Below are 142,573 nucleotides of genomic sequence, written 5' to 3'. Positions count from 1 at the left end.
ACAAAGAATTTTTTTCCATTCAAAGCAAGCAACAAAATTCATATATAAACCTCCTTTACTTTACATTTACATTTAGTCATTTAGCAGACGCTTTTATCCAAAGACTTTAAATTTAGCCACTTCTTTATTGCAACTGCTTCCATAACATCCCAAGCTCTGGGTGGAAAATCAATGAGAATCCCGTGATCGGTGGAGGTTTATGACTGGCCTCAAGCCTCTTGACAGTGTCTATAACCTGTTTCCTCCAGAGCCCAATTTAAGCTGCAGTGTGAGGCGTCTTCTCGCTCCAGGACTCTGACTCTCTTCATCTGACCCACTAATGAGAGCTCAGGCGGGTTATGAGGGCCACCACCGGCGATGAGCATTTAACATCAAGTATATACATGCATCCATTTAAACGCAGCTTCCCTGTGTGTTTTCAGTGCAATGAGACATCGTTCTTCTTCGACGCTCCCAGTAAGACGGCCTGCAAGAACCTGTGGAAGTGCTGCGTGGAGCATCACACCTTCTTCAGGTACAGCAGCACAGATTTCCTGCTCTACTTAAAGAAGTTACCCACTACAATAGTGGTGCAACGGATCACAAAACTCACGGTTCGGATCATATTATGGATTTTGGGTCACGGATCAGCAAAAAACTAAAAAAGTTTGCTTTTTATTTATTGCTGAAAGCTTACTTTAAGTACTTCTATACCACAGCAAAAACTACTAGCTGAACTAATAAAGTCAGTAATAAAACCAGAACAATTACACAAATTACAAGCGTAGATGAATACAACATAAAGTCAGTAGCACTAGTATTCAGGTGCAGAATAGTGCTCTTCACTGCAGGTATTTATAGGTTGCTGTCTCTTTAAGACCAAATGCACGTACCTAATACTGACACACATCCGGTTTCTTTCTCAGCTGTTTCGGTTCACTTAAGACATAACTGACTGTTTACCAGAAGAATATTTGCCAAAATGGGTATTTAAGCATAACTTTGTGTGTATGTTTCCATTCAAAGAGAAGTGAAAGAGGAATCGATCTGTGTGAATGGTGCAGTCTGAATCACACCTCCTCTCTCTCTCTCTCTCTCTCTCTCTCTCTCTCTCTCTCTCTCTATATATATATATATATATACAATAGTGTATCAGATGGCAGGAATAAAAATATTATTAAATTTCATGGGTACCGAATAATGTATGTCCAAAAACCGTGGTAACACCATGCTATAACATTTATTATATTTATGTGCTATAGTTTTATTAATATTTTGATTTAGCTTTTATTTTTATAATTTCAGTTAGACCATTTCAGTTTTAATTTTAGTTTATGTGCTTTTTTTATTAGCTTTTATTCATTTTAAATATTTTATTCATTTTAAATATTTTAATAGTTTTTATTTATTTGAATTCCATTTAGCAATTTTAGAGCTTCATCGAAGCGAAAATAAGAAATGTTGTCTTGTCAACTAACTGAAATATGTTTTTCATCTAATCTTTATATTTTATTTTATTTTATTCTAGCTTTATTACAGTTAACAGGTTAAATTGATCATTTCTCATTTTCATTTAAAGTTGAAGCACTAAAAATGGAAATAAAATAATATTAGAAATAAAATAAAACTCAAGTAAAAATAAATTAAAAATAGTAATATTTAAAACTAATAAAAATGACAAAAGCCCATAATAAGATTTTTTTTTTTAAGTAAGTTAACATAAATAAAATTTAACCTGTTAATTGAAATAAAGCTTGAATAAAATAAAATATAAAGATTAGATTAAATGTGTTAAATTATTTCAGTTAGGTTTCTTATTTTCAGTTGATTAAATTGAAGCACTAAAATTGCTAACTGTAAATAAAATAAATAAAAACTGAAACTGAAATAAAAATAAATTAAACCTAAATAGTAATACTTAAAATAAACAAAAACTAAACATAAAATTACTAATAATTAAAAAAAGAGTATAAAAATAAAAGCTTATTCAAAATACTAATAAAAAACTTTAAAAATTAATAATAGTAAATAAACAATACTAAATGCAAAATGGATATTACAGCATGGTGTTCCCATGTTTTTTGGACATGCATCATTCAGTACCCATAATAAGTAATATTTTAATTCCCACCATATATAAAATTAACATCTGATATATGTGCTTTTTGTGATAGCATTTTAACCAAATGGTTTTATTAAAGTAAAAAATATCATTTAATATGACAGAATGGACCTGATTGCATTACATGGACCAATAAAACACAAATTTGAAGGCTCAGCTCAGTAACAGCTACACGTTTCCACTGCATAAAAGTGCTTTGGTTTTTTGTAAAGGATTGCAGTCGTGTGTAGTTGGAACAACCTCATGTACTTTAAAAACATCTTAATCCGGTCTGAACTTCTTGTTTTAGTGCAGAAAGCCGAACCCGCTGCATTACACTCTCCTGTAGTTCTCACAGAGAAACGCTGTGAACCGAAGGGCCCTTCAGATTCCCGCGGCTTTACTGAGGCTCTTTATTCTGAGGAGAAGCTTTCGGGGGCTGCGTTCCAATCCTTACGCGTTCACAGTCGTCTCTGGTGTTTGTTTAATCAGAGCCGTCTCACTCCGATCCCCAAAGAGCTTTACACGCTCAGAACGCAGGTGGCTGGAGGTTTCTGCTGCTAATCCGCGTGTGAAACTCAAGAACGAGAAACACAAAGACGTTTGGACAGGTTACGCCTCCAAACTCCTGCAGACTTTACCATTAAGAGCAGAATTATTGGTAACACTTTACACTAAGGTCTCACACTGTAAAAAGTGAAAGTTGACTTAACTTAAAAAAAATTGAGGAAACCCGTTGCCTTAGAAGTACATAATATTTTTTTTTTTAAGTTAAGTGAACTTGACAATTCAATTAACTTATTTTTTTAATTATCATTTACTTAAAAATTTTAAGGCAACGGGTTTCCTCAATTTTTTTAAGTTAAGTTAACTTATCACTTTTTACAGTGCAGTTGTGAACATGAGTTAATGCATTAGTTTAGCTTAGCATCTTTGTTAATGTTAGTAAAAATATAGTTGTTCATTATTTGTTCATGTTGATTAGCAGATATTTAAATCAGAGTTTTTTTTATTATCATTGCGATATTGTAGTGTTTTAATATTTTGATTTATTTTGATATTTTAATGTTTTTGATTAATATTTTCTTTTTTCATTTTAATTTCATTTAAAACAATGATGCCGTGTCTTTTTGTCATTTTTATTTATTCATTTTTTTTGTGTGTGTGTCTGTATACTTTTTTTAAATAAAATTTTATTTCAGTGTTAGTTATTTTGGTACAGTAAGTTAAATTAATTAAATGTTGTTTTGGCAATAATTCTAAAATTAGTTTAGTGTAATTTGAAGCACTGAAATTGATGACTGAAAAATAAATAAAACTGAACTAAAACCAAAACTGAAATAAAAATAAACTAAAACCTAAACAGTATTTTTTTTAAATAAATAATAAATAAATAAACACAAACGGATAAAAATGACAAAAGCACATCAAAATTACTAAAAATGTAACTAAACTTAAAATGAAAACTAAAAGTATCAATATAAAAGACAATTCTGTAAAAAACAAACTAAGAAGTATGTAAATAATACTAAAATAACTGATCACATGCAGAAACTAACATTTTTTAGTTTTGAATTTTTTAATTCAGTTTTTTGGACATGCATCATTCAGTATACATTATTATATAGCATGTATATATTCATATGATCATCTATTTTATCAGGTAACTTACAAACTGAGCTCTTTTTGGTAACATTTTAACTAACTAATTTTATTTAAGTTAAAAATATTAATGAATATGAGTGAATGAACCTGATTACATTAAAAGCACCAATAAATTCATGCTAATTTTTATGACATTTTTAACATTATTTTTTAATTTTAGTTTTAATTATTTTAGTACATCACATTAAACTATGTGAAAATGATAACTGTCGATTTAGCTCCTAGCATTTTTTTTTTTTTTCACTTATTTTTTGTTTTATTTTAAATAACAAAAATGTTTAGCTTTATGGATTCAGTTTTCATTTTAGTTTCAGTTAACTGTAAAAACCCTGGTTGAAATTAACAACTACTAAAAGCTGTAGAACTCCATTGTCAACTAATATATTTATAATTAATTATTGATTGTTAGTGTTGTTCACTATTACTGTTGTTTATGTGGCGTGTGTACAGAGCTGAACACATCTGAAACGCTAAGCTGAAACAGGACCGTCCAGACTTTAAAAACAAGCCGGATCATGTTCTGTCATCATAACACGCAGATCTCTGAATGTTTTATCCAGTAGAAACACAGTGGAAACAAATTATACAGAACATGGCGTTCCTCAGTTCTAGTCTGATCTCTCATTATGTTTTGGCTTTTAATTTCTCTGCTGGTTGGTTCTGCGTTTTATCAGAGCTGCGCGTTTACAGCTTTTGAATTTTAATGAGAGGAAAGCTCTCCTTAACACTCGTTCTGTAATTTAGCTCATTAAAATATGGCTGTAAACAACAGATTTGCCCCACAGATGTTTGGAAGGAGACTATTAAATGACATCCATGTTTCATCAGGAGTGAAAATGAGATGGCGAATGAATAAAAACACATAAATCCTGTGAGGTTGTTCATCTAAATGTTGATATTTTTGTAAATATTCTTAAAATGTCTTTCACAGAATGCCAGAGAACGAGTCTAATTCACTAACAAGGAAACTGTCCAAATTCAACTATCTGGGCTCGAAGCATCGCTACAGGTTAGTAAACCAGAGTTTTTGGGGTTTTTTTAAGAAATTAATACTTTTTTTCAACGAAGATGCATTAAATTGATCAAAAGTGACAGTTCACAGTTTCCTCAAAAATATTGGGCAGCACAACTGTTTTCAACATTGATAATAATCAGAAATGTTTGTTGAGCAGCAAATCGCCATATTATTATGATTTATGAAGGATCGTGCGACACTGGAGTAATGATGCTGAAAATTCAACTTTGATCACAGCAAACAATTACATTTTACAATATATTCAAATTGAAAACAGGTATTTTAAATAATAAAAATATTTCACATTTTTTACTGTATCAAATAAATGCAGCCTTGGTGAGCAGAAGAGACTTCTGTCAGAAATATTAAAAAATCTTACTGACCCCAAACTTTTTGAACGGAGGTATTGAGAAGTTGTCATAAATCTACAACCAGATAAAAACCCAAAACACGAGGTATTGAGAAATTACCTTTAATATGTACAGACAGATATTAGTCACAGATAGTGATATAATGCTGGATGTGTGACTCATGTTACTGTCATTACATTCTCAGGGTTAGTCATTAAATAAACATAAAACGGCTGCATCACATCCATCCAAATGTGGGCCGAACTCAAAGAATAAAAGGCCAAATAATTGACAAATTACAAAATGACAGCACCTTTAAACTACTACCTATCAAGGACTAAACACCAGTTTTTAAAGGAACAGTTCGCCAAATGAAAATTTAAGTAATTTCATACACAATAACATGATTTTCATTTTCTGAGTGAACTGTTCCTTTAACTCTTTCCCCGCCAGAGTTTTTTGGGAAAAGTTGGTAACGAAAGTGGTTAACATTCAACCCGTTCTTTTTCATCAGTAGTATTATTTGTGATTTGAATTTTGTGAACGGGAGTTCCTCCTTTGCTATGTTATAAGCCAGGCTTTAGATGCTTTCGCTTCGAATTCGCGATCTTGTCATGTCTTACAAGAAAAGATAGCCTAATTGTCTGTTTTGCTTGAATCTATACACCTTTCACTTTTTAAGACTAAAACAAAAGATGGATTCATTGTTATTCTTAATTAAAAAGCACAACAACAATAAAACATTAAGCTACAATGACAAACTAGCTTACATAATGTTTATTAACAGAAATGAATAAGATGAGGGATGGCATACACCACTTGCTGTATTATATACCAACTTATAAATTACAGAACGTTTAGCAAACACTGAGGAATCAAATCAATAAAAAAATAAAAGAAAGCCTGAAGCGTAATGTGAGGTAAACAGCAAAGATAACAAGCTTTTCAAAATGAAATCAAAAAGAAAAGTAAAACTAAACTGGCTGTCGGCGCACTGCAAAAAAAAAAGATTTTCTCACTTAGTATTTTTGTCTTGTTTTCTAGTATAAATATCTAGAAATTCTTGAATCAAGATGCATTTACTTGAAAAGTAAAATGATTTAAGATACAAAGTCTTGTTTTCTAAAAAAAAAAAAGAAATTATAGTTTTTTCTTAAAACAAGCAAAAATATCTGCCAATGGGGTAAGAAAGATTATCTTAATTCAAAAGCTAAACATATTATTTTTCTTGCCCTATTGGCAGATATTTTTGCTTGTTTTAAGCAAAAACTAAAAAATTTTTTGATAATTTTATTTTTACAGAAAGCAACATAATATCTTAAGTCATTTTACTTGCACAGTAAATTCATCTTGAATCAAGAATCTCTAGATATTTATTCTAGAAAACAAGACAAAAATACTAAGTAAGAGAATAATTTTTTGCAGTTTGACAGGACTTGCATGTTTTTTTCCCCCCACAAGAATACCAACATGCCTTCTCTGGTTTAAGAAGTGGTCTTTTACTTTACTTTAGCTTGAACACCGAATCCATTTTGGTCACAGTCTAGAGCCCTGAAAGGGATTCCTTTAATGATGTTTTTATAGTGGTGCAGGAGGATGTGAATCATCGTGTCTGTCTCTGCTTCCAGTGGAAAGACTGCGATGCAGATCGGACGAGAGCAGTCTGTGACTCTGCCGCGACCCGACCTACAGGTGATCCGAACCCGCAGCAAGACCTACCCAAAGAGAAGCACACAGCCCGCAGGTGAGCCACACCCCACGCCCGATTCACACCTGATGAGGTGTTTCCTGAGACAAACAACCACACAGAACACCCCAGACCAAGGTCCAATTCTGAATTTTCCTCAATGTCAAAGGTCCGGAACAATTAGTTATTACAAAACTTGTTTTTAATTAACATGCATAACAAATCAACACTATTTTTTTTTTTTTTAAATAAAGTGCATTTTGCATTCAAAATACATTAATAACAACTGCAAAAGTGGCAAAAAAGTGTCAGCAATAGAGGTTGACCGAAACGGGTTTTTCTCTAGCCGATGCCAATATCTAGAAATCAGGGCAGCCGATGGCCAATTATGCCAATTATATATATATATATATATATATATATATATATTATTTTATTTTTTTTTTTTTTTTTTTTTTTGCCGATATGTTTGGCCGATTTTCTTTTTTTTTTTACCCCCTCATAAAATAAAAGAGAGTATAAGTAAAAGTTTATTGCAGGGCACAAGACAGTAATAGTAGTAGCAGTAGTAGTAGCCTAATTCATAGTAATAATACATGGCTCAAAACTTAAGCACCTTCTTAAAACAGTTCTGAAGCGTTTTGTTTATGTTTGTTAACAGACACCAGTGTTTCCCAGAGACCTGCAAATGCAAATTCATTCTCTGCCAGCAGGAGGTGCTTTTGAAGCGGGAGATATAGCGGTTTCCCTGGTAACGGCTGTAATCAAATAAGCGCTGCGCTTACAAACGCTACTTTATTAGGCATTACAGTAAAGACGAAATGAAAATGCAATCAAGCTTTTCTGGAGACGGTCGGTTCTTTTCAAAGATACAGTTGTGTTCAAAATAATAGCAGTGTGTTTAAAAAAGCGAGTAAAGCTCAAAATCCTTATAATAACTTTTACTTCAATACACACAAATGCATTGGGAACATTGCATTCTATTCTAAATCAAAACATGAAGAAAAATTTAGCAAATTTGTTATTACTTTACAGAAAGTGAAAAAAAGAAATATTTGGCTGTTCAAAAAAATAGCAGTGTCTGCATTTTTCTTTACAAAGTCAAACATTTACTGTATAAACTGAAAAATGCTTGAAGATTTAGCTTTCTTGTGAATGACTGAACTAACATTTAGTTGTATAGCCATGGTTTCTGAGAACTGCTTCACATCTGTGTTTCATGGAGTCTGGCAGCTGTGAACAGGTATTCCAGCCCAGGACGGTGGCACTACATACCACAATTCCTCTGCGTTTCTTGGTTTTGCCTCAGAAACAGTATTTTTGATGTCACCGCACAAGTTTTCTATTGGATTAAGGTCTGGAGATTGTGCTGGCCACTCCATAACGTTAATCTTGTTGGTCTGGAACCAAGATGCTGCTCGCTTACTGGTGTGTTTGGGGTGCTTGTCTTGTTGAAACACCCATTTCAAGGGCATTTCCTCTTCAGCATAAGGCAACATAACCTCTTTAAATATTTTAATGTACTCAAACTGGTCCATGAACACTCGAATGCGGTAAATAGGCCCAACACATATGAGAAACATCCCCATATCATGATGCTTGCGCCACCATGTTTCACTGTCTTCACAGTGTACTGTGGCTTGAATTCAGTATTTGGGGGTCGTCTGACAAACTGTCTGCGGCCCCAAGACCCAAAAAGAACAATCTTGTTTCATCAGTCCACAAAATATTGCACCATTTCTCTTTAGGCCAGTCAATGTGTTCTTTGGCAAATTGTAACCTCTTCATTTTTTCAACAATGGGACTTTGCGGGGGCTTCTTGCCAATAGCTTGGCTTCACATAGACGTCCTCTAATTGTTACAGTACTCACAGGTAACTTTAGACTTTCTTTGATCACCCTGGAGCTGATCATTGGCTGAGTCTTTGCCATTTTGTCTATTCTTCGATCCATTCGAATGGTAGTTTTCCGTTTTCTTCCACATCTTTCTGGTTTTGTTTGCCATTTTAAAGCATTTGATATCATTTTAGCTGAGCAGCCTATCATTTTCTGCACTTCTTTATATGAAATAAGAAATGCACAGTACAACATTTGCTGCCTTCGTCCTTAAATGAGGGCCACTTGTTTGACACCAGTTTTTTCACAGAATGATTTACCTCTCTAATTAAACTCCACACTGCTATTATTTTGAACATGCCCTTTTCAATTAATGATTCAATTACACAGATTCAGCAGCATGTATATCATGACTGTTGGGTCTGTTGGTTTTCTATTACTCTACCACACCTACTAGTAAAATATTTGCCATGTAGAAATATAATTTCTACCAAAAACAGTGATTGATCTGGTTAGATGTTGGGCTGCTATTATTTTGAACACAACTGTACATTCATATAAAAACACCTGCACCGCATTTTGATTTTGAAATGTGCAGTGCTCATGTTTATTCAACCAAGTAGAAGCCTTTTGGAAAATCTATTTGTGGCGGTCAGCTTTGATAGTGACGGGCCGCCACAAATAACAGTGTATGGGAAACAATGGACACTTCTATAAGTAAAATTGCCATAATTACGTGATAACAAAAATGAACTCATTACACAGCGGTGAAGTGTCGCCCGATTACGCCAAACACTCACTGGATGTCATGACAGTAATGTCACGCAGGAAAACTTTAAATATCTCACCTTTGCTTTCATTTCAGACCATCTCCAAAAGGACATCCAGACTTTTGAGAAGTGCTGCCCTAGGGTTAGTTCACCCAAAAATGAAAATTCTGTCGTTTCAAACCTGTAAGACCTTCGGAACACAAATTAAGATATTTTTGATGAAATCTGAGAGCTCTCTGACCCTACATGGGTTTTGAACGACACGAGGGTGAGTAAGTAATGACAGAATTTTCATTTTTGGGTGAACTAACCCTTTAACACTACAGGGACAGTAAATTTGACATCGTTCTCTCTTCTGACTGCTGTTATCAGTCTATAAATAACTCTATACATATCAAACAATCTGTAAGAAGAGAAAGCAATAGTGACCGTGTAATGAAAACAGTTACTCACACTTGTGTTGCGACATTACTGTCGGATCCAATATAGTCGCTCAGCATCGTCTTTCAGTTTCAATCTTTTTGAAAATCCTGCCTCGAATTGTGAGTTGTTTGTAAACAAATCCGTGGTAAAATGAAGTAAACAAAGCACTGAGTTCTTATTGACGCAGTCTGGATCTTCATTCAAAAAAGTTCATCCATTCTTTCCTAACATTGGGATCAGAAGGAAGGCGATGCAAAGACTGTTTTTCCACAACTTGGCACTGAACAGTGTCTTGTTGTCTTCAGAGCATCTTTATCGTTTGGATTCTGCATAGACCTGCGTGTTCACCTCTCTCTCAAACACTACACGCACAAATCGGTGGGCGGGGCTAAACAGTCTGTGATGTAGAATCAGTGAGCGGGGCTAAACAGGCAGTGATGTATAGTCGGTGGTTAGGCCTAAACAGGCAGAGATGTAGAATCGGTGGGTGGGGCTAAACAGGCAGAGATGTAGAATCAGTGGGCGGGGCTAAACAGGCAGAGATGTAGAAGTAGGCGTTGATCTTCTGCGGAGGCAGTGCTTATCCACACTATTACTTCATAGAGTAGAACATTCCACAAGCTGTGGTTTTGGCAAACTGCCTTCAATATAAGCTGTTTTTAGACTAACGAGAACATTTTGAGTTCTTTAACTTACAGAAACCCAGAGTGTCACATGACATGAGGCTCAGGTGTGCGATTGATCGGTTGGCGCATTTGCTTCAGCGCTCCGCAGGCATGCGATTGAGATAAACGCTGTTGTTGTTGGGCTGAGGCAGGAATGTGTGGGTCACTCCTGACCTCGACACACGTCTGCACCTCTATTGTTCTGCCCAACACTCGCACACTTAAACAATAGAGCAGAGACTAGAGAGGGCTCGAGTGGAGGATGCAGATGGACGCAGGAAGTGTTCTGCTGAACTGCATGGACAGAATCATCAGACTGATTTTTTTGGCCACAGAAGCACTCATGTTTGGGAATTATGTGCTTTAGGGCGGAGCAATGGAGGACAGATGGTCTCCAAGACGGAGAACGCGAGTGAAGGCCTCAAAAGCACTGCACTTACACCGGTCAAGAGGTATTCAACACTCATTAAGTGTTATGTGATCACAGAGTTTTATTGCTCTGGAGTCTTATTGCTTTTATTTTCACTGCAAACAGTGATTTTATTCTTGAGATCATTCAGTGAGATCATCAATTGGAGACTGAGCTGAATCTCCTGCATCTCAGATGTTTCTCCTGAGAAAAAGACCCCAATGATTTCATATAGATCTCCTCCAGTTCAAGAGAATCTCAATATGAGCTTAGACATTTCTCATCATTCTCCCAGAATCAAATTCATTTTCTAGACTGTATGTCAACTATTGACTCATGTGGGTCTATTTTAAGTTCTCTTAAGGAATTTTAGGAGAAACATCTGAGACAAAGTTGATACATCAATGAAACAATTGAGAACTTCAATAAATGTCTTGAACTGCAAATGACTTTCTTTCTTAGTATTTTTATCTTGTTTTCTAGCATATTCCTAAGATACATTTGCTTGAGAACAAAAACTTCGGATTCTGAAAATCTTCTGAAAAAATGCATCAAAAGTTGGTCAGTTTATGCTTAAAATTAAAACAAAAATTTGCCACTGGAAACAGGAAAATGAACTATAAATTTAAAGGGAAAAGGGATTATTTTTCTGACTCCATTTACAGATATTTTCTCTTGTCTTAAGCATAAACTCACTTAATTTTGATAATGTTTTTTCAGAAAACAAGCCTTAATATCTCAAGTCATTTTGATTCGTAAGTAAATGCATCATGCTTTATGAATGTGTATATATTTGTACTGAAAAACAAAACAAAAATACTGAAGAATTTTTTTTTGCAGTGTGTCTAAAGATTCTTAAATCAAGATTCATTTACTTGAGAAGCAAAATAACTTAAAAATATTGAAAAATTGACAAGAAATAAGTGAGTTTAAACTTAAAACAAACAAAAAAACCTGTCTGCCAATGTGGTCAGACCTCATTTACAGATATTTTTTCTTAAGCAGAAATAATAATGAATAATGTTGTTTTAGAAAAAAAGACTTCATGTCTGAAGAAAACAAGTCTTAACATATCTTGAATTAAAAAATGTTTAGATATTTGTGCTGGAAAACAAGACGAGAATACTGAGGAAGAAAGTCATTTGTTGTACAAGACACTTGATGAAGTTTTCAATTGTTTCATTGATGTTTTGTTTCAACTTTGTCCCAGATGTTTCTTCTAAAATTCCTTCAGAGAACTAAAAATAGACCCAAATGTGTCAATAGCTGACATACAGTCAGTGAACGTGCAAAGCAGCTCAGATCACGGGATCCTGGGAGAATGAGCTCATATTGAGATCCATGTGAGATCATCAGGGTCTGTTTCTCAGAAGAAACATCTGAGAAGCAGGAGATTCAGCGCAGTCTCCATTTGCTCTTCAGGTAATCTAGGAGAAAAAATTGAGATCTCATTTTAGAGTGTCAACTGTTTCATTGTATTTCCCCAAAGTCCCAAAGCAAAGACAGACAGCACTTCAGAGCTGCAGAACAAGCCCAGTGCACCATGGGAGGAAGACGCCCCACAAAGGTACAGAACTGAGAGTTCAAAAATGAATAACAATGAACACACATACAGTGTATCCTATATTTACCACGGTGCTGTTGGATTCATACCGGTGTTATTTTATTATTTGAGTACTATTATATTATTAATACTTAGAATTTAGTTTTTCAATATTTTCAATTTTTCATTTTTATTATTTGTTTATATTTCTATATTGCTTTAAAATTAATGCTCAACTTCAACTTATTTTATTTATTTCAGTTGTATTTCTTAACATTTTGAATCAGACTAGTTTCTTTTCTGTATTGTAGTTTTTAGTAATTTTGTTATGTGCTTTAGTCATATTTTAAATATTTTTATAGCTTTGGTACTTCATCTTAAAGATATTTTTATTTAATTTAGCTGTATTTATTAATATGTTGAATTTTATTCATTTATTTTCAGGTTTCATTTGTAATTTTACTTTAAATTTTAATAATTTTGTTGTGTGCTTTATTCATTTTTATTAACTGTTGTTTTTATATTTCTATATGGCTTTAATCTTAGCACTTAAACTTGTTTTCTTTCATTTATTTGTATTTATTTATAAATCAGCTTTTACCTTTATATTTTCAGTTTATTTTAGTAATTTTGTGCTTTAATTGTTTTTATTAGTTTTTTTATGTGTAATTCTGTATGGATTTAATTGTAATACTTACCTTAAACTTGTTTTATTTCATTTAGTTGTATAAAATAAGTAACATTTAGCTTTCATTTTAATTTTAAGATTGTTGTAGTAATGTTGTGGTTTAATCATTTTTATAAAAAAAAATTTTTTATATGTATTTCTGCGTAGCTTTAATTTTAGTACTCCAACTTAAGGTTATTTTATTAAACTTATTTTATTTAGTTGCTAAGCCAACATTTCCGAGTTTCTTAAAGTTTTTTTTTTTTTATGTCATTCATCTAGTATTTCTGTTTTATGTTAACATTATTTCAGGTACCAAAACCTAGTAGTTTTTAGTAGTTTCACTTTTAGTTAACAATATTAGCACTGATTCATATTCATGCACTATGGTATTTTATTATGGTATTGCATACTAAAGCCGTTGTAGTTTTTGTATCTGTTTTGTTTGTGCATTCTTGTCCTCTCTGAGCTGTCCCGTCATTGTTTTTCCTCAGCGGTCTGTTCAACTCGGCCAGCGAGCGGAACAAATCTCCCAAATTCCCCAAAGCTCACCGCCGTACACCCTCAGGAGGCAGCGAGAACGAGACGTCTCACTTGGCCCGCCGCAGGTGTGCACCATTGTGTTCGCATGAATCCCGGTTCTGCATTCAGACTCATTTATGTCCTTGAGAGTTGATGCATTTGAAGAAGTGCATGAGAGTCTTTGAACATCAGCGCTGAAGCTCAATCCAGATGCATTTGCTCCCTCTAGTGGAAATAAACTGGAACAAATGTGTTTTGTTTTTTTAGTAAGAAGCCAAACACAAAGTGTAGCATCCAGGACTATTATTGTTAACTAAAACTATATATATATATACATACATACATACATTTATTGGCTTGAATAAAGTAAAATAGAAATTTTCGATGAAAAACTTATACTTAATAGTTATTTTCCCGTTGTCATTTTAATCTTAGTTTGTTTTAATTTTTTATGTGCTTTAGTCATTTTCAATAGTTGTTGTTTTTTTAAATGTTTCTATATAACTTTAATTTTAGTACTTCAACTTAAACTTATTTCGTTTAGTTGCATTCATTAATATTTTGAATTAGTTTTTATTTTTATATTTTCAGTTTTATTTTCAATTTTAGTTTAGCTTTTATTAAGGCAACATTTCAAATTTTTGTTTAGTTTAAGTGAAAGCACTAAAATTGCTAACCGGAAAAAAATGTATTAATAAAAATAATACAACTGAAATAGATCAAATAGAAACCTAATAGTAATATTTAAAATAAACAAAGAACACATAAAAGCACATATTTTATGTGCATTAAATTCAAAATATTCATAAAAACTGTAATAGTTTATAAATAATACTAAAATAACATTGGCTGCATCAGAATGAATATTTCTTGATTTACTGTAAATTGAGAACTCAGTACATTGAATATCTAGTAATGTTTAAAATAAACAAAAAAGCACATAACAAAATTACTAGAAATTGAACCTAAATTAAAATGAAAGCTGAAAGTATGAAAATAAACACTCAGTTCAGAATTTTAATAAGAAATTATAGTAGTATATAAATAAAATAAAACATTTTTACTGAATATTTTTTAAATTAACTTTAGTCTACATGGTCTACATTAGTCTACAATACATGGATTATTTATTTATATTTTTCAGCAGAAGTCTTACTGTCTGGCAGTAAAGGAGGTGAAAGTTACTCTAGTTATGAGTTCTTGCCTCTGGGCATTATTAAGACGTGAATCCTGCCGCAGGCAAGGAACTGATGAGAGAATGGCTGAGAATAAATAAATACTGATAAATCTTCACAGCAGCGCAGGCATTTGTGTCTGTCTATCAGAGATGATGAAACAGTCAGTGTTTCTCTTTAAACGTCCTTCGTTGTGTTTTGTCTCAACAGGAAAGGTCAAACCACTGACGACCCACAGGCCAACAAACAGTACAGGAGGAGGTTCGCTTTTATTCGTTCACTCCTTTTGATCGCAACAGCTTCACAACTAATATAATATAACAATGTTTGGTGTCGTGCATGTCTTTGTTTTTCTAAGTTATGCTTTTCAAGGCAACGCAGTTTCTTTGAGTTTGTCGCTGGCTGGTTTTAAATAGAACCAGACATATTTTTTGCATTTTTTGAGACAAAATTTGCAGAATGGAGTGTGCTAAAGAAATAGTTCACTCAAAAATGAACATTTGCTGAAGATTTACTCATTCTTATGCCATCCAAGAAGATGTAGATGAGTTTGTTTCTTCATCAGATTTGGAGAAATGTAGCATTGCATCACTTGCTCACCAATGGATCCTCTGCAGTGAATGGGTGCCGTCAGAATGAGAGTCTAAGCAGCTGATAAAAACATCACAATTATCCACAAGTAACCCACTCCACTCCAGTCCATCAATTAACATCTTGAGAAAACAAAAGCTGAAACATATCCATCATTAAGATGTTTTAACTTCAAACCATTGCTTCTGGATAATGACGCTTCCTCCAGGGAAAAAATGGTCTGGTCTGAATCAGGAGCGAAATCTGCACAGATCAAGCACCATTTACAAGCCAAAATAGTCCAAAACAGCTCTAAACAAATATGTGGCTGGATTTTGTTGTGAGAGACAACAGGAGATGGACTTTTTCACTGGAGGAAGCGTTATTATGGATTATGGACTATTTTGGCCAGAAGTAATGGTTTGAAGTTAGAAATTAAATGGATTTGTTTCTTGCAAACATGCAGCTTTTGGCTTCACAAGATGTTAACCGATGGACTGGAGTGGTGTGGATTATTGTGATGTTTTTATCAGCTGTTTGGACTCTCATTCTGACGGCACCCATTCACTGCAGAGGATCCATTGGTGAGCAAGTGATGTAATGCTACATTTCTCCAAATCTGATGAAGAAACAACCTCATCATTTTTTAGATAGTCTGAGGGTGAATGTTTGCAAATGTTTATTTTTGAGTGAACTTATGCTTTAAACAGAGCTAAGTTTGCCTCACTCTTTTTGGGAACTGAAAGCACAATTCAATTGGCTAAAATATTAAATAAATGAACATCCATGTAGATGGGTTTTTTTTTTTTGTCACTGAAAAAAAACTTTTTTTTTTGTTGTTGTTTGGGAAGGTGGATGGAACATACATGCAATTTCTTGTAAATTGCAGGATGTGATTTGTATTAATATTTATTTTTGTTTTTGTAAAACTGATCTTGATAAACTTTCTAGAACTGTTCAAGAATGTGTGTCCCTCTTCCATTCTGCCCTGTCACCTTTAACCCCTCTGACTGGCCCCTTTAGGTCACGTTCACGTGGAAACACCAGCAGCGGCAGCGAATCTGAGAATTCCAACAGGGAACATCGTAAAAAAAGAAACCGGTGGGTGATTGAGCTGTCCGGACAATATAAGAGCACAAGCCTCCTGAAATATATGGATATTATAAATTAAGGCAGTAATGGTCTTAAAAACAATTGTTGCAGGAAATTGTGAAAATCTTTGAGAAAAGCAGGAAATCTTTGCAAGAAAGCAAGAATTTGAGAATCATAACATAAATGAATCATAATATAAATGCATTCACATCTCTATAACCTGCAGGTCCCGGCAGGAGAACGAGATGGTTGACTCTGGTCCGCAGTGGGAGGTTGTGCTACGCAGACAGAAGGAAAAAACACCCAACGATCCCAACCATCGGCGCTCACGACACCGCTCCCGATCGTAAGCATCTGAAACTATTAACCCTGCAAAGCCTGACATATGAAATCATAGTCAGAAAAATCTTTTTTTAAATGAACATATTTGATACATCAGGCTTTTATAGCTCATATATTTATAGCTTGTGAGAATATAGAGAAAAACAGCTCAATTTTAATCAGAGTCCCAAACTGAGCAAAAATATGCAATATGGTGCCGATGCTGATATTTACATAGACAAAAAGAGATGAAATTCTGTTGCTTGTAATGTAAATCAATGAGATCTTTTTAACAGTATAATTGATTCTGACATAAAATGATATAAATATCAGTCGTCACTCTGTATCTCCAATAATATGTCTTAGTAAGATTGAGATTGAAATGATCCAAACATATAATGCAATGCAATCCAATGCTGTTTGAGAGATGAAGAAATTAATGCTCCTCAGAAGATGTGAGATGTTTTGGAGGCTTGGGAAGATCATTGCTCCACTGAGGAACAGTGAAAGTAAAGCTTCTGTAAACAAACGTTCCTCAAAAGATCCTGATGATCAGATTTGAGACGCACTGATTTTTCTAAAAAATGATTGATGGAGAATCAAGTAAAGCCAAGCTGCTTCAGTCCAGTAAGTGTGCATCTGGAAATATTACTACAGTTATTCTGACGTTTACTTGATAAAAATCAGTCTGGATTTGACTGCAAAAAGACACGTGAAGCAGCAGCTGAAGCTGGATGTTTGTACAATTACACTAAAAGAGCTTTGACTGGATAAAACTCTAAACTGTCAATCAGAGACAGAGGACATAGAGTAGATTGCGTGTGGCAGCAAAGTTTTGATCATGGTGATAATTTAGAGGCCCATAAAATATGATACAGTAGCTTTATAGGGTTAAATCATTAAAAAAAACTAAATGACCCGACCCTCTTGTGCCAGTCTTTGAACTCTTTTTCTTCTTGTCTATCGCAGACGAAGTCCTGACGTCCAAGCTAAAGAGCAGCTCTGGAAGCACATCCAGTGAGTTTAACGTCACTCTCATCACTGATCAGACTCAATCTCTAAAAAGCAGACGACAGACGGTGATGATCATGTTGTGTTTATGTGCAGGAAGGAGCTGGTTGATCCTTCAGGTCTCTCTGAGGAGCAACTAAAGGAGATTCCGTACAAGAAAGTGGAGTAAGTCAAATAAACCTGTCCGTCTGTAAAACAGGACAATCAATAATTCCACAAGTAGGGTAGACATTGGTATCCCATAAAAAAGGAAATCCCCAAATGGATACACTTAATGAAAGTGTGCCTCTGTCAGTGTTAAAACTCCCAGAGAATTAGTGTCCATAGAAAACATGTATTATTCAGTGAATCTCTAAAACTGTCCCTGATGAGCTAGCTGTATGTAAATCTGATGTTTTGGGATATTAGTCTGTTGAACGCTGAGTTTGCAGTAACACAGAAAAGAAGCTTTTAAAGGGATAGTTCACCCAAAAATGAAAATTCTGTCATTAATTACTCACCCTCAAGTTGTTCCAAACCTGTAAGACCTTCGTTCATCTTCGGAACACAAATTAAGATATTTTTGATGAAAAAAACCCTCCCATAGACAGCAAAGGGTCCGTAGCAAGGACATCGTTAAAATAATCCATGTGACATCAGGGGTTCAACCGTAATTTTACGAAGCTATGAGAATACTTTTTGTGCGCAAAGAAAACAAAAATAACTTTATTCAACAATTCGTCTCCTCCATGTCACCCTATATAGCGCCATTTTGGAGAGTATCACATACGTAAACAACATATGCAACGCATGTACACGGATACGTTGTTTACGTTGTTTGCGCTTTGATCTGAATGTAAACAACATATCCGCGTACATACGTTGCATATGTTGTTTACGTATGTGATGCTCTCCAAAATAGAATTGGAGAGATTGTAGCTTCATAAGTTGTAAATTGTAGCTTCGTAAAATTACGGTTGAACCACTGATGCCACATGGATTATTTTAACGATGTCCTTGCTACGCTTCTGAGCTTTGATCGTGTAAGTATCCTTGCTGTCTACGGGAGGGTCAGAGAGCTCGGAATGAATCAAAAATATCTTCATTTGTGTTCTGAAGATGAACGAAGGTCTTACAGATTTGGAACAACATGACGGTGAGTAATTAATGACAGAATTTTTATTTTTGGGTGAATTGTCCCTTTAAGGACTGGCACCGAAAGTGCAAACAACTGCATGTATCTGGTTTCAGAACACAAGGTGACCCGATCAAGATCCGCCATTCACATTCTCCCAGGAGCTTCCGGCAGTATCGACGCTCCCACTGTTCGGATGGCGAGAGGTCTGTGCTCTCTGAGGTCAAGTAAGTCCATTTTGAGCGGTCAAGAGGATATTTTGTATCACACTCGCTGGTCTCAGGTCAGATTCATTTTTATTTTCTTTCCACTCACGTCTGTAGCTCTCGGACTGATCTGGTGCCTCCTCTCCCGGTTACCCGCACCGCAGACGTGCCTGGTTCCAGCTCGACCCCTGCACAGGTCAGACATACACCTTGCCTTCCTAATTATTTAAAGGAATAGTTCACCTAAAAATGAAAATTTGCTTAACATTTATTCACCCTCAGGCCATACAGGATGTAGATGAGTTTGTGTCTTCATCAGATTTGGAGAAATGTAGCATTCCATCACTTGCTCACCAATGGATCCTGAATGGGTGCCGTCAGAATGAGAGTCCAAACAGCTGATAAAAACATCACAATAATCCTCAAGTAATCCACACCACTCCAGTCCATCAATTTACATCTCATGAAGCTAAAAGCTGTGAGTTTCTCGATTTTAACTTCAGACCGTTGTTAAAATGGTGTCCATAATCCATAATAACGCTTCTTCCAGTGAAAAAGTGGTCTGGTCTGAATCAGGAGAGAAATCTGCACAGATCAAGCACCGTTTACAAGCCGAAACAGTCCAAAACAGCTCTAAACAGATATGTGGCTGGATTTTGATGTGAGAGATAACAGGAGATGGACTTTTTTTTACAGGAGGAAGCATTTTTATGGATTATGGACTTGTATTTTGGCCAGAAGTGATGGTTTGAAGTTATAATGCTAGATTAGAGGTTACATTGATGGTTTTGTGTCTTACAAACACGCAGCTTTTGGCTTCATAAGATGTTAACTGATGTACTGAAGTGGTGTGGATTATTGTGATGTTTTTATCAGCTGTTTGGACTCTCATTCTGACGGCACCCATTCACTGCAGAGGATCCATTGGTAAGCAAGTGATGTAATACTACATTTCTCCAAATCTGATGAAGAAACACTCATCTACATCTTGTATGGTTTGAGGGTGAGTATATGTTCAGCAAATGTTCATTTTGGGGTTAACTATTCCATTAAGTGGTGAACAGTTTCATTGCTTTTTTTAATGTTAGCCTTTAGAACGAGAGTCAGAGATTCATCTGATTTCACTTGGTTATTTAATCAATGTCTGATGTTTCTCACTCTATTGTGTGTGCCTATTTTTGTTCCTTTCAGAAGAAGAAAGGCTCCAAAGACACTCTCTCTGAGAGCTCAGAGCAGGACACAAAAAGCACCGCCAAGGTGGTGAAGACCGTACACACATCTCGAGTGAAAACAGAGACGTGACCGGTTTCACAGTCGACATGTCAAGGACGAATGGCAGGGTTGCCAGTGAAATGAAAAGTCAAGCTCTGGTGGAGCCTGTATTAAAACACTGAAGTTATCCAGATACACGGACACCCTCAATAAAAATTCCAACTCCTTTCTTCATAGTTCATGCCATAAATCAGAGAAAAATGCATTTCTTCACCAGTCTAGGATTACCTGTGTTCCGGTTTGGTTGGTGTATCACACAAGCACACTGCAAACTTAGAAATTAGATTCATTTCCTACTGACAATCATATGAAGGATGGTGGACTGTCGGTGGTGTTAAGTCTGATATCGCAAACATCTCAAACTCTTTTGAACACGTTTTCTACAGTATTAAACGTCTGTGAGCTCGAGCACCATGTGGGAACGATGGTAAACAGTGCTTCGTATTATTATTATTATTATTATTATTGTTCATTGTGTCCTCAGATTTTAGAGTCAGCTCTGCTGTAGGAAATGTTGCTGCTGTATTTCTATTTTTGTTTTTGCACAATAATGTAGACTCTTGTTTCTTGTTTCAAAATCACTGTAGCTAAACTGGAAGCTCAAATTCTTGAGTTTTAACGACTTCTTGTCAATAAATACATTATAATACATTCATTCTGGGGTTATTGTACCTGTCTGGTGTCTTTAAAAAAAACAAAGTGGTCTGGTTTAAATTATTTCATTTTGTCTATTAGGATGTTATTCTGTGAAATGACACACTGCAGCCAGTAGAGGGAGGCAAACAGCTTGCTTATTTTTATTCTGAAGTCAGTGAAAGTGTAAAACATAATTGATTTACAGCTGACAGGAGCAGACTTCAGTGTTAGATCAGTGAAAGAGCCAAACTTAATGTCTTTTATTAATAAAATAAGATTTTTGTCATTATTTTTATTACATGGTAAAAATGTTATAAATGCGATAAGGTGCTTGAAGCTCTTTAACTTGGTAGAATGTTTAAATTAAGGTTATTTTCACATTAGAGCTGTTACTATAGTGTGTATTTTAGCTATCTATTCAGTTTACAAAGCAACTTATTGCAATGCATAGAGAAAATTTAAACAGCATTTTAAACAACGTTTCAAATCAAAAACGTTAGTTAGCCGCTAAATGTTTGGATCGCATTCACGTGGCAACAGTTGGCCGCTCGCGCGCTTTTCGTGAGGATCAGTTTGAGACGGTGGGTCAGCAAAACAAATATTTATTCAACACTTTATTACAGATTTCACAGTTATGTCACACATAGTGTTTCCTTTGAGAAGTTATTAATATCTATAGGTCTAGCCGACTTTTGTCAAACTGGCAAAAAGCCATGGGTTGCGTGAGATTGCGAGTTACTTGATCGCTTTCGGAAAAAGACTTTACAAATTATATCTGAAATGTTTCACCTCTTTAAAAACAACGCATATTTCGGAAACTGAATTAATTTTGTTAGCAGGTGTATATGGGCATCTGCAAATGCTTTGAACGTAAACGGAGCCAAATCAAAATCCCTTTCACGTGTTCCTTTAGAAAATGTCAATCGAATTTACACTAGACCTTTGCAAAAATGAGTTTTGTGTAAAAAACTCGGAATGTTCCAACATAGTGAGACATGAAATGATGGATTATAAATAATAGAGCTCTTGATAGCAGATTATGAATATTTAAAGAAAATGTGAGTGGTACGTGTTTCATTGTGCCTCAGGGGTTAGCCTATTTGTGGCTGTTAGGGGGTTGCTGGAGTGTTTGTTTATTTGCACACTTGTCAAAAAGTCCATCGCACTAAATTCTGTCTCATAAGTTTAATACTGAACGAAATTTCGCAGTCTGCTTAAGCCTCGTTTATACTCGCGCTTGGCTCCATTTCGCGAGCCTCCGCTGACTGCGCGCGCACCTCCCCAAACGGACGAGGCGTTTATACTTGACGCGTTCGCCGTTGAGATATTCTTTGAAACGACAGGGGGCGCACAAACGAAATCGTCCTTTAAATCCGCAGGAAGTAGAAGAGAAGTAGGAATTTTACCGGAATTACGTCAGATCATTCAAGATGTTTGTTGATTTAATAAAATTTTACAATCAAACTTTTTGTTCACTCTTTCATTTCTGTGCATAATGCAGACACATTTCTACCTATTGCAGTATAGCTAACGGTATGTGGGTTATTCAACAGTGTTGGAATTTACAGGATGTCTTATTTCTTATTTTAACATTTCATATTAGACCACATTATTAGAGTACAAGTTAGACAAAAATATTGACACTTTGAGGCTCAAGTAGGTGCAACTGTTCAAATACAAGATTAATGTTATAATGTATATAAGTTGAAACCCTTCAGTGTTTTGCAAATGTAACATTCTATAAAGGTTAGGGACTGCAAAATGTACTTTGCCATAGATTAACCCATGTGATGTCTTTGTTATGTTATATAAAATGAGAAGATATAACAACAGTTCAAAAGAGCAATGTTGATAAATATTGTTTTATTCTGAATACAATATATTACAGACACATTGTTTTGTGGTGCATAGAATACTTTGCTATAGTTACAGTGCTACAGGCATATATTTGAATAATTATTTTAAAAGTATTATAAAAATTACAAAGAAAATATAAGCTGTTCATGTTGACTGCGGCGCCGCGCGAACTGTTCGCTCGAGTCACAAAAAATGTCGTGCACACCGCCACGCGAAATGAGGTCGCGCTCACCCTTAGAGAACTTCTGCTAACACCGCAATGACGTCATATTTGGCGCGCGCACCCAAGCGAACTTGCGGACGTGTCGAGTATAAACCAGGCTTTACCCTGAAGTAAAGTGGGGTTGCCAAGTTAATTCCGCAGGGTACTTTGGCTACTTTTACACTGTTGTTGCGTTTTTTTTAGTCCACAGGTTAAAGCGATCTCTTCCCCACCACCCCCACCGGAACGCGATATCGACGGAGGGGAAAACAGCGGGGGGGAAACGCGATTGGATGAATATCAATTGGTTTGGTTTTGTTTCGAAAACCTGGCAACCCAGGTCTGTCTGTTAGTCGGTGTGACATATTTGCGTGAAACAAATTACATATATGAAAAAATATATATATATTCTGGCAAAAATGTATTTTAAATATATATGCTAAATATATGTGAATTTAATGAAATAGGCTATGTTTTGAAATTGTAAATATATTTATTTTCAACCTTAATACCAAAAACAGTAGTCTACACACACACACACACATATATATATACAGGTGCTGGTCATATAATTAGAATATCATCAAAAAGTTGATTTCACAAATTCCATTCAAAAAGTGAAACTTGTATATTATATTCATTCATTACACACAGACTGATATATTTCAAATGTTTATTTCTTTTAATTTTGATGATTATAACTGACAACTAAGGAAAATCCCAAATTCAGTATCTCAGAAAATTAGAATATTGTGAAAAGGTTCAATATTGAAGACACCTGGTGCCACACTCTAAACAGCTAATTAACTCAAAACACCTGCAAAGGCCTTTAAATGGTCTCTCAGTCTAGTTCTGTAGGCTACACAATCATGGGGAAGACTGCTGACTTGACAGTTGTCCAAAAGATGACCATTGACACGTTGCACAAGGAGGGCAAGACACAAAAGGTCATTGCAAAAGAGGCTGGCTGTTCACAGAGCTCTGTGTCCAAGCACATTAATAGAGAGGCGAAGGGAAGGAAAAGATGTGGTAGAAAAAAGTGTACAAGCAATAGGGATAACCGCACCCTGGAGAGGATTGTGAAACAAAAGCCATTCAAAAATGTGGGGGAGATTCACAAAGAGTGGACTGCAGCTGGAGTCAGTGCTTCAAGAACCACTACGCACAGACGTATGCAAGACATGGGTTTCAGCTGTCGCATTCCTTGTGTCAAGCCACTCTTGAACAACAGACAGCGTCAGAAGCGTCTCGCCTGGGCTAAAGGCAAGAAGGACTGGACTGCTGCTGAGTGGTCCAAAGTTATGTTCTCTGATGAAAGTAAATTTTGCATTTCCTTTTTGAAATCAGGGTCCCAGAGTCTGGAGGAAGAGAGGAGAGGCACACAATCCACGTTGCTTGAGGTCCAGTGTAAAGTTTCCACAGTCAGTGATGGTTTGGGGTGCCATGTCATCTGCTGGTGTTGGTCCACTGTGTTTTCTGAGGTCCAAGGTCAACGCAGCCGTATACCAGGAAGTTTTAGAGCACTTCATGCTTCCTGCTGCTGACCAACTTTATGGAGATGCAGATTCCATTTTCCAACAGGACTTGGCACCTGCACACAGTGCCAAAGCAACCAGTATCTGGTTTAAGGACCATGGTATCCCTGTTCTTAATTGGCCAGCAAACTCGCCTGACCTTGTATACTTTTTTCTCACCTGACTACTGGTAGTCATGGCCTAATGGTTAGGGAGTCGGGCTTGTAACCTAAAGGTTGCTGGTTCGATTCTCGCGCCGGCAGAAATTGAAGGTCTCCACCTTCGATACCATGACTTAGGTGCCCTTGAGCAAGGCACCCCAAATTGCTCCCCGGGCACTGGAGCAAGGCTGCCCACTGCTCCAGGTGTGTGTGTGTGCAGTAAACACACACAGTTGTCAGTTATAATCATCAAAATTAAAAGAAATAAACATTTGAAATATATCTGTCTGTGTGTAATGAATAAGTTTCACTTTTTGAATGGAATTAGTGAAATAAATCAACTTTTTGATGATATCCTAATTATATGACCAGCACCTGTATATCTGCATGTTCCAACATAGTGAGACATGAAATGATGGCTGTCCATTTATTTATATATATTTATACACACACAATATATATTTATACACACACTATATATATATATATATAGGCTATTTTGAAAATATATTATTTTTGCCATATGAGACTTGAACACTGTGCTGATTCTAGACCTCTCCCTAAGCAAAACTTTGTCAGGGCCCCAAAATGCTCCTTAACTCATTAACATATTCTTTCAGAGAGTTAAAAAAAAGAAAAAGAAATTACAATAGGGCAACTGCAACAGAAAAAAAAATCCAATACAAATAAAATCAACAATTTAACCTATAATAGCCTACTATACAGAAATTGATGGAAGTAATCAAATGCATAAATAATGCATTGCACAGACTTCACCATATAAATTAAACATAAATTGATTCATAAAGTTGTGAACAATATTCAGTGAAGAGCAGTGAATAATTCTCTCCTTTTCTTTTGTTGTTTGATTAACAGACAATGACAGACAGTAGCAGGTTGATACAGTAGGCTGTCACAGAATGCACAGATCTAATACTGTGTAGCATTCGATTACTTTTCTAACCGTTCAGGTTCACTTAAGACATAACTGACTGTGTTTAGTGAAAACTCACCAAGACAGACATTTTGACATATACAAAGAGCAAAGTAGCCTATATTTGTCCGTGTTTTACTCCGTCTCAAATCACGCACACGAAAAGTGCTTGGAGAACGGTGCCGCTTTTAACTTGTTTTTTAGTATCGAGCAAGAAGGCATGGAGACTACACTGTTAAAAAAAAAAAAAGTTGAGCCAACTTAAAATTTTAAGGCAATCAGCTTCAGCATATTTTTGAGTTTGCTGAACTTATTTTTGTGGGAGATTCTCAAATTTTTGTTGTATTAACTTAAAACGACAAGTTGAGAAAACTCAAAAATCTGCTGAAGCTGGTTGCCTTAAAATTTTAAGTTAGCTCAACTGTTTTTTTTTTACAATGTAGTCACGTTACATGATTTGACTGATTTGGATGATACGTAGAAATGGCGACAGCGCACCACATTAGAGGAAAAGAACATTCATGTTTTCATAACCGCTGGCCAAAATCAAAAACTAAACTAAAATTTAATAATCTTTTAGAGCAAGGGGCCCCCTGGTGTTTCGGGGGGCCCTATCTGTGCGCGGAACTTCATCACCCTCAAGTGAAACTCCCGATCAATCGGTTTATAGACCTTGTGTGGCTCCGCCCCTTTTCAGCATTGCGTTCGTTGTCTTCATATGTATTTCCACTGTGCGAAGGTAAGGTCGTACAAATGTATGAATTACCCGCACGTTTTAAAATCTTCCCGGCCTGCTCACATTTGTTATGACATTCACTTTGAACATTACCATGCACATTTAGAAATTCAAAGACAGGATTCTAAAGATGACTGTGCACTTGTTTCTCTGGTGCACGAGGTCTTTTGGAACGACTGGATTTCGCCCACGAAATTTCATAGAGCAACAGGTAAATATGACCGCAACTTGCGGGTTAAGCATCACATCACTAAGAATAACTGTGAGCAAAGCTAATACTTATGCTTGACTTGGCAAACACCACTAATTAATTCCCCTAATATAAAGCTAACATGGTAGCAGACTGTGAATCCAATATCTTTTTATCACACAATTCTGACTTTTTACTCTGAATTCTGAGTTTGCATCTCATAATTCAGTTTTTGTTGCTACAGTGCAGGTTTATATCTTAGAGTTGCGAGAAAACAGGACAGAATTGTGAGATGTAAACTCAGAATTGCAAAAAAACGTCAAAATTGTGATATAAAAACTTTTGGTCACACTTTAAATTAGGTGGCCTTAACTACTATGTACTTACATTTAAATGAATCATTTGGTACAATGCACTTATTGTGTACATACATGTTTTTACATTGTACTTATATTTTTAAAAATACCTACAGTATATGTAGTTACATCTGTAATTAATTTCTGTAATTACATTTATAATTACACCGTTGACCCATCCCTTACACCTAAACCCACCCTTAAACTTACCCAGACCACCAAACCTGTCCCTAACCTTACCCGTATCCCACCTCAATAGCAGCAATAGTGTTTTGCAATACAATATGAACACAATAAGTACATTGTACTTATTTTCTGATGCAAGTACATAGTAGTTAAGGGCACCTAATATAAAATGTGACCAAACGTTTTATATATCTATATATATATTCCATAGTGGAAACAGGCCTTCCATAGATAATAGTTACATTTTGGCAAACAATCACAAAGCCAAGATTTATTTTAAACACCACTAATTAATTCCCCTAATATAAAGCTAACAGGGTAGCAGACTGTAAATCCAATATCTTTACCATCACAGATTTCAGTTTGATTCAAGCATTGAGACAGGCTGTACAAACAGCAGTTTGGTGCTCTTCAAATGCATCAGGAGCATGTTTGGTCTGGTAAAGTGAACATGTGTGATGTTTCCCCAAGATATAGGTGAAGGTGCGTCTTTTTAAGTGCTGTTGTGTCATGTGTGAGCTGCTTCCATTCCTTCACCTTCCACTGAGCTTCTTCTGGTCTCGCTGGGCGACTCCATCTGAATTCGCAGCTCAGCTGCAACAGATTTGTGTGAGTTGTGGCAAGCGGCCAGAACAGCGTGCCAGATGCACTCACTAACCTCTTTTGAGGGATTTTAGGACAAAGAAACAAAGAAAGACACAAAGAAAGCCAATATACAATCACTTTGTGTTTGTGACTGTTTCCACAACAGATCCTACTCATTTCATAGAAAGCAAAGCCATTATTTTTCAGGGTTCAGGTCATGATAATGACTAACAGAAACTTAGTTTCTCGAAATCCATTTTTTCTCATGCATAGTCATCAAAATGTATTTAATTTTGTTAGACAGATGCAAAATGTCAAACCAGGCAGCATATGTTTTATAGCACAAAATCACAAGCACACATTTCATTTGGATTTTTGTTGATGTTTGATAGGGTTTTGACTGATGTTCTGAATTGTTTTTAGGGTGGTTTCTTAACATCTTCACCTGGTTTATCATCCACTGCCTAATGCGATGGCATTTTTAAGTGTCCAAATGCATTTTAGGGTGACTGTACACTATCCTGGAGGTTTTTATGATTAGAGCCCAACAGAAAACCAGAGCTGCAGCTGTCTAGAGGAGCAATGACAGTCATCTGTAATAATTGGATAACAGTCCTGTTTGCAGGGAAGGACAGTATCCTGTTTACATGAAGCCCATTGCACAAGGCTGTTGTCCTGCAGCGCTCAGAAAACAGGAAGTTTTAAAGGGTGCTACGCTCAGATAATCTTGTTTGCATTCCCAAACGAATTCATTGGTTAAAATATTGCTGCAGAACACAAAGAGAAACTTCAACACCAGTTGTAGTGAAATCTGAACTGTGCGAGTTCCTGCAGGCTATAGGATGATAAAATGATTACATGAACCCTAACAATAACGACACCAAATATTAGTGTATTTGGACACTTAAAATGTATGCATTTCATTTCAGTAGATAAAATCTACCATTTTCCACGTTTTCTACTGTTTTCATATTTTGTTGTCTAATGCAAGTCAAGTCGAATGACACCAGAAGACTCGCACAGTCAAGTAACAAATGGCCACGCTGCTCCTTTGATAAAAAAATAAGGTTGATAGACCTGTGCGATAATTATGGAAGACCGTTTCCGCCATGGAATAAAAATAAAGAAAGGTAATTGCAACTTTTTAATCACAGAATTCGGATTTTTGTTCTCGCAAATCTGAGTTTACATCTCAGAATTCTGAGAGAAAAAAAGTCAGAATTGTGAGAGAGAAATTCTGACTTTTTTTTGCAGTTCTCAGTTTCTTAAGTCTCAAAATTCTGAATTTTTACTCTGAATTTTGAGTTTGCATCTCATAATTCAGTTTTTTGTTGCTACAGAATAAAACAAAAAAGGTAATTGCGACTTTTTTTGCAATTGTGAGTTTATACCTTGCAATTCAGACTTTTTTCTTAAAATGCAAGTTTATATCTTAGAATTGTGAGAAAAAGGACAGAATTATAAGATGTAAACTCAGAATTGCGCGAAATGTCAAATTTTTTTAATATACTGTATATATTCCATGGTGGAAACAGGCTTCCATAGATAATAGTTACATTTTTGCAATCACAAAACCAAGATATATATATAATAAGTAAGATTTTTAATGTTTTAAAGTGCCCCTATTATGGATTTTTATGCAGTGTGTAACACAGCTCTAAGTGAATGAAAACATCCTACAAAGTTTTAAATCTGAAAGTGCACCGTGTATAAAGTTATTGTCTCTCAAAAGAAAGTCGACTCTGAATCATTGAAACGAGTTGTTTTTAAAACAAATCTTAAGCCATTTCTTGTTGCCACTAGGTGCAGCTTTTGGAGCATTAAAAATAGCTGTTTCCCCGGTAACGCTGTACACAAAGCAGCACTGCACTGATGAAATCGACCAATCGGACCAATCACCGCAGATTAGCATCACGCGAAGGAGGGGTTTGGAAAAATGAATCGTTGAGCGAATAAGGTAAAAATAAATGCATATTATAAGAAAATGAATGTTTTTTGACCTTTCATGCATGTCAACCTGTTGTTGGGGACTCCCAAAACCAAAATATGAACCTTTCATTACCCATAATAGGGGCACTTTAATGTTTTCTTTTTAAAGAAATTTCTCATGCTCATCAAGAATTATTACAATAAAAATAACAGTTTTCTATTTTAATATAGACTTTAAAGTATAATTCATTCCTGTGATGCAGCGCTGAATTTTCAGCATCATTACTCCAGTTTACAGTGTCACATGATCCTTCAGAAATCATTTTAATATGCGGATTGATTACCAATATTGGAAACATTTTTTGCTGCTTAATAATTTTTTGGAACCTGTGATGCTTTTTTCAGGATTCTTAAAAAAGAAGAGCATTTATTTAAAACATAAGTCTTTTCTAACAATATAGAAGTAAAATGGACTGTCCTGGTTTTAGTGCAAGTAGAAAACTTTTTTTATGAAGTACGCTCACTCGGGGCCTTGTTTTGTGATATTTTACATTTTATCTGAAAGGATTTTCGTTTTTTTTGTCATATGTTAATTTAAAAATTATTTTATCTGCTGTTTTGTGTTTTTGCCATGAAGATGCAGACATGGCAATAAAAAATAAAAGCTAAATAAAAGTATTCATTTCTTTCAAAATAATTGTACTGACCCCAAACCTTTGAACAACAGTGTATAAATGCTGTTTTTTTTTTCTTTTCACTATTTATTCATCAAAGAATTCTGAAAAAAGCATCACAGGTTTTTAAAAAAAAAACGATGTTTTAAACACTGATAATCAGAAATGTTTCTTGAGCAGCAAATCAGTATATTAGAATGATTTCTGAAGGATCACGTGACACTGAAGACTGGAGTATGATTCTGAAAATTCAGCTTTGATCACAGAAATCAATTACATTTTAACAGATATTCACATATTTTCAAATGCAATATTATTTCACAATTATATGTGTATGTGTTATGTGGACATTTTTTAAGAATGACCAAACTGTCCTAATAGATTTTGGGACTGCTATGCGGTTTTGCAAATGTAATCCTTTAAATAAAGGGTACAGGAGCTTGTTCTTAGTATCCTTTCAGTCAGAAACAGATTGAAGTAGATCTTGTTTAATCCTGCAACCCATTTCCGTAGAACCGGACACCTTCTAATTCTGCCAAAATGTGGTTAAAAGCACCAGGGTTATATGATCATAGTGTGCGCATGATCGTTAATGAAAGGCCTTTTTGTGCGAAGAGATCATTAAAACCAACAGATGGAGAATGAACAGATTTGAAAGCAGGATGAAGGGCGGTTCAACTGTACAAATCATTTTCAAATGGTCAGTGATGAGCTTCAGCAGAGCTGATGTCCATTACAGAGACATTTCAGTGCCATCTGTGGAAGACTCTCAGGCGAAATGATCAGCTTATACCGGGATCTGTGCCTCGGCATTCCAAATTCCAGCTCTGAATTCCGCTTGGAGGCCCTTTCCATGTGATTTCAACTGTGAAAAGATTTCTTGTCCCCTCAGAATATAACCACGGAGTCTGTCTAATAGACATAATCACAGAGCGAGACTTTCCATACCAAGGCCTGTACTTTATTAGATGACAGCGTTGGCGTCTGAATGAGGTGAACAAACTTGAAGTAAAATGGGTGTGTGTTCAAGCAAACAAGCAACTAAATGACATCATTTTGTGTTGATTACCAGGAAAAACACTTTGAAAATAGCCAGTAAATTATTATTGTTTACACTGAGTCTGAAAATGTAACTAAAACGAGTCTGATTTTAACTTTTGCACATGCTATACTGTTAAAAGGTTTCCATATATTTTTAAAAGAAGTCTCTTATTGCTCACAAAGATTGCATTTATTTGATTAAATACAGAGTAGTTTTATTTGATAAAATACATTAAAACAGTAATATTGTGATATTAGAACAGTAATATTGCTACAATTTAAAATAGCTGTTATATGAATATATTGTAAAATACAATTTATTTCTGTTTCAAAGCTTGGGGTCGGTAAGACTTTAAAAAAATGTTTTTTGTTTTTTTTTAAAGACTTTTCTATTCACCAAGGCTGTATTTATTTTATTTTTTAATACAGTAAAAACTGAAAAATAGTGAAATATTATTAGGATTTAAAAATAGCTGTTTTCTATGGAGTATGTGTTAAAATGTAATTTATTTCTGTGATCAAAGCTGAATTTTCAGCATCATTACTCCAGTCTTCAGTGTCACATGATCCTTCCGAAATCATTCTAATGTGCTGATTTGCTGCTAAAGAAACATTATTATCAATGTTGAAAACAGTGCCTTATATTTTTGTGGAAACTGTGATACATTTTATTTTTCAGGATTCACAGATGAATAATGCATCTATTAAAACAGAATCTTTATAAATGTTTTTACTGTCACCTTTGATCAATTTAATGCATCCTTGCTAAATAAAAGTATGCATTTCTTAAAAAAAAAAAAACATACTGACCCCAAACTTTTAAACATTACTAATGCAATATTTGAATTACAAGACTAATAAACAACACCCAGAATAGCGAGAGCTTGCATATTTATTCAACTACAGCTTAAGTTGCAAAATAACATGAAAAACCTGTGCATCCTTATAAAGATGACAACAGCTTGACTTCATGTTTTGTACACCAATCATACACAGTTATTACAGAATAATTCAACATACTACAAGCTATTCACTAACTATTTACAACACAGTTGCCATATCTAATCTATGAGAAGAAACCGCGAGGAGAATCATTCAGATCAGAAACAAAAGGAAGAGCAGAGAGCATGCGATCAATAAGCACTAAGGAAAGACTAGAGCAAGCTGGGAAGGTCCCCACTGTGTAGTGGAAAAATAAATGGAAGACTAAGAAACTAACGTGGGCTTTCCAGTCGGACTCTGAAATAGGATTCTTAAAAGTATATGAACTGGAAGCAAAGACAAAACTGCAAATACCGAGTGACAATACCGTGCTACTTAAATGAATAAATATAAAGCTTTTGGTTCTCATCCTAAAACCCAGAAAACTCATGTACAAACCAGCCGCTAAACGTGTCGATGCTACATGTTTTGCCTTTGAAAATACATCGAAGGACCCCGTGCGCTAAACAGATGAGCGTTTTTGTCCTTGTTAGACTGGTGTAGGATGATAAATCTGACCTCAGCTGCTCTGCATATGTACACTATGTAGACCACCGTCACCCTGGGACCGAGCGCAGCAAACTACAACAGCGACCACATCCTCCGTGTTTCGCACTGATGTCTCTTTGAAAGTGTCCTTGATGTATTAGAAGTTCGTCGCTAAACAAAAACATGAAATCGGCCATGTAAGGTACCCCGTCCTGTAAGTATGAGAGTTTGCTATTGCCAGAAGTGACTATAGTGCCAGGAACTCTAACTACTCCTCGAATTAAACCTTTACATTAAAGGGTAAATAGTGTTAAGAATTGCAGTTTTGTGATTGCTCCGACTGTCTATAGTTTCAGAATTTTGCAAATGATCTTACATCTTCGAGTAAAAGAAATGAAACCAAACAAAACACCAACTCTTCGGCAAATCTGTTTTTCTGTCCAATGAGAAAGCCACACAGAAACAACAAGGGGGGAGTAAAGTCAATCCGATCCGAGTTACGACAACCAGACAACAAAGAACCAACACCTCTTCCGAACATGAAAATATAAAATAAACCCATCTGAGCTTCCTTACCAAGGAGCAGATTAAAGTCCAAAATAGCACCATTCATCAGTGTCTCAAATCCGTGGCAGCATCTCAGTCACTTACCACAAGGAAACAATGCGTCTCTACAGCTATTTCTATATCACAACGTACATGATTACACTTTAATATACTGGCAAAGCAACAAAAAAAGTTAAAAAGCAAAACTTAACAAGCAAATTCTAAAAAAAAAAAATGAAACAAAAAAGATGAACTCTGTAGCTTTTTTTAGTAACTGCATGAGAAGAAGTGGGGACTCTTAGCCTTAGTAAATACTGTAAGGTGTGAGTACTGACTGACGTTGACGTGGTTTAGTGATGAAGACGTATGGATGGATCTGATCGAGTATCCGAGAGGGACGTCAAAGTACTTCTGTGAATGTGTGTTTTGGTAGTGATAGACTGATATATTTGGTGATACTGTCAAAATGGCCATGGGCTAACAGAAGTGCTAGCTTTGATTTCAAATACTTTTTAGAGAATTTTAAGTAAATAAAAGTTGCAAAAATCAAAAGTTTAAGTTTGGCAATTCTGTATGTTGCATTACTTCAGTGCAATTGATCAATTTCAAAAATCACCTCATGGAACAATTTCTAGACGATTAAATAATTAAGAGCAGTGCAAAACTCGAAACAGAAATCATATTCACTTTCCATGACTTTTATACAATTCTATACATTTTCATGTACTTTCCAGAGCTACAATTTTAGGATTCACTGATATTTTACCATGCACTGTTAAGAAGTAAGAAAAATCAAAGTTCCAAATAAAACAAAGATTATATGAGTATCTTTTGCAAGAATATACTTTTTCGGATTTTTAAAATCACAATAAATGCAATGTGGTACTTTTTAATTACTTTTGAAAAAACTGTTTCTACATAAAGTTTTGGTGAAATTTGTTGAATTTATGAGTGAAAATTGATTCTACACCATTTTTTGGAGAAATGCGTTTAATTTCGTAGTGAAAATTGTTTCTACAGCAATTTTTTGGGGAAATCTATTTAATTTCTGAGTGAAAATTTGTTGTCTACATTAATTTCTGATTGAAAATCACTTCTACACCAATTTGTTTTTGTTTGTGTGTGTGTGTGCGTGTGTGTGTGAGAGAAATTTATTTAATTTATGTGTAAAAATAGTTTCTTCAATTTTTTTGTGAATTTTTTGAGTGAAAACTTGTTTCAACACCAATTCTGTTTGTCCATGTGGGAACCCTGATGTTGATATCGGCCTTTAAAAACACATATCGTCGCTAGCGTTTGTCACATTGCATGTCAATACAGAACACTGTTAACATTTCTTGGTGGGTTTGTTCACAGGAATTCACAGACGTATGAAAGAGTCCAGCCATGTAAAGTAGAAGTGGACATGTGGAAGACGTGCTGCTGCCGCCGGACCCCCAAGGGCCCCTGTGGAGTTTTCAAACACAGACATGTGGGTCTTTAGTGAAGCTCCAGTCTGTCAGGTCTGTCTTGAGGTGCTGTGTGTCTTTACTGCCGCCCCCTCCGAAGAGCATATCATCAAGGCTTAGAGTCCCAGGTTTTTCTAAAATGTTATTAATCACATAGATGGGGAAATAGCCCCAGTGTCATAATTCACCTTTACCGCACGCCATAACCATAAAAAATAATGATATACATGATTTAGGAAATAAAAAAGAATATACATGAGGATACAATTCCCCCAGAGGGCCTTTCTCTATCCTGCATCAGACAAATGGAATGTCGATCTTTCGTGGTCGTTCCTCTCTGCGCCACCAGGTTCAGGAACACAACCGTCAGCTCTGAGGAAGTCAACGCACAATAGAGGGAAATCACAGAGCGCTCGGGACGCTGGGATGTCATCAGAACACTGTGATTACCACGGGACTCAACCTACCTAATGGGATCCCCCATTGCTCCTGTTGGTGTCATTTTGAAGAAACAACCTGCGGAAGAAAGGTAAATTTTTTTTAAATATTATCAATTACTAATATTACTCTGTCATCATTTACTCACCCATATGTCATTCAAAAAAATATCACACAGGTTCCAAACAGCATATTGGTCTGATTGAACTAAAAGAGCTTGCACCCAAAATATTAATATTAATGAAGTATTTTTCCCATTTATTTTACATCCGGTAATTCAAAAAAAGGTCCTTGTTAAAGAGTTACAAGCCATGAACCAAACGGTCCAGCTGCGAGGAAAGTCACAACATTACAAACTTTGGCTTGAAGGAAAAAAAGCATTTAAAAATAAGACAAAAAGACAAAGATGCAAGACTGTGTAGTTGGCACTAATGAGGGAAAGTACTACAATCCCATAAAGCATTGCAAGTGCCAATAAAAATAAAAACATAGTTAAATATAAATTATACACACACACATACATATATATATATATATATATATATATATATATGACACATACACAGTAGTGGTCAGAAGTATTGGCACACTTGGTAAATATGTACAAAGAAAATTCATCTGCATTGTTAATAGTCTTTTATTTAAAAAATTCACAAAAATCTATATGTTTCTATACCTTTCATTGGATAATACAAATTTAAAATGGGGGGGAAATATCATTATGAAATAAATGTTTTTCTCTAATACACATTGGCCACAATTATCAGCACCCTTTTATTCAATACTTTTTGAAACCTCCATTTGCCAGTTTAACTAAATGTTCTCCTATAATGCCTGATGAGGTTAGAGAACACCTGACAAGAGATCAGAGACCATTCCTTCATCCAGAATCACTCCAGACCCTTTAGATTCCCAGCTCCATGTTGGTGCTTCTTCTCTTCAGTTCACTCATTTTCTACAGGGTTCAGGTCAGAGGACTGGAATGGCCAGCAGAAGCTTGGTTTGTGCTCAGTGACCCATTTTTGTGTTGTTTTTGAGGTTTGTGTTTGGATAATTGTGCAGTTGGAAGATCCAAACATGTCCCATTATAAGATTTCTAACAGAGTCAGTCACTTATTGATTTTTTTATCTGTTGGTATTTGATAGAATCCATGATGCCATGTGTCTAAACAAGATGTCCAGGACCTCCAGCAGAAATATAGGCCCACAACATCAAAAATACAGCAGTATATTTCATTGTACACATGGGGTACTTTTATCCCTGTGTTCACCAAACCCATCTTGAGTGTTTGCTACTAAAAAGCTCATTTTTTTTGTTTCATCTGACCATAGAAGCCAGTCCGATTTGAAGTTCCAGTCGTGTCTGATAACTGAATATGTTGGAGTTTGTTTTTGGATGAGCGAGGAGAATTTTTCTTGAAACCCTCCCAAACAACATGTGGTGATGTAGGTGCTGTTTGGCAATTTTTTTAAAGGTTTTCTGACCCCGAGACTCAACTATTTTCTGCAATTCTCCAGCTGAGGTCCTTGGAGAGTCTTTAGCCACTCAAACTCTCCTCCTCGCCGTGCATTAGGACAATATAAACACATGTCCTCTTCCAGGCAGTTTCATAACATTTTATGTTGATTGGAAATTCTTAATTATTGTCCTGATGGTGGAAATGGGAATTTTCACTGCTCTAGCTCTTTTCTCAAAGCCACTTCACTAATTTGTGAAGCTCAATTATCTTTTGCTGCACATCAGAAATATATTCTTTGTTTTTTCTCATTGTGATGGATGATTAAGGGAATTTGGGCTTTGTTTTCCCTCCTATTTATATTTCTGTGAAACAGGAAGCCATGGCTGGATAATTTCATGTTCATAATCACCCTGGAGTGCTCAAAATTGTGAATATGAATGGGAATATACTTCAGAGATATTTTACTCATAAGAATTTCTAGGGGTACCAATGATTGTGTCCAATGTGTATTTGAGAAAAACATTTATCTCATAATGATATTTCCCCCCATTTTAAATTCTTATTATCCAATGAAAGGTTCAATTTTTGTGATTTTTTTTTTAAATAAAAGATCAAAAGGATTAACAATGCAAATTAATTTCCACAGCCTTCTTTGATCATATTTACCAAGGGTGCCAATAATTCTGACCACTACTGTATATGTATATGTATATATACAGTGGTGTGAAAAAGTGTTGGCCCCCTTCCTGATTTTTTATTTTTTTGCATGCTTGTCACACTTTAATGTTTCAGATCATCAAACTAATTTAAATATTAATCAAAGATAACACAAGTAAACATAACATGCAGTTTTTAAATGAAGTGTTTTATTATGAAGGGAAAACAAAATCCAAACCCACATGGCCCTGTGTGAAAAAGTGCTTGCCCCCTAAACCTATTAACTGGTTGGGCCACCCTTTGAAGCAACAACTGCAATAAAGCCTTTGCGATAACTGGCAATGAGTCTTTCACATCGCTGTGGAGGAATTTTGGCCCACTCTTCTTTGCAGAATTGTTTTAATTCAGCCACATTGAAGGGTTTTTGAGCATGAATGGACTGTTTAAGGTCATGCCACAGCATTTCAATTGGATTTAAGTCCAGACTTTGATTTGGCCACTCCAAAACCTTAATTTCGTTTTTTCTTGAGACATTCAGAGGTGAACTTGCTGCTGTGTTTGGAATCATTTTCCTGCTGCATAACCCAAGTGCACTTGAGCTTGAGGTCACAAACTGATGGCCGGACATTCTCCTTCAGGATTTTCTGATAGAGTGCAGAATTCATGGTTCCATCAATTATGGCAGGTCATCCAGGTTCTGAAGCTGCAAAGCAGCCCCAGACCATCACACTACCACCACCATGTTTGACTGTTGGTATGATGTTCTTTTTATGAAATGCTGTGTTGGTTTTACGCCAGATGTAACGGGACACACACCTTCCAAAAAGTTCAACTTTTGTTGCATCAGTCCACAGAATATTTGCCCAAAAGTCTTGGGGATAATCAAGAAATTTTTTGGTAAATGTGAGACGAGCCTTTGTGTTCTTTTTGGTCAGCAATGGCTTTTGCCTTGGAACTCTCCTATGGATGCTGTTTTTGCCCAGTCTCTTTCTTATTGTTGAATCATGAACACTGACCTTAATTGAGGCAAGTGAGGCCTGCAGTTCTTTAGATGTTGTTCTGGGTTCTTTTATGACCTCCTGGATGAGTCGTCTTCGTGCTCTTGGAGTAATTTTGGTAGGCCGGCCACTCCTGGGAAGGTTCACCACTGTTCCAAGTTTTCTCCATTTGTGGATAATGGCTCTGACCATGGTTTGCTGGAGTCCCAAAGCCTTAGAAATGGCTTTAAAACCCTTTCCAGACTGATACATTTAAACTATTTTGTTTCTCATCTGTTTATGAATTTCTTAAGATCGCAGAATGATGTGTTGCTCTTTAAACATGCTTCACTTTGTCAGACAGGTTCTATTTAAGTGACTTCTTGATTCAACAGGTCTGGCAGTAATCAGGCCTGGGTTTGGCTTGTGAATTTTAACTCGGCTTTCTAAAATAATGTGGTTAATCACAGTTCTTTCATGACTTAATAGGAGTGGGCAAGCACTTTTTCACACAGGGCCGTGTGGGGTTTGGATTTTGTTTTCCCTTCATAATAAAAAACTTCATTTAAAAACTGCATGTTGTGTTTACTTGTGTTATCTTTGATTAATATTTAAACTTGTTTGATGATCTGAAACATTAAAGTGTGACAAACATGCAAAAAATTTAAAATCAGGAAGGGGGCCAACACTTTTTCACACCACTGTATATATCTGATTGGTGGACATTCTTTTGAGGAACCATGGGAAATGGAATTTTTCACCAGGAATTCCAATGTTAAACATGATTATTTAAAAAAAGTATTTGAAATAATCCAGGCTGGCTTCAACCAAAGCATACCATTATTAAAAGGGATAGTTCATACAAAAATGAAAGTTTGCTGAAAATCTGTCTGGAAGCAACAGTTTTAAGTTAAAAAACGTCTTAACTGATGGACTGGAGTGGTGTGGATTATTGTGATGTTTTTATCAGCTGTTTGGACTCTCATTCTGACGGCACCCATTCACTGCAGAGGATCCATTGCTGAGCAAGAGATGCAATGCTACATTTCTCCAAATCTGATGAAGAAACAAACTCATCTACATCTCGGATGGCCTGAGGGGGAGTCAATGTTCATTTTTGGGTGAACTATTGCTTTAACAACCTTGTAGCTCACAGTATGTCTGTAATAAGTCAATATTAATAATAAAATAACCTATGGAGAAAATGAACAGAGTTTTCTGTTGCACTCTATTTAAAAAATATCACATTTTTGAGATGCATGCATAACATCTCATAAATTTAAGGTCGTAATCTCTGCTCTGAAGCAATAGTCATCCTCCCACATTCCTGCTGAGTCAGACAGACTTCAGACGATGACAAAATCTATCTGATACACTCGGTGCAAGCCTGCAACATGCACCGTCAAAGACAAATGCAAGCAGCAACAACAGTGCAGCATATGCATTTCTTTTCTTAAGCAAATGCACATGCGTGCATTCGCCGGCCAGGCACCTGCCTCCCATTCCACTTCCCCGACTGCAGCTTGGAGCGTTTCCAAATCCAGTCAAACGAGGTCACATTTTCCCCCGCCTCAGCCCGCCATACTGAGCGCACATGAACCCGATGAACCCAACCGACTGCTGCAGAACAGACTGATTGTGGAAACACGCCCCTGCTGACCCCGTTTCAGCTCACGTCAACCTTACCCCATTCTACACTCTACTTATATATATATATATATATATATATATACACACACAACCTATTTTCACTATGCAATAATGAGCAATTTCCAGTAAAAAAGAACCCTTAAAATTGATCATAACTGCATGCATACCAATTTTATGCTGTGCAATGCAAAAAAAAAGGAGAGGTTTGTGATCAAATGACTGCAATGCCACTTTATTAATTTCACATGCCCTTTCTGCATGCAGAAGCATTTTAAAACAGACCAATTTGAAATTTAAATTGCACGTTGCTGAAATAAGTATAAAAGCAAAGGAGACACATCTCTGTCGATTCCCGTATGCATGACTTCATCTTTGTGTCTAAATTTAGGACTGTGCCATGCATGCAACTGCTCTGGAGCTCCCTAGACAGTCCCAATCTATCACAGATACGTGGTTTTCCTGCTCCGAGGACACGGCATTCTGCTGAATGAGGTGAAAATGGTGAAGAAAAAAAGACACCTTGTCCTAACATGAACCAAGAAATTAGTCTGGCATCGAGAGGCTTCAAATGCAATGGCTTTTCCAAACCCATCGGGTGTGCTGATGATACTGAGAACCGGTTGAACCCCACACTTTAGTTCAGATGCAAGTTTCCTACAGTCACATCAGTAACCCAGATAACGCTTTAGTAAAGCTGGGTTTGTATGTATGTGTGTGTGTGTGTGTGTGTGTAGGTGGCAGACTGGGGGGGAATACAGTCAGTCGGTGTCTGGGTACAAATAGTACATTCAGTTCTAGCAGTGGGCTGCTGCTCTTTTACGTTTTTATCGTTTATTAATCCGAATCTAGTAGATCAAGTATAGACTTTACTGTTCAGCAGCAGACAGAACAAAGGAGGCTCTGAGATATCAGCACATCTACAGAGGCACTTTCGTTATTCCTGTTTTTCGATTTTATTCCCATCTGTCACCCTTTTTGTGAACTGGATACAGTTATGAATTACGAAAAACACAATTCGTGCATTCTCTTCAAATCGCGCAGTATTAGAATAATATCTGTGTCAACTCAACTAATGTGTGTGTAGTTTTTTTTTTTTTTTTTACTTTTGGCGAATGTGTGAAGGTTTACTTACAGATAAAGTCTTTGTTCTTGTCCTCTGCTGTAAAGTTGCTGTTGGAAAAGGCGTTCTTGGACGAAAGCGGACCCGAGCAGCAGCCTTGCGGGGTTTGGACACCCCATACAAGGCTGCGGGACTGGGGCGTCAGGATCTCAGCCGCTTCCACTGGCTGACTGCATGTAATTCAACAGAGAGCTAATTTTGACCGTGCTGGACCGGGGCCAAGCCCCCCATTCCGGCTCTGCACTGCAGTTCGGTTCAGACGAACCGACGATTACCCGACGGTGGGCGGGATCTGCGAGTCTCCGCCCACTCTGCGTTCGGCGCGGCGCCATTTGGGCGGTTAAAGTATGGCAAGCCGTATTAACATTTAGGGCTTATTGTCAGAGCTTTCCCTATCCGAACTTTTTTCCCCTCGTTCTTCCATAAGCACTGCGTCGTTTCAAGAAATATCTGCATACACAAGAAACCACTGAAACTGACTCAAAACGATGTAGTATACATGCTAGACCAGTATGTGGCTGTGTAAGCATGCATGCTGTATACAAACCTATCACTTAGGATGCACGATATTGTCGGAACATTATCTGAATCGGCCGATAATGGCTTAAAATGTAAACATTGGCATTGCCCGATGTGAAAAATTATGCCGATGTGCCCAATAAGACAAATAACTCACATGATAGGGCTGTGCAATTAATCGCATGCGATTCTCATGCGCATCTCGTCAGTAAAGCTGGCTCCGTGATTAGCGGTAAATCTCCATCACCTGTTTTTAAATGGAGCGGCAGTTAATACACAGAGCCGTAGTTCACTGACAAGCTACGCGATATCGCGTTCATAATCGAATGCGATTCATCAGCGATTATGAACGCGATGTCGCGTAGCTTGTCAGTGAACTATGACTCTGTCCAGAAAATCACATTGTAGAATTTTTAAAGAATTAATTGGTAAATTCCTTGGTAAAATAAGTATTTGGTCACCTACAAACAAGCAAGATTTCTGGCTCTCACAGACCTGTAACAACTTCTTTAAGAGGCTCCTCTGTCCTCCGCTCGTTACCTGTATTAATGGCATCTGTTTGAACTTGTTATCAGTATAAAAGACACCTGTCCACAACCTCAAACAGTCCAACTCCAAACTCCACCATGGCCAAGACCAAAGAGCTGTCAAAGGACACCAGAAACAAAATTGTAGACCTGCACCAGACTGGGAAGACTGAATCTGCAATAGGTAAGCAGCTTGGTGTGAAGAAATCAACTGTGGGAGCAATTATTAGAAAATGGAAGACATACAAGACCACTGATAATCTCCCTCAATCTGGGGCTCCACGCAAGATCTCACTAGTGAATGACCTGCAGAGAGCTGGGACCAAAGTAACAAAGGCTACCATCAGTAACACACTGCGCAACCAGGGACTCAAATCCTGCAGTGCCAGACGTGTCCCCCTGCTTAAGCCAGTACATGTCCGGCCCGTCTGAAGTTTGCTAGAGAGCATTTGGATGATCCAGAAGAGGATTGGGAGAATGTCATATGGTCAGATGAAACCAAAATATAACTTTTTGGTAAAAACTCAAAGAATGCTGAGTTGCATCCAAAGAACACCATACCTACTGTGAAGCATGGGGGTGGAAACATCATGCTTTGTGGCTGTTTTTCTGCAAAGGGACCAGGGCGACTGATCCGTGTAAACGAAAGAATGAATGGGGCCATGTATCGTGAGATTTTGAGTGAAAACCTCCTTCCATCAGCAAGGGCATTGAAGATGAAACGTGGCTGGGTCTTTCAGCATGACAGTGATCCCAAACACACCGCCCGGGCAACGAAGGAGTGGCTTCGTAAGAAGAATTTCAAGGTCCTGGAGTGGCCTAGCCAGTCTCCAGATCTCAACCCCATCGAAAATCTTTGGAGGGAGTTGAAAGTCCGTGTTGCCCAGCGACAGCCCCAAAACAGAGATCTGCATGGAGGAATGGGCCAAAATACCAGCAACAGTGTGTGAAAACCTTGTGAAGACTTACAGAAAACGTTTGACCTCTGTCATTGCCAACAAAGGGTATATAACAAAGTATTGAGATGAAATTTTGTTATTGACCAAATACTTATTTTCCACCATAATTTGCTAATAAATTCTGTAAAAATCCTACAATGTGATTTTCTGGATTTTTTTTTTTTTCTCTCATTTTGTCTCTCATAGTTGAGGTATACCTATGATGAAAATTACAGGCCTCTCTCATCTTTTTGTGGGAGAACTTGCACAATTGGTGGCTGACTAAATACTTTTTTGCCCCACTGTAGTAGTGTATGACTAGGGTTGAGACGTCAGGTGATGATATCATCATTTCACAAAATATACGGATTAGCTGTACACACGAAAACGCAAAGGTGTCATTTTCAGATTTATCTACTCTAGGACCCGATTTCTAAAAATAGCGGCTTTTTCAGGCTCCAAAAACTAGATCCGTCTGGACGATCCAGATACGAAACAAAATTTTTACACATACAGCTAAATGTGTCTCTGTGTGTGCGCAGCCTTAATCTATTAACTATTAAATAGTTATTCTTATTCTTTATAAATATTCTAGTACTTATTCATTAGATACTAGTGCCTATTAAATAGATATTAGTACTTTCATAGATACTAGTACTTGTTTCAATAGTGACTAGTAATTATTCTGTTGTTTCTGGCAATACCTTTCAAAAATTTGCTATTGATTTCTATTTGGATCTGCCATCCAGATATCAACTATTTAGTTCTGACTAGTGTATTATAATTGTGACTAGTACATATGTTTTTTATATACTAGTAGTTATTCATTAGGTACTAGTACTTCATTTTTAGATGCTAGTTGTACTTATTCATCAGATACTTGTACCTATTAATTAGATAGTACTTACTAAATCCTAGTACATATTTAATAGTGACTAGTAACTGTTCTGTTGTAACTAGTAACTAATTTCACATTTTTGCCCTTGACGTCTATGGATCTGTCATTCGGATATCAACCATTCAGTTCTGACTAGATATTCCAATAGTGAGTAGTATCTTTTTAAATAGTAGTATTCATCATATACCTGTGCTTAGAATAGAATAAGTACTAGTAGCTAAAATAGGCACTAGTAGCTAATGAATAATAGTGTTCAATGGTAGATAAAGCTAACAAAATAACTACCAGTAGCATGAAAATAAATACCAGTACGTTTTAAGGGTTAAATGTTATGACGGCTTGCCATAACTAATGCTGTCCGATGAGACAAAGGATCTCGGTGTGGGCGCCTGGTGGCCCAAAACAACCAATCTTTCATTGAGACAAGTTCAAATTTCAGTGTGTTTTGTGTATATTGTCGAGGACTTTTTAACTCTCGGAAGTATAATTCTTTTAAATCTACGTCTTCAGTTTATTTATACATGGGATTAAAAATTAAATTCGCTTGTGTAAATTATATAAAATATTATTTAAAAATCTTCATAGTGCAAACGCACATGCATGTGATTGGTCCGTCTTACCATCGCGGTGAAAGGTAACAGATACCACCTGACCACTCCGTTTCTTCAACAACAGTGAATTTACATCTAAATATTTAGATGAACTTTAATAGATGATATTTAAAAACAAACAGTGAAGAGTTAAAATATGAGCATTATCTTTCAGACACACCATAACTGAAAATGTATGGTCTATTAAGCCCCGCCCATTTGCCGTTGATGTTCACCGTGATATCCAATGAGAGCCCAGCAATGGACGTGTGCTTGAAATCGATTGGCGGACGCCTGAAAAGTCCGTTCGTAATTTTGAAACTGACAGTTAACAGATTTAGCGGTTTTAAAGGTGCAGTGTGTGTAAATTTTAGCGGCATCTAGCGGTTGAGGTTGCGTATTGCAACCAACGGCTCAATTGCAGTCCCCCGCTCACCCCTCCCTTTAGAGAAGAGACAGCAGAGTAGCCAGCAATGAAGTTTCTTTACAAAGGTGAATTAAGGAATTATATTTACTTGCCCATGTGTCAGTGTTTTATTCGTAAGAACAACATGACGAAACGCGCTCTGTTTGTCCTTTGTTACTGTACAAACATGGTGGCAACTTCCATGTAAGGGGACCCGCTGTGTATGTAGATATAAATTGCTCATTCTAAGTTAATAAAAATATAACGGTTAATTATGTAAGGTCTTTATACACCTCTGAAAACATAGTTATATATATATTGCATTTCTGTCAATAGATCCTCCTAAATATTACACACTGCACCTTTAATAAAAACATTCAGTTTATTACTGTGAGCATTTAAAAGCCAGAGTGTCATATTTCTCTTTATGCTAAAGTATGAGACGACAGCTTTAATTTCTTCAGTAGTTTATCAGTACATAGATTACAGTGAATCCAATTAAAGGTAAATTGAATAACAATACTTACTACCTGAGGCTTCTAACAAAGCACTTCTGTATGTGGATTGAATAAGCCAACATCACTATTGCAATCAAGTAAAAAACTGTGCAGTAAAACTATGCAGCAATAATGTGAAACTGCGCTGTACAAGGAAGCAATAACATTTTAATATAATGAAATAATATTAAAATTATTTCTTCAGTACATTTAGTCAATCGAAATTAAATGTGCCTTTTTCTTTTCCCGCTCTCAATTTGGAGGCGCTTCATGACGATGGTAAATCATTTGAGTGTGTGCATGGGTGGGCGTGCTTGTCACACCTAATTTCAACCAAAGACTAGAAATAACTCTCTTTTTTCTCTCTTTTTTGCAGTTACAGTTTAGTCTCTCTTCCCTCTCCGGCCAATAAGGGGCACCCTATGACAGTCTAATTGTGACACTGGACCACTGGTCATAAAGGTCAATTTTTTGGGTATAGGATCGGACAATATTTGGCTGAGATACAACTATTTTAAAATCTGGAATCTGAGGGTGCAAAAAATCAAAATATTGAGAAAATTGCCTTTGAAGATGTCCAAATGAAGTTCTTAGCAATGCATAGTACTAATCAAAAATTAAGTTTGGATATATTTACAGTAGGAAATTTACAAAATATCTTCATGGAACATGATCTTTACTTAATATCCTAGTGATTTTTGGCATAAAGGAAAAATCTATCATTTTGACCCAATACATTTATTGTTGGCTATTGCTACAAATATACCTGTGCTACTTATGACTGGTTTTGTGGTCCAGGGTCACAATTCTTGAGACTTAATGTCCTTGCACACTGAGTCTGAAATTTTCGTATGCGTTTTCGTACTGTTTCGTGCGTAAACGCAGAAAATCGATTTTTTTCTTGATGGATGAAAGTTTCAGAGGCAGTGTGTAAACGTGATTGACACAGCATGAGGTCGTATTTATTTTTCAACATGCAAAAATTTCGGAGGAAAATTTCAGACTCACTGTGCAATGGCCTTAACTCGCAACGTACTGATAATTGAAACATTTAATAATGCTAAAAATAACAATAATAATAAAAAAATAAATAAAATAAAATACAACCCAGGGCCCTCTTTAGGCTCAGGTTCATTATACCAGGGTTTTACAATCTTTTGGATGTTATAGACCCCCAAATTAACCTTCTGTGAGGGACCATATCCTTAAAAAAATCTGTATTGCTTCTTAAATAAATATTCAATTAATACTGTTATAAATGTCAAAAATATTTAGCTTCTGTGAAGGTTTTTTTTCTATTCATTATAGCACTGTACTGTTATAGTGTGTATTTATGTATTTATTTAGAATTTATTTACTTAGCCTATTTATTTTAATTCTTTACTATTTTTACATTTTATTTATTTATTTTATTTATTTTATTTACTAATTAATAACATTTTTATTTATGTAACTATACACTGTAAAACAATTGTTGGAAATTAACGGTAAAAGACTGTATGCTACAGTAAAAACCTGTTAAATGGTTAACAGTAAGTTCCCCTACTATATGTGGTGAAAAACTGTAGTGGACATTACATGTAATTTTACGGTAGTATGCCATTTTTGGAAGTGGAAAAAGAATGTATAATTTACAGTTAATAACCGTAAATTGACATTTTCAGAATTCCCTGCGTTACATTTCAATTTTTTTTTTTTTTTTTTTTTTTTTAACTGTTTCATCTTAGTTTTTCTTATCAGTTGTGTACATTAGGATTTGCTTCATCATGTGACTTTCTCATCCCCACCTGCTTTTGGTGGTTATCAGTGCATTACAAAGGTACAATACAGATTTCAGTACTTCAGTAGGTTGGTATATTAACATTATATCAGTTAATGAAATTACGGTATTTAAATGTAAATTTAAGTTAAAACCGTAAAACCTGTCAAATACTGTCAAATTTATGGTTTTTGGAGATAAAAACTATGAATTACCATGTAATTCACAGTAAACCTTGTTTTCAGTAGTCTTTGCATTATACAGGTGCTGGTCATATAATTAGAATATCATCAAAAAGTTGATTTATTTCACTAATTCCATTCAAAAAGTGAAACTTGTATATTATATTCATTCATTACACACAGACTGATATATTTCAAATGTTTATTTCTTTTAATTTTGATGATTAGAGCTTACAGCTCATGAAAGTCAAAAATCGGTATCTCAAAATATTAGAATATTTACATTTGAGTTTGAATAAATGACCATCCCTACAGTATAAATTCTGGGTATCTCTTGTTCTTTGAAACCACAATAATGGGGAAGACTGCTGACTTGGCAATGATCCAGAAAACGAACATTGACGCCCTCCACAAAGAGGGTAAGTCACAGAAGGTCATTACTGAAAGGTGTGGCTGTTTACAGAGTGCTGTATCAAAGCATATTAAATGCAAAGTTGACTGGAAGGAAGAATTTGGGTAGGAAAAGGTGCACAAGCAACAGGGATGACCGCAAGCTTGAGAATACAGTCAAGCAAAGCCGATTCAAACACTTGTGAGAGCTTCACAAGGAGAGAACTGAAGCTGGAGTCAGTGCATCAAGAGTCACCACGCTCAGACGTCTTCAGGAAAAGGGCTACCAAGCCACTTCTGAACCAGAGACAACGTCAGAAGCATCTTAACTGGGCTGTGGAGAAAAAGAACTGGACTGTTGCTCAGTGGTCCAAAGTCCTCTTTTCAGATGAAAGTAAATTTTACATTTCATTTGGAAATCAAGGTCCCAGAGTCTGGAGGAAGAGTGGAGAGGCACAGAATCCATGTTGCTTGAAGTCCAGTGTGAAGTTTCCACAGTCAGTGATGATTTGGGCTGCCATGTCATCTGCTGGTGTTGGTCCACTGTGTTTTCTGATTTCCACAGTCAACGCAGCCATCTACCAGGAAATTTTAGAGCACTTCATGCTTCCTTCTGTTGACAAGGTTTATGGAGATGCTGATTTCATTTTCCAGCAGGACTTGGCACCTGCCCACACTGCCAAAGGTACCAAAAGCTGGTTCAATGACCATAGTGTTACTGAGCTTGATTGGCCAGCAAACTCGCCTGACCTGAACCCCATAGAGAATCTGTGAAGTATTGTCAAGAGGAAGATGAGAGACACCAGACCCAACAATGCAGATGAGCTGAAGGCCACTATCAGAGCAACCTGGGCTCTCATAACACCTGAGCAGTGCCACAGACTGATCGACTCCATGCCACGCCGCATTGCTGCAGTAATTCAGGCAAAAGAAGCCCCAACTAAGTATTGAGTGCTGTACATGCTCATACTTTTCATTTTCATACTTTTCAGTTGGCCAAGATTTCTAAAAATCCTTTCTTTGTATTGGTCTTAAGTAATATTCTAATATTTTGAGATACTGATTTTTGACTTTCATGAGCTGTAAGCTCTAATCATCAAAATTAAAAGAAATAAACATTTGAAATATATCAGTCTGTGTGTAATGAATGAATATAATATACAAGTTTCACTTTTTGAATGGAATTAGTGAAATAAATCAACTTTTTGATGATATTCTAATTATATGACCAGCACCTGTATATGCAGGGTTGTCACATCTGCGGTTTTACTGCGGAATTGGGTTACTTTTACACTGTTGCCGATCTGGCAATCCTGGATATGTGATAACATTTAATTTTTTTTTTAAATTACATTTCTTCTCATTTTTATCAGTAACGTTCAGTAGGATCTTTTTTTTTTTTGTCATTTACTTATTTATTTTAATCATTATTTGTTTGTTTGTATACTTTGAAATTATTTTTTACATTTATTTTATTTATTTTAATCTTAAATTTTATTATTTATAAATTTTTTACATATTCTTTTGACCCCCCCACCTTATATCAAAGAAAACCTTGAGTTACACTCTTAAAGGGGTGGTTTACTGCGATTTCACTTTTTTCATTTTAAATAGTGTGTAATGTTGCTGTTGGTGCATGAACAGTATCTGCAAAGTTGCTGCGCTGAAAGTTCAAAGTAAGCGGAGATATCATCTTTTAAAAATCAGGAAGTTTAATGCCTACAAAAACGACTCATATGGGACTACAACGAGATACTTCCCGGGTTGCATACGTAAAAAACCCATAAATTTGCATCAACCCCTCCATCCGGAACACGCAAAAGAGGGGGCAAGGCCATGTTCTGCGGCTTTGTCGAAGAGGAAGAGTTATAGTGGAGAGTTGTAGTCATGCCGTCGAAACGGTGTTATTTTCACACAGCTGTCAGGTCTTCTGTGTTCGGGCTTCCTACGGACGCTGTAGTTCGTCAACAATGGTTAAAATTTATGTTTGATTATGTTCCTGACAATTACAATCCTAATTTAGCTCTCTGTGCTGCGCATTTTACGGAAGACAGCTTCCAGAATCAAGAGAGTTCAGAGTTCAATGCCGGATTCACACAGAAACTATTACTCAAACATGGAGCAGTTCCAACTTTAAAACCAGAGGCAGCAGTTGTTGGGCCACAACCTGTAAGTAAGATTTCATAATTTTAAATGTATTTGCACGTATAATTTCAGACGTAATGTTTTAGTTTTATCAAGGACGTAAACAAATGCCAACGCTGGCTTTAGTAGACAGTTAGTTAAATGCTATTTCGTGTGTCTATGACAAACGCGTACAAACATTTTGGACCCGAATTTGCAATTATGTACTAATTTTGTAAGTGTATTTTCCATGTATACTTTATGACGTAATTTTTCGATTTGATCAAGACCGTAAACACAAGCCAACGCTGTTTGGTTATAGTAGCCAGTTAGTTCGATGCTATTTTGTGTGTATAAGACAAAGGTGTACAAACTTCAAACAATTAAATGTAATCACAACAGCAAACTTCCATTCAGAAACGTTTTGTAGGAGCCGTGCTTGCGGAAGTTCTGCTTGACTCTCTTCATTACCGCTTTCTGGGTCTGATTCTGGCTCAAACTGATACGGCAATATTGACACCATTATTTACATTTGACCGGAGCACATGCAGCGGTCGCCCCGTGAAGGTGATGGGCGTGAAGTTTCCGGACAATGTGCAGTACGCAGTTTAGCCAATCACAACACACCGGGCCAACTAACTAATCTGAGCCCATTGCCTGTTTCTGAGGGAGTGGTTTCATAGAATCAGGAAGTCAACCGGTCGTTCAAATGACAGAGGAGAAAGCGGCTTACAATAAAGGTGAAATATATGAAAAATAAGGCGTTTTTTAACAAACGAAACACGAATACATGTTATATTGCACCCCATAAACACAATCAAGCAAAGAAAAAAAGCAATAAACCACCCCTTTAAAAATAAAGGTGCTTCACGAAGACATAGAAGAACCTTTTTGTCTAAATCGTTCCACGAAGAACCTTTAACATCTGAAGAACCTTTCTGTTTCACAAAAGGTTCTTTGTGGTGATTGAAGGTTCTTCAGATTATAAAAAGGTAAGAAAAAAGGTTCAGTCAAAGGTTCTTCAAAGAACCTTTGACTGAATGGCTCTTTGTGGAAAATGGTTCTTCTATGGCATCACTGTGAAGAACCTTTTAAGTACTTTTTTTTCCTACCCAAATTCTTCCTTCCAGTCAACTTTGCATTTAATATGCTTTGATACAGCACTCTGTAAACAGCCACACCTTTCAGTAATGACCTTCTGTGACTTACCCTCTTTGTGGAGGGCGTCAATGTTCGTTTTCTGGATCATTGCCAAGTCAGCAGTCTTCCCCATTATTGTGGTTTCAAAGAACAAGAGATACCCAGAATTTATACTGTAGGGATGGTCATTTCAAACTCAAATGTAAATATTCTAATATTTTGAGATACTGATTTTTGACTTTCATGAGCTGTAAGCTCTAATCATCAAAATTAAAAGAAATAAACATTTGAAATATATCAGTCTGTGTGTAATGAATGAATATAATATACAAGTTTCACTTTTTGAATGGAATTAGTGAAATAAATCAACTTTTTGATGATATTCTAATTATATGACCAGCACCTGTATATGCAGGGTTGTCACATCTGCGGTTTTACTGCGGAATTGGGTTACTTTTACACTGTTGCCGATCTGGCAATCCTGGATATGTGATAACATTTAATTTTTTTTTTAAATTACATTTCTTCTAATTTTTATCAGTAACGTTCAGTAGGATCTTTTTTTTTTTTTGTCATTTACTTATTTATTTTAATCATTATTTGTTTGTTTGTATACTTTGAAATTATTTTTTACATTTATTTTATTTATTTTAATCTTAAATTTTATTATTTATAAATTTTTTACACATTCTTTTGACCCCCCCACCTTATATCAAAGAAAACCTTGAGTTACACTCTTAAAGGGGTGGTTTACTGCGATTTCACTTTTTTCATTTTAAATAGTGTGTAATGTTGCTGTTGGTACATGAACAGTATCTGCAAAGTTGCTGCGCTGAAAGTTCAAAGTAAGCGGAGATATCGTCTTTTAAAAATCAGGAAGTTTAATGCCTACAAAAACGACTCATATGGGACTACAACGAGATACTTCCCGGGTTGCATACGTAAAAAACCCATAAATTTGCATCAACCCCTCCCTCCGGAACACGCAAAAGAGGGGGCAAGGCCATGTTCTGCGGCTTTGTCGAAGAGGAAGAGTTATAGTGGAGAGTTGTAGTCATGCCGTCGAAACGGTGTTATTTTCACACAGCTGTCAGGTCTTCTGTGTTCGGGCTTCCTACGGACGCTGTAGTTCGTCAACAATGGTTAAAATTTATGTTTGATTATGTTCCTGACAATTACAATCCTAATTTAGCTCTCTGTGCTGCGCATTTTACAGAAGACAGCTTCCAGAATCAAGAGAGTTCAGAGTTCAATGCCGGATTCACACAGAAACTATTACTCAAACATGGAGCAGTTCCAACTTTAAAACCAGAGGCAGCAGTTGTTGGGCCACAACCTGTAAGTAAGATTTCATAATTTTAAATGTATTTGCACGTATAATTTCAGACGTAATGTTTTAGTTTTATCAAGGACGTAAACAAATGCCAACGCTGGCTTTAGTAGACAGTTAGTTAAATGCTATTTCGTGTGTCTATGACAAACGCGTACAAACATTTTGGACCCGAATTTGCAATTATGTACTAATTTTGTAAGTGTATTTTCCATGTATACTTTATGACGTAATTTTTCGATTTGATCAAGACCGTAAACACAAGCCAACGCTGTTTGGTTATAGTAGCCAGTTAGTTCGATGCTATTTTGTGTGTATAAGACAAACGTGTACAAACTTCAAACAATTAAATGTAATCACAACAGCAAACTTCCATTCAGAAACGTTTTGTAGGAGCCGTGCTTGCGGAAGTTCTGCTTGACTCTCTTCATTACCGCTTTCTGGGTCTGATTCTGGCTCAAACTGATACGGCAATATTGACACCATTATTTACATTTGACCGCAGCACATGCAGCGGTCGCCCCGTGAAGGTGATGGGCGTGAAGTTTCCGGACAATGTGCAGTACGCAGTTTAGCCAATCACAACACACCGGGCCAACTAACTAATCTGAGCCCATTGCCTGTTTCTGAGGGAGTGGTTTCATAGAATCAGGAAGTCAACCGGTCGTTCAAATGACAGAGGAGAAAGCGGCTTACAATAAAGGTGAAATATATGAAAAATAAGGCGTTTTTTAACAAACGAAACACGAATACATGTTATATTGCACCCCATAAACACAATCAAGCAAAGAAAAAAAGCAATAAACCACCCCTTTAAAAATAAAGGTGCTTCACGAAGACATAGAAGAACCTTTTTGTCTAAATCGTTCCACGAAGAACCTTTAACATCTGAAGAACCTTTCTGTTTCACAAAAGGTTCTTTGTGGTGATTGAAGGTTCTTCAGATTATAAAAAGGTAAGAAAGAGATGGTTCTTCAAAGAACCTTTGACTGAATGGCTCTTTGTGGAAAATGGTTCTTCTATGGCATCACTGTGAAGAACCTTTTAAGCACTTTTATTTTTAAGAGTGTATTGTTAATGTAAGTCCAACAAATGAACACAATGAGCGTAATATGAAATATATGAATAATTATTTTTTAATTAATATACAAATCCTTACAACATATATGAAGCAACATTATCCTTAAACCAGCCCCATAACCTAGTGACCCATAGATTGACTCCTAAATCAGTCAGATACTGGATCTCAGGGGTCAGCATCTTCCTGCAGACCTCGACATACTGTTGCTCGATGTCGCTCCTCAGGTTGTATCCTAGTATGGAAGCTTTTCCGATGGGCTGCCAGGGCTTCATGTGTCCATCCGTGATGTCCGCCGCGTCCACGGCTCCTCCGCCGTCAATGCAGATGGCCTCCATCTCTGCGTTTCTCCTGCGCAGCTCCCTCACCTGCTCCTCCATTCGGCTCCAGCCGTAGTTCTCCACACGCGCCCAGAAAGTGGAGTTAAAATGCCGATAAAGTCGCCAGTCGGCTCCATTCCATTCCCGAGCTCGAGTCCTCAGTTTAGGGCTCATGGAAGACACAGACGTGATATTTCTAGCATTGAGTTTAAAAAACAGCAAGTCGTCCATCTGCCAGCACAGAGCGTCTTTAAGCAGAATGAGCGATTCCTCAAAGTGGTCTGAAATTAAAACCATCTGAAAGCGCTTTTCGATGTACTCAATGCTTTCTTGGACTCTCACATCATCAGCTTCCAAATTATTCTCGAAGCCGAAGTCGAAAAACTGTAGATTCTTGAGGTAGAAAGCGTTGATTCCCTGTGGGTTGAAGTAGCGGTTTGGATCATTGAGAAACTCCTCCAATTGGTTTTCTCCAGCGATTCTCCACGTTTGAGGCACGTAGACTTTGTAGTAGTGAAACGAGGACTCAAAAAGCTCTGCAGGATCTCGTAGGATAGTGAAGAAGAAGGCATCCGCCGGGAACAGCTTCTCCACTTCAGGTGCATTGAATCGCATGTGGTTGCACAAGATGTTATAGCATAGGCCTGGCTGGTAGCTCTTCACTTGGGTTCGGTAGAAGCTCGACGGGTAGAAGAAGTCGTTACGGCTGTCTGGGAGAGCAAACCTCAGCTGGTGCTTTTCTCCGAAGCGCAGGAGAACGTTCATCAAAGTGCTGCTGGCCGTCTTGTGGGTCTTCATGAACATCAGGTTTACTTTAGGCGTGCAGGTCGCATTTTCTTTGAGAGTTTGCTGTGAATTGTTACGCACTTGAACATTTGGTGCACAAGGGGCCAGAGAAACACTGAAAAGACAGAAATAAACACAAACTGTCACAATCACTGGGGTTTTGATTATAATATGTTGATTTGATCCATTTTGAAGACTTCAAAGTACATGGGAAATGGTCCTTTGAATTTAATTTATTGAATATAATGAAATATATAAATTAAATAAAAAACATTTTTTTAAATAGAAATGCGACAAATATGAAAACATGAAGATTAAAAAGACTTATGTTTGCATTATATTTGAAAATAAAGCAGTTATATAGCAGTAGTATATTTCAATTTTATTCCATTTTACTTCAGACTTACACTCAAGTTCCATTTAGGTTACAATTAAAGGCATTCTCATTGTACATATATATAATGTATGTATATTGTATAATATATTTTTAATTTTTACAGAAAAAATTCTAAATATTATAGTAAATAATAACTGTTAATTAGTGAAATTAATTATGTTAGTATATATGCTGAAAAACTGTAAATGGCTTATGTAATTGTATGCAACTTTACTGTAGAAATACTGTTAATTACTGTCAAATTTATGGTTTTTGGAGCTAAAAACTATGAATTGACATGTTAAAAAAACACTAAAAGGTCATTTCCAGAAATCTTTGCATGACATATGATTACATTTTATTGAAATAATTAAATTTTCCTTATTTTCATTATCAGTAACATACATTAGGTGTTTTGTGTTATTTCAGGTTACTTAATTGACGTTTAACATGTTTCCATGATGGTGTTTTGTCTAAAATGTGTATTAGCCTTGTTTTATAGGCCATGGACTTATTACGAAATCTGACTCATCATTAGGCTTTCTGATTTACCACTGGTATTGTTATTATTATCGTGGTTATCAGCACATTATACGGTAAAAAGCAGTTTGGCAGATCAAGGTATTAACATAATTTACAAACTTTAATGAAATGCATTGTTATTAGATGTGAGATATACAGGCCTCTGATGCTGTAAGCATTGTCACAGTGTTTTTACAGTGAATTCCTGGCAACTTTTTTAATGTAAATTTAATGAGATATTTTTATATACAGTGGATCACATGGCACCAAAATAATGCAAAAATATTAGAACACATACTTATTTTAATGTAACAAGCTTTTTTACAGTGATATATACAGAAATATATATACCTTACCTGTGTGTAGAAAGGAGGGTTGATGTAGTCAAACGGTAGAAACCCACGATGCAAATCACAGACACCACCAAAAACAGCTTTTGTATCAGTCGCTTGCCTCTATTCCCCATTTGATTCACAATTCCAAACTCTGCTGGATCCTTGAAATCAAATCATACACAGACAAATGAGTCCACTCTGTCTAAACCTGTGTCCACTTGCATAAACTGCACTGTAAAAAAAAAGAATAAACATTTGAGGCAGTTTAAGGCAACCAGCTTCAGCAGATTTTTGAGTTTTCTCAACTTATTTTTGTAGGAGATTTTTGAGTTTTCTCAGTTTTTGTTGTATAAACTTAAAACAACAAGTTGAGAAAACTCAAAAATCTGCTGAAGCTGGTTGCCTTAAACGTTTAAGTTCTCTCAACCTTTTTGTTTTAAAGATTTATTTTTGGCATTTTTGCCCTTTATTGATAGGATAGTAGTGAGACAGGAAGCAAAGTGGGAAAGAGAGGGGGGATGGGATCAGGAAAGGTCCACAAGTCGTGACTCAAACACAGGACGCCCAAAGCTCAATGGCACTACATGTCAACACACTGCCCACGAGGCTATCGGCGCAGACAAGTTCTCTCAACCTTTGAGAGAAAATAAAAAAATAAAAAGTTGCATAAACTTAAAAAGTTTAAGGCAACCAGCTTCAGCAGATTTTTGAGTTTTCTCAACTTGTTGTTTTAAGTTTATACAACAAAAAGTTGAGAAAACTCAAAAGTCTCCTACAAAAATAAGTTGAGAAAACTCAAAAATCTGCTGAAGCTGGTAAACTTTTTTTCTTTTTCTTTTTTACAGTGTGCTTAGACAAGTCAGCAGGGGAGCAGGCATTTTGTAAGAGAGGGGCACACAGCTATCAGTCAGTGTGACCTGAAAGGGCAAAACAATCACATACTTTCATAAAACAGATTTAAAAAAAACTATGGAAGTGGTGAAACTAACTAGCTAAAACTAGAACTTTTGAACAAAAACATTATAGTAAATCAACCCTTGTGCTGTGCTGAAATTCCTTCACCTTATTTGGTGTTTCTGGTGAAAAAAAAAAAAAAATCACCAGCAGCTTTTTAAAAATTGTTTATAAATCTTTCTTTATGCAATATTGTCACCACATCTGGGATTCAGTCTTTTTGTCAACTTGTTTTCTTTCAGTTAGCACAGGTTTTGTATTTTATTTTGTAACCGATTGATCATATTGATCTGAGGTGCATTTCCCAAAAGTAACTATGTTCGTGAGTTCCATTGTTATCAATAGAGTTCAGTGGAACTAATGATCATGGTTAGCTGACGATACTTTTGGGAAATGCACCCCTGATCAGTTTTTGAGTGAAAAAGCATTATTTTGACAATATTGAAAGTTACCCATACTCGGAATTTGTGCTCTGCATTTAACCCATCTAAAGCACACACACACACACACCGGAGCAGTGGGCAGCCAATGCTGCGGCGCCCAGGGAGCAGTTGGGGGAATTGGTCCTTTGCTCAAGGGCACCTCAGTCATGATATTGAAGGTGGAAGAGAGCGCTGTACATTCACTCCCCCCACCTACAATTCCTGCCAAACCTGAGACTCAAACTCACAACCTTTAGGTTACAAGGCTGACTCTCTAACCATTAGGTCACGACTGCCCACTCATATTCCATATTCACTCATAACCTGAAGTGTGAAAGCTCAGATCAATGAGACCTACGATCAAAGCAGAATCAGAGACTTACAAGGAATTTTTTGTAGGCCAGCCAATAGCCGGCCAGCTATTTTTTTCAAACAGTGTTTGAAAAATGTTTTATTTTAGTTTTAGTCCAATGTGAAAACATTAACTAGCATTTTCATGAAAAAGAAAATTGACTTTTGATTGAAAATAGACTCAGACCCTGTGTTTGGGAAAGAAGGAAGTCTGCAGTACATTACCTGTCGACTGACTAGTCAGACTCGTTTTTAACATGTGCAGTGTTGTAACTGTCATCTGAGTTTCATAATGAGTTTTATAAGATATATTTTGCTTTTGTTATGAGACAAACTTTCTTGACCCGTCTGCCTAAATTGTCAGAGTATCATAATCATCATCATCACCACTGTTGTGTAAATAGTGTGTTTAGGAACTAGTTTCGTGGATTTGTATGCACGCATCTGTCAGTATTTGTACAGAAACAGTGTTTTATACTCTGTGTTGACACACCAAACAGCTTTTTGCAAGTGTTTAGAAGAACAACTCCTGTTTCAAAGATTCATCTCATGCCTTAATCTCCAGCTAAACATTTCAGCTCAATTTATAAACGCAGCATTTACTATATGAAGTGAGATCAGTGATGTATAATATTTCTAAATAAGTGGACAAAACTAACCAACCAACTTGAGATAATATTTTAGTTTATATTAATATAATTTATAATTTATCTTTATATATATATATATATATATATATATATATATATATATATATATATATATGTCTATAATCTTTTCATTCATTTTCATTTCAGTTTCAGTTTTAGTTGTTTTAATACATCAAGTTAAACTAAATGAAAACGAGAAATATAATATGTTCCAAGAAAGTTTTCTTTATGCATATTTTTTTGCAAAATATTATTAATAATAATATAATTTAATTAACTTAATTATTATATTAAAATACATCTGTGTTGTTTTAATATAATTCATATGTTGCTATAGTTTTATAAATATTTTGAATTGATTTATATATTTTCTGTTTTGATTCAGGTTTAGTAGTTTTGTGTTTTTTTTTTTTATTTGTTTTGATATTTTTTTTTTTTTTCAGTTTTAGTTTGTTATTTTAGTACATTGATTTAAACTAAATGAAAATGAGAAATATAGTTTACCTATAAGAAGCATGTTCTACATTTGTGTTCATATTTTCTCATATTTTGAGAATTTAAAGAATGACAAAAATTCAGTAAATCCTGTAAATGAAAATCGCATGTGATGTACTTTGTGAGAGGCATGTCAGATATGCATCACAAGACATTCAACACTTTGCCAACTTATGCATACTCAAAGGCTTTGATCTGAAATCACATTATGAAACTAATACAGTATTACAGTATATAATACAGTATACTTGCATTTATTGTACAGAATTTGTATCAAACAGCCAGTTTGCAGATTGATTTCATAAAAGATTTAGATGTTGCATGCCTACCTGATCAGTCCTTGTTAAAACAGGATTGCACGATCACGTTAATTCCCAAAATACGCCCAGAGATCTCCCAACATGACCAAAGACAGAGCTAACAGAGCTCAAAACTGTAATGTATTGATACGAAGGATCTGCACACGCATCTATAGCTCTCATCCAGCTGTGGGAACCTGTGCTACTGGTGACAGAGAAACACTTGTTCCTGTTTTCTGTGAATGGGGCGGGACGCTGTATTACTGTCTGATGTTTGTAGGTGATAAAGTGTATATCTGGATCGTGCAATAGGAGAACACACCTATCTGTGATTTAATAAGAACATGAAAAGCTCAGCTTCACTGTTAACTTGTTTCATGTTTTATGAATCGTCTGATGTGGGCAATCCCTCTCTGTAACACACACACACATACACACACTCTGCTCATGTTCTGTCACGTTGAACTATGCGATATCCACATGTGCTTACAGTGAATTCAGACTTGTGTTTAACACTTTAAATAATCAGTAAGTGTTTTTTAAAACAACACCTTATGAACAGATTTATGAAGCAGATTCATGCGTTTATCCAGAGTGACTTACAGAAATTATTGTTACTGGTTCCTGATTTGCCAATGTCTACCACCAATGAAAATTCAAAAATTAGTTACTTGTAACTAGTTACTTCCCAACACTGTGAAGAAGATATGACAACCTACATGTCATGTGACCAATAACAGATATCAGAGAACCGTGAAATGTGAATGTTTTGATAAATTATGATTTGTCAGGGATTCGGCTGACAAAAAATGTTTGGGAATCCTTACTTTGTGATGTATCATTCAGAATCTGTATGTTATATTAATCCAGACTTCTTCTTTTCGTACAGCTGCCTCTGGCGATCACTGGCATTTTCTCAATCGCATGTCTGCAAGAGCTGATGGTTATTCTTCTCAGACTCAAATGCCTCAACTACAGACGTCTGGTTTGACCTGGACAGTGCAATCACTCAGGATTATAACTTTGAGTACAGACTATGAAGAAGGATTGTATGGAAATATTAGCCTCTTTAAGCATTTAGGCTCTTACATTACAAATCACGCTCTCTGTGGAGCAGAGCATAAAAGACAGGAATATCATTCTTAATTAATTCAATGTGAATAGTTACGAGAATGAGGTATTACTATTGAATGATGCAAAAAAAAAAAAAAAAAAAAAAAGTTATCCCCAAATTACATATATTATAATGTGCACGTTTTCTAATATAAGCTCTCAATATCATTGTGTTATTGACTTTTGTGTTATGTTATCAGTCGAAAAAGCCTCTTTATGATTTTATGTACATATTTCAAACCCAGCAAGGGTTTATTCATGGTCCATCACTATTACATATTAATGAAGATGTGCACATGCATAGTTTGATTCAGGACTGTTTAAATAATAAGTGTACTATATTTCCCTCATGATAAAATCTGCTAAATATAGATTATAAAATGAAATAATTTCATTTAAAAAAGAATAATTAGTATTGTATCATCTTAAAATGGGTTATGGGTTGGTTTTAGTGGGAGCACTTTGTAGACAGTCAGACTGGGAAACAAGAAAAGTGGTTTATTAAATTTATACATTAAATTAATACATATAAAACATTTATCTGTTTACTTTTTGTTTCATTCTTTATTTAAATGTACAAATAGAATATAAATGAATTAGTGTGTAAATTAATTATAAATGAATATAAATTAATTATAAATGACATTTTGACATTTTTTCAAGATAATATATAATATAAAATAATATAAAAATATATTTAATGATGAAGATGTCATTCACTTGTTTTGTATACCCACAGTGAAATTTTGGTTAGATTATTTAATGTTAATCCAATCTCATTTTGTAAGTGACTTTTCTTTGGATTGTTTGACTACTTGAAAGAGAATAGAGGAAAATATCACTTAATTTGTGTTTCCTGCTAAATTTCACATACTAAAATTTACTGGCTTTATAACTGTTTTCTTTAGAGTTGAACTAGAGATGTATATGGAAACTATCCAAAGCTCGGTTAATCTTAAAGTAGGCAAATCTGTATCTCTATATGCGTATATTTTATTTAAACTGTGTTAGCGCCGGTAAAGGCTACATTTGTGGTGTTTTGTCTGTATTTTGTACAGGTTTCAGCTGTCTGCTGCAGTTGCTCGTTTCAGTCTGAAGGGGGCGGAAGTTTGTGTCACTTCCTGATCCGGGGAGGGGAAGCGCGTGCGCTTGTTTATCCTCGGTTTTTATTTCAAGCTGCAAATTACAGAGGTAAATCAAACTATTAATTTCGGTTATATTTCATCTTTAACCATATTCGTGCATGAGAAAAAGACCGACCTCGTTATTTGCTGGTGTTTGTCATTTTGCTTTGAGCAGTTGTCTCAACAAAGAAGCTAGTAAGCTAGTATGCTAATGTGATTGTGTTGTATTGTTATTAAACACAAATATCACAATTTTAGATTTTTTAAGCTGACTGCTATATATATTGTAGTGGAAATGAACGGATTTGGGTTGATATTTTGAATTAAATAACGAATTAAATGCGTAAGATGAGATGTTAGCAATGTTAGCAGCTGTCATGGCTGTCCTCTGATTTGCATTCGACTTCTTTTATTGAAGTCTGCAGAAAAAGTAGATTAAATGTGAACGGATTATAGTATTAAATATTCAAACACATATTTGCATAGTGACTCTCTTTACAAAGCTCATATCAGAGGTTGATTTGGCAGTTATTTATTATGTCCTGTCTATTAAAATGTATGTTGCATGCCATTTAACATATTAAAAGTCATTTTTCTAGGCCTTAGCTAGAAGTATGGTCACTTAATATGTATTATATGTGACCCTGGACCACAAAACCAATCATAAGGTTCAGTTTTTTTTTTAAAATAGAGATTTATACAATAAATAAGCTTTCCATTGATGTATGGATTGTTAGGATCGGACAATATTTGGCTGAGATACAACTATTTGAAAATCTGGAATCTGAGGGTGCAAAAAAAAAATCAAAATACTGAGACAAATCGCCTTTAAAGTTGTCCAAATTAAGTTCTTAGCAATGCATATTACTAAGTTTTGATATATTTACGGTAGGAAATTTTCAAAATATCTTCATGAAACATGATCTTTACTTAATATCCTAATGATTTTTGGCATAAAAGAAAAGTAATTTTGATCATTTTGACCCATACAATGTATTGTTGGCTATTTCTACAAATATACCCATGCTGCTTACGACTGGTTTTGCGGTCCAGGCTCACAAATGTCAAACTGAGGTGATATTTTCCCTACAGAACGAGGTTAATTATGATTTACTGGCCAATGAATTAGTGCATCAGATGCAAATGTGGTTTAAAGACGTTATTCAAATGTTTCATGGTGGATTGGAGGCATCAGGCCCTTGTTCCTCATCTGTCCCTCATATGTGTTCATTTTAATTGATTGTCCTTGTTTCTAAGTTTTCAGACTGTGGTCCTGGAGGCTTCTATGCTGGGTTTCTTGAACTCGACATGTTCTGCAACCGCCAGAGTTTAGAGTTGTGAATAGTGGCTTTTAGAAGGACGGACTAGAGTTTGGATGTTCTGAACGCCCTGACACGGAAAACGCTCTATTTCCTTGAAGGCTGCAGGTCCAGCGGGGTTCAAGCCATGTCGGACGGACGGATCTACGTGGGAAACCTTCCTATGGATGTCCAGGAGAGGGACATTGAGGATCTCTTCTACAAATATGGAAAAATTCGGGATATTGAGTTGAAGAACAACAGAGGCACCATCCCGTTTGCCTTTGTGCGATTTGAGGACCCACGGTGAGTCGCGCGGCCTCCGAGAACACGGACGAGGCTTTTTCACGTGTAGAACGAAAATTAGGAGCACTTTCCTCTCTTCCTCTAGGGATGCGGAGGACGCTGTCTTTGGAAGGAATGGATATGGATTTGGAGACTGTAAGCTGCGTGTGGAATATCCACGATCTTCTGGATCCAAATTTAGTGGACCTGCGGGAGGAGGACCGCGGGGAAGGTTTGGGCCCCCGACGCGCAGATCTGAGTTTCGTGTTATTGTGACAGGTGAGTTAAGAGGATTGAGGCTTCATGCAAGAATAATACGACTTAAAATAGTCCTGATAACACTGCTTCAATTAATTGTATAGCATTGTATAGCTACTATAGTTAACTAAAACTGTTAAAAATTTCAATGTTAAATAAAAAAAAATCTAAAATTTCATTTTGAAAATAAAATATAAAAATAAATTAAATAAATATTTTTTTTAAATCTATTTTATTTCAGCTAGTTGCCAAGGCAACAATTCTCATTTTCATTTAGTTCATCTTGTAGTAAAATAACTAAAAGTGAATAAAAACTGTATAGACATATTTATAAACAACTGAAATGATAAAAACACACAAAAAATTGCTAAAACGTTCACTGAAATTAAAATGAAAACAGAAAATGTATACAAATAAAATTTAATTCAAAATATTTACAAAAATTGTAGTAGTATATCAACGATCCTAAAATAACTCAATAATTTAACTAAAGAGTAGGGATGGCCGATAGCCGATACCGATATATTTCCTATTGTTTGGAAACAACACCAAGTCTCTCCTGTGAAGAAATTATAAGATAATTATTTTCAGTTTTTTATTTTATAGTTTTTAACAAGAACTTATTTGGTAGAATTAAATAAACAATAATAAAGTTCTTTTATAATGACAGTACATTGAAGATTTGAAAATAACTATAAATAAACTATATATTAATCCCTGCATTTTTTTATTTTTCCAGAAAGATGCAGTGGTAACCTTAACATTTTAAGATGTAACATTTGTAAATGGTCTAAAGCAAAAGAGTTGAAAAAACTTTGAAAATCTTTTAGAGCTCATAATTTGTTTAAAAATTATAACATATTACACATTAATTAATAAATCGGTATATATAAAATTATTTAAGTGTCATGTTTGTATTTTTTTTTTTTTTTTTGGATCATGTAAGCTATAGATTCTGACCTTTAAATAAAAATATACTCATGATTTTATGGCATCAATTACTGCTTTATTTAATCATAAACGCAGTCTAAATATTATGTGTGTATTTTGCTTTAATTTTATTAGAAGTAGGCCAACAGCGCCCCCTACGGAATTAAAACTCTTCCCCGAGTGGGCATTTGGACCCGGGGGGGAGGCTGCCACTGCACGTGCTTTTACTATTTACTCTATCATACACCGAACGCGTCATTCTGTACGTGCAAATGCAGAGATCCAAAACTGTGAATCTAATCATCATTCAAGCAAAACTGTGCTTCAAGTATGAGCCACACTGCTGACGTGATCTAATCGCTAGCACACCCTGAGCACAGTTAAGCACATGTGAGTTAATGTATTACTCTTATTGGCAAGACATATCGGCATAATTTTTCATATAGGGCCGATGCCGATATTTACATTTAAAGCCATTATCGGCCAATTTCGATACTGGTCCGATAATATCGTGCATCCCTACTAAACAGTATTTAAAGAGACAGTTCACCCCAAAATTAATGTTGTCATCATTTACTCACCAAACCCATAATTCATATTCAAAATTTGAATTTAACATAAGTTTAATGAAACCTGGGGTTTTACACAGATGTTTGCGGCACTTTCTTGTACAAAACATCAAGACTGTAGCATAATCAACACCTTTGGCCCGTGTGCAGGTCTTCCTCCCAGCGGCAGCTGGCAGGATCTGAAGGACCACATGCGGGAGGCTGGAGATGTGTGTTTCGCTGACGTGCAGCGTGACGGCGAGGGTGTGGTCGAGTTCCTCAGACGTGAGGACATGGAGTACGCACTGAGACGCCTGGACGGCACAGAGTTCAGATCCCATCAGGTCAGGGTCCCGGGGAACCAGTTCCATTCATTAAACATAAAATTCAGTTCATCCTTCGGATTGTTTTTTTTTTTTTTTTTTTTTAATTAAAAAAAAAAGTAAAAAATACATTTGCCCTGCCTAAAACTATCTCTAATTGCCCTTTATCTTCTCATGCATTAATGGTTTAATTCCTGTGGAAGATACGTATTGATACACGTTGATATTTTTGTTTAACATATATAGTGATACACTGCCATTGACTACCATTTGAGGTCTTTTTTTAAAAATTATAATTGTATTTTTGTTCTCTCAACTTATTCACTTTTATTTTGAGAATTCATTTTTATTTTTTACATTTTAGTTCTGTTATAGGTATCTGTTTTTAATTCATTAAAAAGAGGTCAGTAAGATTAAGAAATTAATACTTTTATTCAGCAAGGATGCATTAAATTAATTTAAAAAAATTACAGTGAAGATATTTAAATGTTCCAAAAGATTTCTATTTCAAATAAGTGCTGTTCTTTTGAACTTTATATTCATCAAATAATCCTGAAAATAAAATGTATCACGCTTTCCCCAAAATATTGGGCAGCACAACTGTTTTCAACACTGATAATAATCAGAAATGTTTGTTGAGCAGCAAATCAGCATGTTAGAATGATTTCTGAAGGATTGTGTGACACTGAAGACTGCAGCAATGATGCTGGAAATTCAGCTTTGATCACAGCAGTCGATCCCATTTTAACAGATATTCACATAGAAAACAACTATTTTAAATTGTAATTATATTTCACTATTTTTACTGTATTTTTGATCAAATAAATGCAGCCTTGGTGAGAAGTAGAGACGTCTTTTAAAACAAAAAAAGTCTTCCTGATCGCAAACGTTTAAACGGTAGTGTATATGTTAGTCTATAGTTTTAAGATTTTTGCGTGTAATCCATTATTAATTTAGCATAGACTTCTGAGGTCAGGTGGTTTCAGGGCTAGTGATTATAATACATAAAATATCATTTTTAAACAGAAATTCAAATGTTAAGTGCATTGTAGTGATCATAATATTTACTTTTTTTAACCTACTATTTATTTATATTTAATGCACATCTAAGTAGCTGACCAGTTCACTGAAAGTTACAGTCAAACCAAATTTTATTCAGACATCTTCAACATTTCTCACATTATCACAGTATATTCACTATAGTTTAGAAAATACTAATAAAATATGACAAGACAAGTTAAACTGTGTCAGAACAAACTCATCTTGATAATGTCAGAGTACTTTGATAGAAAGGTATGTAATGGATTACAATCAACCAAAAATTATTCAGCTGTTACATTTAAGTACACAATTGTGACCCTGGAGCACAAAGCCAGTCTTAAGTCGCTGGGGTATATTTGTAGCAATAGCCAACAATACATTGTATGGGTCGAAATTATTGATTTTTCTTTTATGCCAAACATTATTAGGATATTAAATAAAGATCATGTTCCATGAAGATATTTTGTAAATTTCCTACTGTAAATATATCAAAACTTAATGTTTGATTAGTAATATGCATTTCTAAGAACTTCATTTGGACAACTTTAAAGGCGATTTTCTCAATATTTCGATTTTTTTTGCACCCTCAGATTCCAGATTTTCAAATAGTTGTATTTTACTGGTAGTTTTACTGGAAGAATTTTTGGGTATAATAGGCCTGTCACAATTTACTTTTTGCCATCCTCACTTACATAAATGAACTAAAGTGTCCTGCACCCACTGATATCAGAAATTATATCTGGTGTCTGAATAATTTTTGGTTTGACTGTATATTCTATACAAATATATATATATATATGTGTGTGTGTGTGTGACACAACTTTTTTTTAAAAACTAAAAAGAAAGCATCTCCGGAATCAGTGGTTTGTTGCTGTCTGTGTTTCTGAATATTGTTTGTTTGTGGCTCAGGGAGAGACGTCCTACATCAGAGTGATGGAGGAGCGGGGCACAAGCTGGGGTCGCTCGCGCTCCCGCTCCAGGTCTCGAGGACGTTACTCGCCCCCATACCAGAGCAGAGGGTCACCGCCACCCCGTTACCGATCGCCCCCGCGTCACATGACCCGCCATAGTCCGCCCTCCCGCCGAGCGCCGCTGCAGCATCACAGCCCGCCGCCACGGCACTATCGATGAGCGGTCTTCTCCACCGCCACACCTTTCTTTCTCAATTTTGTAATTTACATTCCATTGTAGGAACCCCAATGGCCTTATTCACCATTCAGTTCATGGAGAGCTTGCGAATATGTTAATGATCACGTGGTTGACGCTGCATATGTTTACAGATGTGGTTATGATTGTGAAAGATCTGAAGATGAATAACCCGTTTTGTGATTATTGATATGAGGCAACAGACTAAAGATGTGTTGTTTGTGATTAATCTGGTCCATTTCATAGACATTGACTTTTATTATTTTGTTTTATGATTTGATTAAAAGGCTGAAGTTTTAAAAATGTTTTTTTTTCTGTAATCTCCCCATGTGATTTTTCTTTCTTTTTTTCTCGTTTTGTATCATGTGATGACGGTATGCATTTTTTTTTTTTTCAATTAAAGCATTGAATCAAGGTTACTCTATATCGAGTCATTTTTACAAACTATTGTTTTGCAGGAATAATGGAAATAATAACAGAAAATCTGGAAATAGAGTTTAAAAAATGAAGTCATTGAATTATCAGTAATAAAATTATGCTTTAATTTAAAAATGCATTATTGAATGTTGACTCATGATGCATCAACTGATGTTAAAAGATATTTGATTAAAAAATGTTGAAACATTAAGGTTATTAAATGCTTTAGAAATATTGCTTGTTGTTAGTTCACGTTAATGTAATTAATAAATGTAATATTGTAATGTGTTAATGAATTCTCCTATAGCAGTTAATATTTTTTAATTATGCTGGGCTCTCGATATTTCCTTAGTGAGATGTTTGAGCTGTTGCATATTTAATTCATGAGATGTTCTGTCTTATCTGAGCCATTTGTCCACATGAAGTGTAATTGTTTAAATCTTTTCATTTCAAGGATTGCTAACACATGGAAAACAATCACAACTGATTAAAAGCATGGAAATGCACAATCAGACTTTAAATTAGTCCATTAGTTTAATTGTTCCATTAGTGTAATAGACTGATTTATTCTGATTTGACGCTCCAGATGTAATTGTGTTTCAGTTATGTTGGAGTTTGATGTGATTAGACATTAATGATTTGTTAGGCTAATCTCTTAAACAACGTCTTAATGGTAGTCTCTATAATCAATATCTTACCTTCAAAGCCATGAACACATCTTTAAAATCTTATAAAATTTTAAGGCATTTATTATTTCTCAACTCTGTGTGGTAAAATTCCCATTATTAAAGGTTCAGTTTTCATTCATGAAATGAAATTACCGTTATAACCAAGAGATGGCAGTACAGGCTGCAGCTGCCATTTCAACTTAGTTTTTCACGTCTTTTGATTTATTATAAAATAGATATTATAACAAATGTAGTACTTTGTCGCACTGAAGTATAAAGTATAGCAAGTGCAGAAAGTCACAGCCTATAATGCTGAATTATTTAAATACCTATATAGTCAAATACAAATTATATAAGTTGGTACAACAAATAAAATAATGCATTCAATATTTTGAAATGTTTCGATTTAATTTAAATAATTAGGCTACATCGTTTAAGTTTTATCCAACACAGACCTGTAGTTTTGTTAGTCTGAATTTAGTCTGAATCACTTAATGCACAGCTTTATTTTGAGGTGATTCATTCCGTTGCCACTGTAAGTCCCTGCTAAAAGAAAAAACAATAGAAGCCCAATAGAAACCATCACAGAAATTCAAATGGTTTCCATTAAAATACCATTATAAACCATTAGCTTTTTCCAGTAAAATCATTACTCCTTTTTGTAGTGTGTTTTGGGCATTTTTCCAATAGGATTTAACATCCCACCAATAGAATCCATCACATACCAGTTGACACCATTATAGTTTCCATTAAAACCAATACAATTCCCATTATAACCATTAAAACCATTACATTTTCTATTGTGTTTTGGGCAGGGTTCTATTGTTTTATTCAGCAGGGATGACTCGCGGCATGATTTAACGCGTAAGTTTAACATTCGCATTTTGTCATTCCTGAAACGGAATACGTGGACGTTTGGTCATCTTAGACAAACAAAACTTTTCTCCTAATTGTGAATGGATTATGTAGAGAAACCGAGGAAAGGACGCTCCTTTTACTGCACAGTGCACTTGACTGGAAATGACTGAGCTGGATTATCTACAACCAGGAAGTAACCGCGCGCGCACAAGGTCAATTCTAGTTCAATGCTTGCAATTTTCACTGATGGATCTAAAGATCCGGAAACAGGTCAAGCTCCAGCAGCAGTATATATCCCACATTATCAAGTTAAAATTGGTAAAAGATCAAGTAGGAGTTTACACAACAGAGATGGCAGCAATATTGTTAGCAATCAGGTGGATGGAGGATTCTCGACCAATGAATGTAGTGATGTGCTCAGATTCTTATTCAGCATTATCAAGTCTAATTATTGGGAGATCCTCAAGACAAGATATTCTGCATGAAATTATTTTAAGTATTTACAGTGTAAATACATTCTGAAGCAAGATATGTTTCTTGTGGGTTCCAGCACATGTGGAAGTAGTTGGAAATGAGGAAGTGGATCATCTAGCAAAGGAGGCACTGAAAAATCTTATATAGAAATGAATATTGCACTTTCAAAGAAGGGTCACACTTTATATTAGGTGGCCTTAACTACTATGTACTTACATCAAAAAATAAGTACAATGTACTTATTGTGGACATATTGTATTGCAAAACAAAACATTGTATTGCAGTAGTTAAGACCACCTAATATAAAGTGGGACCCAAAGAAGAAGTTAAGGCTATTATTAGAACAGCTATAAAAGGCAAATGGCAAGTACAATAGAATGAGGAGGAAAGAGGAAGACATCTTTATCAGATTCAAAATAAAATTGGTGGTGAAAGAGGAAGTCAAGGCATTAGAAGAGAACACAATCATTACTAGACTTCGCCTTGGACATACGGCTCTTAATTATTCCCTGTATGAATGATCAAACACGAGTCTGGTAATTACAGTCTATGTGGATTAGCAGAAACTGTAGAGCATGTATTAATATATTGCACTGCTTATCAAAATGAAAGGAAATTTATGGTGGAAGAGTTAAAAAATAATGGGGATAGGAAATATTACAATTAAAAACTGCTGAATAATGGCTTGGGAAATTATAGAGTGTATAAAGCATTAATGAAATATATAAGAAAGGTACATCTGTTTAATAGGATTTAGAAGCCAATTTATTATTATTGTAATTTTTTTTCTTTCTTTTCTTTTCTTCTTCATATTCCATCAATAACCCACACTCCAGCTCAGTAGGTGGCGGGAATGCGCCTTTCTGTTTGTTTGCCAACCGCCATAAAAAGCCAGAAGAAGAAGAAAAGATGTCCGCCTTGTGTTGTCCTCCTTCACAACAGGGGGAGCAGTGCTTCGTTCACAGTCCTGTGTTATCATCGAGGAAGAGAGCAGCAACAACAACAACAACAGCGTTTGGCAACTGTGCGGTTATTGCCTAATGTGAGCTATCAAATTTACATTAAACATTATAAAATCACTTTGATTTATTTGTTTAGCGTCAGGGCAACTCGTTGGACCTTTTAAATATCTTAATGGTGAGTGAGATGCTATGACAACCTGATTATATTATAAAAGGAAGTCGTCTTTCTGTTGTAATGGCAGCTTTAATATGTTAAACCGCTGTCTCCTGCTCATCCAGGATGATCAGATCTAGACCATAAAACTCCTGAAGATATCAGAAAAGCAGCAGTGAACTCTGCTCATCATGGCCCAACAGAGAGGAGTCAACAGCCTTCAGTTCAACCAGGACCAGAGTGAGTCTTTAGTATAGCTTCCTTGAAAAACATCCTGCTATTTCATTACTAATGCTGCTAGGTTGATTGATTGATTATTTATTGTTTATGTAATTTTAGGGAACTATACCCTGTAACCAGTTAACCAACTCTTTATTACTGATATTTATTCACTAATAATGAGTGATTGACTGATGACCTTTTTTTTTTTGACATCTAGACAGCAAGGTGGCCAATATAATACTATATCCAGGATATAATTTCATGATTGCAAATGAGAAACAAACAAAAAAAAATTGCATTGACAAGGTGGATGTTTGAACCATAAAGTCTATGGTTTGAACTGATTAAAGGGGATATAAAGCCAGTATTATCAAAAATTTAATAAAATATCAGAAAATACTTGTCATTCAGTATTAATGATACACTATTGATTGTTTTTACTATATTCGTTAGCTTTGACTTTTTCCATGTTGTTTAGGTTGTTTCTGCTGTGCCATGGAAACAGGTGTTCGTATTTACAATGTGGAACCTTTAATGGAAAAGGGCCATTTAGGTAAGAGAAGTCTGTGTTTTTCTTTTTAATAAACTTATTTGTTATCTGTGTTAATTGTGTTGATTTGATTGGTCATAGATCACGAGCAGGTGGGCAGCATTGCTCTGTGTTCAATGCTTCATCGATCAAACCTCTTGGCTGTGGTGGGAGGCGGCGTCAACCCCAAATTCTCTGAAATCTCAGGTACACTGGGAGTCTAAAGTGTACTTATATACTTAGATAAAGTATGCTGTTCATTTTCATGTTTCATCTTATATCTGGCAGTATTAATTTGGGATGATGCTCGGGAAGTGCGAGACCCCAAGGACAAATTAGTCCTTGAATTCACGTTCACCAAACCAGTGCTGGCTGTGCGCATGAGGCATGACAAGTAAGAGACACAGCCATGAGACAACAGTGCTTCATCTTTACTCTTAAAAATGCTGTTCGTATTAATAATGTCTCATATTATATCTTTGTACTTGAAGAATCATCATTGTCCTGAAAAACAGGATCTACGTATATAGTTTTCCTGACAACCCTGTCAAGCTATTTGAGTTTGACACTCGAGATAACCCGAAAGGTACTGTGAGCAATGCTTGCAATTTCATATAGTTTCATCAGAAAGAGGCTTGACTTGTTTTATGTATTTTTCATCACTGTGTTTGTAGGTTTGTGTGACCTGTGCCCTAGTTTAGAAAAGCAGTTGTTGGTTTTCCCTGGGCACAAATGTGGCAGCCTGCAGTTAGTGGTAAGACTTATGTGCAAATTGTCATAAAATTTTGCTCTTTAAATCTTGCAGTCATTTATTAAATGAATTACCCCATTTTTCACCCAAAAATGAAAATTGCCTGAATATGTAGTCAAAATGTAAATGTAGATGAGTTTGTTTCATCATCAGAACAGATATGGAGAAATTTATCATTAGTGAATTTATCAAATTTTATCATCAGTGAATGGGTGCTGTCAGAATGAGAGTTCAAACAGCTGATAAAAACATCACAATAATCACACGTAATCCACACCAATCCAGCCCATCAGTTAACATCTTGTGACGTGAAAAGCTGCATGTTTACAACAATTATATGTATCATTAAGATATGTTTAACCTCAAACCATTGCTTCCGTCTAAAATACGAGTCCTCTATCCATAATATTGCTTTCTCCAGTAAAAATGTGGACTCTCATTCACTGCAGAGGATCAAATTGTAAGTGATGTAATGCTAAATTTCTCCAAATCTGTTTCGATGAAGAAACAAACTCATCTGCATCTTGGACAGCTTGAGGGTGAGTGAATTTTCATCAAATTTTCATTGCTGGGTGAACTAGTCCTTTCACATATGTGTAGTATCGCTATACTATGCAGTGTTATTATTTAACATTGTTCATGACTTTTTGACAGGACCTTTCCAACACCAAACCTGGCACATCATCTGCTCCTTTCACTATCAACGCCCACCAGAGTGAAATCGCCTGTCTGGCACTGAACCAGCCTGGCAGTGTGGTTGCGTCTGCGTCCAGAAAGGGCACGCTGATCCGTCTGTTTGACACTACAACACGAGACAAGCTAGTGGAACTACGAAGAGGAACCGACCCTGCTACGCTCTACTGGTATTGTATTTGAGCTGCTTCTTTATCTAGATTCCAGCTCTGCTCACTTTGGACATTCGCTTAAATTCATGAGGTGCATCCTGGGATATTTTCTGAATAGTATTGAAGGAGTTCACATAGATACTGAACACCTGAATTCACTTCACTGTCTGATTAAACTATTCAAAAATCATTTTACAAAGAAATTCATATGAAAACACTTTATTTGTGTATATCAGGGGTTCCCAAATGTTTTTGTCAGCCTAACTACTTAGACGTAAAATATTTAATTGAAATATCCCCTGTAAATGTAAGTTAAAATTTTAAGAATTTAAATACACATTTGCATGTTTATGGTTCTATGATATCTGATAATGGTCACATGGCATGCAAGAAAACAGATAAAATATTGATAATATCTTATTTTTAGTTAGTGTTTTATTTATTTTAATTGCGAAATAAAATTTTATATATATATATATAATATATACATACACACACACACACACACACACACACACATGCATATACACTGTGTGCAGAATTATTAGGCAAGTTGATATTATGGTCATATTTTTTGCCAAGAAAATTTTACCAATTCCAAACCAGAGACCTTGCTTGGGTAAAAAATGCTAAAAAATAACCCTCACTTAATATGAATAACATGCTGAAGTGTTGTGAAATACATGAAGACTGATTTTGTATAGGCTTTATGGACAGATAAGTTGAGAGTGACTCTTGAAGGACCAGCATCACATCCTCTTGTACCACTGTTTAAAGAATTTATCTTCCAGAATCTGGCAGGAAGTTTTAGGAGCTAATTTTAGTCAATCTCTGCAAGACAAACTTTTTAGGATAGGAGATGGAATAAAAATGAGCTCCTAAAACTTACTGCCAGATTCTGGAAGATAAATTCTTTAAACAGTGGTACAAGAGGATGTGATGCTGGTCCTTCGAGAGTCACTCTCAACTTATCTGTCCATAAAGCCTATACAAAATCAGTCTTCATGTATTTCACAACACTTCAGCATGTTATTCATATTAAGTGAGGGTTATTTTTTAGCATTTTTTACCCAAACAAAGTCTCTGAGAACCTGACACCTTGTAATTCTGGAGACTCCAGGAAGGTTGCAGTTCTGGAAAATGATGGTGCTGGAGACTAAATGGTTCCTGATGGTTTCTCACCTAGTTCTGCACCTTAATTCTTAATTCTTTTGCAGTTAACATGCCTTTTCTTCTCCACCTGTTTTTTCTGACCCTGCTGACCCAATGAGCATTTAGCTGCCCAATGATCATGATCATGATCATCTTTGCTAATTCTATTATTGAATTAGTATTGCATCCTTCTCATGGGCATTTAATTATTTTTTTTTTTTACTTTGAGTTAAATCTCTTTTTTGGCTCATTTTATCTGTAAAAGAAAACCTGCCTAATAATTCAGCACACCTGAAACAAGGAGTTTTTGACTTTCAGCCTTCATGGACAATTATATATAACTTAGAAATGATTAAATACAAAATCAATAGTAGTTATTAAGATTGATGTGGTTTGGAATTGGTAAAATTTTCTTGGCAAAAAAATATGACCATAATATCAACTTGCCTAATAATTCTGCACACAGTGTATATATGTGAGTGTGTGTGTGTGTGTGTGTGTGTGTGTATGGGTAGTTGACTAATAAAAATTGGACTCTGTCCTATGGTGTGACAGCAAAAATGTAGAAGTAAAAAACTTAACATACAAATAACAAGAGAATATATAATATAATTTTTTTTTTCAAGTGTGTGTGTAGGGCTGCACAACTATTTCATTTAGCAATATATTAAAATTATATTGCAATTTTTTTTTGTTACATGTGATTTGATATTCTTTTTTTCATGAACCACATTTGGGAAACCCTGGTCTATAGAACTAATTTAAGTAACATTTACATTTACATAATTTAAGTTTCCCAGGGAAAGCAAGAGCTGATAAAATGTAAAAACTGTAACTTGAATGCAATGTAAGTCGGTTTGGATAAAAGTGTCTGCTAAATGTAAATGTAAATGTAAGTAACAATTTCAGTAATATTTCAGCAGAAAGCCTTTCAATCAAAAGAAACCATCATTTAATCTGAGTATGTCCAAACTTCTTCAGTGCATATTATATAAATAAATGCGTATTGCTGTGTTTTGTTGAAGAACAATATACAGCTCCTGATCTGATGATAGATGGAATTATATTACTTAATTCAATAATTAATGATGACATTTTTGTTGTTTACAGTATTAATTTCAGCCATGACTCATCCTTTCTGTGTGCATCGAGTGACAAGGGAACTGTGCACATATTTGCTCTGAAAGACACCAAACTGAACCGCCGTTCTGCGTAAGATTAATCATGTCACTAAAAAATCTTGATTGTCATTTCATTACAGTTTTCGTTACATTCTAGGTGTTCTTTAGAAATATACTAGTAGTTGTAGTTAGAGTCACTGGGTTTTATGTGTGTTTTTTTTGTCTTCTCTAGTTTGGCGCGAGTAGGAAAGGTGGGTCCGGTCATCGGGCAGTATGTGGACAGTCAGTGGTCTCTGGCTAATTTCACGGTGCCGGCTGAGTGCGCTTGCATCTGTGCCTTCGGAAAGAACACCTCCAAAAATGTCAACTCTGTTATTGGTATGTGGGCTTTCGAGACATTTGAGTGAACCGTTATTGATTTGTCTGGTTTCTCATCACTTGTGTCTCTCTTTAAAGCCATATGTGTTGATGGGACATTCCACAAGTACGTCTTCACCCCTGATGGAAACTGCAACCGCGAGGCTTTCGACGTGTATCTGGACATTTGCGATGATGATGATTTCTAAAGCTGGAGATTGAGCTGTAACTAATGTAAAATAGTAGCCTCTTTAACAGCGAACTTTGCTGGTTGTTCCTGATGCTTATTTCTGTGAGATTATGTTACTGCCTTGTATAATCAAATGTACATAAAATCAGTCTGTGAGTAAATGTCTTGTTAACTTTTATCTTATCACTCCACATGCAGGAGTTTCAAAGTCTGTGATCGTTTACTTGTTCTTCAGAGATACTCAACCTTTGAACACTTTTGAATGATTTCTCATCATTCTTTGTCCTGTGTGTGTCTTGTTACTGTTAAGGAATAAGGTTCCTCAACCTTTAAGGAACTTTCATTTATAAATCAATACAGCCTTTTGGGACTAAACATATAGAACAGGGTTTTGGTTTCGTGTTGTGTTTTATATAATAGATGGTACAACTTCTAATATGATAAATCATAGATTTTATCTATAACAAATCTTTGTGTTTTATTTTACACTGTTATGTAAAGAGAAAATATGGTGGCTAGGTGTCTGCATACTGCAGTTCAAAAGTTTGCGGTCAGTAAGATGTTTCTTATGCTCACCAATGTGGCATGTCTTGATATATGCAGGATTTGACAAATAGAAAGTTCAAAAGAACTGCATATGTTTGAAATGGAAATCTTTTTTAACATTATAAATGTCTTTGCTCTCACTTTTGATCAATTTAATGCATCCCAAAAGTATTAATTTCTTTAACAAAATAAAAATAAAATGAAAAAACTGACCCCAAACCTTTGAGTGTAGTTACAGGAAAATAACTAATATATCAGATATAATATAGATAGATTATATAGGTATTCATCCCAAGGTAAATGTAAGGCGTCCTGTAGCTTATACAACATAGAAAACACAAATACACACAATATGAGACACAATAAACATTAAATAAATTAGATAACAATCAAGATTAAAGTAAATCTAAATATAATACTGTAATATGCAAAAAGTAATACTGATATATATTAACAGCACTGCATAGTTAATTAAATATTTAATTTCATATTATATGCATTACTGTATTTATATACATAACATTTTGTAAATACATAAAATGTTAGTGAACAGGTCTGTCAGGCAATGTAATAAATGGGTTTATGTCAGTGGATATCACATTCACCTACCACAGACTTACACACTTTACTATAGATAGATAGATATTAAATGTATTATTATATAAAATAGTGTGAGTTTTCAGTGAACAGGTCTACTCCTGTAATTTCTGTTTTTTTTAATCTGATATAAACAAAACGACAGAGATAGATAACACACCTTTGCATTTGTATTTGCATTCGCATTCACGTTCACAGACATAAACAAGATAGGTGTTGAGTCAAGGGAGGGAGTGCTTGCGGCTCATTATTACACACGGATGTGCTGAACTGTCCGTGACAACCATCAAAAACACGCCACACAACCGAACGAGTGCGTCCCGAGTCGATCAGAGACGGTGGAGGTGTCGTGTTGGCTTGTTTTTGTTGTATGACAGCAGAAGATTGTTGAGCCGAAGCTGGGATTTCTCCTCAGAAAGTGAGTTTTTGTCATGCTAACATGCTAGCTAGTCTACGCTAACACAGCAGAAGTGACAAGTGAAAAAATGCTGAAACATTTTCTGACTGAAACGCTCTAAAATAATAATGATGTAAGATTTAAACGTTTTAAGTGTATAATACGTGATTATTTATATAGATAACGTGTAAACGTGTTAAATTTACGGTTATGTTTGTGCTAGCTTTAACTAGCTCTTCATAGCCTTAGCACAAAACCGATATGCTAAACTGATCATTTTAAAACATTCGATGGTTTTATTGGATATTATTTTAATCTAAATATTAAAAGAAAAGTCATTTGAACTTTAACACTGACATTTTAAAAGCTGACTGGACATTTGCAGCTGGTTAGCATGAATTGAAAGCTAATACTTAGGTTTAACGTTGCATTGACAACAAGTATCTTTTCATTGTCAATAAATGTGTTCTGTTTTTCATTAATGACACGCTTTATATTAAATACAGTATGGTAGATTTGACACTTTTCCACATTACTTGGCATCGTGCAACCTTCCCTTTTCAACATGTTTATGTGTGTTTGGCAATCACAGCCATTGCATGTCATTTGCGGAGGTTGCATACTAAATAACTTAATTACATTATCGTTTTTTAGGCACAGTTTAGTCCACAAGGATGGCTTCTCGTAAAAAGGTGCTTCTGAAGGTGATCATTCTCGGCGATTCTGGGTAAGTGATGACCTTCTGATCCAATGATGCCTGACAGTGTTATTTAATTAGGTTTTCAGATACAAAATCTTAGATTATACAATAATCGCTGTTGTATTTGTGTGCGACAGGGTTGGGAAGACTTCTCTGATGAACCAATATGTCAATAAGAAGTTCAGCAATCAGTATAAAGCCACCATCGGTGCAGACTTTCTTACCAAGGAGGTGATGGTGGATGACAGGCTGGTGACAATGCAGGTATGAGTCTTTAGATGTGACGGATCATTTTTAGGAACCATTTTTATTTAGCATATTATATGTAAATAAATATATACATCAGGGTCACCATCTTAAATTAAAGCTAAACCCCTTAAAAAAGAAAAATGTCATTTAGTTGCCAAGACTGCATTTTTTATTTTCAATTAAAGTACTAAAATAACTAACTAACTAAATAAATAAAATAAAAGCAATATAGACACATTAAAAAGTAATACAATTACTAAAACACACGAAATAACTAACTGAAATTCAAACTTTAAAATTAAAATCTAATTCAAATTATAAATACAATCTGTTATCAGTGATATACTAAAAAAGTAATTCTAAATGATTATGCAGTATGCAATATTTATATATTTATTCATTTTTATTTTAGTTTTTACCTGAGGTGCATCTACAATGTTAGTTGAGTCTTTCGAAAAATTATTTTTTGTATATAACACATTTGTGTGTAGTATTCCATAACCATGTGTCTCCCTCCTGACAAATCAGGTTTTTTTATTGTTTGTTTCTAAAGATCAAGGAAATTATATGGCCCTTTAAATGCAAATGATGCAGCACTGTAATATTCTCATGGCCGTTTCAGATCTGGGACACAGCAGGACAGGAGCGCTTCCAGTCTTTGGGTGTGGCTTTTTACCGCGGGGCGGACTGCTGCGTGCTGGTGTATGATGTGACCGCACCGAACACCTTTAAAACCCTGGACAGCTGGAGGGACGAGTTCCTCATTCAGGCCAGCCCTCGAGACCCGGAGAACTTCCCCTTTGTAGTGCTTGGCAACAAAATCGACTTGGAGAACAGACAGGTCTGTCTTTGCTCAGCCTCATAGAATTTCATGTTTACATTTTGACATAAAATTCTCAGAGGAAAACCCCCAGTTAATTTCAGCATCTCATCTAAACACAGTCTTCTTCTGTTGTTGTCTTAAAATGATTGTTGTACATGTAAACACACTCCTATTGGAGGTACTGAATAGACAGATGGTTATGGTCAAACTGGTTTAATAAAATAGTATTGATTAGTGTTTATAAAATACTATGATAGCTTTTATTCATTTTTAAATGAGTTTTTTTATTATATTTTTATATTATTATATTTGTATATATTAATTTTAGTTGAGGTTTTAGTAATTAAAATTGTGTTTTTGTCATTTTATTAATATTATTTCAGTTTTAATTATTGTTGTATATCAAGTTAAACTAAATGAAAATGAGATTTTACGTTGGCAACTATCTGAAAAAAAAAATCATAACTTTGTAGATTTTATTTCAATCTACGTTTATTTTTAGTAACACATTAGATTTTTTTTTTTTTTAGTTAACAATATTGATTCTAAAATCTGATTGGATGAGCCACATATCAATTTACTGTATTGACCAATTGATCGCCTTGTGCAGGTGACAACGAAACGAGCCCAGGCTTGGTGTCAGAGCAAAAACAATATCCCGTACTTTGAGACCAGCGCAAAAGAGGCCATCAACGTGGACCAAGCTTTCCAAACGATCGCTCGCAACGCCCTCAAACAGGTACGCACCATTTGACACGTCCTATAAACAGCACCTCCACTCTGATACTAACATCTGCCCATCTCGCAGGAGTCTGAGGTGGAGACGTACGACTTCCCAGACCAGATTAAACTGAGAGATGACAGACCCGTGTCCACTGGTGATGGCTGCAGCTGCTGAGATGGGACGTTTGGAGACCGAGGAGACCAGAGAGGCAGAGAGCCAGCGCGGGGCGGACCGATCCCCATGTGCAAAACATCCAGCATTCAGAAGAAAACACTTTCTTTCCAAACTTGTATGTAAAGAACTGTTAGGAATTTAAAGAAACTCCTGCTACAGCATCACTTTTAATATAACTGTCTTTAAGGATATTATTTCTATGAGAAAGAGATGAAACATGAGCTATTCTATTATTTACAAGTGATTTTTCTTTTTGCTGCTTGTTTTGTTTATTCCTTCATCCATGCAGATTATAGTCTTTCAGACTCGTCTCCTGCTTATATGTCTGTCTGTGCCTTTTTCCTTTTTTTTAGGATGTAGAAGCATTCACACTTCCTTGAAATTCCTTTATTTTGCCAAATCCTTTAATATGTTAAACTTAATCGATTCTTTAACTAAAAAAAAACTACACGCACACTCAGAATAAACAGCCCAACATGTCACAATATCAAAATCTTCAGAAGAATTTAAGAGCTGCCAAGGCTAGAAAGAAATATTCAAAGTTTGTGCCTAAGGACGCCCACCTACACAGTACAAGTCTTCGGTACAGGAAGGCTGGTGGTGTCAAATGAACGTTTTGGGGATCTGGGAGCTCACGAAATATTAAGTGCAATCATTTTAACCATGCAACATGATTCCTTTTGCTTCAAATGAAAGCGTTTCCCCAGTTTTAATGTATGAATGTAAGATTAATGATTAATTCCTGTCTTGACCTCATGCTGTTTAATTACTTGGTTTACAGTTTATTTTTATGTTTCTGTGTTCATATAGTAGACATTTCTAATGGGCTCATCTCATTGACCAAATGATGGGTATGATGTAGGTCAAATAAAGGCACAAAATGTGAAGGAAAGCTGAAATTGAAGAGTGAGTCCTGAGAACCCTTGAATCCATGTGATTTTGTTAAATGTCTTAATTTCTATCAACCAGTATTGTAGATGATTTTGATCAAAAACTCTTAGCGATGTCTGCCAATAGAAACACATCTGTCCCTCTTTTATAAGACAATTACCTTTCCTTGAACACTGTTAAATCATCTCTCGGTATTGTTTTATCAACAATGCTCCATTAATAAATCTTTATTCAAATGACAAAACACTGGATCTTGTGTGTTTTGGCTTCTGTTACACTGATAAGCTTTGAAAGAACAGTTCACCCAAAAATGAAGTTTTCTTAGAACGTTACTCACTCTCAAGCCATCCAAGATGACTTTGTTTAGTCATCAGAACAGATTTAATTTTCAAATGTAGCATTGCATCACTTGCTCACCTGTGGATCCTCTGCAGTGAATGGGTGCCGTCAGAATGAGAGTCAAAACAGCTTATTAAAAACATCACAATAATCTAATTAACTGTCCCTGTTTTGTCCTCTTGCATCAAAATTCATCAACATATTTCTTTAGAACTGTTTTTGCTTGTAAACTGATCTGTGCATATTTCTATCATGATTCAGATGAGACAACTTTTTCATTGGAGAGAACAATATTATGGATTAGGTTCTTACAAACTGTTTTTTGCTTCACATTTCGTTAACTGATGGGCTGGAGTGGTGTGTGGATTATTGTGATGTTTTTATCAGCTGTTTGGACTCTGACGGCACACATTCACTGCAGAGGATCCATTGGTGAGCAAGTGATGGAATGCTACATTTCTCACCTACATCTTGGACGGCCTAATTTTTCAGTTCGGTTTCATTTTTGAGTAAACTATTCCTTTAACACGACTCAAAACAATTGACTTAAGACATTATGAAGTGCTGCACTTCTCAAACAGCAAAAGCAAATTATTTATGCATTTTTTTTTTTTTTTTTTTGAGTCCTCGCAGTCCATACTGAACACACAGCAGATGAAGTTTCTCTTGGACATCCGCATAACAGTGCAAACAGCATCTGACATCCACATTTCTCCTCTTATGCTTGAATTTGCCTCTCAGAGTGTCACTGTGAAACAGGCGGTCCAAATGCATCCATAGTTTCCATCACTAGAGACAAATGGTCCAAGAATGAACTTACAGAAACACGAAGAATACGGGCTTCATCTGCAGTCCATCTCCTATAAAGACATTTATTGTGTATAGTAAAAATATTCCATTAATTTCAACAACAAAACACACACATATCTTTTTTTAATGAATTAATATTATATCTATCACAAATGTTACATGTGATGACATTTGGGTTTGGGGGAATCGGGTAATTAGACCAGTGTGGCAAAGTGTGTCGACCTAAATCTAAATTAGGACAACTATTTTAAACGCTAGACTTTTTTAGGTGATCGTTCATACGGTACAACTCACACAGACAGTGTTTGTCCTGATAAATCCAGGTTTTTAGTGATTCCTCCTTTCCTGGGCTCAGGATCAGGAGATAGAGACTGCAGGGCGATAGTTGCCTCTCTCTCGGATGGAAAAGGGACCTTTAGAAAGCTGATGTTTTGTTAAAATTAAAGAGAATACTTGACAAACATGCACCTCTATGTCTCATTCATTGACCGATCTTCACTTGGTTGCACATGTCTGTCACTGAGCAGATCCCGCAGTGCAAGCAGGTAAGAGCTGGAAAAGTTTGAATAAATCCTACGATACAAAAGCAGATTTCAGTTGTGTCGTAATTAATTATTTTGACATTTAGGAACAGCAGTAAAAGGATACAATTCAAGTTTTCTCTCTGAACCGTTTTCACTCATGCAAGCCGCCATGTTAACATGTTTTGTTAGGCTTCAGATTGAAAGCGGCATTTTCGTCGTGTTTTTATGAAACTCAACCTTTATTTCCATAGAATAACATTCGACAAAGTTCGATTTACTTTACATCCCATAAATCCTGCATTCAACATAAATGTTTAATGTTTTCTTATAGTTAATGTTATGTTTAGTGATTATTGTACGCTTGGTTTAGCTTATTATAGGTAAAATCTTTTAAGATGATCATATTTTAGATTGTCTGGGACGGGAGTAGTAAATCAATAAAATCTATACAAAAATACAGTAGCAAAATAATTTATTCAGTGATTTACATAAATGTCAAGCAATGATTAACATTTGAATAAATGTTATATTATTTTGTTAAATTATTGTGATTATGATCATATTTTGTAAATGCAGCGAAGTAAGCTCGCGGACATTTTCTGAAATTATTCATTTAAATGAATCATTCGAACAAACCGATTCACTCAAATGAATCGGACGTCTGAACGCTTCTTACAAGAGCGACTACTTTTAAGAGAAGGAGCGCAAACTCTTTACAGAAATATCGATTTGTCAGGTTACACTGCTTCTTTTAGCTCGTTACTGGAAAAGCTATATGGCCGAGCCACTGTCACCGAAAATGTAGTTATTATTAGTAGTGTGTATAATTTTACCTCTGGTCAGTTCAAATGAATCAAACCTACAGTGGGAAACACCACCTGCAGCATCTTCACACATCCATCAAATGTTATACAGCGAGACTCGCTAGGAGTTCGCAAGCTGCGTTTGGACGCGCATATGATGCCCAGAAATGCGGTCTAGTTAGTGTGTAGGCAGCGCGCTAGGTGTTGAAACACAGCCGAGTCTCTCTCTGGTCAGCCGCGCCGGATCGGTTCAGTCCTCTGCGCCTCTTTATTGCAGGTGAGTCCGACACAACGGAACATCTTTTATTACATGCTTTAATTTCGTTTTAAGCGAAAACTTTTTTTCTTTTTTGAAAAATCTAAAATCTTAAAAACATAAATGACAGAGTATTATGATACGAGTTTACAAGGACTATAAGAATCATCATATTAATAAGCTTATTTAGTTACTTGTTTTCATTCGGTTGCAAATATCTTTGTGACTGAATACTGAAAAGAACTTAGCCTATTATTTAGGCTAGAAAACAACGTGCTAAACATGCAACGTAATATATAAAGAAATAAGTAACATCTAACTCACTTCTGTTCTCTATATGGTTCTCTCGTCTGAATATTTATTTTTTATATATTTTATTTTATTTTTAAAATTATTTTTATACAGTGGGTATTTTTATACAGAGTTTTATACAGTTTATTTATCTGGGATTCAATGACCTTAGTTAAAACAGAAAATAAAATGGATTTTGAAAATGTAAAACAAGGAAACATAATCGAAATATGTAAAACCAAGTACTAGGAGACTATGAAATTCATAATTTCCATAATTTAATAATAATTTTTCAAATTCAGCTTCACACTTGAATTGTTGTTGTAATGAGAGAAAGAAAGAAAAAACATTTAAAATCCCACTGTATTTTCCTGGCTATTTAATGTATTAATAATGTATTTTAAGTGTTTGGTTTCATTTAATCATAAATATGTGAGACCAAATACTAAAAGACAGTAAAATTCATATTAATTTGTGAAATTCATCTTCACATTTGAAGTGTTACTCAAAGAATATAATTTGTAATGAAAAAAACTGTATTCAAAATAAGAGCATTTTCAAGAGGACTCCACTGTATTTACTGGTTATCTATTTTATTCGCACTGTATTTCTGTTTAATTTATTCATAATTCATCATCCCATCAGCCATAACACCTCCATTTCCTTCCAAGATTAATAACGTGTCAGAAACATCCACCCCAAACACTTTAAAGTTGCTTGTTATGCTGCATTTTACTGAATTCTGTATTGGATTTCATTGCTTTTACAGATGCATGATCCTCCAGCGGTGACGGGCTGATGGGAACTCTCCGTGACCTCCAGTTTGCCCTGCAGACTAAGATTGAGGAGCTGCGGCAACGTGACGCCCTCATCGATGAGCTGGAGCTGGAGCTGGACGCTAAAGATGACCTCATCAGACAGCTGCAGGGCGAGCTGGACCGTCTCCGCACCGCCTCGGCCTCACACAACCCCTCCGGGACGACAGAAGTCACAGGTGAGCAGGGGACTCAATCAAAGGCCTGGATTAACCATACGGACACATTTTATTCATTGTTGCATTTTATTTTATTGGTGCCGGGGCAGTGTTACCAGATGAGCCCCAGCGCACTAAACGCCAGGCCATATCAGCAGAACCCACGGGGCTGGATCCAAATCAACTCACCCACGTCACCCTCACCAACTACAGCAAGAGCGAGGAGTGAGTAAGAGCCTGGTTGCATCAGGTAAAGCTTCAGTGAATTAGAAAAGCAACATGTTCGATTCAATCCCATCCCAGGTCTCGAGAGTTGATCCAGAAGGCTCTTTTGGAGAATGATTTCATGAAGCACCTGGAGGCCAGTCAGATCCTCACCATCATGGATTGCATGTATCCCACCACACTGGCACAGGGCTGCTGCGTCATCCAGGAGGGCGATGATGGCTCCACCGTCTACGCTCTGGAAGGTGAGGAGAATCTGCTTCAGATCTACTATTTTTACTTGATGAGCAGTTCAAACTGGAAGCGTCTTAAACTACAGCGTTTTGTTTTTATGCTAACCTCTGTCAAGTGAATGTGCTGCCTGTTCGTCATGTGTTTGTGACAGCGATCCTCTGTGCGAGAAAACACTTCACATGATGTGTGCTATTATTTCATGGCTTTGCGCAGGAATAGTTCAGACACACACAAAAAAAAAATTATTTACTCAAAACCCATATTCTGTTTATTGTTTGGTGCACAAAGGAGAATTTAAATATTTCTGTAGCTTTTTTTTTTTTTTAATAAACCTATTCTAAAGTTTGGAGTTGGTAAGATATTTGAATGTTTTTGAAAGGCTGCATAAATATACAATAAAACAGTAATTTTTTTTTACATTATTACAATTTAAAATAACTGTTTTCTATATGAAAATGTAAAATGCAAAGCTGAATTTTTATTATCATTACTCCAGTCTTCAGTGTCACATAAAGTGTTCCCATGCTGCTCGTGAAATATTTCTTATTATTATCTATGTAGAAAACAAGATATTTTTGTGGGAACCATGACCTTTTTCCAGAAATTTTTCGAATGAATATAAAGTTCAAAATAACATTTATTTGTAATAGAAATCTTTTGTAACCTTCTCGACTGTCAGTTTTCATCAGTTTAATGCATCCTTGCTGAATAAAAGTATTAATGGTTCTCCTACACAGATTCATCACATTCTCAGACTCAAGGCTGTTGTGTTTGTTTGTGTGTGTTGCGTGCAGAAGGGTTGGTGGAGGTTACCAAAGGAGGGCAGAAGCTGTGCACCATCGAGCCGGGGAAAGTGTTTGGCGAGCTGGCGATACTCTATAACTGCACACGCACAGCCACCGTCACAGGTGAGATTCAGTCTGTGTGTTTCAACACAAATTATTAGTCAAAATGTCATCTCATAATTTCACATCTCGTACTCAAGTTTTCTCCTCCTTTCAGTTCAGTTGAGTTTTAACTGGATTTGCTTTATTAGTTTGACAAAACTGTACATTTATACTTACCAAAAAGGAATAAGATGTATCATACAATAATTAAATAATCTATAGAAATGTTAATAATATAAAATAATACATGTATGTGTATACAGTATATAGAGTAAAATAACAGAGGAAACTGATTAGATTATTATTTATATTAGATTAAACAAAAGCGATTCATTAAATTGTAATTAAATTAAGGGAGCAGGATGAAACGCAATAATTTATATATGAAAATAGTAAGATTAATATAGAATAAATAACAACAGCATAAATGGAGTAAATAGAAAAAAACTAAAAAGAAAACAAAATGTGAAAAAAATAAAATAACATGGCAGAGTAAATTCAGAAATGATCAAAAATATATAGATAGGTAGATATACAGATAGATGCGAAGTTTGTTGTCTTGAGCCTGAATTCCTGCTCATCTGTCAGTGCTGTTGGCTATAGACAATCTGCCATGTGTCTGAGATTGAGTTCAGCCCTATTAATGGCTTTCTCCCGCAGAGTGAACGTGGAGGAATCGGCGGTGTGTAATTGCTGGGATGTTTGGCCATGTGGTTTTTCTAATATATCCTCATCCCTTGCCCTTTTACGACACATTGGTTTAGTGTGATGGATTGGGGTGAAATGAGTTGACTTGGGTGGTGTCTGTTTAATCGCAAAAATAAAAATGCAATTAAAATCAGGCCTTTGACTGTCCTTGTTTATACAGAGATCGCTCTTTAAAAATCTCACCTGTGAACCCTGATCAGATTTGCTGGATTTTTTTTTTTAAAAAAGGGCTGAAAATTTGCTTTTTTTCTCTCTGTGCAGCTCAGAATTAATATAATTTAAGTTGGATTTGCATAATTAGAGAATAATATTAATCAAAAATGTTTCTCGACATAACACACATCGGCTTCATCACCCAGCAATAGTTCACCCCAAACAGCTGTTGAAAAGTTGCTAACCCTCGGGCCATCCAAGGTGTAGATGAGTTTGTTTCTTTATCAGAACAGATTTGGAGAAATTTAGCATTACATCACATGCTCGCCAATGGATCATCTATTCCAAGATGAGAGAGTCTAATTAGCTGATAAAAACATCACAAAAATACACAAGTAATCCACACCACTCCAGTATATCAATTAACATCTTGAGAAGTGAAATTTTGTCACATTAGAAGTGTAAGAAGAATTGCATTTTGGGATCCATGCCACATTTTCTGGTCTTATTTAGTTGATAAGTCATTGAGGTATTTCATGCACACAGAATAGATTTGAACAAATAGTGCTGCAAATTGCAATTTTTTTTTTTTTTGTGGTCCAGAATGACAACAATATAAGCTGGAGGTTATTTTAAGGTGTCCTTGTTACAGTGTAATTATATATTTAAGTACTGAGTAATATTATTTAACTACATGTACTTACTGTATGGGGTTATTTGCATGTAATTATGCATCATTTGTTGTTATTATAATAGTAAGTACGTGCAACATGTGTAACAAGGACACTGTAAAATAAAGTGTTACCAAGTTGGATTTACGTATTTGGAGAATAAAATGCATCAACAATGTTTCTCAACATTGTCACGTCTCTCTCTTTTGTGTCAATAGAAAGATGACAGACGGTGTCTGCTGTTCAGGGTCAGCTGAATGAATAGTTTGAAAATAAAATAGCTTCTTCATACTCAATTTCTAACAGCGTCCTGCGCTCATTGTCTGCTCTCACTCCATCAGTCATTCCTGGGCTTTCTAATTTCTTGCTCTTTTGTGGACAGAGGTCAGCTCCATCTTCAATCTGACGTCACTGAAGCATCAGAGAGTGATGAAGTAGGGTGAAGGTCTGTTGAAAATGTCAACAGCTACTTAAGGTTTAAAGTAAGACTTTATAAATCTAAGTTAAGGAGGTAGATACTTCACTTTAATCAAACTTGATTAGCATATCTTGAAATCTTTTGAAAACCCATTTTAGTGGTTCATCAGATACTGAAGTCATTTAACATGAAAATTGCAGATTAAGTAATGCGCAGTATAGATTTATCCTGCCTGCAGTTTTTTAAACATAGCTTGTAAAACAGAATGCATTGCGCTTCACATGTTTCAAACAGTAGCATGCTACATTGTCACATGATCTTTGTTTAAATCGGGGGAATGGCATCACCTAGGCTTGCCACCTTTAGCAAGGCAAAATAAGGGACACCCATTCACGACCACCCCCCCCCCCCCCCCCCCACACACAAAAATTAAAAACCAAGGACACCAATAAACCATGAGAAAACATGCTCAAGTATGTAAACTTGCAACAGAACGCATTTATATTGCTATTTTAAATTGGATTATTTATAATTATTAATTATTATTATTGGTCTTTTTTGACAGTTCTGCAGCTGTTCCCTGGATGGGATGCATTTTTATTATTTATTTATTTTATTTTTATTTGCTTAAATTAGGACTACATTATTATGTAATTATTTGTGCCATTTTTATCTACATAATGTAGCATTTTTAAAACTTTTTTAAAATGCCAAATTGTAGTAGTATGTATATTTATATTTATTATGTATATATGTATATTTATTATACATATATTTGTGATTAATATAAATGGTAAATTAATAAATAGGGTCTAACATTTCTTCTGTAAAATCCGTAAATTCTGTCATAATTTACCCAGGTTTTTATAAACCTGCATAAAGTTGTTTCTTCTGTTGAACACAAAAGAAGATACTTTGAAGAATATGGGTAACTAAACAGCTGCTGGTCCTCAGTAACTTCCATAGTAGAAAAAAATACTATCAGAGTCATTGGGTACCAGAAACTGTTAGGTTACCCACATTCTTCAAAGAATCTTCTTTTATGTTCAACGGAAGAAAGACATTATTACAGGTTTGGAACAACTTGAGTGTGTGTAAACGAAAAAAAAAAAAAAAAAAACATTTTAGGGTGAACTGTCCCTTTAAGTCAGACAGTCCACCGTGAGCAAATGCTTCTCTGCAAATTGTGCGTTCATCATTAGATACAGTACAGACCATTGATAACTTTCCCATTCAGCCCTACATATGGAGAGTCTTGTGTTTAAAGGGCGAATGTGAGCTCTAGATGTTGTAGGCTAAACCGCGCATGTTTAGCGCACGCTGCGCTTGTGTGAAAGGGCTTTAACAGCGCGCGTTCTGGAGACTCCGTCGCTATGGAAACAAAGACGCCAAAATGCAATCACGCGCAAATGAGCTTCTCTAATAATACTTCTAATGAGATTGATTTCACTATAATTGCTATTAGTATTATAAACAGTGCAAAATACGTATTTATTTGTTGAAATGTGTTGGCCTTTGTAAAATACGGGACAAATCGCGTCCCGTATTGATTAGATAAGGGACGCATCATTTTACCTTTAAATACGGGACGATTCCGTATTTTAAGGGACGGGTGGCAACCCTAGCATCAGCTATCATCTCATAGATGAAATGTGTAATTTGCTGTTTAATACAATTCTATATTATTAAAAACTTGGATGCCTGAAGGGAAATTTAAAACATTGAAGCAGTTAATTTGTCTGTGTCACACTGAAAGTGGAAGGTCAGGTCGAGCTCATTGCATTGTGGGATACAATATTCTGTGCAGAGTACATTATTGTGTATGGCACATTTTGTCAATCGGGTACTCTGTTCATATTAATAATTTGCATACTTGGAACAGTATGCTCATTACATACTGTAAAAATAGAACAGGTAGTATTGTAGCAAGTTATTTTGAACACTACGTAAATATGCAGGATATTTAATCGTACAATTATGCCATCAAATGATATTTTGTATTTGTTAGGAATTTATTTATTGGTTTTGCAGGTTTATTGGGGTTTACTGAGGAATATTAACAGTATGTGATAGTGTTTGTGTGCGGTTGGCTGCAGAGTAATTACACAGAGTGGGATGTGAAGAGTTCTCAAAGCAGCAGCTGTCAGTCATGTTGAGAGGAAGTACAGAACAAAAGTGTGGTGAGGTGAAGAGATTGAGCCTACAGTTATATTTGCACATGTCCTTGTTTATGAATTATGACGCAGAGAATTACAGTAAATCCATCTGACCTGAAATGTTGTAATCCATGTCATGAATTTCAATAAAAGTGTTGTCGACTTTAGATTCCATGATAAAATGCAGTACTATTTTAATAATTTATTTGATAATCATTTAAATAAAACATTTTATTTATTATTTTTGAGGGCTTTTTAGCTGTTATTTGAAATGAACCTTTAGGTAACCAAATGGCCAGGAATTTAACTAATAGTAGCATTTATTTGCATGTAAAGCCATCATTAGAATTAAACTGCACTTTTTTTTAAAAAGATGAATTTCCTCCTTCCTCGCCCTTGTCATGTTCTTCCCTTTCAGCTCTGACTGATATCAAACTATGGGCTATAGATCGACAGGGATTTCAAACCATCATGATGAGAACTGGCCTTCTCAAGCATTCAAACTACATGGAGTTCTTGAGAAGGTAACACAGTTTAGCATTAAATCAAATTCAACATCTCAAACCAAAATCAGAGTTTTGATGCTATATTGAAATTAGTTTTAGTAAGACTAGTACTAGTAATAATATAACCTGAATTGTGTTGTCAGCGTGCCTTCCTTCAAGACTCTCACTGAAGATGTGCTGAGTAAAGTAGCAGATGTTCTGGAAGAGGTCAGATGTTTGAACTCTGCATATTTATTCTAAAATCAATTCCAAATTGATCCATGTGACCTTCAAACTTTTTTTATTCTGTGTTGTTCTCCCTCTCTCTTTACTCTTTAGACTCACTACAGTGATGGTGACTACATCATTCGTCAGGGCGCCACTGGAGACACATTCTTCATCATCAGTGAGGGTCAGGTGAGAAAAGAGCCTTTCGGAGGTTTCCTGCTGAGTTGTGGAACAAAATACATTTATTATGAATTTTGTGGCTGTTTTGGCCCACAGGTGAGGGTCACCCAGCAGAAATCAGCCAATGAGGAGCCAGTGTTCCTGTCCACACTGTCTCGAGGGGACTGGTTTGGAGAGCAGGCTCTCAAAGGGTCAGTGAGGAAATTTAATTCTCATTCTAACCGTTGTGGTTAAGGTTTAAGAATAACTTTTTACTTTTTTTTTTTTTTTTTACTTTTCTTTCCAGGGAAGATGTGCGTACAGCAAATATAACGGCTGTTGGAGATGTGACATGTCTGGTTGTGGACAGAGAGTGAGGAGCTCACAGAACAATCAGTGACCATTCACAAACAGCAGTCACTATTTATCAAGATCACATCAGCACAAACAAAATCACAATCTGTCAAATCCACAACCACAATCATTTAAAATTATAACCATCACAATCAATATCACAACCATCCCAAGCAATCAAAATAATAACTATCACAATCAAAATCTTTGTTCAAATAATAATCACATTTAATCTAAATCATAACTGTCAGAATCAATATCACAACTATCCCAATAAATCAAAATCATGGCCATTACAATCAAAATCTCATTCAAAATAATAATCACATTTAATCTAAATCATAACTGTCAGAATCAATATCACAACTATCCCAATAAATCAAAATCATGGCCATTACAATCAAAATCTCATTCAAAATAATAATCACATGTAATCAAAATAATCACAATTAGTATCACAACAATCATAACCATCATTATCAAAATCATAACCATCATAATCAATATCACAACCATCCCAATCAAAATCATAACCATCACAATCAAAATCCAAATCAAAATAATAATCACATTTAATCAAACTCACAACTATCACAATTGCGATCAAAATCTCAGTTAAAATAATAAGCACATTTTCAGCACGAAATCATAACCATCACTATCAAAATAATCACATTTAATCAAAATCACAATCAATATCACAACAATTGCAATCAAAATCATAGCGATCACAATCCCAATCGATCAAAATCATAACCATTACAAGCAAAATCTTTGTTAAAATAATCACCACATTTAATCAAAATCATAACCATCAAAATCAATATCACGACAATCCCATTCAAAATCATAACCATCACAAGCGAAATCTGTTAAAATAATCATCACATTTCATCAAAATCATAACCATCACAATCGATATCACAATCCCAATCGATCAAAATCATAACCATTACAAGCTAAATCTGTTAAAATAATCACCACATTTCATCAAAATCATAACCATCACAATCAATATCACAACAGTCCAAATCAATCAAAATAATCAAAATCAAAATCAAAATAATAATCACATTTAATCAAACTCACAACTATCACAATTGCGATCAAAATCTCAGTTAAAATAATAAGCACATTTTCAGCACGAAATCATAACCATCACTATCAAAATAATCACATTTAATCAAAATCACAATCAATATCACAACAATTGCAATCAAAATCATAGCGATCACAATCCCAATCGATCAAAATCATAACCATTACAAGCAAAATCTTTGTTAAAATAATCACCACATTTAATCAAAATCATAACCATCAAAATCAATATCACGACAATCCCATTCAAAATCATAACCATCACAAGCGAAATCTGTTAAAATAATCATCACATTTCATCAAAATCATAACCATCACAATCGATATCACAATCCCAATCGATCAAAATCATAACCATTACAAGCTAAATGTCACGCCCAGTTGCCTGCACCACTGTGAGGCATTAGAGGGCGTTTCTGTTTTGTGTTCCTGCCTGTTGTTCTGGTCATTGACTCCATTTCCCATAATGCTGTGTTTTCATTAGTGTTTATCTGGTTCAGCTGTGTTCCATTTCCTGTTTGGTCTTGTGTTTGTGTATATCAAGCCCTGGTTTGCTATTGTCTGTGTGAGTTGTTGCTAAGTGTTACCTCCTGTGTTTCTGGTGACCCCCTCCCGGTTCAGTCATGTATTTCAGAGCTATTTATCTGTGGATTATCATTAAAGGATTCTAAACTGCATTTGGACCCACTTCTGTTGCCTACCTGTCTGCAGCCGTAACAGAACAACTCACCACAACAAAGGATCCAGCAGGAATTTTCATCATGCACCCACGTCAAAGTACTTGTTGTGACCCTTTAAAGAAACTTTGTTCCATTTATCAAAGGGGACGTAATATTGAAGCGTATGTGGAGGAGTTTCTTCGTATTGCCACTTTGTACCTGGTGATGATGCTTTGCTGCGGACTGTTTTTGGAGTGGGCTTGACTTGGATATCAGCCTCAACTTGCCTGATGAGGATCCAGGTTGGTCCCTGGCACAATATATTGACTTTGTTTTATTATTTTGTGGATCTGAGTTCACTGTGGAGGAGGAAGTCTCCCCTAAACATTTTTTGCAGGGGGGCAGTAGGCTGTGGGCTCCAGTGGCCATGGAGTCCGGCCGAACAGGATTGCCACCATGCCACACACTGATGATTGCAAGTCCAGTGTCCGTCACCACTCCCATGCCACAGCCAGAGTCAGCTCCCAAGATGGCTGCCATGTTACAGCCAGAGTCAACTCCTGCCAGAGCTGCTTCATCTGCCACCTCATTGGCTAGAGTTGCTGCTTGCCCTGTCCGGTTCGCCACACCAGAGCCTCCAGCCATTATGAAAGCCATGATAATGTCTTCAGCCACCATGGATGACACCCCAGAGTTTCCGGTCATCATGGACCCCAAATCAGAGTTCCCGGTCGTCAGGAGTGCTGCATTTGGAGAGAAGAAGGCTTTCTCTGGGCGTTTGAGGCTAACTTCCAGTTTGGTGGACCTACCATTGAGGTCAGTGAGAGCAGCTGGCATCTTAAGGCCTTCAGCAGTAGAGCTTCTAGAGGTGGTTCCTCTGTCTGCAGTGCTTCCAGTCGTGGCAGTGGCTATGTTGTGTGTCTGGGCAGTACACTGTACTCTTACTCCGGAGCCAAATCCAGGCCGAGAGTCCATTCTGGAGCCAAGTCCAGTTCAAGTTTCTGTTCCTGAGCCAAGTCCAGTTCAAGAATCCATTCTGGAGCCAAGCCTAGTTCAAGTCTCTGTTCCTGAGCCAACTCCAGTCAAAGAATACATTCCAGAACCAAGTCCAGTTCAAGTCTCTGTTCCTGAGCCAAGTCCAGTTCAAGAATCCATTCTGGAGCCAAGCCTAGTTCAAGTCTCTGGTCCTGAGCCAAGTCCAGTTCAAGAATCCATTCTGGAGCCAAGCCCAGTTCAAGTCTCTGTTCCTGAGCCAAGTCCAGTTCAAGAACCCATTCTGGAGCCAAGTCCAGTTCAAGAATCCAGTCTGGAGCCAAGCCTAGTTCAAGTCTCTGGTCCTAAGCCAAGTTCAGTCCAAGACTTTTCCAAACCAGGGCGGTCCCTGAACCCAATTCAGACCCAGTTCCTCTCTGGCCACTGATCCAACTGGACCCACCTAAGCCACCATATGCTCCATCAGCTCCGCCCAGACCACTATCTGTCTCATCTACACCACCTTCTGGTCAGATGGCTCCATCAGTTCTACTTTTGGCCTCAATCTGGTCTCTGCCCTCTGCTTCACTGATTCCACCATGGCCACCACCTTCAGTCCAATCAGCTCCATCTCTGGCTTTACTCTGGTCTTTACCCTTTGCTTCACTGATTCCACCATGGCCACCACCTTCAGTCCAATCAGCTCCATCTCTGGCTTTACTCTGGTCTCTACCCTCTGTTTCGCTGACTCCACCGTGGCCACCGCCTTTAGCTCCATTGGCTCCAACTTTGCCCTTGATCTGGTCTCTGCCCTCTGCTTCACTGACTCCACCGTGGCCACCGCCTTCAGTTCAATCAGCTCTACCTCTGGCTTCATTCTGGTCCCTGCCCTCTGATCTGCTGATTCCTCCTTGGCGGCTGCCTTTAGTTCTGTCAGCTTCATTTCTGGTGCTGACCTGGTCTCGACCCTCTGCTCTGCGGACTCATCCATGGCCTTCAACCTCTGATCAGTCTCTGCTTCCCGTACCTCTCCATGGTCCTGGCCCTCCTTCCCTCCCCCTGTGTCCGCCTCTGTACCACCGCCCTCCTGAACTTTGATAGTGTAGGGCGTCTAGAATCTGCCCTTTTGAGGGGGGGCTATGTCACGCCCAGTTGCCTGCACCACTGTGAGGCATTAGAGGGCGTTTCTGTTTTGTGTTCCTGCCTGTTGTTCTGGTCATTGACTCCATTTCCCATAATGCTGTGTTTTCATTAGTGTTTATCTGGTTCAGCTGTGTTCCATTTCCTGTTTGGTCTTGTGTTTGTGTATATCAAGCCCCGGTTTGCTATTGTCTGTGTGAGTTGTTGCTAAGTGTTACCTCCTGTGTTTCTGGTGACCCCCTCCCGGTTCAGTCATGTATTTCAGAGCTATTTATCTGTGGATTATCATTAAAGGATTCTAAACTGCATTTGGACCCACTTCTGTTGCCTACCTGTCTGCAGTCGTAACACTAAATCTGTTAAAATAATCACCACATTTCATCAAAATCATAACCATCACAATCAATATCACAACAATCCCAAAAAATCATAACAATCATCACATTTAGTCAGAATCATAACTATCACAATCAGTCAAAATCAGAACAGTCAGAGAATTAATAACATCTCGTCACGTACTGAGTGGTAATAAAACAACTCTAACAGGTCTTTCAAGCAGCTGATCGGAGGACTGGACAATATGAGCAACAAGATGTATGAGAGTGAAGAGGTGAAGGCCAGGTAAGCACATCCATCACTCAGAGATGAGAAGCACTGTGGCTCATCAGAGTAACTGACTTTTCTTGCAGGTTGGAGGCAGAAGCCGTGTTCTTCTCTAATATGTCTCTCAGTGACTTGCGTGTGATCTGCACGCTGGGGGTGGGCGGCTTCAGTCGGGTGGAGCTGGTAAGACGAGTAGTTAGTTAGTAGTTTCTGTAAGGGTGATTAGAAGTTTATTGAGAGCATGTGTTTATTGATTCTCTACAGGTGCAGCTGAAGAATCACGATCATGATCACAGTCGCTCCTTCGCCATGAAGGTCCTGAAGAAGCGTCACATCCTGGACACGAGTCAACAGGGCCACATCCTGTCTGAGAGACGCATCATGATGGAAGCCCACAGTCCTTTTACTGTCAGGTCTGTACGGCTCGCTGCTTGTTGATAATTTAATGTGCTATGCAAAAGAAATCTTAAAGTAAAAACTAACATTTCATATGAACATTTCATTTCTACATTACATTTTAATGACTCATTACATCCATGAGTTTTTTTTTTGTTTTGTTTTTTACTTAAAGTCTTTTAATGTCTTTATCAGTATTGTATTATTTACACATGTTGGTCTCATAAATAAATAAACATTCAAAAACATTTGTTGACCACTAATCTGATTATAACAATTTATAATATTATTATTAATTTAGTAATTATTATAAAATGTATAGTTCTAATTCAAATAATTATTATAAATATAATATAATTTATATAATAATAGTTATAATAATATATTCATTTACTAATCTATTTATAGCGATTATAATCATTTAAAAAATAAATAAACAATATTAGTTGACAAACGACTCTGTAACTCTACATCTTTTATTAATGACATGGTATTTTTATGAAAAGCATGCGATAATAAGCCCACATTGTTTATATGCTTCAGACTTTATCGGACGTTCAGCGATTCGAAGTACCTGTACATGCTGCTGGAGGCGTGTTTGGGTGGAGAGCTGTGGACTCTGCTCAGAGACAGGTATCTGGAACTCAGTATTTTCTCTCATTCTTCTGATTGGCTTGAGGGACTTACAGGAAGTTGCGTGGCTGTTTTCAGAGGCTCGTTTGATGACGGCACCACACGCTTCTACGCTGGATGTGTGGTGGAAGCTCTCGCTTTTCTACACTGCCGTGGAATCATCTACAGAGACCTGAAGCCTGAGAACATCATACTGGACCACCGGGGATATGCCAAGCTGGTAAGCAAAGCAGTGTTATTTTAGTATTATTTATATACTATTTATTATTATTCTGAATTGGGTTTAATTATTTTATTTTCAGTTTACATTTATTTTTTAAGTTTTAGTAATTTTATGTACTTTTGTCAGTTTTTTTGTAGTATCTTTATTTAGCTTTAAATTAAAGATAAAATAACATTTTTATTTTTAGTACTTAAACTAAAATGAAGTACTAAATGCAACATAAGTTACACATTTTTATAGTTTGTGTTGTAATATTTTTATTTTATTTCAGCTTTAATTTTTAATTTTTAATTAAAATGTGCAATAGTTTTTTTATTAGATTTTACATTTTTATTTAAATTCAATTAATTTATTCTTAAAATTGCTTTAAGTACTTAATTTTAGTTTAATAAATGTTCATTTGATAATATTATTAATTATTATTCATATTTTTAGTTTTTGTTGTATTTCTATTTAGCTTCAAATTAGTTTTCACGTTTTTATTTCAGTTCTAGTCATTTTAGTGCTTGAAATGTTCTAATTTTTTAGGTTTCAGTGTTCATCTAATTTTTATTTTATTTCAGATTTATTTTAATTAAAAACTATTTTTATTTATACAGCTTTGTTTTCATTTTAAAATTTTTAATTTAATCTTTTAAAATTTTAATTCAAATTAAGTTTTTATTTTTTTGCAACATTTCTATTTAGCTTTAAATGCACTTTTTTAACATTTTTATTTCAGTTCTAGTAATTTTAGTACTTCAACAAAATACAAAGCACTTCATTTTATTTGAAGTGTTCATCTGATATTTATATTTCATTAACTTCATCTTAATTTTTTAAGTTTTAGTTTTAGCTGACATCACAACTCAAAGAAATGTATTTGTAGCCATACGTTATATTAGTCTACAAAAATGGTAAGCATATGTCTTTAGATTTCTAAGAAGATGAGAAATATAGTCAAATGTGTCTAAAATATTTACCAACAAAATATTCAAATGGCAAAGAACAGTCATTGTTTTCAAGGTGGACTTTGGTTTCGCTAAAAAAGTTGGCTTGGGGAAGAAGACATGGACGTTTTGTGGAACTCCAGAGTACGTGGCCCCTGAGATCATCCTAAATAAGGGACACGATGTCTCGGCTGACTACTGGTCTCTAGGAATCCTCTTCTTTGAGCTGCTGAGCGGAAGGTTGGCGATTTACTAATGCTATTATTAACAAGCTTAAGTTTTTCCTGTTTCTAGAATCCACAGTTCACGCTCTGCCTCTTCTAATTATTAACATTCAACGCCATTGTCCTCTTTCCCTCCAAGCCCACCTTTCTCAGGGTCAGATCCCATGAAGACGTACAACATTATTCTTCGAGGAATTGATATGGTGGAGTTTCCCAAGAAAATCACCAAGAGTGCTGCGAACTTGATCAAGAGACTGTGCAGGTGCGCGTTCAAACAGCCTGTGCTTAACTTTCAGTTAGACTACAATTAGTCACTATAACAATTGATTTTGTAGTCTACAATAATAACATTTTTATAGGCAAACATTTTATAGAATTTTATAACATTTTTTAAACCTTTTGTTATGAAAACCTGAACTGCTGAAGTAACATTATTCTATATATTATTACTGTATATTCTTGGCGCATTGTTACAGAAATACAGTGATTTACAACTTCTATGTAATTTAGTGAAGGTTCACCTCAGCTTTTGCATCACTTTCTGCAACATGCAAGTTGTAATATTACATTTATGTTGTGTATATATCCAATTAAGTCAGTACAGTAACAAGGCGCTTCAGTGTTTTATTGGTAATGTTTGTTTTTGTTGGGAGAGAAAAGTTTTTAAAGAGAGAAAATTTCAGAGAGAAAAAATTCGGAGATAAAAGTTTTTAGGAGAGAAAATAATCTGAGACAAAAGTTTTTGGGATAGATAAAAATATTGTTGGAGTGCTGATCACGACATTTTGAAAAACAGCCATGAAGCGTGTCATAAGTTTGCATGCGTGTCTAACCCGGCAGGGACAATCCATCCGAGAGACTCGGCAACCAGAAGAACGGCGTGAAGGACATCCAGAAACACAAGTACGGATGATACATGCAGCTCTACATATTCACATTCCTGCATTTCCTTTCAGACAGTCGTGATGTGTGGGCTGTGCTGGTTTTGATGTCTCTTACAGATGGTTTGAGGGGTTTAACTGGGATGGTATTCGTGAAGGAAACCTGACTCCTCCGTTTATACCAAATGTAAGTGAGAAATTAATCATTTAATGGACTGTCTTGGAGAGATATGAAAAATCCATGTTCAAAATGAACTTAGTCATCTCCGATTAATAAAAATAAATATAATTTGACCTCACAAATCCTGATATAATTTTACTCTGAGATAGTTCTTGACTGTTGCTGTCCTGAGCGAATGAGTTTCTTTGCTTTATCTTGAGTTTTCATCCAAAGAAAATGAGTTTTTGTTTGCCGCAGGTGGACGGGCCTTTGGACACCAGTAATTTCGACTGTTTCCCTGAAGACACAGATGAGCCGCCGCCTGACGAGGAGTCCGGCTGGGACTTTGAGTTCTGATCGCGTGAACAAAATGCTTATATGAATTGTGTTTCTTGGTGTTTCAAAATAAAACACCAGCAACAACACCACAGCTGTTTGTACCTGAATGTCATGTGAAAACAAACATTTTTATTCTTCTGTTTTGCTAAGAATATCTTAATTATATATCCATACACACACACATTTAGATAGATAGTTCAAATTCAAATTATTAAGCTTTCTTTTATTTATATAGTTTGTAGATTATTTGCTTACTTGCTTACTATCTTTTTAAAAAACAATTGTATTTATATTAAATTAAAAGCAAGCATAGAAAAAGCCCTGATATTATCTGCTATCAATATCATTACACTCACACACACACACACACACACGTGGCAAAATGGTGCACTGCAAGGTGTATAAAAACCAAAGCAGAAAGAGATTTAAATCAAAAATGTATTAAGCAAAACAATTATAATTAAATGGAAATATTGATAAGCATTTCATTTCATTACAGTTTTGTTCTACAGAACCACAGCTGATATATGACATATTCAGTATCAAGACTCAATGACAGTTAAGACACATGGAGCAGTACTGAATTAGCACAAGATCCAGATTCTCACACAAAACAGACGTTTAAAATGACAGTGCACTCAAAAACACATTGTCATCATTCACTCGCCTCCACGTCATTCCAAACCCGTGACCTTCTCTCTTCTGTGGAAAACAAAGGGTGTGTTTTTGAATATCCTCCACAGAAGAAAAAGTCATACTAGAAGTTTAGAGGGACATGAGGGTGAGTAATTCAAGAAAGTTCTGCCTTTACTAAATGTGTAAACGTTTAGCCACTTGATTCAATATCCAAACGACGCTGTAGTGAAAAATATAAGCTCGATGACCATCTAGTGAGGATTTGACACAGAAAGACTCTGCCAGCAGAATCTCACCATGACGTCTCTGAATAACAAGACTAGGCACAATTATGTGGCGAACTCACATTTTCAGCACTAGAGTCTAGTGATCACCTGACAGTCATGCCTGTTATAATCAGGAGAATATATACATATGATATGATTCATGGGATGAATCACAAAGAGCCATTGTAGGCACAATGCTAAAAATCAAAAATATTATTGGCTAAAAATGCACTGTGATCTGTACAAACAGGTTTAGTTTTGTTCTTTGGGTGACTGTTCGGTTTTCCCACAGTTCTGCGTTGAGGCTAAATGGTTTTAGATAAGTAGTTCTTAATTAATGGATCAGGAAAAAAACTAAAAAACTTACTAACTAAACATTTAGCATAGCAAAATATCTGAATTATTAATATTTTAAATATATTAGAAATCTCTTTTGATATTGATGTCAAATTTGTGTCCAAACCAGTTTTGTTATTGTTAACTGTAACTGAAATGAAGTAGCAATAAAATAAAATATAAATATCTAATTTATAAAAATTAGAAACATTGCCTTGATAAATAAACTGAAATAAGTTTGAAATTGTAGTACTAAATTACTATAACCAAACAAAAAAATTTATTGAAGCTAAAAAGAAATTAAATCTCTAAAATTAAATTAGTAACAGAAAAAATTAAAATGAAAGCTTATTCAAAATGTTAATAAACACTATATTAGTATATAACTAATATACTACCACAACAGCAATCAATTCAGTAGGTTTTTTAATGATAAACAATTTTTGACTGTTGCCCAAAGTAAAATCAGCTGAGAACCACTAAAACACGGCAAAGTTTCTTCATTGTTTTGAGATGAAATGCTTAACGACTGTAGTCACATTTGGTAAACATTTCACCTCTAGACCTTTTTGGCGGCCGTGTCCTGTGTCCAAGTGCAGGACTTCAAGCACCAAGAACTTCAAAGCACGACTGATGAGATGTTGATCTGAAACCAGCTGTGAGGAGAGCAGAAAGACTGGAGGATCTGTTCACTGCACCTTCACCGTTTCTCCATCTATAAGGCTTCACCCTCGTCTCTTCAAATAATAGCAGAGGAGCCTGAGGAAGAGGAGGATGAGGACGACGAAGAGGGGTTCGAAGGGGAGGGCGGAAGATTCCACAGCAGCCATTTACGCTTGTTTTGGCGTTTTTGGGACAGGTAGTCCTCCTTTTCCCGCTCTTTCCGAGCTCTCTGGTAGTGGTCGTCCTCCTTCAGGTACCAGACTGGAGGCCAGCGGTGCTTCTCAAAGTATTCTTGGTTCTCTGAAAATGCAAATGAACATGCACCCAACAGGGTTATTGTAATAAACATAAAACATGCTTGAAATTAAATATATAAGATAATATAAAAATATTTGAAAAACATACTTATTAGATTACAGCTAGTTGCCAAAGCAAAATTTTAATCTAGTTTAACATGTTGTACTAAAATAAAATTGAAATAATTCAATTAAAGTAATTTAAAATGAATAACTCGCAACTGTGAGAAATAAAGTCAGATTTGCGAGACAAACTTTTTTTCCCTTGTAAGTTTATATCTCACAATTCTGATTTTCTTGCAATCGCAAGCTTATATATTATACATAAACTTGCAATTGTGAGTAATAAAGTCCAATTCTGAGGGAAAAAAAGTCTGCACACAATTCTGATATTTTCTTTCAATTCTATGGAAAAAAAAAAAAAGTCAATCACATTTTTATTTTTTCAGTGGCAGAAAAAAACTTGACTAAAAATTATGGACATTTTGAAAACACATTAATAAATACGACAGAAAATTATACAAATTTGAAAAGACAAATATAAGAATATCAATACCACTAAAATACATAATATATAAAAGAAATAAAAGACAAACGTTTGATGTTCTACCTGCTGATTTGGCCCTCATGTCTCTGGGGAATTTGCGGCACACGTTGTTGTAGTTGGTGCAGATGTGGTGAAGGCACCAATCGGTGAGCTGGTAGGCACAGTGGAACTGAAACCACATGACAGAACAGCATTCATTTCAAATCTTTTGTAACAAATGTCTTTACTGTCACTTTATTGTTTAATGCATCCTTGCTGAATAAAAATAACAATTTCTATGACTGACTTCAATCTTTTGAACGGTAATAGAAACATCAAAGTTCCTGGTTTTCTTATGTCTTTTAACCAAAATAGAATTTAAAATGTAACCTAATGGAGGTGCTATGAACTTTTCATGCCCTGGTCATTGAACAAGTCCCGATTTGCTAAATATCTCAGAGTTTGTGTTCCACTGAATGGTTTGTAATGCCGTTAGGGTGAGTTAGCTCATTCTCCACAGTCCCAGCTCAACCATGGAAATCAAGCTCTGCTGAATGCGTTGTTTCATTATTACATTAGCAGAGTCATCTACAGAATCACACTTTATGGCAGAGAGCTCCTTAGACATAAAATGCTCAGTGTTCCTGCGAGACTTTAGTAAAGCACTTGACTCAGCTTGACCAGTCATGCATGACAGAAATGAACCACGTGAACCGTCACAGGAATGCCGCTAATATGTGTCTGACTTCACACCAAATCCCAGTGACCTAAATATGCTGACTGCTGAATGAGTTTGTGAGGGTTTTCACTTGTAGTTTTACCTGAGCCATCTCCAGATACACCAGCACATCTCCGTCGATGTCTGTGCCCATGGCGGCAGCCTCCTTCAGAACAGTCACGGTATGCAGTTCTGCAGCAAACCACAATTAAACGGTTAGTTCACCTAAAAATTTATATTCTGTAATCATTTATTCTTCCTCATGAATTTATTTTTCTTCAGTGCAACACAAAAAGGAGAGGTTTAGCACAATATTCATGCTGCTTTTTTCAATGAAATTGAATGGCGATCATTATTAATTCGATTAAAGAGGTGACCGCATATTTTTACCCAGTATCTAAAAAAATTTCTTAAAAAAAGAAGTTACATTGAAGTTACATTATAAAAAAATTATATTTTCATTCAACAAGGATACATTAAAACTACCAAAATTGGCAGTAAAGACTTTATTTATATTTTGAATAAATGCTGTTCTCTTGAACTTTACATTCATCAAAGAATCCTGAAAAAAACCACAAAAATATTCAACTTTCAAATCAGCGTATTAGAATGATTTCTGAAGGATCTGATGCTGAAAATTCAGCTTTGATCACAGGAATTAATAACTTTTTTTTATATATATATTCAAATAGAATGCAATTATTTTAAGTTGTAATTTTACTGTATTTTTGATCAAATAAATGCAGCCTTGGAAAGCGTAAGAGACTACTTCTTTCAAAAACATTTAAAAAAATCTTTCCGACCCCAAATATATGAACAACAGTGTATATATTTTAATACAAAAATTGTTATAATAAAAAGCAGTTATAAAGTAATCCTTGTTATTCATTATTGACATGATATTCAATCATCAGACCTGTGAGGGCGACCAGGTGAGGCAGGCAAAGGCGATTAGCCAGGATAATGAGCTCCATGGCGTCCAGGTCAGGTCTGGAGCAGAAGCGTCCCGTGTAGAGATACTCCAGCACTGCCTGCATGCTACTACGGGTCGTGTTTGGGAACAACACCTGCAGAAACACAACAAGTCATGGCAAAAGCTTTACACAAATGCAAAAGGTGGCATAAATCAACAGCAGATGTCTTTGAGGTTAATATTAACATCTGGACTCTAAGCAGAGATCAGTGTAACACTGTTTCAAATCTCGCAGAGGACAAGAAGACAAGTGGAATTACACGATTTATCAAATGATACAAGTGATTTATCTTTTTGTCACAGTGATGTTTTTTGATTGCTGTACCTCTTTAGTACAGCTCTCGACAAAAGGCCCTCCAAACATGGCTGCCATCCAATCACAGCTGGAGATGAGCAGAGGTTTATGGGCCTGAACGGTACCATCATCCAGTTTAAACACCACATCTGGGGTATGAATAAAGAAGTGTTTATTGCAGCAAAACAGATGCTTCCTTGAGGCGGAGGATAATGAAACGGGATGGAATTGGGGCATCCAGTCATAAAATGTAATTTACAGTATTACACGGAATGTCACTGAATCTGGCAAATGTTGGACGAATTAATCAAAAGTAGGGCTGTACACTTAATGAAGTTGAGATATGGGCAAGTGTCTGTGAATATTAATGCCACATTTAAAGTTTTTGCGTGTTTCTGTGTGAATGAGTGTCGCAGTTTTGTTTACAAAACATCTGCCATCTCAGTTGTCAAATAAAAAATTAGGAATTGTTCAACTTTCATCTGATCACATTTGAAAACATTAATTACATTTTTAATATTTCATGCCTTCATGTGATTACCAGCATTTTTTGATAATACATTTATATTACATAAATCCAGAAAACACCACAATTTCTGGGAAAACATCATAGTGCCCTATTATTGTAATTTTTTACTGTTAAACTTGTATTAATTCAGTTAATTAGACATGCTTTTTTCTTGTTAAACTTTAATTAAACCATTAAAGCAGAATCCAACTAAAAATACTGAAATAAAAAAATAAAAAAACAGAATTTGGGAAAAAATGAAACATTTCATAGGACCCTAAAAAAATTGTTACATTTTTAAAACTTAATAAATGTTGTTAAATTGTAGTTCTGTTTATGATTTCAATCAATTAGATATGCATTTTGATTACTAAAATTTAATTTAACCATTAAAACTGAGTCTAGACAAATTTAAACAGAATAAAAATACGAAATCCAGAAAAATTTAAACTGAAAAATGGAATTTGGAATTTTTTAAAAACATTAGAATCTTTGTGACATAAGATAAAGGAAATTTGACCTGAGAAAGTTCCTTTAGCCAGGCATTCCTTCACCCGGTTGGTCCGTCGCACATGGAAAGCCTTTGTGATTTCCTGATTCATGAAGGCCTCATTGTTGAGGATGTTGGCGACCATCATGCGCAAGTCAAACACCTCCAGCAGCTCAGCGATGTGTGCGATGTGCATCAGGTCCTTCTCGTGTTCATCCAGCTGTCCTGTGTAAAGGTAACGCATGACTACACGAAACGGCCCGAGCAGCACCGAAGGGTCCATGTGCACCACCGTCATCAGCCGGGAGATGAACGTGACGGGGTCCTGGACTGTTTCTCTCCTGATACTGACGAAAGCCCGACCCAAAGACGACAAAAGCCTCCCCCCACGTCCGCCCTCCAGGATCCCATCGGAGTCTGCGGCGGTCCCGTCACTGATGCAGGCCCTGAGGTTGACCCTGCTTTCTTCATCGCTGCTCTCACACATGTCAAAGCTGGCCGCCCGTGTGGGAGGCTCCCGTCCGGTGGGTTGCTTACAGTCAGCCTCGGCCTTCACATCCTGGAGGAAAAGGTCGTAGAATTTTGAGGAGGCTGTGGCGAGGTAGACCTTATGAGCGAAGACTCGCTGGTTCTCCTGGAGGACCAGAACCACATCAGCACACAGCGGCTCCTCCAGCAGCTGGCCTGGATGCTCCTCGGTGGTGGAAGGGGGCGGAGGGATGACTATAACGGGCGGAGGAGGTTTGGGAGGCAGGAAGGGTGCCTGCAGGAGAGGCCGTTGGACATCCCGCAAGTGAGATTTCCAGAACTGCAGGTGGCGCCGTGAGATGAGAGCAGCGCGGATGGCATTGTCAAACACGTCCTTCACTCCAAACTGAGCCACCACGCTGGTCTCGTAATACGGCACGCCCAACTCTTTGGCCACCTCACGTCCCTTCTCAGGAGGAAGAATCTCGTTCGCTTTGATGGGTCTGTAAGGTTGGTTCATAAAGAAACGTCAACAAAAAGGATGTACTGCAATATCTTTGATGTGAATGTTACATATTTGGTTTTGCATTAATGACAAATTTAGACTATTTATAGACCTTTTTTCTTAATTTTTTATTATATATATATTTAGAAAATTTAGGTTAACAAGTGATCTTTTGATATTTATAATATAAAGCCATATACAATTATTGGTATTTTTAAATTGATAATATAGATATATTTTAAATTGATCATTTAGAGAAACAGGTGGTATTTATAATACAGAGGCATTATGCAGTTTTTTTAATTTAAAAAGTATTACTTTGATTATAAAAGCATTTGATCAAAAATGAGAGGAAAGACATTCATGATAAATAATTTTCAAATGAATGTTGTTCTTTATATTCAACTTTATATTCATCAGTAAATTCTAAAAAAAAAAAAATTAGCTGAGCATTTTATTCGCAGGAATAAATATCTTTTAAAAATATATTCGAAAAGAAAACAGCTACATTAAATTGTAATAATATTTCATAACATCACTGTTTTCACTGTATTTTTTATTAAATAAATAAGCCTTGTTTAAGAGACTTCTTTAAAAACACAATCAAAAAAATCTTATTGACCCCAAACATTTAAACAGTGATGTATAGATTTGAATGATTTCAATAAATTTCTAGACATTTTATTTATGAGCATTTTATTTTATCGACAACAAAAAAAATGCATCCACGTGTGCATGCAAGGTTCATCAATATTTTGGTCTGTTTTCCAGGAAAATAATGACTATGAATTTTAAATTAAATTACATTCATTTCAATGGATCTTTAAATCATAGATCAAAAATTTGACAGTTCACCTGGCAAGAGGTCTCCTTGCCCTGTTAACAGCCTCCAGGTCAGCGTAACGCAGGTCTAACTGGCAGCCCACCAGGATGACCGGGGCACGAGGGCAGAAGTGCTTGATCTCCGGGTACCACATGGTCTTCACGTGAAACAGAGAATTGGGGTTGGCAATGGAGAAGCACAGGACCACCACATCTGACCTAATGTCCAGACACAAGATCAAGCATTCAAAAAAAAAACATCTAGAGTCATTTTCAAGAAAGATGTGGTCCACAAACACACCTGCCATAAGCGAAGCGGCGGTCTTTGTGATGGTCTCCAAAGGTGTCCCATAATCGAAGAGATACGCTAACATCGTCCACTACATCTCTGGAGCGTTCCAGAACCTTCAAAACCAGAAGAGATTTGGAGTTAAGCTGGAATTGGATTGGAGTTACAATACTTATTTATGCTTCTGAAGTGTCATTAGTGGAAAGATAAAAAAAACAGACCTCTTGACAGACTCTATACTGGTCAATGGCCCAGACAGTGGGCACATGGGTGGCGAGGAGCTGGTACTGTGTAAGAGTGGCGTTACACGCACGGGCACAAATCAGACGAGTTTTGCCCACAGCATTGTCTCCCACCACCACACATTTAATGGTCTCGACATTAGGCCTCTCATAGTCCATGTCAGTATCTGTAAACTGGGACCTAAAAGCAATGGATAAACTCATGCAACTCAAAATACTACGGAAAAAAATGTCAAATGTCATCAAGCATACTGTAAACGATGTCTATATACTTTTTATTTCCTCATGTTCAACATGCAAGCAGGATGGGGATTAATCAAAAGATTAAGTGAGTATTGATATACATGATAACATCCCAGATACAAAATGATAGCAGATTTCTGTTAAGTTGCTATTGACACCAGCAAAAAATCTAGTTTAGTGTCCTTTTTTTCCATTTTTCTTGAAAGGGCAGTGGAGATTTGACAGGAAGTGAGTGGGGGATGGGATCGGAAAAGGTTCACAAGGCGGGATTCGAACTCGAGACACCAGAAGCGCAACTGCTGCCCATAAGGCTATCAACACCAACGTTTAGCATCCATTTTAAGTATCTTTAAGCTTCCACTATGAAAAAGTCCATTTACATCGTAGCAACAAAAATAATTCACATATTATTATTTCTCCACAAAGAAAATATCATTTTTTTGTATAGGCTATTAGCAAAAATAATTAGGCGACAACTTAAAACTCTTATAACAATGTTTTTTGCTACTTTTAACTGGGGACACCCATTTTAAATATTTCTCAAAATTTTAGCAAAATAATGGCACAAGCGTTGCTATGGACAATTACAAAATATCTGGTTTGGCGATCATTTTAAAGATCTTAAACCTTCCACTACAAAAAAAATAAATAACTAAATAGTCTATTACATCGTAGCAGCAAAATCAAATATTATTTTTCTGAATAAAAAAAAAAAAAGAAGAAAAAAAAGTACTTTTTGTATAGACTATTAGCAAAAAAAAATTGGTGACAACCTAAAACTCTTATAACCATGTTTTTCCTGCATAGGTTACGAGGAAAATAAAAGTAGCGCTAATCATCTTTAAACTTCCGCCACAAAAAGTAGTCCATTACATCATAGCAACAAAATTAAACATTAGAAAATACATACGACTTTAGAAACACACATATTACTTTTTCTATAGAATAAAATTTTGGCAATAACTTTTTTTCTGCTTTAACCGGGACCTCTCTAAATATGACTAATTTCATTTTTCTCAAAAGTTAAGAGAAAAATGAAAGTAGAGCAGTTAGCTAATAAATTTATCCAAAAATAAATAATTATACACCCAAAGCGTTGTACCGACCAATCACAGTCAAGTATTCAATCGCAGCGTTGTAAATAAAAACAACAGGCTCTAAAAGCGCTCACAATGGACTAAAAAAAAAAATACGCCTACGACGCCGACAAATGCTGTCTAGGCAGGCAACTCACTAGGTTTTGAGACACAGCCTTCACCCTCAACTTATGTAATAGGCTACTCCTCATGTCCGTATGTTCTGCTAAAGAGGGCAATTAATGTATCGTACACAAGCACATGCATTAATGAACGCGAAAACCCTTACCGAAGTGAACTGAAGGGATGCATCGGGTTGGCAGTCGTTTGTGGTCTTAGAGATGAAGATGATGGTGATAAAATACCCGTTGGATGCGGCGTGCACCTGAAGCGAACCGAGCATACACTTCATTTTCCCGGCGGAGACGCGGAAGATACAGAATTATTTTACCCTAGTTTACCGCAACCACACCTTAGCTAACCCATGTTACCAGCCAAACCTTGTTCTTGAGCTTCTTTGAGTAAAATACACCGACTGTCTGAGCAGAAAAGCACGACGGCTGGAGGTTTCCGATTCGTGACATTCCCGGTGTTCCTTGGTTTCTCTTCCGCATGCAGGCAGCGCCATCTGACGCACCAAACAAACGCTGTTGAGAACGGGAAGCTGAGAAGGAAAAGTAAAGACATAAATATGTTTGACACCTTTAACTACCTCAAGCTTCGTAACTGCCAACCTGACGCCATCTCCGTTACTTAAAAACAGTAATAAAGCTCTTTCTGACTTCTGTCAGCACATCTTTATCTGACACTCTTGTAGGCCTACCTATGAAGACTGAAGATAGCCTAAGTCTGCGTGTAATGATGTAAAATCTGTGATGATATAAACATCTGTCATTATTATTAAATAATATCAGCATGTCAATCAGAGTGAAGAATTGGGTTGGAAAATTTGCATTCATCATTTCTACAGTTTTTACTATTTGTTAGGCCCGTAAACCCTTAACAATAACAATAATTATAATTATAATATAAATGAAATCACGTAATTATTATTATAATTATATAATTATAATTATTATTATTATATTTATTTATTTATTTGATGACAGCCGTGATGATCCATCATATCCAACAGAACTTCTTGTGCTTAAGTGGAAAAAAGTTAATGTTCAATGTCACTAAATTTTTTACATTTAATTAGTGACATGACAGGGCAAAACATTTATTATTCATAAAAAAAAAAAATTGATTGATTACTTTATGTCTTTCATACTGGCTATTACATATTTTTATATTACATTATATTTATTTTTATATTAGATATTTATTGTACATTTCTAAATTTATGCATCTTTCCTTTTTACTTTCAAAATTCTAAAACTTTGTTTATTTCAAGCGTTAAATTGGAGGGAAAAAAAATATCCCAGATTTCCAAAATCCCACTTTCTTCTTTCCTTCCTCATTTTTGGACACTGAAAAGTGATGGATTCTCAGGTTGAATTATTGATGTTGTGCAACAAACATTTTTAAGAAAAAAAACTTCATGATGTCGATCACATCTGAGCTTTTTCCCTAAATGTCTCAGGTAAGTTGACTAAAAGTCAGGTAAATATGACTTCAGTGTCTCATGAAGGAGAAATGATTGATTAGCATTTCCATGTAGTCTGAGTCATGGGTTTTTGGAAAATTACAGGCCTAGTGTGTGTGTGTGTGTATTTATTCTTTAGACTACTCATTCACGTTATTCAGTAAAGATGTGGGTGTGACTTTCCTGCCCTACTTCAACAGTAACAAAAAGTCGTCTGTGTGAACAAAGGTAATAAAACCAAAATAGCTACGTCTCCAGCCCCCTTCTACAAAACCAGAGAGTGCTTTGATCATTATCAGTGTAATTAACCCTTTAGGGGAGGAAATTTCTTGAGGCTAATGAAATTCATTATGGAAAACACATCACTTCCTCTAAAGCCTTCGCGACATCCACTGATTAGACACTGATAAACGCTTCTCTGTCAGACCCAGCACTGCAAACGATGGGAACGGATGCTTAGTCAACTAGTTCTGACAAGCTACATATGTCTGTCTTCATTAAACCCTTCAGCATTTTCAAAAACAGCTTGTACTGTACCTTTAGCACGTTACCTGTGCAAGGTGTCAACAAAACTCTCTGAACCTTCTTTAAGAACCACAGCCAAAAGCATCAAATAATAGAGATGTGCATTAATGAAATCACAGTCACATGAAATTCAAACCAAACACACTATTGTTTTCAACAAAGAAGCCATTGAGAATGACCTGCCTGAAGAAAATATCACTTATCTTCTATATCGTTACTGAGCAGGGTAAATCAAGATCCTCAGATGAGAACGTAAACATCAATTAGAAACACAATAAGAAATCTGAGATTGTTTTTTTTTATTTATTTATTTTTTAATCAAAGTTGGTGTTTAACAGTTTAGATTTGCTACACTCTTAAAAGTTAAAGAAACAATGGTTCCATGAAGAACCTTTAACATCAATGGAAACTTTCTGTGGCATAAAAGGTTCTTTATGGAAGAAGGTTCTTCAGATCTTTAGACTAAGAAAAAAAAAGGTTCTTTTAAGAACTTCTCACCAAATGGTTCTTTGGGAAACCCTTTTGGAACCTTTCTTTTTAAGAGTGTAAGGTGCAACTTTAAAATGGACAGTATTTAGAATAAGTATCTTTTTTTTATCTACATCACAGATGACAGCATTCAAAATGCATTGTAACAAGAATTTAAACATCTAACTGGAGATAAAACCATATCAGGTGGATCTGCATTAATATCCGCCCATGAATATTTACGAAGAGATGGAAAGTTTGAGCTTTCAGATCCTGCGTTCTGATTGGTGATGGTGGGGATTTATGAGCCGTCAAGCTCAGCTGAAGATCTGTATAAAGCCGAGGATGTCATCAACCTGAAACACAAACCCACAGAATCAGCAAACGCCTCTTGTTTTGATTCTAAGTGCAGACATGCTCCTGAAAAGCGGATTTGTTTTATTCCTCGTTTTGGTTGCATCTGTGTTTGGAACAGATCAAGAACCTGCACAACCAAGACGAGCACGATTCTCAGCCAACAGCCCTAGTAAGTATTATTTCCTTTATTGAATTGTCTGCTTTTGTTTTTAGGAGCGTGCATGGGCAAATGTTCAGAAATGCTTACAGACTGGTTAGGTTCAATTCTAGAACTTCACCTTTGAGCCAGATCTAAGCAACTTTAAGTATCTAGAGTAGGCTACCTCCCAAAAACGTATTTATCTTCTTCCTCCAGCTGAGGTTGCCCGCTGTCTGAACGGAGCTCTGCAGGTGGGCTGCGCAACTTTCGCATGTCTGGAGAATTCGACCTGCGACACTGATGGCATGCATGAGATCTGTAACGTCTTCCTCCACACTGCTGCAATTTTTAATACAGAGGTACAAACGCTCATTAATCTAAACCCTTTACTTAGCGAATCGAAATGATGCCTTTTTACTTCCCGTTTGTTTTGCAATGCAAGTCATATTCGGGTTTTTTTCCAGGGTAAGACCTTTGTGAAAGAGAGCATCAAGTGCATCGCCAACGGTATCACCTCTAAGGTCTTCCAGACTATCAAACGCTGTTCCACCTTCCAGAAGATGATTGCTGAAGTGCAGGAGGAATGCTACAAGAAGCTTGACATCTGCGAGGTGGCCAGATCCAACCCTGAGGCCATCGGAGACGTTGTCCAGGTGCCCAGTCACTTCCCAAACAGGTAATATTAGCTGATTTTCATTAGCATGATTGGTCCAGTCTTAGTAGACGCAAATGAAAATTCGGTCCTTTTATTTCTTTACTCGCTCCTTTCTTCCATGAAACAAAGGAAAAGTATTTTTAATGCAGCTTTTTTCTATATAAGATTTGTTCAGGACAGGTAGATACAATACAAAATATAAAAATAAATATAATAATTATAAGGTGTTAAAAATGATAACAATCCAAATTCTGTACTGTACAACATAAGGTAATAAATGCAATAATACACTTATTTTGCAAGGAGGATTTAAGCTGTTTTCTGTGAAACTGTTTGTATCAAGCCAGTTTGCGGTTTAAAATAATACATTAAAATGATTAGATATGTGATATGAAATAACAGTTTGCAATAGCAAACAGCATAAAGGGCTGTTTTTGTACGATTAAAATAACTGGAAGAAAGTGACACCGGAAGCCTGGCAATGGCCCGTTTTTACATTAAAAATAAGGTTGATATCTTGTCATTGTAAAAAGTGTTAAGTTGACTTAACTTAAAAAAATTGAGGAAACCCGTTGCCTTAAAATTATTAAGTAAATAATATTTTAAAAAAATAATAATTTAAGTGAATTGTCAAGTTCACTTAAGTTTTTCTTTTTTTTTAATTATTATTATTTACTTAATTAACAAAAAAAAGAAACACGGCTAAATGTAAACGATAACAGAATTTTACATTTTGGAATTCCTGTATAAAATTATTGTGCTCAGCTGTGCATTCTAATGCATTTGGTGTTGCAGGTACTACAGCACACTTCTGCAGAGCTTGATGGAGTGTGACGAAGACACCGTGGAGGTGGTGCGAGCCGGGCTGGTGGCCAGACTGGGACCTGATATGGCCACACTCTTCCAGCTGCTTCAAAACAAGCCCTGCCCACCCGAACCTGCTGCCGCCGGGTCTTCTGGGATGGAGGGCCACACCGGCTTCCGCTGGCCTCCCATGTTCAAGATCCAGCCTAACCTGCGCAACAGGGACCCCACGCACCTCTTCGCCAGGAAACGCTCAGTTGAAGGGAGCTCTTAGAGTCGCACACAAATGCACATCTTCACAACTCTCCATTTGCAACATGCATCATGCTGATGTATATACATGGAAGATGGTAATTAGTTGGTAGTGCATTAAAAAATTTAGTTTTATAACAGGACCCAATGGAAATCTTTGCTTAGTTCACAAAAAACCAACAACTACTTGATTCTTAAATTGTATTACATTGAATATACATGCCAATGTCATTTATAGCATAAACATGTTTTAGACTCTTAATATTTATAGCATTTTGGTTTATGGCCTAATGTAGGAGAAGCTAAATTGTGATGCGCAGGATATTATCATGAAATTTTGAAAAAGGATACTTGTCACCTTAATCAACTTATAGTGGCAGGACAGAAGTATTTATTAGTGCACACTGAAAATAATTTATATTTATTTTTCCTACCAAATGTAATTTATATAGTATTTAATTGTTTATTGTGATCTGAAATGACAATGAAATTAAAGAGTCTTTATTCTTTAAGAGAGGGAGAGAAAACTACATATTTCTGTATATGTTTCAGATATGTTTCCTATGCTGGTCATGGGAAATATTATATATGATTAAGAAGGGCATACTTTGTTCATGTTGGTGATCTTGTATAGTTGATGTGCTTGAATAGAAATAAAACTTCCTGATATACTAAATAGTTTCATCTTTCATTGCTTACGGTATGAAATATAACCATGATGGTGTCAATAGCATCCATAAAAATATACTGTTATAATAGAATCTAAATCTAAACTCATCAAACTGAAATGTTTTTTGTACTCACAAGGGGGCGCTGCTTTCAAACACATTGCGTTCTTGCAATTTACCAGACAACACACTCTTTTTGGAAATGCAATTGTTTCCTTGGGGTCACACATTTCTCCTAACATCGAAACTGTATTTACATATTTGTGTCACATTAGGAAATCATCTCGTATTAGAACTGCACGATTTGCCAAGCTAAAAGAAATGTTATTAGACTAAATAACTAGTAGCTAGTAGGCTAATAAAGTTTTTAACACAACGTAAATGCTATGTTATACAAATATTGAATTTGTCTGTACTTCAGTATAAAAAAATATGTATTGCTGATTGCATAATTGATCAAGCTGCAGTTTGGTCAAATTTAGCAAAGGTGTGTAGGCTACTTATAATCATAAATGGAAAAAATTTGTCGCATATAACCAAGTAATTTCCACCATATAAGAAAAAAAAAAACTGCTTTGATCATAATAATAATAATACATTTTATTTATAATAACGCACTTTATATTCACACAGAATCCCAAAGTGCTACATATTAAAACATTAAAATCATTCATAATTACAACATGGAAAAGCTATATTTAGGAGAATAGTCGAAATTATTACATGAGAATAATTACACGAGACACTAAATCATAATTATGGCATAAAAAGTCACAATTATGACTAAAAATCATAATTAGCCTATGACATCTCACAATTGTGAAAACTTGTCATATTTATGATTTACCAAAGCATGGTAAATGCTTTCTTTCTTTATTTTGTGTGGCAGAAATTGGCTTCCATAGTCAGGAGTGGGTGAAGACACAGTTCATTTATCTTGACCTTGATCCTTTGCATTGAATGCATTACGTCATTGACAAGAGATGATTGTAACCGCACACTTTTCTAAAACAAAAGCCAATTTCCAAGCTTCCCAGAATCATCGCCCAAGACTGAAGTGGTTTGATGCTGTTGCCTAAGTGAGACCAAACAAATAAACATCTAATCAAGTGATCCTAGAAAGCCAGTAGAACGTTTCTTAATTTGCTCTTGGACGTTTCGGTATAAACAGACAGACGATATGGCTATTATCCTATAAAGTTACATCACAAAGGCTTTAAATTTAGTCTTTCCTGCATAAATGATGATGAGGAAAAGAGCAAACAGACCGATCGAGCTGCCAATGTATGTGAGTGTTTATGAGACAATTGAAAAGAATAAAGTAAATGTCTGTTTTACAGCTAGCATAAAACATGAACACCCTCTCATTCTGAGGTCATTTCATTCTGGGACATGAACACTCATTAAAATCAAATGTGATTTTTTTTTTTTTTTTATTCCATGCACATCATAGTCTGACCCTTTCAGTAAGCTCTTTTCTTTCATGAATATAAATAGATTTTCATTTGCTGTCTGTTCTAATATTTGCCACTACTTTGAAAACTGCAAATAAGAATCTGCCTATTGTTAGCTTGTCCTCAAGTCTTGGCTGAACAACAGTTTTCTTCTCTGAATATCCTTTTCGATCAAAACGTGTCAGCACATCAGCCCTATCGTAAACACACACAGACACACATCTGAACAGGTGTCATGACACCTTCACACCAAAACTACGAGAGCTTAGAGAAATAAACACAATGAGTGACGGTGTCATCACCGGCACCTCGATGCAGCGTACAGCTCTCAAAACACTGAGGGTGTGCAGGGAATGTAGAAAACGTCTTTAAAAATCATTTCAAAAGAGGAGACTTTCATATCAATAAGAGGAAGAACAAAAACTGCTAAAAAGCACATTAAGAGGCAAGCATCACCTACACAGCAGAACTACAAAATTGACATCGGTATGATTGAATGTGTGTAATTTATTCATAAAGTAGCCTACTGCTAAATCATTATTTTACTCATGAATCGACACTTGCTTTTCTTAAAAACACTGACATTTTTTCTTCTTCTTTTTAGAATTAAAAGTGCCATCATTTACCGCTGCGAATTTTCTCGCGCGAAATCCAGTCATTTCAGCGGGAATCGACGCGTTTGGGAAATTCGCTGAAGGATTTCCCCAGTTTTGCACCGAATTTGACCACTGACCAGCAGAAAGCTTCTTGAAGGTGACTTCTGTGAGGTGTGCTTTACTCATTGCTTAATAGACAGTGGACCTTTTTGGCCGCGAAATTTCAACAACATTTCCGACAACATTTTAACAAGCTGTGACATAATAGCCTACAATGCTAAAGTCTTTAGCAACTTATAATTTTAAAGTACACAACAGATTCAGAATTTAGGTTTGATTAGTATGTTAGAACAAAAACAAGAACTTGAAAAGTTATTTTCAAGTGTTAACCACAGAACTATATTGTCAAAATTGCTAAAAAGTTGCTATAGATAAGGTTTATTACAGCTACCACAAAATGTGAGTGTATGTGCTTGATAAAGCAGTGTAGAACAAAACATCTCTGCAAGTAATACTAACTACAAAACTTTTTTTTTAGCCTTTATTTTGATGGGACAGTTAGTTGACAGCAATGAGCCAGGACTCGAACTCAGGACGCCCAAAGCGCAACGGCGCTATATGTCAGCATGCTGCTGGCACCGACACAAAAATTGTTTTACTTAAAAATCTAAAATCACTCTTGTAAAAACCACTAGGACATTCCAGAGGGAACACGTGGCTTGAAATGCAGATTCTTTTCCAATCTAGGACAACAAATTGAACTGATCTGTATCACACATGCACAACAATGATGGAAGTGCCATTAGACGTGCTTTGCTAAGTCTTTAGCCTACAGCTTGGTAACGTAACACCTTTATGGAGCCCAAATAATTACATTTGTTGGCTCAAATGTTTGTCTAGAGGCCGTTGGTTGTAATGACAGCACTGTCGCTATAAGAGCACTTGAGTCGTTTATCCAGGACTTTCCTGGACCATCTGTCAAAGGTGATAATGGTTGACGGTTAATTGCACCTCATGGCCCATTAGCTGCTCATAAAGGCAGGTGTGTAGTCCATGGATAGCTTTTACAGGGGTGCAATGGCACAAACAGACCAGCAGATGTGAATCCTAACGGCTCCTATTTCAAGGCATTAATACAATTATGACCCTTTCCTGCCAGGAGCAACAAGATTACTGAGATTGAAAAGACAAAGATGCTAAAAGGGTTCTGATGGATCAAGCCAATGAAACATCCTGATATGCAAGTTACTGTAGCTTGGCGTGTCACACTAATCATTTTTACAATTATTTTACATCCAATGCCAGTGTAAAATTCGCTCTCACAATGGTAGGGTTCTTAGTGGTTGCTCAAGTGGTTAATGAGTAGTTATGTTGCTATACGGTTATTAGTCCATTTTTTGGGAGTTCTGCATGATTGCTAAGCAGTTTCTAAGGAAAAAAAAAAAAGAGTCCACGAAAAATAGATATTTTTGAGTGTTTTATTGTGCCATCTATCTCTCCATCTCTCTATCTATCTGTTTTCAGATAATAGAAACACCTGAATAATTGAATATTGAGTTTGGTTTGGATTGTAAAATACATAGATTGCCATATTGGATTCAATCTACTGAAAAACTGCTTGGCATTGATCAAAGACTCTCGCTGAAGTGCTTTAGCTGTCTTGTTTCACTGCCATGTATGCTCTTGGTGTTGGCGTGGTTAATCGATGAGGGGCTGGCGGAGGGGACAAACACTTTCTTCTCACCGTTAATCATGCGCTTAGCTCTCACTTGAGCTTTCAACATGAGTGGACGGTTTGCATTTTAAGTCAGCAACTTCTTACGCTCATCTGCCCTTCCAACAACCTCTGGTCTGCAAGTAGAGATGTTTGGCTGTCATTTCCTACGTGCATGAGCTACATATACAGATGCAAGATTATATTTTATATATAACATTTTTTATTTATATTCCCACAGGAAAGGCAATATCAGTCAGCTTATTGACAGCCTGAATATAAGTGCATGGCCACTGCCTCGAAATTCACATCAGGACATACATAAACAATCACACAAGCATCAAAACTCTATTCAAGAACAAAATTTTACACTGTTCCTTACAAGAAGTTGCCAATCCTGGCATATAAACCCTGTCGTTTGAGAGTCTAGCTTAATATAATGAAGAAGCTACAGACATGCTATGCTTTGAAACTGGTGCTAACAGATTGTCAACCACCATGCTGATGCTAAACAGACATACATATTCCAGCTGTTTCATATTAATACTTACTAAACATTCATTCACACTTGAATTTAGTGTTTCAGGACACTGCAATCACACCTTACGATCGTAACAGCAAGCAATAGTAACATTTCATTTGTAGCTTATTTTTAACATATATAAATCTGTGTGACACCATCTTCGAAACAGGCACGAGATGAAATTTTTAAACATAAGTTATTCATTTAACCACAGTGAAAGAGAAAATGCAACACAATCAAAGCCAGTCAGAACATATTTGATGTTTAAAGGTGAAGGGTGTAATTTCTGCATGACTTGCATTGCCAAACGGCATAAAATAAAGACTGTTTTCAAACAGGTTTCCTTAACTTTTAATTCATTGGTCGAACAAACAGATAGTCCCGCCCCAAATTCAAGATACTGGTCAAGCCAATACTGCTACATTGAGCAGGTCAGGATCAAATAGATAAATGTTTTGAGAGTGCAATAGTGTTTTTCAGGAAACCGACCTACAAATGGTGTTTTTGAATCACTGGGATACAAGAAAATATCTGAACATCTTCAAAACAACAAAATTACACACTTCATTCTTAATATAATATCCAATGATTTTTGACCAATGAGATTTCATTGCTAGACTGCAGAAATAGAAACCAAGCGATGACAAAATGTCGCCAGGCTGGTTTTGTTTGAGCATAAAAGGAGGATAAACTCATACAAAAATAACAATAATTATAATAGAAATATAAAAACATAGCGTTTATATAATTTCATGTTTGTACAAATTTAACTACATTTACAAAGCCGACACTTGAAATTATTTCTCCACCCCATTGACTTTGTTGGCATCGACGACCATTTTATCCTTCTGTGATGCTTTGCAAACATCTCATTTGTGAGGATCGATCCCTCTGAAGGACAAAAAGTTTGATAGGTCCCTCTCTGTTCTGATCAGTCTTGTTTTACAGAGTCTGCTGGTCCTCCTACTTGCGTTTCTGTGCTAGAACGGCCCAGGCTCAACTCCTCAGTCTCTGAGCCTGCAGAGTTTACGAGTCAAAGGAAGCAGAAAGATGTAGAGAGATCCTCTATGAACATGGAGGTCCAGGTGTTCTCTACTGTCAGCGTTTTTTGAAGGATCGTACGGTTTGCTGTGGGGGAACTGTCGGAGGGATGCAGGGTTCTTCAGGTCCAGACTCTCTTAAAAACACTGAGTCCGGCTCGGAGGAGCAGGTGGAACTCCGTTCATTCAGGATGACCTGAGAGTACATGGGCTCCAGGGGAACGGAGAGGTCCAGATACTCCTGGAAGGGAAACATATACGTTAATAAGTCATTCCCAGAATGCACTGCAATGAGAACAGTGAAAATTTTCATCCAAGTTGGAAGATGGAGGAGAATATTTGCATTTTTGTCCCAAGCCTTAACAGAGTTGCTGCCCATGATGTGCATTTCACATCAGTCACTTATGAGGATTCATTTTGAGTGGGATGCTGACCTTACCTGATTGGATATCATGGACAGAGTGCGATCAAGGTCTTCTACCAGCTGTTTAAAAGTTGGCCTCTGTGTGGGAAGCGCATGCCAGCAGTCTTTCATCATCAGGTATCTGGAAAAAAAAATTGAATATGAATTATTTAATTTGTATTAAATCCTATTGTGCACAATTCATCAGTGCATTTCATTATAAAGAATAAAATGTTATTTTCTGGTAAAGTAACTAAAAGTGGAAAATATAGAATCTTTTAAACTTGTATTAAAATAGTATGATGCATTTTGAGTGATTATTTATTAATTTAAATAATGAATTATACATTTTTCTTATAAATTATGCAGTCTGTTTCACTCAATATTTGTTTATTTTAATAATTAAGTAATGATTATTATTGTTGATTAAATATTTATTAAAATAAATAAATTACAAAGTCTGTTTCACTCAAAAAAAGTTTTTAAAAGATTTTATTTAATTTAGTTGCTAAAAAAAAATATCTGAATGGGCCTTTTTATTTCAAAGAAAAAATTAATTCAGCTAAAGAAAAAGAAAAAATCTTGGAAATAAAAATAAAATTAACATAAAATGCATATTACAAAAAACAAAAAATATAGGCTATGTTTCACTCCATTAAATGTTTTGTGAATAAAAAGTCAAATGAAAAGAATCATCTTTTAGTTGCTAATTATAACATTTGAAAGGGCCGTACATCTCCTGAGTACAAGCTGTGGGTCTGTCCATGCGATGACCTTCTCGCAGTAACTTGAAGAGCTCTTCCACAGGCACTCCTGGATACGGCGAGCCCCCCAGAGTGAAGATTTCCCATAGAAGGACACCAAAAGACCACCTACAACAAGAGAACACTCAGAACCAAAACACAACACAGAAACTGAACTTCTATAAAATAAGAGCACTGATATGAAGATATACTGGAACTGAAAACATAAGCCATCTTACACGTCACTTTGATGTGTGTAAATCCTGTCAAACAAAGCCTCAGGTGCCATCCATTTGACAGGCAGCCGGCCCTGAAGAAGAAATAAAGACGTTCACTTGTCATATATTGACTTTTTAGATAATAAATATGACTATTTGAATAACTGACTGCTTACATTTGTAGTCTTCTTGTAGTAATCTATGTGATGAACGTCCCGGGCCAGACCGAAGTCTGCTATCTTCATTACATTGTCCTCTGTTACAAGTACATTGCGTGCTGCTAAGTCTCTGTGGATACACTGTTGGGGAATGCACACAGACCAAAAAAATATTAATTTCAGCCCACATTTTGAAGACATTTTTTAATAAATCACACAACAATACCTTTCTAGATGCCAGGTACTCCATGCCACGAGCCACCTGGTAGGCACAGGAGACCAAGTCTTTAATGGACATGCTCTCCACAGGCACCTGGTCAGGATTGTAACAGTACTCCATGCCATGCGGCCGTCGGGCACGCAGATATTCCCGGAGGTTTCCTTTAGAGGCGTATTCCACGATGACATAAAGAGGGCCTGGATGCAGGAAATAAGAGTGTTTTGAGAATGGAAATCCTTGCAGTGTGATCTAACATCTTCAAATGCCGCGTGATTGTAAGAATCATCAGACGGGCTCTCACCATCCTGGGTACAAGCTCCGAGCAGGTTGATGATGTTCTTGTGTTTTCCAATCATCTTCATCATCTCCATCTCTGAGATGAGGTCAGACAGGTCCTTCTCAGTGGCGTCAGCTAATGAAAACATGCAAAATGTTCTACATGAGCAAACATCTGATAAATAAAGCCCCCCATGAAATCAAAATGAGAGTTTTATGACTAAAAGTCCATGTCTGTTGGATCTACATTCCAAAAAGTTGTTTTCTAAATTAGAATTTTTGTCTGATTTTACAGAAAATAAATACCTAAACCTTAAAATAAAAAGAACATATTGGGACAATTATTATTACTACTTATATCCTAAATATTATTGTTTAAATGAACATAGAAATATGATTATTCTATTACATTTGTTTTCCCACAATTCCTTATTCTTGTTTTAAGCATAAATGTAATACAATTTTGTGAGATTTATCATTAAAACAAGAAGATTTGCCAATAAGGTATAAGCAATAAACTTAATTCAAGATATATTTCAAATCAAGTAAGACTGTATGCGAAGAAAATGTACACAATTTTGTTGCTCAAGTAAATATATATTCTTGTACAGACTTTACAGAAAACCAAGACAAAATATTAATTATTTTTAATAATAATAATGATTTATTATTTATTATTTACTTTATTTATTTTTATTTTTTTGCAGGATATGATATTGTGGTCGCTCCTTCAATGTGAATCTATGAAGTTTTTGTTGTCACTTCATCAAAAATCAGCCAGATCCCTTAGATATCGTGTCAAACCATTTCATGGGGCCTTTAAGGCTTTTACTTTGCAAAACCACGTACATTTCAGCATCTTCACAGCGACTTTAGTTATGCGGTTGGGCTTGTCTTTGTCCAGTCCAACGGCTTCGCCCATCACCACCTGGCCAAAGCAGCCCTCGCCCAGAGGTTTCCCAAGTACTAGCCTGTTACAAACAAAAACAAAATTGCAAAATGATGTCTAGGTTGACCCAGTTAGAAAACAAAAGAAGCAAGGTAAGTTCAGATTTTGGTCCGTACCTCTCTCGGGGCACCTCCCAGCACGGGTCCTGCGGCAGCTCGTACTCAGACACCCCTGACAGCATGGGCGACCCGCTGGAGGAGAGTCGTGAAGGTCGGACCAACATCACACCAGAGTTCAGAGAGGAACTGGATTCTACGGACACCTGTAGAGCGAGGAAGCAGAACGGGGGGTTTTAAGGGCCTTTAGAAGGATACAAGGGCCCTTCTTTGGACAGCATACATCAAAGCCCTTATCTGTTACCTGTCTGCGGAGAGGAATGCTTTTGGCCAGCTTATGGACGGCCAGCTGGCTGTTGAAGTCGCTCTTCTTGGAGGAGCTGCGGACTTTGACGATGGTGGCGATTCCTACCATGAGGAAGATGAGGAAGAACCCAACGCAGTAGATCAGCACCTCCAGGTAGGACTGACTGGGGACGGCAGAGGGAGTGGTGGGGGCTTATGGGGCAAACAGAATGCTACGGTCAGTAACAAAAAATAGATTTATAAATCTTCTGAAGAATTCCTTAGCATTATTTTTAAATGATTATAGTTTTTATTAATATTTTGAATTAAATTGTATTGTTATATTTACAGTTTTCATTTTTATTTTCATTTAATTTGTCATTTTGTTATGTGCTTTTGTCATTTTTATTAGTTTTTATATTACTACTTGGGTTTAATGTATTTTAATTTCAGTTTTAGTTAGTTAACTACACTAACCTAGTTTCATAAGTAGTATTTTGTCTCAAAACAAGATTTTACTTGAATTTACTTTATTATATAGAATTAAAAATAAATAATTTTTTAATTCAGAATTCTATTTATGTTAAGTATAAATATATTAAAAAATTATTGGCGAGGATTATATGGAAGCCAGGTTCCGCCACTGATTAAAAAAAATAAAGGAAATTGTGACTTTCTCTCACAATTCTGGCATTTTTCTTACAGTTGTGAATTTATATCCCACAATTCTGACTTTAAAACTCGCAATTCTAACTTTATAACTCGCAATTTGCGAGTTTATCTCTCACAACTCTGCGAAAAGTAATCAATTGCGAAATATAAACTCGCAATTGCAAGAAAAAGTCAGAAAAGTCAATTCTGATAAAAAAAAGGTCAGAATTGCAAGATGTAAACTCGTGACAAGTCACAATTACCCTTTTTAATTTTTTTTTTTTAGTCATTGGCAGAAACTGGCTTCCATAGGTTTGGTTCAAGATATTTTGTCTGGAAACAAATCTTATTTGACACAAATTTTGCTTCTTAAGTATCTTGTTTTGAGGACACAATTTTTTTTCTGGAAAACAAGACAAAAATACAGATATAATAGTGATGCTTGTCATAGCAAACAGCACTAATAAGGCTAAATCCACTAGTACAGTGTCAACCGACATCAAGAACACCTCTGTTACTGTGTCTACAGCATTAAACAGTGCTTTGGACTGACACACACTGGTAGATGCTGGTGACAGGCACACACACGCACACATACACCCAGCTCTGTTTTATTTCAACCAGTGCATTTGACACTATTGGCACTGAGAAAAGAGCACAAGCTTCCTTTGTGGCCGCATAATGGCTCCTTTGTGGCGTAGTATTTCGCCCCACATTCTCCACCGGCGTGAGGCTGCAGTCATCCCATGCACAAGTATGAAATAGAACCATCCTGGCCAAATTGTCCTGGGAGGCCAAAGTGACACATGGCTACACCTGAATGGTTGTTATTAAATTAGAGCTTCGCTCATATAGAGTTGAGTTGTTCTGCAATAGTATGCTGTGGTTGAAATAAAACAAAGTCTCCAGAAGAAAAGGAACTAATTTTGAGATGCTTGATCATTAATAATTATTTTTCCCACAAGGAAACCCACAGGCTATTAGTTAGTGATCAAGCTGATAATCTATCAGATTAGAGGATCAAGTGACAGCTATCACAGTCACAAAACTCTGAAAATAGATGCCAACTTCACACATTAATAAAAAAATAAAAAAAGTTTTAAATGATTCAATGATAATGCAGCACCAAGTCACAGTAATTTCAGATTATAGTCAAAGAATTATAACACTGCTCCAGAATTATACCGGTACCTAGATCCCACTTAAATGCATTATATCCATGCTCTACACATAAAGTGATTCAAAAATTATTTAATACTTTAGTGGATGATTTTACTCAATATTTTTTGCAACATTTTGAGAAGAGGTTCTTAACCAGAGGGCCGTGGGGGGCTTCGTAAACTTCTAAGAGGCCTCGAGATGACTTTAATGAATGAGAGTTTTGATACATGAGGTAGTCAATTTTTAAAAGTGACATTTCCATGTCTAGAAATCACATGTAATTTAATAAAGTCTTGAGCTTTAACTCCATGGGCATTTAAAATATATATATATATATATATATATATATATATATATATATATATATATATATATATATATATATATATATATATATATATATATATATATATATATATAAAAGTCTATTTATGCCAAGCTAAAATATGTTATTGTGTAGAAATTGTCAGTAAAACATATTTTTTATGTTCTTTAATCCTTATTGAGTAAATCATGAAAAACAGAAAAATCAAGAAACCTCTGATTATTGTTGTGGACTGTGGGGAGTCAAAAAAGCTGAGAACCAATTGAGGAGATTACGGATTTGTCATTTTAGCAATATGCAAATCGAATCTCCTTTCTGCTCTTCGTGGGGTGCAGGAAGTCACAGTCTCAATCCAAATAAGTCATTTGTGAGGTTCAGTCACAGTTAGGATGCTGCCTTAGAAGACAACAAAGTAGCTCACTAGGTATCGGAACAGAGCTTTTATGCAAAATGTTCTCATATCAGTCTGCTTACTCTTAAAATGAGCTCATTTAATCTGAAAAAAGGTGACGTGATGTGCATTAACCCCTCATTAAAACAACAAAGATAGCAGGTCAGAGCGAGAAAACAAGGTATTTAGAGAAAGGTAAGTAGAGGAGGTGAAACAGTGCCATAACTGGTGTCATTTGCCAGGTCAATGGAAGTGAAAACCCCTGAGGGCACCTAAGTAAGATGATACTTATAGGGGAAGATGTCACTAAAATCCAAATGTTTGGTCTACTTGGTATGCTGGTGCCACGCATGGGTGGTTGTGCACCTGTGCACGGCCACACACATTCCCGTGAAACACCTCTGCCTTTGTCAACGGTGCAAAATATACACCGGCTAAAGTGATGGCTAAGTAAATGCTCTTTGACTTAAACGTGGTTCACCTGAAACTGGCGAATGACACAAACAAATGGCCACTGTTGGGAGCGATGGACGAGAAGGAAAGGTCTAGAGAGGACAGGAAAGAGTTGCCGGATACCTTTGACAACGGTCAACCAAGCTGAATGATGGGAGATCCCAATTGAATTGCCCGCCAAGCAAGTATACTCCCCAGCATCCTCAAAGGACACATTCCTCAACTGGAGCATCTCCATCTCCTTGTCGGTGGTGTTGAGGCCAGCCGTCTGGAAGAGAACGAGAAAAGCAGACCCGAGGCCCAAGACATGAGGGAAAGGAGGAGGAAGCGGGACCACGTTAAGCTTGGGAAATTTTGGGGAGTCGTTGCATCTATCTGGTTGGTTTAAAAACCAGTTAGATGCTCGGAAAACCACCTGAAACCTTTCCATCACCTTTAAAGGGATCAAATATTGCTGCCCAGCACCATCACCTTCGATCTACCTCCACCCACATCAGGCAAGCCACATGGAGACTCTCCAGCAAGACCCAATCCATAGCGATGGAGTTATCGCCATTGGTTGGGTCAACTGGGAATTTCCATGGCATCATGGGATAGGAAAACCCAAAGCATGAGAGAAACCCAAGGCTAAAACCTCTACGGAGATCGTTTCAGGACTATCCTGTGGTCAAATTACCTTGCATGTCATGTCTAAGGACAGTTAACCAGGCTGACTGATTGGCTTCACCTATATAATTGGACACTTTGCATATATACTCGCCGCCCTCTTCTTCTGTGATATTGTAGAGCGTCAGCACCTGGGTGTCCGAGCTATTGACCCCCGAGTGCTGGAGATGACAAGAGACCAAATTCATCACATCGGATCCCAAACCAAGACATCCTAATATGTGTGGACCACTGATGAATCTGCTCCATACAAGTCAGACTGAAGCAAACTGACTGCATTTCAATGTAAACCTTTACCTTTAGGACGCGTACGTAAGGGAGTCCATCGGGTCCCAGTTTGCTTCCGTTCACCAGTATGTGTTTGAGCCACTGAATGTGAGGCTGGGGATCGCTGAACACCTTGCAGACAAACTCTACGTCACTGCCGACCACAGCTGTTCGGTTTGCAGGGAGACCAGCGTACAGGATGGGCCTGTGAGGTGATCGCTCTGAAATATACATGTTTGTTAGATTTGGATTTAAGTGCAATATTTATTCCTAAACTGCCACTCGTTGATATTGAGAGATGACTGACCTACTACATCCAGCTGATAGGTGTGATTGATACTTCCATATTCGTTCTCCACAAGGCATGTGTAGTTGCCCTTGTCTGAGGGCACCACGGACTCCATGATTATGGTCCACATGTGTTCCCGCAGCTGAGAATGGAAGAAAAGAAAAATTATTTAAAATGCATTCACGCACTATTTACTCCAAATACACTAAAATTAAAAACCAAATCTGCATAATCCATTCACAAATCTCTTATGTGAAATACATATGTGACCCTGGAGCAAAACCGGTCATAAGTAGCATGAGTGTATTTGTAGCAATAGCCAACAATACATTTTATGGGTCAAAATTATCGATTTTTCTTTTCATGTTCCATGAAGATATTTTGTAAATTTCCTACCGTAAATACATCAAAACTTAATTTTTAGGTAGTAATATGCATTGCTAAGAACTTCATTTGGACAACTTTAAAGGTGATTTTCTCAATATTTAAATTTTTATGCACCCTCCAGATTTTCAAATAGTTGTATCCCAGCCAAATATTGTCCGATCCTAACAAACCATACATCAATGGAAAACTTATTTATTCAGCTTTCAGATAAAATTCACCTTTTTGACTGGTTTTGTGGTCCAGGGTCACATATGTACTTTTGGCTTATTAATGTCTTAAAATGATTTATTTTAAATTAAAAGAGACCATTTACCATACAGATGTCTGAATAAATATAAGAACAATATTTAATCATTTTCAGATATACAGACCAATATGACAATAATAATAATAATCATTAAAAATTGTTTCATTAAAAAAAACACATATGGATAAGGGTTTGAATTAAGCCTGGAATACACTACACAATTTTTTTTTTTACAATTTCTAGGGCCTTGAAGGAACTGTATTTCACCTCCTCTGTATACTTGGATATGGCTGGTATGACAAATAATCTCTCCTGAATCTTGAATCCATTTTTAAATCGGCAGCAAGTCAAATGCCAAGCTCTAATCACTACAGCTAACTATTTGTAACCAGAGCTGTGATGTTTCCTGCACGTTTACATCAGGGTGTGTGTATTCAGGTGTCGGGTTCAGGGTGTAGAGATTCAGGCTGTGATTTTGGCCTATTGTAAGCTGAGGTATCGGCTTTCGTTCACTCAGCTCAGGTGCAGAGTAAATGAGGGCTGTATGTCCCACATAACAGTGATATCAGTCAGGAACTGAAGTCTGCTCAGGTGCAAACGTACCTTGTAGCCCCCAATGCGCTGGTCTCTTTTGAACTCTTTTCCATTCTTGAGCCAGCGTAGTTTCGGCATCGGGTTTCCCTCGGCCTGACATCGGAATTTCACCGTTTTGCTGGCCGGTACGGCATGAAGCTTTTTTTCCATCTTTTCAGGTTGGGCCCAACGAGGCGCCATCGCTACAGAGGAAATATGGTATTAATAATGATGAACAATTCATCATTTGATTTCCTTCCCGAAAAAGAGAAAGCATGCTTACGTAAGAGCTCCTGGCTACTTGACGGCTTGTTCTCTTCTGATGATGACTCATCATCGTCCTCATCCTCAGAAGACGCTACTGCGTGACCTGTGACAAAGTCGACAGGATGTGTGTCAGAGAATACATTCATACAGACGCCCATAAAGGTCAGAATATAGCACGAGTCCACAATTCATCATGCACAATTTAGATGTCACAAATTCAGCAAAGCACATGCAGATGTGGTTATTTATTTGTCTGTTTGTCCACCTGCTAATGTCTTGGTTTATATCCAATAAGTTATAAGTGTTTGATTTTACCAGCCATGAAGCAAATAATAGCAGCAGCTTGAGAAAGGAGAGGCTTCCGATGCTTTTATTTATGAAATTATTTGTGTGTTCACAATATTCTGGTGATTCTGTATTCTTGCTTGAACTGAAAAGTGAACCAGGATGAAGTAACGCATCCGCCCTTCACAGAGCAGCGGACAGCAAGAGCACATGAGTCACCAGAGGCTCCGCTCCAGAGCTGTGCCCACGCTCCCATCACACAGACGCAAACACACACACTCTGGGGAGCTGTCTAACAAATTCACCACTCAACGCCTGATACATTCCACAGCTGAAAGGAGAGAAACGGCCTCACAGTATCTCAGTTGCTCATCTATAACAACAAAACAATTTCAAAAGGAAACTTAAACTAGTTTTTAACAATTTCAGAAGACAATAAGTGGTGTTTGGCTGTGCAAAACGTACCAGCATGATGCCAGGGGGTTGCTATGTGGTTGCTTAGATCATGTCTGGGTCATATTTTAACCATATTTTAAATTTAAAGGAAATAATATTTTGGAAATAGAAAATGAAGCCTTAAGCATGAAGGTTTTTAGCATTCTAACATTATTTTCATGGCAATTAAGCACATTATAATTATAGTAATGTGTAATGTGAAAAAAAATGAATTAAATAATTTTAGATTTTATTTAAATTGTAAAGTATTTATACATCAATATAGTACTGCGTTTAATTAAAAATAATTAAGAATAAATTACAATTGAAACATTGCATGTATTTTAGGTATTACAGGAATGAAAATCCCCTTTTCGAACAATAAGAATTGCAAAAAAAAAAACTGAACATTACATGGTGCACATTAAGGAAATGATATAGTTTTATACGCATTTTCTTATCAAAATATGCACCTTAATTTAGCACATTTAGCAAATTTAAGTTTAATGCACATTTTGAGATTTTATGCACTTGGCATTCCCATTCATAGTTTTTTAAATCGATATCCCAAAATGTATATAAATAATGTGGGTGGAAACATAGCTAATACACTGTTAAAAACAATCCTTAAAAAAACTAATTTATATTAAACTGACTTCAAAAAATATCAAGTTGAATCTCATAGATCGTAAAAAAAAAAAAGATGTTGAAATTGCTCAACTTAAAGTACTGTAAGTTAAAGTACTGTAAAAACATAAGTTGCCATGACTTACTGAACATATCTTTTTTTTTACAGTTTGGTTGCCATCAGGCCAAAAGTGTCAAAAGATTCTCTATGATTTTTTTGGTCTCTAAATATACTTCAGATTCCTCTTTCAATAGTAGTTAATATGACATTTTGTCACTTGTTTCCTTAATCGTTTGCTTGGAAAAATTAGCAGAACAACTCTGTTTAACAAGCCAGATATCATTTATGTCCATACCCCAAACTGAGTTGTTTATGAAGAAATTTGTGTTTCTTCAATAAGAAAAAAACAAAAAACACAAAGCTCATCCCCTCTAAGCTCCTGCAAGACATACCCGTTACATTAACGATGAAATAGGTAGAGTGGTTTCTGTACAAGCTCTGGACAGTGCAGGAGTAAAGCCTGGAGTCTGTCAGCTCCACTGACCCGATCTCCAGCTGTCCCCCGTTCACCCGCATGTGGTCTCCATTCAGCACTGCGGCATGGTCTTTAGTCCAGATGACCGCTAGGCCTACGACTGGGATCTCGTCTTGAGCCAAGCACTGCAGCACCAAACGCTCCCCGGGGAACAATGTGTACAGCTCCATTTTCACCTCTGTTCGGACTAGTGGTGGAACAGAAGACCAGCGAAGGTTTGGCAAAGGGGGTACTGGATCAAAATCAGCATTTTAAAAAAGTGTGAGACAAGAGATGACTCTTGTCCAAAGAAAAGTGAAGAAACGCAAAACTTAAAGTTATGACTAACTAAAGAGGGATGAGCTTGTAAAGCACCATGGAGAACGAAGCCTATGGAAGCGATGCCTCAAACTTAAAAATAAATGAACAAATGAAACTATAAAAATATGGCAGAACCACCACCAACAAAAGAAATAAAGAAAACTGTGAGGCCACAAAATAAAAGATGAATACAAAAAAGATGAATATGGAAAATCATCTACATTTTCTGAGTCTCACGAAACCTGTCAAGATCACATTTGGCCATATTTTAACCTAAAATTAACAGTAAATAATTATTATAATTTGGACAAAGGAAATTAAGCCTTGAGCATTAATATTTTTGAATGATAACATTATTTATGACAATTAAGCACATTACACATTAAGTTTAATCTAAATACTGTAATGCAAAAAATATATTTCTTTTGACTGGAATGTGAAAAAAAAAATGGTTTAGATAATTATTTTAAATATTTACTTTGTAAAGTATTTATACTTCTTGTACAGCATTTAGTGATTTAAAATAATTAATTATAATAATCATTTAAAAAATAAGAAATGAAAACACTGTATGACAATTTTAGGTACTACAGGAATAATGTCTCCTCTTTGAGAACAATACAAATTAGAATAAAAAAGATAAAATATCTGAACGAGAATAAGATTTTGATGGGAAAATGTGCTTATTTTTCATAAAAAATAATGTCACAATGTACAAAACCGGAATAGTTGTATATTTTCTTAAATATACTGCAGAAATTTTTTTTATTATAAAATATAAAAATAATTTCTTGTTTTGTTCTTTTGAGCTGTAATGTGGTCTAGGCATGTTTATGATGAGATTCACCCACAAATTCAATATTGCACACAACTCAAACACTTTGAATCTAAAACACAAGCCTGCTAGCAAGAAATGCGATACTTCCTTTATAAAAGAGGGGGAAGTTCTGTAGAAAAAAATGAAACAGTTTAAAGATTAACCTCCGGTGGCCCATTACACTTATTAGGCCTAAGTTTCAGTACATACAAAACAAAAGCCCAAAAACCCCCTGACGCCAGAACATACGGCTGCCTGTCCCATTCAAAGAGACCCCCCACCAACCTAAAGTCACCTTAATTGTCAAACAAACTAATCCGTCCCTTTTGTCCTCCGCACTGTTTCCTGACAATGCGAGCGGATCCGTAAGAGACGGAAGGGGGAAAGAGAGCACGTTTGGAGAGACGGAGAAGAGCCTGTAACAGCAGGTTCCTCGGCTAGTTGTCATGGAGATCTCACTTGAGCCAAGTGGAGGTATTTCCTGGATCACAGGCCCCTTAATCCTGGCAGGGACGAGAGGGGGTTGGGATCAACTTTCCCTTCAGCCCAATTTAACAAAAAAAAGCAGGGTGAGCAGGAAAGGTTGAGGCTGAGGGAGATGCTGGTCTTGAAAATAAAATGAGATCTCATCTGATATCCTTCCATTCCCTTTATTTCCAATCATTCCCGTCAATTACTGGAGAAGAAACATGACGCAGATCCCTAAACCTCACATTTACAAGAAAAACAGCACTTACAACTGCAGTTAATAGGGCTGACAACTCCCAGCATCCCCTTTGATGCCTTTATACTAAAATTAAATGCCTGGCTGTGACTATTGTTGCAATAAATTATTTTTAGAGGAGTCTAGCATTTATTAATTCTTCATAGACAAGTGGTTTTGCTTTAAGTGGCAAAAAAAAGACAAAAAATGTCCAAAAAAACCCATCAATGTTACCCTGCCTTTTATAATGGAATTTTTTTCAGGATTCTTTAACGAATAGAAAGTTCAGAAGAACAGCATGTATTTGAAACAGAAATGTTTTGTCAAATTACAAATGTTGCTCTTACTTTTTATTAATTGAATTCATCCTTGCTGATTAAAAGTATTAATTTCTTTAAAAAAAAAAAAAATCTTACTGACCAAATATTTTTAACAGTAGTGCATGACTAGGTGCATTTATTATTTGCATGTATTATTTGTTTTTTTCTAGACAATCCCATGCACACTTCTTTCCAAAACGGTTCCTGTGGAGAATGTCCAGTCAGAATATCATACAAAGCTATTACACAAGCTTCAACTAAAAGGAGCTTTGTGCACATAAAATAGCACTGTGAATAAAAATGCAGTCAAGTTTGATCCTCAACATGCAGAAATTCGAACCATTCCTCTGGTAAAATTTGAAGCAGTCGACAACAAGGGGAGGAGCGCACCACCTAAACAGCCGAATTGGAAGCACATTTTGTTTACAGAAGAAATTCTGTGGAAAAAACACTTGTTTATGACTGCTACAAAACAATCTAACTAAATTAAAACTCTTAAAATTTTCCACTAAACAGAAAGAATCTCGATATGCTCCTACGTCATTCTTCCCAGTCTGACCGACCCAAAAACACAAGTATGATTTCATCAGCGAGCCGTACCAACGCACATCTGTGTGTTCGGATTCAGACCGCTCCGGACTGGCTTCTTGGAGAAGCAGGAGAGAATGTGTTTTCTCAGAGGGAGGCGGAGGCCTGACCCATTTGTCTTGGTCAGTCAGTCCAAGCTGAAGTGGACAACATCTGTCATCACCTCGTTATTCATCCACGGAATCTTTAAAAGCCTAAAAGTCATTGCATTTCAGATCATTATGAGCCTTTTAATGAACTAAAGCTTCAATAAAACAAGCCTCAAATCCTTATAGCTGTCCGTCTCTCCGCATCAACCAGGATTGGTGCTAAGCTCTGGACTTGGCTGGGAATCAGTAAAGGAAGTCATAGCCTGGATGGATTGCTGCTGGGATTTCCTGCCTGGCTAGTAATAGTGCTGGGCACCGAGTCACTACAACAAGTCAATTCAGGCGAGAAGGCAAACAGACAGTTCGATCAAGGCTCACAAACAATGGAGCAAGAGTTTATGCAGCAACAGGATATGGATGATGACTGTTTTCACATGCAGATTAGCTCTGCAGCCCGCAGTGTACAACATATCAGCATCTTAAGCAGCTGTGAATGGACACTATGTCCACTTGTATGCAAACATGCATCATCAATAAAACTGGTTACAATCGAGGCTGTAGTGTAACTGTGTTGGTGTCAGGCTGTCACAACAACAATTCTGATTCCTGCCTTCACAGTGAAGTTAAAAGCAAATGATCAAACTTCTTGATTCCACTCAAAACAATGAACTATAAGGATGCATCAACGTAAAAATTCAGTCCAGAAAAAGATAATTTTAATAATATGGACAGTAATGGTTGATATTAAAATCGAATACAATTTTGTCCAAAAAAAAAGAAAAAAGTATGAAAAATGCAGATTCATTTTGAGATTACATTATTATTATTAGTTATTAATACCATAAAACAATCTTCATTGCTTGAAAATAAAAATAATAATTTTATTATATTTTACTGTACTTACAATAAAAAACTAAATTATTTAAATTATGGGTTATTACAGTTAACTAAATCCATAAAACAAATTTCATTACTTGAAATAAATTAAATGTTAACTGAAATAAAATGTAAAAAATTAACTTCAGCTTGTTGCCATTTTTAATTCAAATTGATGTTCTACAATAACTAAAACTGCTATAACCATATGGTGCCAATATATCAAAACCAATGGGTAAAAGAGAAGCAGCTAATGAGCATTCCAGATTAAATATATAAATTATTCAAAGCCATTCTCCCATTGCTATAGAGGTATGTATTGTGTTTGGAGATATTTTAGCACGTTAAGGAGTCATTGCAATGCTGTGCATTCCACCGTGATCCATCTGAACCTCTAAGGTTTCAAGAAAGAGCGAAAGACCCCGAAGCTACTTGGATGCATAAAGGAAAAGCATCTGGAGTCCTACAACACATCAGACCCTAATGAGTTCCAGCTCCACTTGTTAACTCCACATCAAAAATGGAGCCGTGACCAGAACTCTGCTGCTGCATGAGGTAGAGCCAAGTGTAAACTGAACATCAAATGAATGTATTGGAGCCTAAATCATGCTGCTTTCGTCCATTTGTTCAGATTAGAAACAGCCTGGAAGTGGACATGGGAACAGGAAAAACTTACCTTGTTCGGTTACTGCGGGACGTGAGTAGGCCAAGGGGAGCTGAGCTAGAATAACCCACAGGAGAAGCAAACGCCATGACTTCATCATCCTGAGAGAAGCCATGCCAGGGCAGCTGGGTGAGGAGGGTGGGCTGAGACAGCTCATTCACACAGCTGTGGGCAGCACTGGCCCATCAACACCGGCAGCATAGAGCTACCTGCCAAAAAGTGAAAGAGAACGTGTACAGGAATTAGTCTTACACGCTATGAAAAGATACAAAGAAGGAAAAATTAACTGGCTTTTTCCCATTATTCTTCATTGGCATCAATGGTTTCATGAAGAACCTTTCACAACATGGACATTTTTGCACAATATTTTTGCAAAATAAAGATTCTTTATTGCATCGATGGTTCCATGAAGAGCCTTTAACATCCATAGAATCCTTCCATTCCACAAAAGTTTCTTTATAGTGGAAAAGGGTCCTTTAGATAATTATAATGTTCAAGCAATGCTTCTTTTAAGAATCGTTCACCCAAAATGGTTCTTCCAGCTCTGAGAACACCCTTTTGGGATCTTTATTTTCATCCCATGATATGTTTAGATATAAATATCATTACAACTTGACGTATTGTATGAGTTGAGCGCAAATAAACACCACTACAATGCAAATACCACAGAGAAATGTTAATTTTGGTGTCCACTGAAAACCATGACAATAAAATTAGTTTGGTCTTAATTAGGTTTTAAATGTAAACGCTGCACATTTTGCACACAATTAATGAAAATAGCTATAAAACTTGCTAGAAAATACTACTTATCTAGATGACTATTTGGCAATAGGATTGCATGAGAAAACTCCATGTCCCATAATTCTCTGTGGCAACACAAGAATGATAAACTACATACATAAAGCATCAAATAAACATCTAATATGCAGACTTTACTCTTACTGTCTTTACTCTTTGTGAAGGAGTCCATTTTATTCTGATCAAAATCACTTGTACACACATCACATCACAGTAGGAAGTAGGAACAACTTCAAGCAACATAAACCATTCAAAAGTTTGAGGCCAGTAAGCTTAATAACAATAAATGTTTCTTGAGCAGCAAATCAGCGTATTAGAATGATCAGCTTTGCATCGCAGGAATAAATTACATTTTAAAGTATATTCAAATAGAAAACAGTTATTTTAAACTGTAATAATATTTCACAATATTACTGTATTTTTGATCAAAGAAACGCTGCCTTGATGAGCATGTAAGACTTCTTATTCATTAAAAAAATCTAACCAGGCCCACACTTTTAAACAGCAGTATAAGTTTCCACTTATAACTATTTCAAAAAGCCACAAAATAAGCCCAACTACACTCACGTTCTGCTTACAAAGACCAGACCCCTCTCATTTAATGAAATAATAACGTCACCTGGCTATAAAGCCCATCTGGTACTCACTAATTCGACTTCTAAGGCTCCTTCATTGCACTTAAATATTAAGTTTGATTAGCATTGACAACTGTTTATGCATCAACCAATCACCCACTAAAACAACCACTAATACATAATAGAATAAAAAATCTCCTAATTTCAAATCAAGAAGTGTCCTATGACATAAAATTTAAACTTAACTTAGAAAAAGCTGTAACTTTGGGACTAGAGACCTCGAAAATCAAAAACTAGTTCAAACATGGTTTTCCCACAAGTATGAAGAAAGCAGAGGCCCCAAACCTCTCGACCCCTCACCCGACAGCAGCTGCCCCCCTGAGTAGGTGTGGAGAGGCCATCCCGGTGGTGTGAAACACATCTGTTAATGCTATGCCCCCCTAAGAATCGCCACTTGACACTTGGCTTTCCTTGGAACCCCAGTCACGCCTCCATCCCTGCCAAACGTTACCCAACAAAAGCCCCGTAATCTGGCGGTTGTTTTTGTACCCCCTCCTCCAATAATCACGCTGCAGACCATTTGCTCTCGCACCTTCAACTTTACTCACAATTTCCAATCTAAAATAACGCAATCTGGTGTGACATGTTTTGCTCTCATTACTGAGAAGGAAGGGAATTAGAATATTAGTGAATGCAAACAAAGTTGTCAACTGATTAGCACCTTTGTTGCAAGTCTCAGCTTCACACAAGTGTTTAAAATACTCAACCGTGATGCTTTTTCATCTAGAAGAATTTGACGTACAGCAACATCTAATTTAGTTAATTATGATCACCTCGTTAGAATGATAAACGAGGGATGTCAGTCCATTACTGAGAGCTGTTGGATGGTTTTATGCCAAAAGTAATTCAGCTGAAGGCAAGTACATGAAGAGACGGTCGTTCTGCGGTGGGTGGCGACCCTGAATGAAAAATCCTAAATGCTGGTGTGCAGTGGGTTTATGATAAGGCCATAAACGCAGTTCAGTTACCTCACAGGCGCTGTCCATAACCGTGTCAAAGCAGTAAAATTTAAGAATCTCTTAAACTGATGAGAATGCGGAGTTATTCGTGGAACTTTTTCACACATGAAACTGTGGCACGCCGACGAGATTAAAAGAAATGTTATTGGATGAGCTATAAAAGTGTTTTTCAACAACAGTCACGAAAAAGTTCTTAAGGGATAATTGCTAACATGTTACACAGTTCTATCACCAGTCTGATGGATTTTGAAATAAAACGAGTTTGATAGTGCTCATGCTTGATAGCTTCTGCTTTTTAAGCAATTTTTAATGTTATCCATCACCACCACAACAAAAAAAAGAGCCCTACAACACCAATAAATTAACTAAATTAATTAAATACTTTGAAATAATTTTCACTCAGTAATTGCTAGTAAATTTTACAAATAACTACAAAGAAATGGCAAGTGAAATTGAAATGGGCAAACATGAAATTCCGAAGACCAAAATAGTATTTCTTGCAAAACATACTTAAATAATCTGTGTTATTTATCATTAACATTCAAACTATTTTTACAGTGTACTCCTTATCTCTAATGAAACTAAACATCTAGTGCATATTACAGATTAGCAAATGTGAAAATGCATAACTAACTAAATAAATCAATAAATTAATGTATATTCAGCAAAAAAGTTAATAAATTGAAATAATAAAAAATTAATTGTTTTAGTTCTTTACATTTTTGGCCCTAAATAACATTTAAGTAGTTGCTTATACTCGTGCAATTCTCTTTTAAAAGCTGCTTTGGACAAAAGCATCTTCTAAATGGATAAATGCAAACGAAGAAACTTCAACTAACGCCACCAAAAGTGGAAAACAGCATTGAAACCAGCAGTCCTTTCAGAGTTCTCCACAGTAATGCAAGAGGAGCATTTGAAAAGCCCATTGTGATAATTAAAGGTTGGGGTTTGCTGTGTTCCCTACCCCCCAGAGAGTCCAGCCCGGACTCTTAATTACTATGCTGCTGCATCCATGCATGACATTCCTCGACTCAGTGTTTGTTTTGGGAGATAGTCATGCAATCCATCCCAGGACCCCTCCAACCCGCACCACTTTCAACCGCCTGGGTAGTTATCAGGCTTTACACCTGTAATTGTATAGATTAGGAAAGGAAATCCAAGTGAATTATTTCGCCATTTGCCTTCCTATCCACACCTCCGTTGGCTTCGTTTTGCATAATCACTGATGCACACTAAAAACTCCAAAAAATGGGAACGACATTAATGGTTATGTAAATTCTTAAAACTAGAGTTTCTTTATTGGCATCAGAAGAAACTTTAACATCCACCAAACCTTTCTATTGCACAAGACATTCTATAGTGGAAGAATGTTATTAAAATATTCTTCACAAAGAAAAAAAGAAAATGGTTATTTTAAGAACTTCACTGTTTACTAAAAGGTTTCTTTGGGGAACCCAATATATTTATTTTGTGGCATTGCTAAGAAAACCTCTTTTTGTAATCTTTATTTTTGCTAAAAAGTTTTAAAACTCTGAATATAAAGCTTCAGCTGCAGTTTACTATCCAGTTTTGCTGAAAGTGATATTGAGAAGATTACCAGGAAAAAACCAGCAGCAGGAATAAGTCACAGCGGGTGACCGAGCAGCGCTCTTGACCAGGTGCATGGATGCAGCTCGTCTTTCAGTGCATCCAATATTACACATTCAATTTGGATGGGCTCCAGCTGACACAGTCGACTATGAGATTCGGCCGTAACTCAGCACAAGTGCCACAATAAGTCAAGATGGGCTCCTCGGGGAGGGAGGTTGTGGTTTTGAAAAATATCAGTTTAATTTAATGATTCATCTCTGAAATGAATGCTTGTGGAATGAAGTAGTCATCCTCAGATATTCTGACATGCTGACACATTGACTCGTGATCAGAAAGTGTCCCTTAAGGTAAATTAGTGAAAAACATGTCGAGCATGGGACTGACTCAGTTTCAATAGTTCTTGACTAAGATGTTTAGAATGACTCTACTAGTGCATCTTTTCACCTAAACTCTACAACAGAGGTCAGCCAGGAAACATCAGTTCAGTTAAATTACAAAAAACCCTGATTTATCATTAACACAGAAGCAGATCACCCTGGAAAGGTTTGTTTCCTCAAGGAACACAGTGCATCCATAACAAACACTGGACAGACAATGCCACCTAGGGTTTTACAGCTCAAAATAGGTCACTTTTCATATTCATTGATATGGAAATTGAGGGAACACAATGTAGCATTCTTATTCTACTCCTGCTGTGAGCACCTATTCAATGTTTGTCTCTTCATGAATGTGCAAACACAATGGAAATGAGAATGATTTACTTTAAAAAGCACAACTAGGCTATATGAACCTCTATTTATATTTATATTGCAATCATATAGGCTATATCAATACTGTATTGACCTCTCTACATAAAACTTGCAAAAAAAGTTTCTTTAAATTGAAATATGTGTCTGTAGATTACGTCTTTTTTCTTACGACTATGGCGTGCGTATTTAATCTTTCATCTAACTTACTTCAATTATAAAAATGAACATCAAAGGCATCATAACACTAAAAATGTTGAGGTTCTTCACAAAGTTAAAAGCACTCACCTCTGAATGTTATTGTGAGCACTTGGTTGTGTCGAAGTGCACTTCTTGTGGGAGTTATTTAGGTTTGTAAAGCATTACTCCAAAACAAGCGACCTCCGTAGAAAATATCCCACGCTGAATTGAATCAAAACAAGCTTCTCAGCCAGATTTCTCTCGTGCAGCGCGCCTGTTTTTTTTTTTTTGCAAAAAGTAGCGTCGCGTTTAAACCAGTTGAACCAAACAATAGGTTTGGGTCCAGGTGCGTAGATAAACCGTGAGTAAACTTCCACGTCTTTGCTGTTTGGGAAGTTTCTCATTCATAAACTCGCTCTGGTGTCTCGCGGTGTACGGAGATTTACGAGTCACGCCGAGGTAAACTGCTGCGAAAGTGCGTGTTTGTCTTGCGCTTTCTCTGTCGCTCACAGCAGCGATTCTTCCTCTGGAAAGGCATATGAAGGAGGGTTTTTTTTTTCTTCGTACCTCCCACTTCCAGGATTTGAGGATTCAAGAATTCCACTGCCCCCATCCATCAACCCCCCAGTGCGATGCTGCCATTCACCTCTGAAACTCAATGCAGATACACTGCTGATCCTTACCAACTCACTTCTACTTATTATATTTATTAGATAGACAGACAGACAGATAGATAGTTATAATGTTTTCTTCTATTATTTAGATTTTTTTCATTGTTATTATTATATTTCTGCACTTAGTTAGTAGATAGATAGATAGATAATATTTTATTCACAATAGAATATAGATAACAAATGTTTAAAAACTGAGAAATTGTATGCACCAAATGAGCTCATTTCAAATTTGATGCCTGCTACAGGTCTCAAAATAGTTGGGACGGGGGCATGTTTACCATGGTGTAGCATCCTCTTCTTTTCAAAACAGTTTGAAGACATCTGGGCATTGAGGTTTGAGTTTCTACAGTTTTGGTGTTGGAATTTGGTCCCATTCTTGCCTGATATAGGTTTCCAGCTGCTGAAGAGTTCGTGGTTGTCTTTGACATATTTTTCGTTTAATGATGCGCCAAATGTTCTCTGTAGGTGAAAGATCTGGACTGCAGGCAGGCCAATTCAGCACCTGGTCTCTTCTACTACGAAGCCATGCTGTTGTAATAGCTGCAGTATGTGGTTTTGCATTGTCCTGCTGAAATACACAAGGCCTTCCATGAAATAGACATCATCTGGAGGGGAGCATATGTTGCTCTAAAACCTTTATATACCTTTCAGCAATCATAGTGCCTTCCAAAACATGCAAGCTGCCCATACCGTATGCACTTATGCACCCCCATACCATCAGAGATGCTGGCTTTTGAACTGAACGCTGATGACACGCTGGAAGGTCTCCCTCCTCTTTAGCCCGGAGGACACGGCAGATTGTGTTTACCGACAGTGGTTTCTGGAAGTATTCCTGGGCCCATTTAGTAATGTCAATGACAGAATCACGCCGATGAGTGATGCAGTGTTGTCTGAGGGCTCGAGGACCACGGGCATCCAACAAAGGTTTTCGGCGTTGTCCCTTACGCAGATTTCTCCAGTTTCTCTGAATCTTTTGATGATGTTATGCACTGTAGATGATGAGATTTGCAAAGCCTTTGCAATTTGACTTTGAGGAACATTGTTTTTAAAGTATTCCACAATCTTTTTTCGCATTCTTTCACAGATTGTAGAGACTCTGCCTCTCTAAGACATCCCTTTTATAGCTAATCATGTTATAGACCTGATATCAATTAACTTAATTAGTTGCTAGATGTTCTCCCAGCTGAATCTTTTCAAAATTTCTTGCTTTTTCAGTCCTTTGTTGCCCCCGTGCCAACTATTTTGAGACCTGTAGCAGGCATCAAATTTGAAATTAGCTCATTTAGTGGATAAAAGTGTAAAATTTATCCGTTTAAACATTTATGTTCTCTATGTTCTATTGTGAATAAAATATTGGCTCATGTGATTTGAAAGTCTTTTAGTTTTCAATTTTATTCAAATTTAAAAAACGTCCCAACATTTCCAGATTCGGAAATTTCCGAAATTCGAGTTGTAGATAGACACATAAATACTACGTCACAGAGAGATAGACAGATAGATAATGAGTGGGTTACTGTGTGAGTCTCAGCTCCTAATTGAATTGATTAGTTCAGTTGATGTCATGTGGTCTCAGCAGCACTTAATGTCAGAGTGACTGGATTGAAAATATGAACTGCTAAAACAAATAAAGACTCCATTTACTGTTAAAGTCAATAATTACCCAGTCAACTGTATTCATCAATGTCCCGTGAACAAGAGTTCTGTTTAAATATATATCGGCCAAATTTCACTTACAGTAGGCTACATGAAAAAAATTCCATTCAGTATTTAGAAACCATCCACAATA

The 142,573-nt window shown here is 36.2% G+C and overlaps 10 protein-coding genes and 1 long non-coding RNA gene across 18 annotated transcripts in view; 6 read left to right on the top strand and 5 right to left on the bottom strand.

The window, feature by feature from the left end:
• epb41l4a (erythrocyte membrane protein band 4.1 like 4A) overlaps positions 1 to 21,035 on the top strand; it is a 59,587-nt gene extending 38,552 nt beyond the window's left edge. Inside the window, exons 10-23 of the mRNA XM_058788327.1 lie at positions 423 to 514; positions 4,677 to 4,754; positions 6,739 to 6,854; positions 10,858 to 10,942; positions 12,389 to 12,466; positions 13,604 to 13,717; positions 15,017 to 15,067; positions 16,400 to 16,477; positions 16,695 to 16,814; positions 17,759 to 17,806; positions 17,897 to 17,965; positions 19,031 to 19,141; positions 19,238 to 19,316; positions 20,312 to 21,035. Coding sequence (XP_058644310.1) covers positions 423 to 514; positions 4,677 to 4,754; positions 6,739 to 6,854; positions 10,858 to 10,942; positions 12,389 to 12,466; positions 13,604 to 13,717; positions 15,017 to 15,067; positions 16,400 to 16,477; positions 16,695 to 16,814; positions 17,759 to 17,806; positions 17,897 to 17,965; positions 19,031 to 19,141; positions 19,238 to 19,316; positions 20,312 to 20,422 — 1,230 coding nt within the window. The 3' untranslated portion in view covers positions 20,423 to 21,035. The remainder of the gene's footprint in view (positions 1 to 422; positions 515 to 4,676; positions 4,755 to 6,738; positions 6,855 to 10,857; positions 10,943 to 12,388; positions 12,467 to 13,603; positions 13,718 to 15,016; positions 15,068 to 16,399; positions 16,478 to 16,694; positions 16,815 to 17,758; positions 17,807 to 17,896; positions 17,966 to 19,030; positions 19,142 to 19,237; positions 19,317 to 20,311) is intronic.
• Positions 21,036 to 31,804: 10,769 nt separating this feature from the next.
• Positions 31,805 to 41,739, bottom strand: LOC131548053 (uncharacterized). Of its 2 annotated transcripts, XR_009273090.1 has the most exons (4): positions 41,172 to 41,739; positions 35,325 to 35,373; positions 35,113 to 35,229; positions 31,805 to 34,991 (listed from the first exon to the last, which is right to left on the bottom strand). It is a non-coding gene; the product is annotated as an uncharacterized LOC131548053 (long non-coding RNA). The 2 variants fall into 2 exon arrangements; XR_009273089.1 differs by having other exon boundaries at positions 31,805 to 35,229; positions 41,172 to 41,482.
• Positions 41,740 to 53,599: 11,860 nt separating this feature from the next.
• gal3st1b (galactose-3-O-sulfotransferase 1b) lies at positions 53,600 to 59,220 on the bottom strand. The gene is made up of 3 exons (XM_058788971.1): positions 59,078 to 59,220; positions 55,898 to 56,037; positions 53,600 to 54,758 (listed from the first exon to the last, which is right to left on the bottom strand). Exons 2-3 carry the CDS (start codon positions 56,005 to 56,007, stop codon positions 53,615 to 53,617), a joined length of 1,254 nt encoding a protein of 417 aa, XP_058644954.1. The 5' UTR covers positions 56,008 to 56,037; positions 59,078 to 59,220; the 3' UTR covers positions 53,600 to 53,614.
• Positions 59,221 to 61,218: 1,998 nt separating this feature from the next.
• srsf9 (serine and arginine rich splicing factor 9) lies at positions 61,219 to 67,532 on the top strand. Of its 2 annotated transcripts, none has more exons than XM_058788968.1 (5): positions 61,219 to 61,351; positions 62,705 to 62,888; positions 62,974 to 63,146; positions 64,775 to 64,947; positions 66,877 to 67,532. In XM_058788968.1, exons 2-5 carry the CDS (start codon positions 62,731 to 62,733, stop codon positions 67,096 to 67,098), a joined length of 726 nt encoding a protein of 241 aa, XP_058644951.1. In that variant the 5' UTR covers positions 61,219 to 61,351; positions 62,705 to 62,730; the 3' UTR covers positions 67,099 to 67,532. The 2 variants fall into 2 exon arrangements, with proteins under 2 accessions (XP_058644951.1, XP_058644952.1); XM_058788969.1 differs by having other exon boundaries at positions 62,542 to 62,888.
• A 2,916-nt stretch (positions 67,533 to 70,448) lies between these two features.
• Positions 70,449 to 76,288, top strand: wdr45 (WD repeat domain 45). 2 transcript variants are annotated; one of them, XM_058789377.1, is made up of 11 exons: positions 70,449 to 70,667; positions 70,772 to 70,886; positions 71,347 to 71,421; positions 71,500 to 71,604; positions 71,686 to 71,791; positions 71,889 to 71,983; positions 72,072 to 72,151; positions 72,803 to 73,011; positions 75,256 to 75,357; positions 75,499 to 75,644; positions 75,723 to 76,287. In XM_058789377.1, exons 2-11 carry the CDS (start codon positions 70,838 to 70,840, stop codon positions 75,830 to 75,832), a joined length of 1,077 nt encoding a protein of 358 aa, XP_058645360.1. In that variant the 5' UTR covers positions 70,449 to 70,667; positions 70,772 to 70,837; the 3' UTR covers positions 75,833 to 76,287. The 2 variants fall into 2 exon arrangements, with proteins under 2 accessions (XP_058645360.1, XP_058645361.1); XM_058789378.1 differs by having other exon boundaries at positions 70,463 to 70,572; positions 75,723 to 76,288.
• Positions 76,289 to 77,165: 877 nt separating this feature from the next.
• zgc:100918 (Ras-related protein rab7-like) lies at positions 77,166 to 81,160 on the top strand. The gene is made up of 6 exons (XM_058789140.1): positions 77,166 to 77,374; positions 78,008 to 78,080; positions 78,191 to 78,317; positions 78,925 to 79,143; positions 79,736 to 79,864; positions 79,934 to 81,160. Exons 2-6 carry the CDS (start codon positions 78,028 to 78,030, stop codon positions 80,021 to 80,023), a joined length of 618 nt encoding a protein of 205 aa, XP_058645123.1. The 5' UTR covers positions 77,166 to 77,374; positions 78,008 to 78,027; the 3' UTR covers positions 80,024 to 81,160.
• On the bottom strand, positions 81,126 to 82,824 carry LOC131548119 (EKC/KEOPS complex subunit LAGE3). The gene is made up of 3 exons (XM_058789141.1): positions 82,712 to 82,824; positions 82,358 to 82,486; positions 81,126 to 82,113 (listed from the first exon to the last, which is right to left on the bottom strand). The coding sequence occupies exons 1-3, from the start codon at positions 82,756 to 82,758 to the stop codon at positions 81,999 to 82,001; spliced, it is 291 nt and encodes a 96-aa protein (XP_058645124.1). The 5' UTR covers positions 82,759 to 82,824; the 3' UTR covers positions 81,126 to 81,998.
• Positions 82,474 to 100,005, top strand: LOC131548117 (cGMP-dependent protein kinase 1-like). 3 transcript variants are annotated; one of them, XM_058789139.1, is made up of 20 exons: positions 83,426 to 83,667; positions 84,707 to 84,931; positions 85,021 to 85,135; positions 85,214 to 85,380; positions 86,164 to 86,277; positions 90,781 to 90,886; positions 91,012 to 91,075; positions 91,187 to 91,264; positions 91,352 to 91,446; positions 91,542 to 91,607; positions 96,004 to 96,078; positions 96,147 to 96,243; positions 96,325 to 96,473; positions 97,000 to 97,089; positions 97,168 to 97,309; positions 98,318 to 98,481; positions 98,605 to 98,727; positions 99,306 to 99,368; positions 99,467 to 99,533; positions 99,765 to 100,001. In XM_058789139.1, the coding sequence occupies exons 2-20, from the start codon at positions 84,736 to 84,738 to the stop codon at positions 99,861 to 99,863; spliced, it is 2,070 nt and encodes a 689-aa protein (XP_058645122.1). In that variant the 5' UTR covers positions 83,426 to 83,667; positions 84,707 to 84,735; the 3' UTR covers positions 99,864 to 100,001. The 3 variants fall into 3 exon arrangements, with proteins under 3 accessions (XP_058645121.1, XP_058645122.1, XP_058645120.1); XM_058789138.1 differs by lacking the exon at positions 83,426 to 83,667 and adding an exon at positions 82,474 to 82,608 and having other exon boundaries at positions 97,000 to 97,309; positions 99,765 to 100,005; XM_058789137.1 differs by having other exon boundaries at positions 97,000 to 97,309; positions 99,765 to 100,005.
• Positions 100,006 to 101,492: 1,487 nt separating this feature from the next.
• rhobtb2b (Rho related BTB domain containing 2b) lies at positions 101,493 to 110,023 on the bottom strand. 3 transcript variants are annotated; one of them, XM_058790183.1, is made up of 12 exons: positions 109,910 to 110,023; positions 109,698 to 109,825; positions 109,487 to 109,582; positions 107,858 to 108,059; positions 107,649 to 107,752; positions 107,381 to 107,566; positions 105,583 to 106,523; positions 104,585 to 104,703; positions 104,203 to 104,353; positions 103,390 to 103,478; positions 102,653 to 102,758; positions 101,493 to 102,046 (listed from the first exon to the last, which is right to left on the bottom strand). In XM_058790183.1, the coding sequence occupies exons 2-12, from the start codon at positions 109,823 to 109,825 to the stop codon at positions 101,823 to 101,825; spliced, it is 2,346 nt and encodes a 781-aa protein (XP_058646166.1). In that variant the 5' UTR covers positions 109,910 to 110,023; the 3' UTR covers positions 101,493 to 101,822. The 3 variants fall into 3 exon arrangements, with proteins under 3 accessions (XP_058646166.1, XP_058646167.1, XP_058646168.1); XM_058790184.1 differs by having other exon boundaries at positions 109,670 to 110,002; XM_058790185.1 differs by lacking the exons at positions 109,487 to 109,582; positions 109,698 to 109,825; positions 109,910 to 110,023 and having other exon boundaries at positions 107,381 to 107,505; positions 107,858 to 107,995.
• Positions 110,024 to 112,057: 2,034 nt separating this feature from the next.
• stc1l (stanniocalcin 1, like) lies at positions 112,058 to 114,648 on the top strand. The gene is made up of 4 exons (XM_058789495.1): positions 112,058 to 112,304; positions 112,491 to 112,633; positions 112,739 to 112,950; positions 113,725 to 114,648. The coding sequence occupies exons 1-4, from the start codon at positions 112,193 to 112,195 to the stop codon at positions 114,005 to 114,007; spliced, it is 750 nt and encodes a 249-aa protein (XP_058645478.1). The 5' UTR covers positions 112,058 to 112,192; the 3' UTR covers positions 114,008 to 114,648.
• A 3,983-nt stretch (positions 114,649 to 118,631) lies between these two features.
• Positions 118,632 to 140,703, bottom strand: fgfr1b (fibroblast growth factor receptor 1b). Its single transcript, XM_058789587.1, has 17 exons — positions 140,222 to 140,703; positions 135,218 to 135,414; positions 128,982 to 129,068; positions 128,729 to 128,901; positions 127,510 to 127,633; positions 127,233 to 127,423; positions 126,393 to 126,537; positions 123,308 to 123,501; positions 123,064 to 123,209; positions 122,848 to 122,969; positions 122,024 to 122,134; positions 121,729 to 121,919; positions 121,521 to 121,643; positions 121,366 to 121,436; positions 121,118 to 121,255; positions 120,420 to 120,525; positions 118,632 to 120,221 (listed from the first exon to the last, which is right to left on the bottom strand). Exons 2-17 carry the CDS (start codon positions 135,360 to 135,362, stop codon positions 120,039 to 120,041), a joined length of 2,250 nt encoding a protein of 749 aa, XP_058645570.1. The 5' UTR covers positions 135,363 to 135,414; positions 140,222 to 140,703; the 3' UTR covers positions 118,632 to 120,038.
• Positions 140,704 to 142,573: the final 1,870 nt, after the last annotated feature.

This window comes from Onychostoma macrolepis, chromosome 10 (genome assembly GCF_012432095.1).
Source record: "Onychostoma macrolepis isolate SWU-2019 chromosome 10, ASM1243209v1, whole genome shotgun sequence".
Taxonomy (NCBI): domain Eukaryota; kingdom Metazoa; phylum Chordata; class Actinopteri; order Cypriniformes; family Cyprinidae; genus Onychostoma; species Onychostoma macrolepis.
The sequence above is the reverse complement of the archived record's forward strand: the minus strand, read 5'-3'. Positions and strand labels throughout refer to the sequence as shown.

What these genes read in the sequence shown, in the direction of transcription:
- rhobtb2b (XM_058790183.1), bottom strand. Translation starts at nt 109,825, where the DNA reads ATGGCGCTGCCTGCATGCGGAAGAGAAACCAAGGAACACCGGGAATGT. An exon ending in CATCCCTTCAGTTCACTTCG is followed by an intron (nt 108,060 to 109,486) that starts GTAAGGGTTTTC and finishes CATTGCTTTTAG; the next exon opens with GTCCCAGTTTACAGATACTG. An exon ending in TCACCTGGTCGCCCTCACAG is followed by an intron (nt 103,479 to 104,202) that starts GTCTGATGATTG and finishes GGTTTGCTGCAG; the next exon opens with AACTGCATACCGTGACTGTT.
- LOC131548119 (XM_058789141.1), bottom strand. Translation starts at nt 82,758, where the DNA reads ATGGCGGCTTGCATGAGTGAAAACGGTTCAGAGAGAAAACTTGAATT. An exon ending in TCAGAGAGAAAACTTGAATT is followed by an intron (nt 82,487 to 82,711) that starts GTATCCTTTTAC and finishes ACAAAACATCAG; the next exon opens with CTTTCTAAAGGTCCCTTTTC. An exon ending in TCAGGACAAACACTGTCTGT is followed by an intron (nt 82,114 to 82,357) that starts GTGAGTTGTACC and finishes ATGTCTTTATAG; the next exon opens with GAGATGGACTGCAGATGAAG.
- LOC131548117 (XM_058789138.1), top strand. Translation starts at nt 84,736, where the DNA reads ATGGGAACTCTCCGTGACCTCCAGTTTGCCCTGCAGACTAAGATTGAG. An exon ending in CACAGTCCTTTTACTGTCAG is followed by an intron (nt 96,474 to 96,999) that starts GTCTGTACGGCT and finishes TATATGCTTCAG; the next exon opens with ACTTTATCGGACGTTCAGCG. An exon ending in TTGATCAAGAGACTGTGCAG is followed by an intron (nt 98,728 to 99,305) that starts GTGCGCGTTCAA and finishes CTAACCCGGCAG; the next exon opens with GGACAATCCATCCGAGAGAC.
- gal3st1b (XM_058788971.1), bottom strand. Translation starts at nt 56,007, where the DNA reads ATGGGGAATAGAGGCAAGCGACTGATACAAAAGCTGTTTTTGGTGGTG. An exon ending in ACCCTCCTTTCTACACACAG is followed by an intron (nt 54,759 to 55,897) that starts GTAAGGTATATA and finishes CTGTCTTTTCAG; the next exon opens with TGTTTCTCTGGCCCCTTGTG.
- zgc:100918 (XM_058789140.1), top strand. Translation starts at nt 78,028, where the DNA reads ATGGCTTCTCGTAAAAAGGTGCTTCTGAAGGTGATCATTCTCGGCGAT. An exon ending in ATCATTCTCGGCGATTCTGG is followed by an intron (nt 78,081 to 78,190) that starts GTAAGTGATGAC and finishes TGTGTGCGACAG; the next exon opens with GGTTGGGAAGACTTCTCTGA. An exon ending in TCGACTTGGAGAACAGACAG is followed by an intron (nt 79,144 to 79,735) that starts GTCTGTCTTTGC and finishes CGCCTTGTGCAG; the next exon opens with GTGACAACGAAACGAGCCCA.
- stc1l (XM_058789495.1), top strand. Translation starts at nt 112,193, where the DNA reads ATGCTCCTGAAAAGCGGATTTGTTTTATTCCTCGTTTTGGTTGCATCT. An exon ending in ATTCTCAGCCAACAGCCCTA is followed by an intron (nt 112,305 to 112,490) that starts GTAAGTATTATT and finishes TTCTTCCTCCAG; the next exon opens with CTGAGGTTGCCCGCTGTCTG. An exon ending in CTGCAATTTTTAATACAGAG is followed by an intron (nt 112,634 to 112,738) that starts GTACAAACGCTC and finishes GTTTTTTTCCAG; the next exon opens with GGTAAGACCTTTGTGAAAGA.
- fgfr1b (XM_058789587.1), bottom strand. Translation starts at nt 135,362, where the DNA reads ATGAGCTGTCTCAGCCCACCCTCCTCACCCAGCTGCCCTGGCATGGCT. An exon ending in TCCCGCAGTAACCGAACAAG is followed by an intron (nt 129,069 to 135,217) that starts GTAAGTTTTTCC and finishes ACTTTGTCACAG; the next exon opens with GTCACGCAGTAGCGTCTTCT. An exon ending in TTGGTTGACCGTTGTCAAAG is followed by an intron (nt 123,502 to 126,392) that starts GTATCCGGCAAC and finishes TTGCCCCATAAG; the next exon opens with CCCCCACCACTCCCTCTGCC.
- wdr45 (XM_058789378.1), top strand. Translation starts at nt 70,838, where the DNA reads ATGGCCCAACAGAGAGGAGTCAACAGCCTTCAGTTCAACCAGGACCAG. An exon ending in AATGGAAAAGGGCCATTTAG is followed by an intron (nt 71,422 to 71,499) that starts GTAAGAGAAGTC and finishes GATTGGTCATAG; the next exon opens with ATCACGAGCAGGTGGGCAGC. An exon ending in GTGCGCATGAGGCATGACAA is followed by an intron (nt 71,792 to 71,888) that starts GTAAGAGACACA and finishes TTGTACTTGAAG; the next exon opens with AATCATCATTGTCCTGAAAA.
- srsf9 (XM_058788968.1), top strand. Translation starts at nt 62,731, where the DNA reads ATGTCGGACGGACGGATCTACGTGGGAAACCTTCCTATGGATGTCCAG. An exon ending in GTGCGATTTGAGGACCCACG is followed by an intron (nt 62,889 to 62,973) that starts GTGAGTCGCGCG and finishes CTCTTCCTCTAG; the next exon opens with GGATGCGGAGGACGCTGTCT. An exon ending in CAGAGTTCAGATCCCATCAG is followed by an intron (nt 64,948 to 66,876) that starts GTCAGGGTCCCG and finishes TTTGTGGCTCAG; the next exon opens with GGAGAGACGTCCTACATCAG.